The sequence below is a fragment of the Triturus cristatus genome, chromosome 10, assembly GCF_964204655.1.
Source record: "Triturus cristatus chromosome 10, aTriCri1.1, whole genome shotgun sequence".
NCBI lineage: Eukaryota > Metazoa > Chordata > Amphibia > Caudata > Salamandridae > Triturus > Triturus cristatus.
Window position 1 is genome coordinate 397,993,693 of NC_140593.1, and position 144,179 is coordinate 398,137,871.

The following is a 144,179-nucleotide window of genomic DNA, read 5'->3' on the forward strand; positions in this document are numbered from 1 at the left end:
GAAGCTGATGCTTCTGATATGGCAATTGGGGCTGTCCTGTCTCAAAGGAAATCAGAGAATGGCCAATTACATCAAATTACATATATATCAAGGAAGTTAAATGAGTCAAAAACTGCAGTACATTATTGCAGAAAAGAACTTTTGACCATAAAAGATGCATTCAGGGAATGGCGACATTATCTCATGTGAGCCAAACACATAGTAACTGTACATACCGATCATCGTAATTTACAGTTTATGAAATCCGCTCCTCTATTATCTCCAAGACAGTTATGTTGGATGATGTTTTTTGAGGAATTTCAGTTTATCCTTACGTATGTACCAGGAAAGGAAAACAAGAAAGCAGATGCACTCACGAGACAAGAGTCAGTACAACTTCCTCTCAAACCCAAGGCACAAGCAATTATGAATCCTCAAAAGGTATTATGCACCATACAATCAGTACAATTCCTTGAAAAAATAGTACAGAAGATGAGATCTCGAAGATGGAAAGCATGGTTGATTGATCATGAAGCATGGCGCTAAATAAGAATACAGATGTCTGGATTGATTGGCTGTGGATTGCAGAGGTTGCATATAACAGTGCTCAACATAGTATCAATAAGATAGCTCCATACTTTAGTACCTGTGGATTTCAACAAAGGTTCATTCCATTTGTACATCCTATGGTGGCCCATCCACTACTGAGGGGTACAGGAAAGGATAAAGTATATTCAACATACCCTGAAAGACATACAAAGAAATGTAAAAGAAGCAAAAGAGAGATTTAAAACATATGCAGATACACATAGGCGTAAGGCACCACAATAAAAGAAAGGAGATGAGCTATGGCTCTCTACTAGAAACATCCACTTTTGGAAATATAGGGGCTCATTTGGAGAGCGGGCAGATCGCCATCGCCTGTATGGCGGAGGCGATCTGCCTGCTAAAAACCACCGCCCGCTTCAAAATTCCCCCCGCCACATTACCATGGCGGGGGGGACCCCGGCGGACAGAAAGACCGTCCGCCGGTTTTCCGCCCAGTCGCATAGTCGACCGGGCGGAAAAGCAGCTAACATGGTGGCGGTATCAGGGAGACACTGGCATCCATATTAGCATACATGCGGGAATGTGCCTTTCCGTGGCGGCAATGCCGCCACGGAAAGGTAGGAGGTTTTTGCCATTGGGGGCCCGTAGCGGGCCCCCAGGGATTCTGGAGGTTGGGAGGTGCACATGGGGGGTACCTATGGTACCCCCCTGCAGTTTCAAGCACAACATGGCAGGCACCGCGTGGTGCCTGCCACATTTTGCATGGAAGTGTATGACATGCCTTCCTGGCATTGCGGCGGGGTGTGCTGAGAGCACCACCCGCCGCAATGTTAGGAATGCAGGATACGCCTGCCAGTGTGGCGGGCGCATCCTAATGTCTGCAACGGGACCCCCACACCGATGGCGGGCGGTCCCATTCCCCGACAGGATGGCGCATCCTAATGACCCTCATATAGTGTTTTTAATCCTCGCTATACGGGGCCCTATAAAATACTTAAGGTCATCAACCCAGTAACTGTAAAACTTGTGTTGCCCAAACATATGAGAATACACCATGTGTTTCTTGTTTCTTAAGTTAAAACTTCTTTCACTCCTGTTAAAAGGGTGCAGAGCAGGAATATCGCCAGGGAAATATCGTGGGACATAAATATCGCTGCAAAAATATCATGGGGAAGAAATATCGACAACAAAAATATAGTTGACAAGAATATCGACTGATGGGTAAGTAATATCGATTACAAAAATAGTACAGAAGATGAGATCTCGAAGATGGAAAGCATGGTTGATTGATCATGAAGCATGGTAGTTGGGACCGGAAATACCTACACAAGGTATTCAAATATTGATTCCGTCTCTTGATTTATGGAAAAAGGTGTTGAGTTGGTGTCACTCTGCATCAGTTGCAGGACATCATTGTGTGGAGAAACCTATGGAAAGAGTGTCGTGACAGATTTGGTGGCATTCAGTTAGGCAGTATATTGAAGCCATGATTGATAAGAGTTAGATTTGCAAAAAGTGAAATATGAGAGAGGTAAGCCTTATAGGCTTTTACGTCCCTTACCTACTCCTGTAGTTCCATGGGAACATATATTATTGGATTTTATCATAGGGTTACCGAGAGATAACGGATGTAGGACCATTCTGGTGGTGGTAGACAGTCTAACCAAATATGGGCATTTCTTTCCTTGTACTGATGCAGGACAGGTTGCTCAGATGTTGCTTACTCACATTGTTAAATTGAATGGACTCCCTAAAATAATCATTTGCGATTGTGATTCTCAGTTTGCCACTCAGTTTCTGAAGGTATGCTGTTCTGCTTTACAAATCTCAGGCATCACTTCCACTAGTTTCCTTCACCAAACTGATGGGCAAACTGAGAGACTTAATCAAACTCGGAAGCAATATTTGCGCTATTATTTAAATAAGAATACAGATGTCTGGATTGATTGGCTGTGGATTGCAGAGGTTGCATATAACAGTGCTCAACATAGTATCAATAAGATAGCTCCATACTTCAGTACCTATGGATTTCAACAAAGGTTAATTCCATTTGTACATCCTATGGTGGCCCATCAACTACTGAGGGATACAGGAAAGGATAAAGTTTATTCAACATACTCTGAAAGACACACAAAGAAATGTAAAAGAAGCAAAAGATAGATTTAAAACATATGCAGATACACATAGGCCTAAGGCACCACAGTAAAAGAAAGGAGATGATGTATGGCTCTCTACCAGAAACATCCACTTTTGGACATATAGGGGCTCATTTGGATAGCGGGCGGATCACCACCGCCTGTATGGCGGTGGTGATCCGCCTGCTAAAAACCACCGCCCGCTTCAAATTCCCCCCTGCCACATTACCATGGCGGGGGGAACCCCGGCGGACAGAAAGACCATCCGACGGTTTTCCGCCCAGTCACATAGTTGACCGGGCGGAAAAGCAGCTAACATGGTGGCTGTATCAGGGAGACACTGCCATCCATATTAGCATACATGCGGGGATGTACCTTTTGCCACGGAAAGGTAGACGGTTTTTGCCATTGGGGGCCCGTAGTGGGCCCTCAGAGATTCTGGGGGGTGGGGGGTGCACATGGGGGGTACCTATGGTACCCCCCTGCAGTTCCATGCACAACATGGCAGGCACCGCGCTGTGCCTGCCACATTGTGCATGGAAGTGCATGACATGCCTTCCTGGCATTGCTGCGGGCTGTGCTGAGAGAACCGGCCGCCGCAATGTTAGGAATGCAAGATGCGCCTGCCAGTGTGGCGGGCGCATCCTAATGTCTGCAATGGGACCCCCTCACCGATGGCGGGCGGTCCCATTCCCCGACAGGATGGCGGGCGGACAAGGTCCGCCCGCCATCCTAATGACCCTCATATAGTGTTTTTAATCCTCGCTATACGGGGCCCTATAAAATACTTAAGGTCATCAACCCAGTAACTGTAAAACTTGTGTTGTCCAAACATATGAGAATACACCATGTGTTTCTTGTTTCTTAAGTTAAAACTTCTTTCACTCCTGTTAAAAGGGTGCAGAGCAGAAATATCGACGGGGAAATATCGTGGGACATAAATATCGCCGCAAAAATATCATGGGGAAGAAATATCGACAACAAAATTATAGTTGACAAGAATATCGACTGACAGGTAAGTAATATCGATTACAAAAATATTGTTGTAATAAATATCGTTTACAAAATTATAGTTTCCAAAAATATTGATTTATTAATAATGTTATGCATTTTACTGTTTTTAATGAGAATTGTTTGTCATTTTATTATATGTTTTAGAATTTTACTAGTTATTAATTTATTTTAAGTTCAATTCTGCGTTTTTAGTTCCGTAGCGTGTTGTGGGTTTATAAGGGAATATGGTGGGAAGTAATTTAATTATATAGATTTAAATAATAATTTATAGTAGTTAATTTTGTTTTTTTTAAATTAGAATTTTGTGTTTTTAGTTCCGTAGCGGGTTGTGGGTTTATAGGGGAATAGGGTGGGAAGTAATTTAATTATATAAAATGTATTGAATAATGAATGTGTTAATTGATTAATTAATAATAGTTTAATAATTAGTTGTTAATTAATTTCAATTAGTTAATTAATAATGAATTATGTTAATTGTTTAATTAGTTTTAGGTGTGTGTTGTGGTGTTTATATGTGTAAATGGTGTGAAGGGTGGTAAGTAAATAATTTTGTTTTTATTAATTATTAAATAATTTTAAATTAATTACCATTAATGAATTAGTAATTAGTAATTGTAATTTTGTAATTAATTTTAGGTGTGTGTTGTGGTGTTTATATGTGTAAATGGTGTGAAAGGTGATAAAATTATTTTAGGTGTGTGTTGTGGATATTATAGTGTTAAATAATGTGTAATTAATTATTTTTTATTACCTTTGTTAATAATAATATATTTAAATGTATATATTAATTATTTTAATATTGGAAATTAAATTTAATACAAATGTTGTTGGTTTTGTTTTTTTATTGTTTTGTGATCCAGCACTTTCCCTACTGTTGCACTCCCTGGAGTGCGGATAGTCATTTTAACCCCTTCGCTAACCAACGCTTTCCCTATTGTTGCACTCACTGGAGTGGGAAAAGTAATTGTTACCCCTACGCTATCCAACGCTTTCCCTACTATTGCACTCATTGGAGTGGGAATAGTAATTTTTACCCCTCTGCTATCCAGCACTTTCCCTACTGTTGCACTCACTGGAGTGGGAATAGTAATTTTACCCCTCCGCTATCCAATGCTTTCCCTACTGTTGCATTCACTGGAGTGGGAATAGTAATGTTTACTCCTCTTCTATCCAACGCTTTCCCTACTGTTGCACTCACTGGAGTGGGAATAGTAATTTTCACCCCTCTGTTATCCAATGCTTTCCCTACTGTTGCACTCACTGGAATCGGAATAATAATGTTTACCCCTCCGCTATCCAATGCTTTCCCTACTGTTGCACTCAGTGGAGTGGGAATAGTAATTTTTACACCTCCTCTATCCAACGCTTTCCCTACTGTTGCACTCACTGGAGTGGGAATAGTAATTTTTACCGCTCCGCTATCCAGCGTTTTCCCTACTGTTGCACTCACTGGAGTGGGAATAGTAATTTGTACCCTTACGCTATCCAACGCTTTCCCTACTGTTGCACTCATTGGAGTGGGAATAGTAATTTTTACCCCTACGCTATCCAGTGCTTTCCCTACTGTTGCACTCACTGGAGTGGGAATTGTATTTTTTACCCCTCCGCTATCCAGCGCTTTCCCTACTGTTGCACTCAGTGGAGTGGGAATAGCCATTTTTACCCCTTCGCTATCCAACGTTTTAACTACTAATGTTTTTATTTTGTTATTAAATGTATGGATTTTTTTTTTTATTGTTTAATGTGTTAATTAAATATAGAATATTTTATTTTATTTAAAATTATTGATATATCTGTTTATTTTATTTTTATATAATTAAAGAAGTTTATAAATTAAATAAAGATAATAGTTAATAAAATGTATTTAAGTAAATATATGTATATGTACACATTGTTTTGTGTTTATATTTATTAAATTACGTTTATTTGTTATAATTAGTTAAAATATATATTACATTTAATTTATTTTGTTAATATTAATATTATATAATTAATTTAATTTAAGTTATGTCATATTTTAAAGTCAATATTTTTTACATCTATATTTTTTACATAAATATATTTGAGTCGATATTATTGTACTTACCTGTTTAAGTATAGGGAGTCGATATTTTTGTACTCGATATTTTTACATCGATGTTTTTTACATCAATATTTTTAACATCGATATTTAAACATGGAACCGTTAAAAGACTACCCTCTCCTATATGGATAGATCAAGAATCCGAATATGAAGTCAAAGACATTGTTGATTCCAAAAGCTGCATGTTGTGGTGTTTGAAACAAAAACGTAAATGACACAACAGTAGGCCAATAGATGAAGAGAACTGGGAGAAAACCCTTATAAGTTAGTATATTATATCTACTTGTTCCATTAAAATCCAAGGGCCAGATGTACAAATTTTTTTGAGGTCGCCAACTGTTGGCGACCCGAAAAAAGCATTTTTAAATTTACAAAGCCCTATTTTCGGTTCGGTAAGCTACTACTGAATCTCAAATTGGTTTTACGAGTCGCTATTAGGAAGGTGTGTGCCAAGGGCATCCCTTCCTAATAGCGAGTTGCACTGGTATGTGGAATGTTTTGTAACCAGGAATGTGGTTGGAAAACATTCACAGTTACCACCAACTTCAAGTTGGTGGTAACCTATTCGCAAATGGGAAGGTTGCCAAAGGGACCGCTTCCCGTTCATGAATGAAGGTGCCCACGAACCACTACCTACTCTTAAAAAATTCAAAGGAAACTTTTCCTTTCAGGAAAGCAGGATGCATTAAAAAAAGAAAAAAACTGCTTTATTTAAAAAGCCGTCACAGATATGGTAGTCTGCTGATCCCAGCAGGCCACCATCCCTGTGAGTGCTAGCCATTCCTAATGGGTTGCAAATTATGACCTGCCTCATGAATACTCATGAGGTAGGTCATTTGCGACCCACTGGGAATCACAGAAAGTGTTCAACACACTTTCGTACATGCTGTTTTACGATTTCCTAATTGCAAATTGCAAGGATTTGCAATTAGGGAATCACAAAATGGTTTCTTATGACATCTGGCTCCAAATGTCTTGGCTAACAACAGAACTAAAAAAGTGACCCAAATCTAATATTACTGTGTGCTACAGAACTATGGGCCAGATGTACAAAGCTTTTTTCAGCTCGCAAACAGCCTGCTTGCCACTGGAAAAAACACTTTTAAATTTACAAAGCCCCATTTGCGAGTTGTTAACCTATTACTGACTCACGAAATAGGGTTTGCAAGTTTCTATTAGGAAGGGGCGTGCAAGTCACAGGGGAATGTACGATTGGTTTGAAAGCGAAATTCGGTCGCAATGTAATTGCAGTTTACCACCTACTTCAAGTAGGAGGTAAGCTAGTCGCAAACAGAAAGGGGTCCCCATTGGACCCCTTACCCTTTGTAAATGGTAGTGTGGACGTTTTTTAAGAGCAGGCAGTGGTCTCACAGACCACTGCCTACCCTTAAAAAGGAAACAGAAACGTTTCATTTTTCTTTTTGAAACGCATCCCATTTTCTTTTAAGGAAAGTGGGCTTCATTTAAAAATAAAAAAAAAGTCCACCATCCCTCTGTTATTGCCCATTCTCCATAGGTCGCAAATTGCGACCTGCCTCATGAATATTGATGAGGCAGGTCAAATGCGACCCCATTGGAAATCGCTAATGTGTCTGAGGCATATTAGTACATTTCATTTTGTGAGTCTCTAACTAGGAGTCGCAAAAATTCGCAATTAGATACTCGCAAAATGAAATGTCCATATATCTGGCCCTACAGGCCAGATGTACAATCATTTTTAGTGGCCACACACGGAAAATTGGCCCATCTGAGACCGCTAAAAAGAGTTGTAGCATGTAGTAAACCTATTTTGTGAGTCTGTAACCTGTTGCTAACTCGCAAAATAGGTTTTGCGAGTCGCTATTAGGAAGGGGCGTGCCAAGGGCGTCCCTTCCTAAAAGCAAGTTACAGGGGGTTGTAAGATTATTATGCGACTGCAAATGCGGTTGCAAAACAATTGCATTTACCACCAATTTCAAATAGGTGGTAAGCCAGTCACAATAGGGAAGGGGTCCCGAGGGGACCCCTTACCCTTTGTGATTGCAAACGAAAATGTTTTTTAAGAGCAGGCAGTAGTCCCACTAACCACTGTCTGCTCTTAAAAAATTAAACTGGAATACTTCATTATATTTATTTTAAATGCATCCTGTATTTGTTTAAGGAAAATAGGTTGCATTTAAAAAAAATGTTTTATTGAAAAAGCTGTCACAGACATGGTGGTTTGCTGACTCCAGCAGGCTACCATCCCTGTGAGTGCTGGCCATTCCCAATAGGTCGCAAAATGCGACCTGCCTCATGAATATTAATGAGGCAGGTCCTTTGCGACCCAATTGAGAACCGCAAACAGTGTCTCAGACACTGTTGTACATCAGTGTTTTCTACTCAATTTGTTAAGTTATTATATTTATTTCAATTTTTTTTGATTGGGCATCAGAAGGTGCCTTGGCTCCTTCGGTGTTAATAGTATTATTGTATATCAGGATGACAATGTGCTCGACAAGTTGCCAGGTTTGTGCTAGAGGTATGCCCACTTCTGTGGCGGACCTACTGTATCCAACTACCCTAACATTGAGGTGCCGATTCCGATCCGGTAAAAATAATTTGCGTACGACCCGTATCCGTATTTTTTTACGTACGAGTCGTACAAGTACCGTACAAACTGGCAAGTACGATTCGACCGTGAAAAATAACTACGAATAGCGTCGGGAAAAGTCTACGAGAGTGCGTCGGAAAGTGTTCACGTCCGAATATCGTCGGGAAAAGTGTACGAAAGTGATCCGGACAGTTTCACGTGCAAATCGTAAAACACAAGTCCGAGCGCGCAAGTACGATCCCGACCGTCCGTCCGAATACACAATCGCACGTAAAAAGGCCCGTACGGAGCCAACGCCGGTGTACACATGTACACGGGTAAACTCATGCCCGTGTACGAGCCGTACAGCCCCCCCATCCCCAAATATGTCAGCACCGCACACCACCCTGTCCGCACTGTACCCCAGCCCCGCAACTGTACGCGCCGTACCCCCCATGTTTGCACCGTACCCCCCATGTACGCGCCTTACCCCCCCTGTCCGCACTGTACCCCAGCCCCCCGCACCTGTACATGCCGTACCCCCCCATGTACGCGCCGTACCTCCGCATGTACGTGCCGTACCCCAGGGCCGCACGTGTACGCACCGTACCCCCACCGCATGTACGCGCCTTACCCCCATGTACGCGCCACACCCCCACATGTACGCGCTGTACCCCAGGGCCGCACGTGTACGCACCGTACCCCCACCGCATGTATGCGCCTAGCCCCCCCGCATGTACGCGCCGTACCCCAGGGCCGCACCTGTACGCACCATACCCCCACCGCATGTACGCGCCTTACCCCCCCATGTACGCACGCACCCCCGCATGTACGCGCCGTACCCCAGGGCCACACCTGTACGCACCGTACCCCCACCGCATGTACGTACCTTACCCCCCCATGTACGCACGCACCCCCGCATGTACGCGCCGTACCCCAGGGCCGCACCTGTACACACCGTACCCCCACCGCAAGTACGTGCCTTACCCCCCCCGCATGTATGCACCGTACCCCAGGGCCACACCTGTACGCACCGTACCCCCACCGCATGTACGCGTCTTACCCCCCCATGTACGTGCCGCACCCCCGCATGTATGCGCCGTACTCCAGGGCCGCACCTGTACACACCGAACCCCCACCGCATGTACGCGCCGCACTCCAACACCGTACCCCAACACCCTCACCCAGCATCGTGTATGTACGGATCGTACCTACGCGAAAATGACTGTCACAGAACCAGAACACTGTAAAACAGCACAAGGAGGGTCAATTCGACTCGCACAACACCACAAAACACGTCTACATGACAAAATACATCTCAATGACTGACCTGGCACATCCAAACAGCCAAACAGAGGCCCCAAATCACAACCACCACTTATAACACACCCACCAAAATTCAAACACAGCTACACCCAAAAATGGACCAATAAAGAGGGCCCACACACACAACCCATGAGCCTTTGAAACAGACCCACTGCTGCCAGACCCCACTGACAAACAACTCCACAGAGAAACTACTCCACATCACTCATACCTCCACTACACCTTCAATAACACACCTTCACACAACCTCATCCACAAACATCCCCCTCTTCACATTCACACACACACACCGTCACATTCACACCCACACACCCACAACCATCCACACCCACACCCACACCCCACGCCCACAGACAAGAATCCAAAGTTCACAACGGCGGAGCTGGACCTCATTGTCAACGAAGTCATCAGAGTCGAGCCACAGCTGTTTGGAACATTGGTCAGACAGACCAGCATATCTGCAAAATCTGCCATGTGGCAGAGGATTGTCGACAAGGTGAATGCTGTTGCGCCCATCCGAAGGACCAGGCATGAATGCCAAGCCAGGTGGTACGATCAGCGCAGGGCGGTCAAGAGGAAAATGAATGAAGAATATGCCCAGACTAACATCACTGGAGGTGGGCCGCCCCGTAGACCCGTACACTACCATCCCTGGGAGGAGAAGGTGATGGCCCTGCTACCGCCGGTGGGAGTACACGGAGTCAAAGGAGTCGCAGAGCCTGGTGAGTACACAAACAACTTACCTAACATGGGGATAATGGTGTCCACACCACATACACACCAAATGCACCCAACGTCCCCCAAGCACTCACCGCAAACAACCACACTCAAAAACCACACTCATGCCACTAATATCACCATGCACCCTTCACAAATCAAGGCAAGGCCATGTCCAAGCCTACAACAACCACAAACACAAGACTGGATGTCCGGGAGGCTGGGAGGGTGGACCCCACACAACACATTGTGGAAATGAGACGCAGACACCAATGCCCTCAGCCCATATGGCATAGGTAAATAACCATGCACAATGCACAGGGACTGGCAAAGTACTGACAAGGTAGATGACACTTGGCCCTGCTGTATGCAGCACAAGGCCCTCATGGGACCACTGTACACTCAAACACCAACTCCACAAGCACAGCTATCTAGCACAGGAACTCACACTCACTATCATGCCAGCATGCACCATGAGGGAACAGACACATCACCTGGGAGACCCAATGACAAATCACACTGCACACAACAGCAGGCCCGGTCACAACCCCCCCCCTAACACAAGCACACACACCCAGGGCAGGCAACGGATTTACACACTCACACAATGGACATGTGACACAACAAGACCGATCCAGAGCCAAATAAGCATCAGAGCAAACAATCTACAGATCAAACACTCAGGAGAACATCCCAATCAGTCCCCCGTAACATACCCATCCCCAAGTGGACATTGAGAGGAATGCTAGGCACATCCAACTACCTGGAGGAAATGTGTCAACTTGAATATGTATGAAACATAGATGTCGCATGAAACACCATTAACATTGTCTCACTCTCACACACAGGGCAACGTCGTCGATCTCCCCCCAACACTGGGGGGGAAGAATCACAGTCCCAGGCACCGCGTGAAGACGATCCCACCGGCAGCGACGACTCTCACCACTCCGTGGATGACCCCGACCAACCTGGACCCTCTGGTGCCCAAGCCCCTGCAGCACCTGCGTCAGGTACATCTGTGCCAACCACCACCCCCATTCCTGCCACATCCCAGGACACACCCAGGAGCCCTGCTCACACTGAACAACACAGCCAGTCTGACCAGGAGGGACAAGGTTCTCCGGGCACCCAGGAGGAGGCAGGCAACCCTGCAAATGCTTTTCCTCAGGGGTCCCGTAGACCCAATGTGCCCACAACGGCAGGCCAGGCTCAAGTGGGCAGGGGTGGTGGGAGTGGAGGCAGGCGGAGGCGCGAACCTGACCAGCCAGCTCAGAACCCCGGAATGTCACACATACGCAACATCCTGGACTCATACCGGCGTGACACCAGAGGCATCAACCAGGTTGTGTCAAGACTCTCCGAGATGTAGGGGACCCTCGATGACATTAAGAACCTGCAGGTCGAGCATCATGCCAGTCATCAACAACACCAAGGACGGATGGAGGCAAGACTGGCTGAGCTCCTGGCGGTGCACAGGGACGTGAGCCAATCACTCCGTCAGATCGCCCAAAGCCTGGCAAACCCTCCCTGTGCCACCAGGCGTAGACCAGCACCAGACACAGGGAGGGAGGAGGAGGAGGAGGATTCATCTGACGGAGCGTCCCTAGCATCGTCAAGGCCTGCATCTGAGGGTCCCCGAAGGAAGGTGGGTCGTCCACGGAAAACACCGTGAGAGTCAGCGGACCATCCCCATCTCCCAGGTCACCTGGCCTGGCACCTGGCCCTCCGGTGCAACAGCAGCACCTCATCCAATGACATTCTCTGCCACATGGACTTGCTGGTCACAGTCTGACCAATGATGACCAACACTGTGGTCTGGACTCTGATGACTTCCAATGCCAAGGATACCATCTCCACCTGTGAACTTTGGATTATATTCCCCCGGTACAGCACCCAATTGTATCTACCAAACCACTTACCCCACCGTAAATAAATATTTCACTTTGGACATGAGACGTTCCTGTCATTTTGCATCATTCAACGACATATGTGTGTGGAAATGTCAAACTATGCCTGAGTGTTGAACCAACTCCAGTCAACCATACCCTGGGATCAGAGTCTGGTACAGGACACGCATGGGTCACAAGGTATCATTCAATGTAGGCATGGAGCACAACACTCACCTGTGATGGCCTCCGGATGCTGAGGGGGGGCTTGCTAAACTGTGCGGAGAGACCTATTTGGGAGATTATCATCAAGGCGTAGAGGTCATGGCTCATGTGGAGGTTCCCGGGGAGGGAGTCCCAGGTATGTTTAGCCAGGTGGGAGAACAATGTCCTGTATGCTGGAGTACGGTGGATGTGAAGAACGGTGGCCAGGGCAAGGTTGGATGCACGGAGATGGCCCAACGGGATCTAGGATGACAGACGTACAAGGTTGGTTGGGGTCGGGGTTGTGGACTGCCTCCTGAGTGTGGGTGGGGAGTGTGGAGGTCACCCTGCAGCAGACAGTGATCCATTGCAGCGATCCATGGTGGACGGTGAGGTGGCTGGGGCGCAGGCTGTTGAATCTGAGGTGTGCAGATGCACCCTGGAAGTGGACCAGTTTCCTGGGAGTTTGGATGTACTTGCTCCGTAGAGGGCAGGGCAGTATGTGACACGGATGTTGTCATGGACCTGGGGGATGGTCTGTCTTTTCTTGGAGTGGATCTATCTGTGGATCATGTGCATAATGCAGAGGGCGTTGCAGCATGAGGTACAGATGCTCTGGACTAGCATGGCATATGTGAGCGAGCCAAACATGATGCACACCATCTTGTGTGTGTGGTACTGGGTGCTTGTGCAGGGCTCTTGCGGGTGGGACACAGGCACTTGACCCAGCTGGAAGGGGACAATCCTCAGATGTGCACCTCAGTCCTGTACAAGTCCAGCCTCAGGGTGCTCGTGTGCAGCCATCCATCAATAGATCACATGCAAACTTGAATGACGGAACTGCCAATGTCTGTGTCTTTGTTGAGGGTGAGGAGCACCTGGCTGTCAATGGCATACGAGCTGATGATGAGGTGCTGTGCGCATGTGATGGTGGAGAGGGGGGTCCTGGACACTCTGTAGATTGACATGCTGAGAGATGATACCTGTGCCATGTCCCAGACAATGACACCATACTACATGCTGAAGCCTTGAGTCCCACTCCCATGCCCTTGCTGGGCCACAGAGCCGGTGGGGAGTATTAGGGACGTGACCTGGTTGGTGTGACAGCGCTGGAAGGCGGGGCAGCGCAGTGTAGGCAGTTGGAGTTGCACACTCAGCATGCAAAGGTGTCGTGTGTGTCCAGGGTATGTCTGACAGCAGGCGTTAGATGTGCGGATGGACATAGCTCGGAGTGTGGCTGATACATCAGACTGTAGTGTGATGTGGGTAATGCAAGGACAGGATGGTGGTGCAATCTGCACCTTGCATGTGCTGATGGTCCAGCCTTTGGCACTGCGTGGCGGCAACAGTGGCATAGACAAGCTGAGGACAGCAAAATGAATGGGTGGAGGGAGGAAGTGAGGAGCATCCTGGAGGCGTGTGTGTTGCCAAATCTGGATACTCTGTTGGCCCTTGCTGCAGGGGCTGCAGCAGCAGGCGGCATCCCCTCGCAAAATGACAGAATTTGCACACATAGACTAGGATGTCAGAAGGACAACTGCAACAGGCGCGTGTGTAAAGTAAGGAGTGTCCAGTGTCACATGGCACACCCAGAGACAATGCATGCACAATCACCAAAGAAGCATGACACCGGATCAGGAAACTGAAGGCTGACCTGCGCACAGGAGACACACCCTCAGCAGCTGTTGGTGGCCCATTGTGCAGACCAACATGCCAAAAAACATACACGACCATGTACTTCATGCCCAATAGGGAGCCTAACCCATGAGCAACTGCATGCATGTTGCTAAACTACACATGGACTCCTATGCATAATCTTCCACAACTATGCCAGATATGCCGCATGCAAAGTGGCAAGAGACCTGCATTGACAGAGATGAGGCAACTTGGAGTGTGACAAACACCTTTATTACTCAGCCGCACACTAAGGGAAATGCATCAATTGGAACAGACTCACAGGTCATTTGGCAGACCATGTGTGACCTACACTGGACACCCCCTTCAACACACAGATGTGTAAATCCGACTGAGCTGGCACACAAGTGAAGGGCTTGAGCCTAACACCCCTTGCTGCACACCGAGAGTCTACAATTTCCCATTGAGCCTCATATGGGGATGTCCCACACTATGTCCACCATTAGCATCCCGTATGTTCCTTGGAGCCGTTATACACACATTGATGCCTCCATCAGAATCCACACACCATTACAGATGACTGCCAGGAAGGGTGACCATCAATTCATGGAAGCCATGTAACATGTCATGTGGCCCATGGTGAGTCGACATGTATGCATGGTAACACAACATGCACTGGAGCAGTCCCCACATATCACAAACACGTACCACCCACAAAATGCCTTGCTGCACTCCTTACCCCAAATTACTTGTCACCATGTCTGTGCATGTAACTCTGATCCAGCACACGTTGCTATACACATGAGGAATAGCAGGAGGGCAATGATGACATGAGCAGACGACAGCCGCAAGATCCTGGGGAGGACAGACACTCAACAAGTCAGCGAAGAGCCAGTAATCCGCAGACATGTACATGTACTCTACAGGAATTATGTTGTCACCATGCCCTTAACAAATTTAGTGTCCCAGCTAATATGTGTGGAATGACATCATCACTTGAATGACACATCAGAACACACCTCCAAGTCACTTAGCACACAGTCAGCTCGACACACACATTGCAACACATGCCACACAAGGCTCAAAGCGTGCACACTCAGACACAGGGACTCACCATAATGAGAAGAAGTTGCAGATAAGATGACTCTGGATGTCCTCATCCTCATCCTCATCCTCACTTGCCCCGTGCCCGAGCCCTTCATCCTCCACGGGTGGATGATCCTGCTCATCCGGATCAAGGATGAGTGGCACAGCCTTCTCCACTGCCATGTTGTGCAGCATGCAGCACACAATGAAGATTTTGCAGACCTTCACCGGGGCATATGGGAGTGCGCCGCCGGTCTTGTGGAGGCACCGGAATCTGCTCTTCAGGAGTCCAAACGTCCTCTCAATCACGCGCCTCGTCTGCCCATGGGTGTCGTTGTACCGGTGTTCTGCGGCTGTTCTGGGGTTGCGGAGAGGCGTCATCAGCCATGGCATGTTGGGATAGCCAGAGTCCCCTACATGGAAACATCATGTGAAGAAGTGGGTCAGGAGATGCCGTAAGAAACAAAGTTAGCGTTGAACACAGGACTAACAGAGTATACCCACCAACAAGACATGCTCGTTCCGCGTGCAGCTGCAGCATCATTTCTGGCACCCTGCTACGCCTCATGATGTCTGCATCGTGTGCGGACCCTGGAAAACATGCACAGACATGGGAAATCAGCATGTTAGCAAGACACACCACAAGGGCATTAATGGAGTGGTAATGTTTTCTGTTACGGAAGGCTACCTCCTGTGCCTGTGGTGGTACCAAAGCCACATGTGTCCCATCAATGGCCCCAATTACATGAGGCATCCCTCCCAGGGCATAGAACTCACCCTTGACACCTGTCAACTGCTCACGAGTGGGAAAATGGATGAATTCATCCAGGTGCAACAACATGGCTTCTATAACATCATGCAGGACACGGCTGAACATAGTCTGGGACATGCCACCGACATCAGCTAGGGTCAATTGAAACGTGCCGGTTGCAAAAAAATGTAGGGCTGCCATCACCTTCACCTTGGGGGTCACAGCTGTAGGATACCTGTGTTGTGGTTGGAGGTGTGGTGCAAGCCGGCGGGTCAAGCCCTCTATCAACTCTTGCGAGAATCTGTATCTGCGTATGCAGTCATGTTCACACATGGCATCTAGGTCTGGCATTCGTCTGGGGAGAGGCGGTGCCCTGCAGAGATTTGGAAGGAATAACGAAAAGTGAGTACATTACCACACCAATGTCACTGAGCTGAGCACATGTTCAACAGCTAATACACATCTGCTTAATACAGAGTCTGTGCTGTGCAATACATCCAGGACACGTGGGCCAGCCAGGTGATACTCCTACGAACAGCCAGCCACAATAGTTGCAAGGCAATGTTGACGTGACATGCCATGAAATAGCTGTTGGACAGTGTAAGTGACAAGCCAGACACATTACATGAGTGACAGACATCCACATATCAGCATTAGAAGGCTGTCATCTCATACAGACAGCTGGCGGGAGTCTAGACGCACAGGTCACATGTTATCTGGAAATGGACAGATTACACACATTTCCATTAAGGGGGTCCATGTCAAAAACGTATGTCACAGACATTGAGACAACGCAGACATTGCCTCATGTCAGGAAGTCATCTGCGAAACATCATGACACATGTAACGTGTGAGTCCACATGTGGCATGGTGTGCGTATATGTGTGGCATGCACAAATGCACACATACACATGTTGGATGCTGCAACAGCAGATGGAGTTGACGGAACACCAGTGGAAAGCTCATGGGAACACATGACACACACGATATAGTCACATCGTGGCACACTGGGAGTCACATGTCAGGTGTAATTATCCGTGTACCTGGCATCAGGGGACAGTTGTGGGTGTTGCAGACTGTGCCATACCAGTGAGGCAGTGCTTGACACGTGTGTCGCACATGCACACATGTGCAAAGTGTGAAGGGGAAGTGTGCCACGTAGTGCCCCATCACACATGACATGTGTAAACAGCTCATCACACATCTATTGTGCCACAACATGAGGAGACATGTGCCACATCACTGCCTGACACACCTAGGCCCTGCACATGAAGGACTACACTGACAATGACTTGATGTACAGCCTTGTGCGAGTCTGACACCTCCATTCCTTTCGTGTGCGCCTCCTATCACCAGTGTAAGCAGTGAAATGCAGTACACACGCTCTGAGAGCGTGTGTAGGGCCCGTACTCACGCGTGTACGGGCCGTACACGCGTGAGTACGTGCCTATCACTATCGATGGGGGTACCGTAGGCCCTAGTGATACGCCACGTACTCACGCGTGTACGGGCATACACGCGTGAGTACGTGCCTATCACTATCGATGGGGGTACCGTAGGCCCTAGTGATACGCCACGTACTCACGCGTGTACGGGCGTACACGCGTGAGTACGTGCCCATCACTATCGTTGGGGGTACCGTAGGCCCTAGTGATACGGGCCGTACATGCGTGAGTACGGCCCGTATCACTGCAGTGATGGTGCCCTAGGGGTACGTGTGAAAAGCGCCGTACCTGTGTGGGAATTTAAGAATTACAATGGGGACACGTGAGGCACAAGTATTAGGGCCTAAATGCATGCTGGTTGTCATGGATACCGAGTTTCAAGTTCCAATTTTTACACCATGTGATCTGGAAAAATCAGTTGGCCACATTTAACAATGTTGCAAAGTGGTTGTTGACTTGACATGATGCTGCTAAATCGAAAGATGCAAAGTCTGTCACTGGTGTATGTTTAAAGGGATTGGAGGAAACGTAGGATGCAAATGAGTCTGACCAATCACTCTGTACTCCTGTATATGAAATAGGCCAGCAAGGCAGATATAAGGCAGGCAGAACCCATGAGAGGCACTTGCCTGCACAACATGTCAGTCGATACCACTGCTGCTGTATTTTCTCCCTCTGGCACCATGTCAAGGACTGTGGAGAGGGCCCAGCCTTTCACCCAGGAGGAGAACGAGGCCCTGCTGGATGTGATCCTCCCACAGTACCCCATGCTGTATGGTCGACCAGGGGAGCAGGTGAGTGCAGACTCCAGTACCTTTGCCTGTGCAACTTTATTGTGTCTGTCACTTCTGGCATTGTGGCCAGGTGTGACAGACATGCGATGTTGGGTGGAGTGGGTCCCGGGGGGGGGATGGCTTATGTCTCTCATGCAGGGCTTGATGTAGTTCATGTGTGCACTCCTCACTTACATTGTGCTTACTGTGACATTCACTGCATAGTGCATGGCAGATTCCGCCAGTCAAATCCTCTTGGGCATTCTTGTTCTATTGTCCTGCGGTGATTCAGTGGTCACCCCGGTGTGACAGGTGACTGCACCCACAGATGTGTGTGAGAGTTGAGTGGAGCTGTGGTGAGAGTGGTGAGAGTGGTGAGAGTGTCCAAATGATGTGTACGCCCCCTGGACATTGATGTGTGTGAATGTTTCTTGTCATGTGGGTGAGTGTCTATGTGGAGTGTTGCACCACAGCTGCATGGAGGAGTCAACTGCTCAATCCATCTGATGTGTGAAGTAAGCCGTGCTGTGTGTCTGACTTGCTGAGCTAGCCCCACACCTGTGACCCCCCCCCCCTGGCAAGTGGCACATGTGCAGAGTGAGGTTTGCATCCGCTGTTGCCAATGGCAGGTGATTGATGTGTGCCTGTGTGTGTCTGTGTACTCTGCTGAGGTTTTGTCAGTGGCCTGGCGCATGTGACTGCTTTGCGGTGCTGTCCATCAGCCTTGTGTTGCTTGGGATGCACAGTGTGTGCCATGATCAGGGATTGGTTCGCACCCCTCATGCCACCTGTGTACTTACTATGCCATGTAGTGCATTGCTGCGTCCCCAGTGGAAAAAGTCCCTATGACTGAGGTGCTATTACTTGCCAGCATAGTAAGCCCTGTTCTACAAATCTAAGATGTTCAACTGTGTGTCTCTGTGACATGGTGCAGGTGTAGTGATGTTGTCCCACTTTGTCATCCACACAGGTATCCCCCTACCACAAGGGGAAGATCCGGAAGGACGCCGTCAAGGCCGTGCAATCGGCGGAGGGTCGCAGTCGGCGCCTGCCACAAGTGAGGAAGAGATGGCAGGACATCCGGTGCTGGACCCGGAGGATCGCCCGGGTCATGCTGAAGGAGGAGGTTCCTCGCAAGCATGGCGGGCGCCGGCGCCTGACCCACCAGATGCGGCGTGTCCTGGCGGTGGTCTTCCCTGACTTGGATAGGTGGATACGGGAGTTACAGCAGCAGGAAGGGGGTAGGTACATGTGTGTTTGTTGTGTGTCGCCAGCTTTTGTTGCTGCTCAGTCGCCTGGAGACACTGCCAGGGTATATATGTGCAGCGCATATCCTGTTCCCCCACAGTCAACCTGTGCTGTTCTTCCTCCCATCCCCTCCTTGACATGTGTGACCTGGTCTGTGTGTGATCACTATTGCACATGGTCATCTAGGCTGACAGTTTATCAAGGTGCACAGTGCTTTCAGCATCATGTGTGGGGGTGGTCTGCCTATGCCCTGGCCTGTACAGTCATTAGGGGGTGCATATTTTTTGCCACTGATGCTGAGTCCCAACATAGGAGTGTGAGGTTTCAAATGAACAGACTTGCTGCATGCATTACCAATGTTGTGGCCTCAGACATGATGTGCATGAGTGGGATATATGCATAGTGCCGGGACGGTTGCTCCTGTAACTCCTGTTGCTCATTCCAGGACCATGGAGCAGTGTGCACACTACAGTCCCCTGTCTCAGCCTGCCCTCCTACTCATGTGTGTCATCCAACACTGTGCACATTCACTGTGGGTTCATAATGGCTCTGCCTCTGTGGCATTGTTCCCTGGCCTGGGTAGTAGTTTTCACATGTGTGATACATTTGCCCACTGGACAGGGATACAGCAGTTTGCTTGTGCATACTCACACTGGGCAGTGCATGTGTGGCTATTCACAACAATCTGTTGATGTTTGTTTGTGACCAATATGTTTTTGCAGCCCTACAAGGTGATGTTGTGTTAATGAAGCTATTTTTCAAGCACAGTTATTGTAACCCTGAATAAGAGCTCTCACTTCTTGATTGGTATCAGTCACATTGACTCAGGTATGGGTGGGTGTGCGCGGGAGGGGCGTACATGTTCAACCCGGATGTTTCATTGCCAGTTCTGACTTGTGTGTGATGATTCGCAGTACAGAAAGTCATCGTGCAGTGCCCCCGTGATGTTGGCCAGTGATTGCTGTTGGTGCTTCATTGCCTGTGTCAGTTCTTGGCAATCATGTATCCTGCTTGGACATTTTTGGCACCTGTGTGTGGTTCAGATGCTACACAGTTGTGACGTTGTGTGCTGACATCTGTGGGTACATTCTGGCTTGCCATGAGGGGGAACCCACAGTACAGCTAGGCTTTTTTGCTAAACAATTGCAGGCCCATTGGCTCATGCATTGTCCTGGGTATGGACATGTGTGCCACTCCAGATGACAGTCAGTAGGTCATATGTGTAGCCAACTGTGTGATCAGGTGACGGATAGCCATGTGACAAATGACATTATTCAAGTTGTTACTCTGGGAAAATGTCCATTGGCACTCACTACACCTGTCAACAAGTCTCAATGTTTCATATGCTTGACCTTGTTGTTTGGTTGTGAAGAACAATGATGTGCCTGCATGACAGATGTCTCCCAGGGAAGTGCACAAGACACCACCTTTACACTTTCCAGGGACACGCTGGCACATTTAAAAGTAATGCACTGTTTGGACAACACTTGTTTGGAGTTCATACATATACATGTTCCCACAGAGTGCTAGCATTTGGGTTAGTCCTTGGTTGTTGCTGATGCAAAATTACGAGTGTCAAGTCATCCAGCCACCCTGGTGGCATGTATATGTACTTACTGCTACGCCATTTCTTCCTAACAGTGGCTGATTTGAATGAGTCTGGCAGCTCAGACAATGACTGTGTACATGTAGTTTGGTGTGCACCTCCTTGTGTGACTTCTGCTATACAGACACATGTGTGTTGTGTTCACAGAGTGCCACATTCACACATGCTAGACATGTCCATTTTGGAAAGGGTTGTGATTCTCCAGGAGCCACAATGTATTTCTTTGGGTTGTCAAAAGTACTCACAGGTCTCTGAGTCTGGGGACACCTTCTGCATTGGCATGTGGTATTTGGCCTTTGGTGCGACAATACTGTTTGTTTCCCAGTGAACAATAGGTGGCATGCCGTCATAGTCTTGCTGTGCTCAACTGATTCCGGACACTAGCTTCTCATGATCTTGTGAATTCAAGTCATTTGCTGTTGTGTCCTAATTTTCATTGTTTGCAAGTGGCATGGTGCGTCAACCAACTGGGGAGTGCAGGGCTTACATATGTGGGGAGTATCCTAGATGTTACTCCTGATGCCTTTCCTGATATGCACTGTTGCCTATTTTGTTTGGACTCATGTGTCAGATGTATACAGGTGACTGATTTTTTCCTGTCTCTTCACCTTGCCCACAGCATCATCGGAGGACACCGAGTGAGACACCGGCACGGACGTGGAGGAGGGATCGAGCAGTGGTGCCACCACTGCTGAGGAGTCGGCGGAACCAAGTGGCACGGAGGGCGAGGGGAGTGAGGCGGAGGACCTGCCCAGTACCAACACAGACTACGAGGCAGACGGGTCTGAGGCTGAGCTCCCAGAGGGGGCGGAGGCTGCTCCCAGAGCTGAAAGCAGCAGTACATCTCTCGCCGCCCCCTCTATTCCCATCACCACCCTCCCACTTGCTCGGGTCCCTTCTGTCTGTGCTAGGCCACACCATGTCTCCTTCGTGCCAGGCACCGCACCCCCTGCCCCTGTCCTCCCTGCTGCCCTCACTGCCGAGTCTGTGGACATTCAGCGGCAGTTGCAAGTTGGGCAGACATCGATCCTGACTGTCCTCCATGGCCACACCAGACTGCTGACCCAGATGGTGTTGTACATGGTGGGCATGTCTTCAGCGATGTCTGACCAACGGATGTTGCTGAGGTCCCTGGACTCGTCACTGACAGCAGTAGCGAGTCACCTGCAGCACTGCCTCCCCCCTACCCCTGGCCCATCCACAAGTCCCACACCCATGCATGTCCCAAGCACACCAAGACATCCACACACACGCACCCCACCAGACACAAGCAGCACACCACCACGTAAGGGCAAGCGCACACCTCCTGACACGCACACTCAGGGGGTAGCAGGCACACCCACTGGGTCTAGGGCACACAGGCAGGCACGCAGCCACAGTCCTCGTCCACATGACTCACTCCCCAGTCCCTCCGATGTCACTCTCCTTGGCTCCCCTGCCCCAGATTCTGAGAAGGAGGCCTACTTTGCTGGGCTGGGCCTCAGCCCCACTAGTTCACCTGGACGCAAACAGTCAAGGCACTCCACGGGTAGGGGAGTTAAGTCCCCCAGCCCGTCCACCACCTCCCCCAGTAGCACTGCAACCCATCCCTCCGACCCCCCCTCCTTGGGGCCTGTTGTTTCTCCGGGTGCAGGGGAGACGCTTGAAGAACTGGCAGAAGTGTGCAGCGCCGAGCTCGCCTCCACCTTTGGCGCTGCCCCACCCCCTGTGGTGGAGTCTTCCGTCCCTGCACCCACCACACCTACCCTTCCCCCTCCTGTCCCTGCTGTGCCTGGTCCTTCCCCACATGATGACCCCCCCCAGTCGACGAAACACTCTTGTGATGTGCAGGCAAGCTAGGGGAGACACATGGCCATGTGTCTCCCCCCAAGGACTGCTGATATGGACTGGCCATTGGCCTTTGTGAATAGTCTCGTTTACACATTATTATTTTCATGCTGAAAAAAGTCTTGCATTTCAGGTATTGATGTTGATGCTGATGCTACAGGAGTTAGGGTTGTGGGCATGTGTTATGTTTCAGGGATATGTTGTGGTCTGCTGCTCATGGGTGGAACCTGGTATCTGCGTGCCATCACGCGATCTCTGCAAAGATTCTTTGTCGTGTATGCTCTTTGTGTTTGGAGACATTGTCCCAAGGGGTGTTCCTTCCTCTGTGGCACCTGACATCTCCCCTGCAGAGAGTTGCACAATTGTTGTGTTGCCCTGTGTCTGCATGTCCTTTGTTGGTGATGGATCCATTCAACTCTGGCCATGCCTGCTCAGCAATGTGTCCGCCTGCATTGTCTGTGCCATCCTTGGTACTCACTGTACTTATGTATAGAGTATTTTGCCATGCCTTCATGGATAAATGGTCCCTTTTCCGCACAATGCATGTGTGTAATCCCAGCCTAGTACACATATGGTACTTGTTCCGCTGGGTATTTGAACACCTGACTCACAATTGTGGGCATTGTATCTGTGGGAACTCCACACTATTCCTTCCATGACAGACAACATCTTGGTGGCTAGCCCAGCACCTGAACATTCCTATCAGTCCTGGGATGTGCGTGACTGTCATGGGCACTCAGATCCAGATTCACGCCAGGGTCTCAGGTTAACTAGGGATGTTGTAACATCAGATTGTGTACTTACATGTAATTTATTTTGGCTAGGAAGAACCATGTATAGCTATCTGACTTATGTAACCATGTATAAGTTGTCTGACTTACGTTTATAAAATATGATGATAGCACAAGCATCGGTGGTGAAGTCACATGAGTGAATTCCTGAAATACACATTACAACTGTATACACGTGTAAGCAGCCTGAGAAACATGGCAGATCGTAAATGTCAACACGTGTACAATAATTGCAAAGAGCATTCGTCTAGAGACTGGGTACACGTTTTCCACGTGTAAACGCTTACACGTGCAAGTAAGCATCCGTTGGCAACGTGAGCTGTCAAAGTATTTAAACCACTCCCAACTCCACACACGCGCTTGGTCTCGTCTTTCTGAGACTCGCGCTTACCTGCGTCGATTCCTGGCATCCCCGGACCTCGGCTGCTAACATCCTTCACTGCTCGGCGCTTCAAGCAGTTCTCAATCCTCGGCGTTCCTGGCATTCCCCGAACCGCGCTGGCAACAGGATCACTCTGCAGACCAGCTCTCCCAGATTCACGCAGCTCGTCGAGGCTTTCACCCGCTCCTGAATTTCCGGTGACATCACATCCCTGAAAGAAAGAAACAAGCACAGATAAGTGTAACAAGCACAGCTGTCACTCGGTGAGTGTTAATGACTTTGTTTACTTACCTGGAACAGATTAAAATCAACCGGAACAATAGAACAACTTGGATATTTCATTCTGGAGAAGTTATCCAGGAGGACACATTGTTTGACATTTTAAAAGGCTTATTGAACTAGGAAAAGCCTATTGAGACTCATAATTACGTAAAGGCTTCTTGAACTGGTAAAAGCCTGTTGAGACCCATAATTACTTGTGGACATTATTATCATAAGTGCTGGCATGTGCAAAGGTGACTAATCAAGGAAGTTGTAGGTGTTAATAACATATAGTAAGAAGTGTAAACACGTGCTGGAATCTCATGATTGTGTTTTCTCTTGCAGATATCTAGACATATTTACCAAGACCATATCTGTTCACATGCTACACTCCACTTTACTTAAAGAGGGTTTAAAAGAGAGTTCCTAAGCAAGGTACATGCATTATTGTTATTGTTGGTACACTTGTGCTTTCAAGTGCATTTTAATAAGGTGTGCTCATAACTTTTGTATTGTATATATTTTAGATACCGGTTATCAACAAGTCTCTTAGCAGCAGTCCCAGAATTTAGAAGCACCGGAGCCTTGGTGCAGCAGTCCCAGAATTTAGATGTACCGGAGCCTAGGAGAACTCTCTCTCTCTCTTTTTCCTTCCAATTCCCCTTTCCCTCCGAAGACTTCGTGGAGGACAGAGGTTAACCCTAATTCTGTTTCCGGGAAGTGTTCGGGTGGATTGGGGCTTGCTCGTCGTCATAAAAGAGCGAGAGATACAGGTAAGCGTCTTCTTGACAGTGACAGTGTGTGTTCTCTTTGGCTCTCATAGTTTGTTAGGCAGTGACATGACTATACAGTCTTGTGGCATGCTCTCAGTGTGTGTATTGTGCTGCATCTGCCAGGGGTGGGTATGCATGTGTTATTTGTCCTGACACCCACATGTGGTGTGTCATGCAGTGGGGGTTAGACCTCCTTCCTCCTGGGAGTGGGACAATGCTGTCAGTGATGTGTTGTTTTGGCACTATCCTCATTGTCCTAAGTTAGGGATACGTACATTCACCCATGGAGCTGTGGTCATCTGATTATGATGTACACCCCCCATGTCTCTGTCCACTGCTGGGAGTCCTCTGCACCCACCCCTCACATGTCTGGGCACTGCTGGGAGTCCTCTGCACCCACCCCTCACATGTCTGGGCACTGCTGGGAGTGATAGGCACCCACCCCTCATATGTCTGGGCCCTGCTGGGAGTCCTCTGCACCCACCCCTCATATGTCTGGGCACTGCTGGGAGTCCTCTGCACCCACCCCTCACATGTCTGGGCACTGCTGGGAGTGATAGGCACCCACCCCTCATATGTCTGGGCACTCATGGGAGTCCTCTGCACCCACCCCTCATATGTCTGGGCACTGCTGGGAGTCCTCTGCACCCACCCCTCACATGTCTGGGCACTGCTGGGAGTCCTCTGCACCCACCCCTCACATGTCTGGGCACTGCTGGGAGTGATAGGCACCCACCCCTCATATGTCTGGGCACTGCTGGGAGTGATAGGCACCCACCCCTCATATGTCTGGGCACTGCTGGGAGTGATAGGCACCCACCCCATATTTGTCTGGGCACTGCTGGGAGTGATAGGCACCCACCCCTCATATGTCTGGGCCCTGCTGGGAGTCCTCTGCACCCACCCCTCATATGTCTGGGCACTGCTGGGAGTCCTCTGCACCCACCCCTCACATGTCTGGGCACTGCTGGGAGTGATAGTCACCCACCCCTCATATGTCTGGGCCCTGCTGGGAGTTCTCTGCACCCACCCCTCATATGTCTGGGCACTGCTGGGAGTCCTCTGCACCCACCCCTCACAAGTCTGGGCACTGCTGGGAGTGATAGGCACCCACCCCTCATATGTCTGGGCACTGCTGGGAGTGATAGGCACCCACCCCTCATATGTCTTGGCACTGCTGGGAGTCCCCTGCACCCACCCCTCACATGTCTGGGCACTGCTGGGAGTCCTCTTCACCCACCCCTCACATGTTTGGGCACTGCTGGGAGTGATAGGCAGCCACCCCTCATATGTCTGGGCACTGCTGGGAGTGGTAGGCACCCACCCCTCAAATGTCTGGGCACTGCTGGGAGTGATAGGCACCCACCCCTCATATGTCTGGGCACTGCTGGGAGTCCTCTGCACCCACCCCTCATATGTCTGGGCACTGCTGGGAGTCCTCTGCACCCACCCCTCACATGTCTGGGCACTGCTGGGAGTGATAGGCACCCACCCCTCATATGTCTGGGCACTGCTGGGAGTGATAGGCACCCACCCCTCATATGTCTGGGCACTGCTGGGAGTCCTCTGCACCCACCCCTCACATGTCTGGGCACTGCTGGGTGTCCTCTGCACCCACCCCTCACATGTCTGGGCACTGCTGGGAGTGATAGGACCCACCCCTCATATGTCTGGGCACTGCTGGGAGTGATGGGCACCTACCCCTCATATGTCTGGGCACTGCTGGGAGTGATAGGCACCCACCCCTCATATGTCTGGGCACTGCTGGGAGTGATAGGCACCCGCCCCTCATATGTCTGGGCACTGCTGGGGGTCCTCTGCACCCACCCACCCACCTGCGCCCTTGCTGTGGTACACTGCTGTCCTGCCCATACACCACCCCCAATTTATAGCTGATGTGCTGCACCAAGCCGTACACCTACATCCGTGGCGTGTGTACGCCTTGTATCCATCATGTGTTGGGGCTGTAGGGGTACGCGTGTACAGCCCGTACCCACGCTCTGGGGGCGTGGGTACGGTCCGTACACGCGTACCCCTCCCTCACCACTGCAATGGTGGTACGGCCCGTACCCACGCTCTGGGGGCGTGGGTACGGTCCATACACGCGTACCCCTACCTCACCACTGCAATAGTGGTACGGCCCGTACCCACGCCCCCAGAGCCGTACCACCATTGTGGCAGTGACGTAGGGGTACGCGTGTACGGCCCGTGCCCACGCTCTGGGGAACGTGGGTACGGGCCGTACCACCATTGTGGCGGTGACGTAGGGGTACGCGTGTTCGGCCCGTACCCACGCTCTGGGGAACGTGGGTACGGGCCGTACCACCATTGTGGCGGTGACGTAGGGGTCCGCGTGTATGGCCCGTACCCACGCTCTGGGGGCGTGGGTACGGTCCGTACACGCGTACCCCTACCTCACCACTGCAATGGTGGTATGGCCCGTACCCACGCTCTGGGGGGGCGTGGGTACATCCCGTACCACCATTGTGGTGGTGACGGGTACGCGTCCACGTCCACTTCTGTTGTGGCGGGACGTGGGATTGGTGGACACGCCCCCCGAAGTGACCAGACCATGGAGGTAATGAATGTGCAGGATGTATTGGTAATTTGTGGGGTGTGGGTTATGTTTCCTGCCCCTTGCACCCCCCTCCTCTGCCCCTGGGGGTTGTTCTGACCTTCTGCGGCGTCTGCGTCGGTTTCTGTACACGAGGTGGTAGGCTATGAGGGCCGGGATGACGCGTAGGTTGGGGTCCATCACTGTCCGTCGCGTACCGGGGCTCCGTGTTTGCGTCATCCTAAATTTCCCAGCAGTTTTTGGCTCCCGGGCGGAGTGACGTAGGCACGAATCGTACTTGCTGGTCCTTAGAACGCTGCCTGACTCCGTCCGGACGTCGCGTATGCGCCATCCAGATTCAGATTTGTATGTATTTTTTTGCCGGTTGGTGTTTTTTACGACTCGTACGGAAATGGTATTTCTGTGCGAATCGTACTTGCGAGTTTGTAAGCTGTTTTACCCGGGTACGAGTCGGACGGAAAAAACGCTCCGTACGACCATTCGTACCCTGGTTTTACCGGATCGGAATCGGCACCTGAATGATAAGGGAAATACTTCAGAAACATGGATCAGCATAAAGCAGAATGTATATATATTGTTATGTTTTGTGGAGTACAGTCTGAACACTTCTTTTTTTATAAACACGTTAGTTTATTGAGATTTATAACAAATATACAACAGAAATGTGCGTATTGTTTTGTGCATACGTTTACAATGCTTACACATAATGGCCATGGTTCTCTGAGGATTCTGTTTCCCAAGGTAATCCATTCCGTGGTGAGAGAATCTATGGTCTCCCTTGTGAACGAGGTGGAGAGGTCAGAAGGGGGAGTGCCATGGGGGATAACAATGGGGACAAGGTCCCTGTCTCCAACATCAGGGGGAGTATTGTTCCTAGATGCAGGGAGTGGGCCGAGTGATGGGGGTGGTCGTTCATGACGTGAGGTAGTGCTCAGGTGGCATCCTCGCATTGTAATGCCACTGCCTCTGCCTTTGTCCATTGGTTGAACCAGGTCAGCCATTGTTCAGGGACTGAAAGAGTGGGTAATTTCCAGTGTCCAGCAGTCGTTTTCTTGGTCAGCATGACGGCTAGGTCTAGGATTCGTGTTGTGACTTTACGTTTCCGCAGCTTAGTGTACATGCCTATGACGCCAACCTTCCAGGTGAAAATGTTTGGGATTCCTTTGAAGCTTTCCCTACGTGAAGGAATGGTGGTCCAGTATGCTCATAGCTGTGGGCAGTCATACAAGAGGGGCTTCAGGTCAGACCCAGAAGTGTTACATCTGGCGCAAGTGTCTAAGGCGCCGGAAAGATGTGTGCTAATTTTTTACGGGAAAAGTATGCCTTGTGGAGTATGCAATATTGGATTAGATTTAGGCAGGCATTACGGGACACCCTCTGTGGGTTTGACAATGTCTTCTCTCATTCCTTGTTGTTGAGTGATCTGCTACACTCAGTCTCCCAAACATCTTGCAAGGGTTGAAGTGATATCTGTGTATGTGCAAGTATAGCATCAGTGAGCCGTATGATTAGTCTGTGACCTGCACCCATAATGTGTAGCGCTAGAAGAAGCATAAAGGATGAATTGGCCCTCAGGGGGTGCATACTGCTCAGTCAGTGTCTGGAACGCCATTAGATGCCCCTCTGTATAAAGGTAGCCCATGCTGGTAAGGCCAGCTTCCTCCCACCTCTGTAGCAGACCACTGGTGAGGTGGCCCCTCCGGGTAGGGAATCCAAGCAGCGGATTCACCAGTGCATAAGGGCGAATATGTCTAGTGAGACGAAGTGTCTGTAACAAACATAAGACAGCCACCCTTAGGAGGAGAGGCAGATCGCAGGGATGACGAATAGCTGTGTGCAGGAGAAGAAGAAGGGCTCCCTTTGAGAGAGGGGAATTAACCATCCCGGTGTCCTCCAGAAACCAGCCTGCCAGCCAGTAGGAGCGCCATGCAATTGGGCCACAACATAATAGTGTTCAAAAAACTAAATCCAAAATGGTCGCACACTGCTGACCTACCTGCGTGTTACCCCAAAGAACTGTGGTCCCTGTAGTCAGCGTCGGCGAGTACACCTATGCTCGTTTCGTGAGTGCAAGTGTGAATAGCGTTAGCCATCCCTGGACACGTGTTTCGAGGTTGTTGCCTCTCGTCAGCAGGGAGTAGGAAAGAGTGCAGGGTTGCTGTGTAGGCTGCTAAAATCATTATCAGGTATGTACCTCTCGTAGCAACGCAGGTGCGTAACCTAGAGCCCGTCGGCTCTCCCGGCTCAAGGAGCCACTAAATAACTAAATCCAAAATGGTCGCACACTGCTGACCTACCTGCGTGTTACCCCAAAGAACTGTGGTCCCTGTAGTCAGCGTCGGCGAGTACACCTATGCTCGTGTCGTGAGTGCAAGTGTGAATAGCGTTAGCCATCCCTGGACACGTGTTTCGAGGTTGTTGCCTCTCGTCAGCAGGGAGTAGGAAAGAGTGCAGGGTTGCTGTGTAAATCATTATCAGGTATGTACCTCTCGTAGCAACGCAGGAGCGTAACCTAGAGCCCGTCGGCTCTCCCGGCTCAAGGAGCCACTAAATAACTAAATCCAAAATGGTCGCACACTGCTGACCTACCTGCGTGTTACCCCAAAGAACTGTGGTCCCTGTAGTCAGCGTCGGCGAGTACACCTATGCTCGTGTCGTGAGTGCAAGTGTGAATAGCGTTAGCCATCTCTGGACACGTGTTTCGAGGTTGTTGCCACTCGTCAGCAGGGAGTTGGAAAGAGTGCAGGGTTGCTGTGTAGGCTGCTAAAATCATTATCAGGCATGTACCTCTCGTAGCAACGCAGGTGCGTAACCTAGAGCCCGTCGGCTCTCCCGGCTCAAGGAGCCACTAAATAACTAAATCCAAAATGGTCGCACACTGCTGACCTACCTGCGTGTTACCCCAAAGAACTGTGGTCCCTGTAGTCCCTGGACTTTTGTTAATATTCAGGCTCCTTGAGCCGGTGGAGCTGACGAGCTCATGGTTACGCACCTGCGCGCTACGAGAGGTACTTTACCTGAGAACACTTATTTTAGCAGCCTACACAGCAACCCTACACACTCACCTACTCCCTGCTGACGAGAGGCAACTACCTCGAAACACGTGTCCAGGGATGGCTAACGCTACACTTACTTGCACTCATGACTCGGGCATAGGCGTACCCACCGACGCTGACTTCAGGGACCACAATTCTTTGGGGCAACACGCTGGTAGGTAGAGCAGTGTGCGACCAATTGGACTTTTGTTAATATTCAGGCTCCTTGAGCCGGTGGAGCTGACGAGCTCATGGTTACGCACCTGCGCGCTACGAGAGGTACTTTACCTGAGAACACTTATTTTAGCAGCCTACACAGCAACCCTACACACTCACCTACTCCCTGCTGACGAGAGGCAACTACCTCGAAACACGTGTCCAGGGATGGCTAACGCTACACTTACTTGCACTCATGATTCGGGCATAGGCGTACCCGCCGACGCTGACTTCAGGGACCACAATTCTTTGGGGCAACACGCTGGTAGGTAGAGCAGTGTGCGACCAATTGGACTTTTGTTAATATTCAGGCTCCTTGAGCCGGTGGAGCTGACGAGCTCATGTTTACGCACCTGCGCGCTACAAGAGGTACTTTACCTGAGAACACTTTTTTTAGCAGCCTACACAGCAACCCTGCACACTCACCTACTCCCTGCTGACGAGAGGCAACTACCTCGAAACACGTGTCCAGGGATGGCTAACGCTACACTTACTTGCACTCATGACTCGGGCATAGGCGTACCCGCCGACGCTGACTTCAGGGACCACAATTTTTTGGGGCAACACGCTGGTAGGTAGAGCAGTGTGCGACCAATTGGACTTTTGTTAATATTCAGGCTCCTTGAGCCGGTGGAGCTGACGAGCTCATGGTTACGCACCTGCGCGCTACGAGAGGTACTTTACCTGAGAACACTTATTTTAGCAGCCTACACAGCAACCCGACACACTCACCTACTCCCTGCTGACGAGAGGCAACTACCTCGAAACACGTGTCCAGGGATGGCTAACGCTACACTTACTTGCACTCATGACTCGGGCATAGGCGTACCCGCCGACGCTGACTTCAGGGACCACAATTCTTTGGGGCAACACGCTGGTAGGTAGAGCAGTGTGCGACCAATTGGACTTTTGTTAATATTCAGGCTCCTTGAGCCGGTGGAGCTGACAAGCTCATGGTTACGCACCTGCGCGCTACGAGAGGTACTTTACCTGAGAACACTTATTTTAGCAGCCTACACAGCAACCCTACACACTCACCTACTCCCTGCTGACGAGAGGCAACTACCTCGAAACACGTGTCCAGGGATGGCTAACGCTACACTTACTTGCACTCATGACTCGGGCATAGGCGTACCCGCCGACGCTGACTTCAGGGACCACAATTCTTTGGGGCAACACGCTGGTAGCTAGAGCAGTGTGCGACCAATTGGACTTTTGTTAATATTCAGGCTCCTTGAGCCGGTGGAGCTGACGAGCTCATGTTTACGCACCTGCGCGCTACAAGAGGTACTTTACCTGAGAACACTTTTTTTAGCAGCCTACACAGCAACCCTGCACACTCACCTACTCCCTGCAGACGAGAGCCAACTACCTCGAAACACGTGTCCAGGGATGGCTAACGCTACACTTACTTGCACTCATGACTCGGGCATAGGCGTACCCGCCGACGCTGACTTCAGGGACCACAATTCTTTGGGGCAACACGCTGGTAGGTAGAGCAGTGTGCGACCAATTGGACTTTTGTTAATATTCAGGCTCCTTGAGCCGGTGGAGCTGACGAGCTCATGGTTACGCACCTGCGCGCTACGAGATGTACTTTACCTGAGAACACTTATTTTAGCAGCCTACACAGCAACCCTACACACTCACCTACTCCCTGCTGACGAGAGGCAACTACCTCGAAACACATGTCCAGGGATGGCTAACGCTACACTTACTTGCACTCATGACTCGGGCATAGGCGTACCCGCCGACGCTGACTTCAGGGACCACAATTCTTTGGGGCAACACGCTGGTAGGTAGAGCAGTGTGCGACCAATTGGACTTTTGTTAATATTCAGGCTCCTTGAGCCGGTGGAACTGACGAGCTCATGGTTACGCACCTGCGCGCTACGAGAGGTACTTTACCTGAGAACACTTATTTTAGCAGCCTACACAGCAACCCTACACACTCACCTACTCCCTGCTGACGAGAGGCAACTACCTCGAAACACGTGTCCAGGGATAGCTAACGCTACACTTACTTGCACTCATGACTCGGGCATAGGCGTACCCGCCGACGCTGACTTCAGGGACCACAATTCTTTGGGGCAACACGCTGGTAGGTAGAGCAGTGTGCGACCAATTGGACTTTTGTTAATATTCAGGCTCCTTGAGCCGGTGGAGCTGACGAGCTCATGGTTACGCACCTGCGCGCTACGAGAGGTACTTTACCTGAGAACACTTATTTTAGCAGCCTACACAGCAACCCTACACACTCACCTACTCCCTGCTGACGAGAGGCAACTACCTCGAAACACGTGTCCAAGGATGGCTAACGCTACACTTACTTGCACTCATGACTCGGGCATAGGCGTACCCGCCGACGCTGACTTCAGGGACCACAATTCTTTGGGGCAACACGCTGGTAGGTAGAGCAGTGTGCGACCAATTGGACTTTTGTTAATATTTAGGCTCCTTGAGCCGGTGGAGCTGACGAGCTCATGGTTACGCACCTGCACGCTACGAGAGGTACTTTACCTGAGAACACTTATTTTAGCAGCCTACACAGCAACCCTACACACTCACCTACTCCCTGCTGATGAGAGGCAACTACCTCGAAACACGTGTCCAGGGATGGCTAACGCTACACTTACTTGCACTCATGACTCGGGCATAGGCGTACCCGCCGACGCTGACTTCAGGGACCACAATTCTTTGGGGCAACACGCTGGTAGGTAGAGCAGTGTGCGACCAATTGGACTTTTGTTAATATTCATGCTCCTTGAGCCGGTGGAGCTGACGAGCTCATGGTTACGCACCTGCGCGCTACGAGAGGTACTTTACCTGAGAACACTTATTTTAGCAGCCTACACAGCAACCTTACACACTCACCTACTCCCTGCTGACGAGAGGCAACTACCTCGAAACACGTGTCCAGGGATGGCTAACGCTACACTTACTTGCACTCATGACTCGGGCATAGGCGTACCCGCCGACGCTGACTTCAGGGACCACAATTCTTCGGGGCAACACGCTGGTAGGTAGAGCAGTGTGCGACCAATTGGACTTTTGTTAATATTCAGGCTCCTTGAGCCGGTGGAGCTGACGAGCTCATGTTTACGCACCTGCGCGCTACAAGAGGTACTTTACCTGAGAACACTTTTTTTAGCAGCCTACACAGCAACCCTGCACACTCACCTACTCCCTGCTGACGAGAGGCAACTACCTCGAAACACGTGTCCAGGGATGGCTAACGCTACACTTACTTGCACTCATGACTCGGGCATAGGCGTACCCGCTGACGCTGACTTCAGGGACCACAATTCTTTGGGGCAACACGCTGGTAGGTAGAGCAGTGTGCGACCAATTGGACTTTTGTTAATATTGTTCAAAGTTCGTCACCCCAAGGTCCTTCTGCTTGGAGGGGAGCTGAAGTTTTGCCAAGGCCTTCCATCTGTGTGATTTATGTAAGCATAAGTCCCCCAAGAGGACATGGAGGTCCCGAAAGAGTGAACGAGGGAGTGAGAGTGGAAGGTTTGGAAAGTAATGTCGAAGGCAAGGAAGAATTATCATCTTGGGGATCGCCACTTGACCCACCACTGACAGTGGGAGAAATGTCCAAAAAGGAGTCTATGACCTCATGTAGGGGACCACTGCTGTTATGGTACTGTCGAGTAGGTCAGTGATTGCGTGGTAGACTAGAATCTCCTTATACTAAACCCAGGAGGGCTTCCGTCGATCGGGCCTCCACCAGGTCAACGGCCCTCGGTGCAGCTCCATGGAACCAGGGGGAACAGGCAAGATTTTTCCAAGCTGACTGTCAGTCCCGACACCCGGCAAAATTTTGCCAAGAGCAAGGCAACTGCAGTGAGATCTGAAGCTGCTTACCGCATGTAGAGCAGAACGTCATCTGCATATAGGGAGATTGTATGGGAGCCATCCGACAAGAGTATTCTCTATTCCATACCTTCCCCTTGTGCCATGGACGGCAAGGGCTCCATGGCTATGGCAAACAGGAGTGGCGAGAGGGGACAGCCCTGTTGGGTGCCAGGTCCGACTGCAATTGTCCCAGAGATTGGCATCACTGAAGCAAGTTGTAGATGTAGAGGAGGTATATGTTAGACCTGGCACCATTGGCGTGGGTCACCCTTCCATTTTTGTCTGTGCCTCAATGTGTTTTGTGTTGGTGTTAGCTGCTCAGGGCACTGTGCCACTGCCATCCAGTGCCACAGTGCAAGTGCTCCCTATGGTAAAATGTATTATGTGAATTGACTTCCACGTTTGGTTTATTTGGTTTACTATCAGTCCCTAGTAGAGTGCACCAGGGGTGCCAAGGGCTTGTATATCCAAATGCTGCTAGTGGGCTTGCAGCACTGGTTGTGCCACCCACCGAAGCAGCGGGGTAAAATGTGTCTAGGGTCTGCCACTGCAGAACCTGCGCGCGGTCTGGTACCGTCGCGCTGACTGAGCAAGTGTCCCCACTTGCCAGTCCCTAAACCTTCCCTTAACTACATGTTAGTCACCCCTCTGGTAGGCCTAAGCGCAGGGTGCATTGTAGGCATAAGGTAGGACATGCCCTGATGTGTGTGGCATGTCTTGATAGTGAATTACAGCCCTTTTCGTTTTTCACTATTGAAGGCTACCTGCTCTCCATAGGCCAGAATTGGCTGCTGGGATCGCTACACGCTGTGACCCCAGTGGACTCAGAGAGCATGGTAGAAAGTCATGTTTAGTATGCCTGAACTCGGGATAATAAAATACATCTTTTAGTAAAGGTTATTTTAATATCCTGGGTTAGCGAATGCTACTTTTAGAAAGTTAACCTTTGCGTGCCTGACCATCTCAGTCCGCCTCTGCTGTGGGTGTGTGTTCTGCCTAGCAACAATACAGGAGCAGGGCTGGGGGATTCCAGGAGACAGGTTGGCTGCCAGGTGGTGGGTAGAGAGATCGCACCAGGATGGGTGGGAGGAGTCCACCCTGACTCTTGAATAGACCTGTGCTCTGCCACCACAAAGCCGGCTCCGCCCCCTGTGGAGCGGCTGATGTCTCTGCCCTGCTGCTGAAAGGAAAGAGCCGAGTCACCAAAACAAAGTACTCCAGAACTGGACTGAGCCAGGCCCAGGCCCCCTGGCGCTAAAGAACAAAAGAATCACTGTATAAAAGTAGGAGCCTGGCTCCTAAGAAATCAGATCCAGATTGAACCACAAAGGAACTCTGCCCGACTAGAAGGACCTGGAAGAAGCTGAAGGAGGAGTAACTTTCCCTGACCTGAGGGACTGGCCTGCAGTAGGTGCCTTGCTGAGGAAGGAGAGGAAAAGACTGAAAGAGACTTTGCACTTTGTTTTCAACTATCTCCAAGGGCTTGGAAGAAGAGCTTGCCCCCTGAACTGAACCCCAGGACCAGTGGGTTCACCGTGTCTCCGCTCGTCTGAGAACTCGAGCCGTGTGCTTTCTCCCGCCGGAGTGCTCTGCGCACCTTCGCATCCCTCCTAGGGCCGTGACACCCAGAAGCCTGGCCGCCTCCCCTCGCCGAGAGCCCCGCTCTACCTTTGTCGCTCTGGACCCATCGAGGCTGGCCGCCCCGCTTCCCTGTCACCTGCCTGCCACTGGAGCGTGCCTGGTGCCCTCTCGCCCTCCCGCCGGATTTCTAATTGGGAAGTGAAATCAAGCCTCGGACGGTCGCCCGTACGTCGTAACGTATCCGGCCGCCCCGCTTCACCTCCCAGCCTGAGTCTGACCGTGCCGCCCTCCGCAGTGACCTCCCGCACAGTTCGTGCCGGAGGCCCTGGGCCGCACCTGTCTACCGAGAGTCGCCCACTGAATTCTTGATCCGGAAGACCCGCGAGGTGCAGAACCTGCATCTTCCCCGAAGACTCGTCCAAACACATCGCACGTTCCCAGGTCCCAGGTACAGTGAACTCTCTATCGGACTCGGGGTCCGCAACGTTCTGATTTCCCCGTATCACTGTACCCCGGGTGCACTGCGCATCATCGTGACTGGACCGACTTAACCGAGCCCTGTGAAGCGCTCGTGATCGAATAAGTTACCAAAGAAAAGAACAGTGCCTAATTATCATCTTGTGGCTTCCATTTAGCAACCGTTATTGATGGTCTTGTACATGCCTGCGTAACCAAGAATCTTTTATATAAAGCATCCGTATTTTTGATACAACTTACGCCTGGTGTCCATTTGTGGGGGATCGTTGTGGTTTACTGTGTGTGATCATAAATGCTTAACTGACTGGCGCCCTTAAGTTTAGCCCTGACTGCTCGCGCCACACTACCTATAGGGTGAGCAGGGGTTGTTCTGAAGGGGTAATTCTCTCGCCCTGAATAGAAGAAGGGACCACTGCTTGTCACAAGTACCTACCTGTGCCAACCAGAGGTTCCCCATTCTAACATTGGTGGCAGCGGTGGGATTTCGAATTTGCATTTATGATTTACATACAGTGAATTATTGATCCCCACGTAGAGCAGACCTATAACGCAGCCACAGATTGATTGACAGTTGTTGCTAAAGAAGAATCTCCACCTTAAGAAACCATGCCTAGCTCAGTCAGTGGAGGTGGAGCGTCCTCTGTATTCTCTGCAGTGGATGACATCGATTGGGAGCCCGAGGCACTGAGGAAGTGCACAAATGATGTCCTGAAGGGATATCTCTCCAAGTACAGAATCAAGCAAAGTGGACTAAGCACCAAGGATCAGTACGTGAAAGCGCTGAGAGCCTGGCACGAATCAAAGTTCCCCGAGAAGGCACGGGAGGTGATACCCCCAGAAGGTGTTTTTGAGCCTAGCAGAGGCCTGTCGCCAGAGGAGATGGCCGACAGGAGTGCTGCATGAGCACATGAGGTGGAGATGGCAAAACTGCAAATGGAGATGGAAAGGCAAAAACTGGCCATGGAGCATGAGGTAAAAATGAGGGAGTTGGATCTCAAGGCCAGGAGTTTAGACAACTCACCCTCTGGTGGCAGCAATTCAACAGAGTCAAGGGTGCACATTCCTAAAGATGTAGTCAAAGAATATTATAAGCAGGATGATATTGGGCAGTGGTTCAGGGCCTATGAAGTAGCCATGTCCTCCCACCGGGTCCCTGAGAAGGATTGGGGAGCGGGGTTGTGGGGAAGGTTCCTAAGTGAAGGGCGGGACACCCTACCCTGCTGGATCTCCCCTCGGAGGTCAAGACATCCTATCCACACATGAAGGAGGCTCTTATGACAAGGTATGGGTTAACTCCTGAATTGTACAGACAGAGATTTAGGGATTGCACCAAGAAACCTGGTACCACTTATGTAGAATATGTGACCTTTTTTTGCAGAGCGCTGGATGGTTGGGTGAAGGGTAGCAAAGTGAATGATTACCAAGGGCTGTTTGATTTAATTGCATGGGAGCACTTGTCGGATAATTGTTTTCCTGAGCTACGCCAGCACCTGATCGATAGCAAGCTGTCCAACCCGAGGAAGCTTGCTGAGGAGGCGGACCGCTGGATCAGCACCAGGGTCCACAAGGGTCCCGTGGGAGGCCCCGCCAAAGGTGTTCAGGGTCCCCAGCAGAAGAGTGGGGGGGACAAGGGTAAACAGAGGGAGTTCTACAGAGGGCCCCAAAGTAATTCCCAAGGGAACCAAGGGAAAGGTTCTCAGCCACCCCCACCCCCGAAGCAGACCGGGGCCCCGACAGGTAACCCTGTTCAAAGAGGGCCCCTCAGATGTTACAAGTGTAACAACCTGGGGCACATTTCCGTGGATCCCAAGTGCCCCCTGTATGGTAAACCAGCACCCTCTGGTGCTCCACCCCCCAAGCAGGTGAATAGTGTAGCCTTGGGGAGGGAGATAGATGTCCAAGGGGCGGGGGATCCCGTACAGATGACCCTAGTCTCATTAGGAGACAGTGAGATGGTCGCTGAGGCCCAACTGCCCCCCAATACTCAAAAGTATGGGCAGTGGGTGACCATAAATGGCCGAAGGGTGGGGGCTCTTAGAGATACAGGAGCCAGTGTGACTGCTGTCAAGCAACACCTGGTGTCTCAAGAGAAGGTTGTCCCACACGCATTCTGCCGTGTTGTCAACGCCGACAACACAGAGAGTCAGTGTCCAATGGCTCAGGTTCCCTTTGAGTGGGGGGGGGTCTCTGGTACTCTGCAAGTGGCTGTGAGAGAGGCCATGCCTGTTGATTGTCTCCTAGGTAACGATTTGGAGAGCTCCCCTTGGGAAAAGGTGGAGAAGACAACTCACCTGCGGATGGTGGGCTTGCCTGATTGGGCGTGCGTGACCACCCGGTCAATGGCAGCCGGTAGGGGTGTTGAAGGAACCCTGGAGCCTGAGGGAGAGGCCCAGGAACCGGCCTTAGAGAGAGGGCAAGGGAGGCACGGGAATCCGGCTCCTGAAGTTCCCACGGCCCAGGAGGAAGCAGACCTTGAGGGGGATGCCCTGGAGCCTACCGGGGAACAGATAACCGAACTGGGGGACCTGCCTGAGCTGACCCATTGGCAGCAAGAAGGAGGCCCCACCAGGGAGGAATTCTGCAGGGAGCAGAAGGAGTGCCCCTCTCTAGAGGGTATGCGGCAGCAGGCTGCAGCCCAGGCCAATGGTGATCAGTCCGGAACTCACTTGATCTACTGGGAGAACGACCTCCTATACTCAGAGCCTAAGGTTGCTGAACCTGGGTCAGCCCGTGCGCTGGTGGTACCCCAGAAGTTCAGAGCCTTCCTACTGGGGCTGGCTCACGACGTACCGTTAGCAGGACATTTGGGGCAGGACAAGACCTTTGAAAGGCTTGTCACCCACTTTTATTGGCCCCAAATGCGCAGGAGTTCTGACACTCACTGCAGGATATGCCAGACTTGCCAGGCAAGTGGCAAGAGTGGAAGGAAGCTGAGAGCTCCACTCCAACCTTTCCCTGTGGTCAGTACCCCATTCCAGCGGGTGGGGATTGACATTGTGGGGCCACTGGACCCCAAGACAGCCATGGGCAACAGGTTTATCCTGGTCTTGGTGGACCCTGCCACCCGGTACCCTGAAGCCATCCCTCTGAGGACAGTGACGGCCCCCGTGGTGGGACGGGCACTGATGGGAATTTTCTCAAGAGTAGGATTCCCTCTAGAGGTGGTGTCTGACAGGGGGACCAACTTCATATCGAAATATATGAAGTCCCTTTGGCAAGAGTGTGGTGTGACCTACAAGTTCACCACCCCTTACCATCCCCAAGGAAACGGGTTGGTTGAGCGCTTCAACTGAACCCTGAAGGGCATGATTATGGGTCTCGAGGAACCCATGAGGCGTAAGTGGGACGTCCTCTTACCATGCCTTCTCTTTGCGTACCGCGAGGTGCCCCAAAAGTCTCTAGGGTTCAGTCCCTTTGAGCTTTTGTACGGCCACCCAGTACGAGGACCTCTTAGTCTGGTCAAGGAAGGCTGGGAGCAATCTCCCAGGAAATCTCCCCAGAATGTATACAGTTACATGCTGGCTTTCCGGAACCAGACTAGGCGTTTCAGGCAACTTGCTGAGGCAAACCTGGAAGCCAGCCAGGAGGAAATGAAGCGGTGGTACGACCAGAATGCCACTCTGGTTGAGCTTCAACCTGGTCAAAAAGTGTGGGTCCTGGCCCCTGTGGAGCCTTGTGCACTCCAGGACAAGTGGACAGGACCTTTTGAGATTGTGGAGCGCAAGAGTTCTGTCACCTACTTGGTGCACTTGCGGTCTCCTAGGAACCCCTTAAGGGTCCTGCATGTCAATCGACTGAAGCCCCACTTGGAGAGGTCCGAAGTGGGCATGCTCTTGGCCACCGATGATGGGACGGAAGAGGAGTCTGAGCCTCTTCCTGACCTCTTGGTAGCCTCAGAGCGAGACGGGTCAGTGGATGGAGTTAACCTCTCACCCACCCTGACCCCTGAGCAACAGGGTGACTGCCGCCAGCTGCTGGGGCAGTTTCCTGACCTGTTCTCCCTGGTTCCTGGTATCACAAATTGGTGCGTCCATGATGTGGATACAGGAGACAGCTTACCTGTGAAGCACAAAGCCTACCGGGTAACTGACAGGGTCAGAGGCTGCATCAAAGAGGAGGTCTCGAAGATGCTTGCTCTAGGGGTGGTTGAGTCCTCCAGCAGTCCTTGGGCCAGCCCAGTGGTCTTGGTCCCAAAGGCTGCAGCGCCGGGTGCCACGCCCGAACTCCGGTTCTGTGTGGACTACCGAGGACTCAACTCAGTCACGAAGACTGACGCGCACCCCATCCCCCGAGCTGATGAGCTCATCGATCGGTTAGGGGCTGCACGGTATCTCAGCACGTTTGATTTAACGTCTGGGTACTGGCAGATCGCCTCAACTGATGGGGCCAAAGAGAGGTCCGCATTCTCTACACCAGATGGGCATTACCAGTTCCGGGTGATGCCCTTTGGGATGAAGAATGCCCCTGCCACCTTCCAGAGGTTGGTCAACCAGGTGTTGGCTGGGCTGACCGAGTTCAGTGCCGCCTACCTGGATGACATCGCAGTGTTCAGCGGCACATGGGAAGAACACCTGCAACATCTCTGGGAAGTGTTGATGGCGCTGCGCAAGGCAGGCCTCACGATCAAGGCAAGCAAGTGTCAGATCGGGCAGGGTTCAGTGGTGTACTTGGGACACCAAGTGGGGAGCGGCCAGGTGGCGCCCCTCCAACCCAAAGTTGAAACCATCCTGGCTTGGGAGCCCCCAAAGACCCAGACGGAGGTGAGGGCCTTTTTAGGACTCACCGGGTACTACAGGAGGTTTGTCAAGGGGTATGGCAGCATCGTTGCCCCCTTGACAGAGCTGACTTCGAAGAAGCAGCCCAGAAAAGTGATATGGACTGACACCTGTCAGAAAGCCTTCGACACCCTGAAAACTGCCATGTGCACGGCGCCCGTGCTCTTGGCACCTGACTTCTCCAAAGAGTTCCTGGTGCAGACGGATGCATCAGAGCATGGTGTAGGGGCTGTTCTCTCACAGACCACTGAGGAGGGCTTTGACCAACCCGTAGCCTTTATTAGCAGGAGGCTACTTCCCCGGGAACAAAGGTGGAGTGCGATAGAACGAGAAGCATTTGCTGTGGTCTGGGCGCTGAAGAAGCTAAGACCCTACTTGTTTGGGTCTCACTTCCGGGTTCAGACCGACCACAGGCCCCTCAGATGGTTGATGCAAATGAGGGGTGAGATCCCAAAACTGTTGAGGTGGTCCATCTCCCTACAGGGTATGGACTTTACGGTGGAGCATCGCCCTGGCACAGATCACGCCAATGCTGACGGTCTGTCCAGGTTTTTCCGCCTTAGTGATGAAGAACTCCCTGGGGTAGGGTAGTTCTCCCCACTTTTCAGCTGGAGGGGACACGTGTTAGACCTGGCACCATTGGCGTGGGTCACCCTTCCATTTTTGTCTGTGCCTCAATGTGTTTTGTGTTGGTGTTAGCTGCTCAGGGCACTGTGCCACTGCCATCCAGTGCCACAGTGCAAGTGCTCCCTATGGTAAAATGTATTATGTGAATTGACTTCCACGTTTGGTTTATTTGGTTTACTATCAGTCCCTAGTAGAGTGCACCAGGGGTGCCAAGGGCTTGTATATCCAAATGCTGCTAGTGGGCTTGCAGCACTGGTTGTGCCACCCACCGAAGCAGCGGGGTAAAATGTGTCTAGGGTCTGCCACTGCAGAACCTGCGCGCGGTCTGGTACCGTCGCGCTGACTGAGCAAGTGTCCCCACTTGCCAGTCCCTAAACCTTCCCTTAACTACATGTTAGTCACCCCTCTGGTAGGCCTAAGCGCAGGGTGCATTGTAGGCATAAGGTAGGACATGCCCTGATGTGTGTGGCATGTCTTGATAGTGAATTACAGCCCTTTTTGTTTTTCACTATTGAAGGCTACCTGCTCTCTATAGGCCAGAATGGGCTGCTGGGATCGCTACACGCTGTGACCCCAGTGGACTCAGAGAGCATGGTAGAAAGTCATGTTTAGTATGCCTGAACTCGGGATAATAAAATACATCTTTTAGTAAAGGTTATTTTAATATCCTGGGTTTGCGAATGCTACTTTTAGAAAGTTAGCCTTTGCGTGCCTGACCATCTCAGTCCGCCTCTGCTGTGGGTGTGTGTTCTGCCTAGCAACAGTACAGGAGCAGGGCTGGGGGATTCCAGGAGACAGGTTGGCTGCCAGGTGGTGGGTAGAGAGATCGCACCAGGATGGGTGGGAGGAGTCCACCCTGACTCTTGAATAGACCTGTGCTCTGCCACCACAAAGCCGGCTCCGCCCCCTGTGGAGCGGCTGATGTCTCTGCCCTGCTGCTGAAAGGAAAGAGCCGAGTCACCAAAACAAAGTACTCCAGAACTGGACTGAGCCAGGCCCAGGCCCCCTGGCGCTAAAGAACAAAAGAATCACTGTATAAAAGTAGGAGCCTGGCTCCTAAGAAATCAGATCCAGATTGAACCACAAAGGAACTCTGCCCGACTAGAAGGACCTGGAAGAAGCTGAAGGAGGAGTAACTTTCCCTGACCTGAGGGACTGGCCTGCAGTAGGTGCCTTGCTGAGGAAGGAGAGGAAAAGACTGAAAGAGACTTTGCACTTTGTTTTCAACTATCTCCAAGGGCTTGGAAGAAGAGCTTGCCCCCTGAACTGAACCCCAGGACCAGTGGGTTCACCGTGTCTCCGCTCGTCTGAGAACTCGAGCCGTGTGCTTTCTCCCGCCGGAGTGCTCTGCGCACCTTCGCATCCCTCCTAGGGCCGTGACACCCAGAAGCCTGGCCGCCTCCCCTCGCCGAGAGCCCCGCTCTACCTGAGTCGCTCTGGACCCATCGAGGCTGGCCGCCCCACTTCCCTGTCACCTGCCTGCCACTGGAGCGTGCCTGGTGCCCTCTCGCCCTCCCGCCGGATTTCTAATTGGGAAGTGAAATCAAGCCTCGGACGGCCGCCCGTACGTCGTAACGTATCCGGCCGCCCCGCTTCACCTCCCAGCCTGAGTCTGACCGTGCCGCCCTCCGCAGTGACCTCCCGCACAGTCCGTGCCGGAGGCCCTGGGCCGCACCTGTCTACCGAGAGCCGCCCGCTGAATTCTTGATCCGGAAGACCCGCGAGGTGCAGAACCTGCATCTCCCCCGAAGACTCGTCCAAACACATTGCACGTTCCCAGGTCCCAGGTACAGTGAACTCTCTATCGGACTCGGGGTCTGCAACGTTCTGATTTCCCCGTATCACTGTACCCCGGGTGCACTGCGCATCATCGTGACTGGACCGACTTAACCGAGCCCTGTGAAGCGCTTGTGATAGAATAAGTTACCAAAGAAAAGAACAGTGCCTAATTATCATCTTGTGGCTTCCATTTCGCAACCGTTATTGATGGTCTTGTACATGCCTGCGTAACCAAGAATCTTTTATATAAAGCATCCGTATTTTTGATACAACTTACGCCTGGTGTCCATTTGTGGGGGATCGTTGTGGTTTACTGTGTGTGATCATAAATGCTTAACTGACTAGCGCCCTGAAGTTTAGCCCTGACTGCTCGCGCCACACTACCTATAGGGTGAGCAGGGGTTGTTCTGAAGGGGTAATTCTCTCGCCCTGAATAGAAGAAGAGACCACTGCTTGTCACAAGTACCTACCTGTGCCAACCAGAGGTTCCCCATTCTAACAGTATACAAGAGCTGGATTACCCTGCTGATACAGGGATCAAGGTCAAACTTCATCAGGACCGCAAAAAGATATTCCCAGCTGAGAGAATCAAAAGCTTTACAGATATTCAGCACTAGTGTCTCCACCTCGGGCCATCGGCCTCCATGATCCAAAGGAGTTGGCAGACCCACAGTGAGGTATTTCTCCCCTGTATGGATCTGTTTTGATCCTTGTGGATCAAGTACAGTAAAATCTGTTGAACTCTGCGGACTAAGATCATGTCTAGTATCTTGTAGTCTATGCTAATATCATGATAGGGCATTATGATGCAATGTCCAGTGGGTATTTACATAGTTTTCAGTAATGATACCATGGAGGCCTCTTCCAGCATGGTGGGAAGGATCCCGGTCAATAACACCATTTTGTAGAGCCGGAGTAACGTGGGGTTTAAAGTGTCCTGAAATGTTTTATCAAATTTGTCAAGGAGGTTGTCAGTCCGAGGAGATTTACCAGATACTAGAGCCATGATTGCTGCCTTCACCAATTGGATAGTGAGTCGGGCATCGAGGTCATCCCGTTCTTCCAGGGTGAGCCTGGGGAGGCACACAGGCCCCAGGAATGTCCCATGGTCAGAGGGGGTCTCCGGGGTGGCGCTGTTGAGATCTGTGTAATAAGTTGTGAAGGCCCCATGTATCGCTTTTTGGGAGCAGAGGAGCCTGCCGTCTGAAGTTGAAGTGCAGTCACTGGTAGTTACTAGCTACTAGTCAACCATGCTATTAGTCTGCCTAACTTGTCTCCCTCTGAGTCCTGCCAGAGTATGATGCAAAGTATAGACATCGGGAAGTCCACAGGAGCTTTATCTCATTTCTTGAAGGGGGGCCAGATAAGGCAAGAGAAGATAGTCTGTAGTCACCCTCTTCTCTGTGTCGATATATTCATGCTCAGCCTCCTCTAAGTCACGAATGAACGTGGGTCTGACCTCTACCATCGTTTGTTTACCCTTTCCTCGAATGACCACCTTAAAGGCCTCCCGCTCCATGGCTGTGGAAGAAGTCATGCCCTCATTGTGTTAAAAAAGTCCTGGATCTTCTTTGCCAATGTGTCTCAGAACGTAAGGTCTTCGAGGGTAGAAGGTGAAAGCCGTGATCTGGGTATCGGAGAGGATATCCTACCCCAGTGCAGTCTCTATATTATTGGGTTGTGATTGTTGTGTTCTCTGCCCAGGTAGTCGGTGAAGTGATGAAGGGACAGAGGGATTGGGAGCAGACTATACAGTCCAAATACACGTAGACCCTGTGTACTGAGTAGTGAAAGGATTAGAGTCGGAGGCCGGGGTTATAGTGGTATAACGCTACAATGGTTCTGTCGGGGAGACAGCAATTACATTATCAACAAACCGAATCCTGTTACGAAAATTTTCTATATATGACTTGTATATATGACTCACAGCTTAACAAATATGCTGAAAAGTAAAAAGTGGGCTAAATCGCAGCAGGCAAAACAGGATTATTGGTATATTGGACCACAATAGTACAACAAGAGACTCCAAAAATGCTTGCAAAAATTCCTGTTTGTTATTTTAGATTTTTTATTTTTCACACATTTCTAAAAATAAAATTTTCAAAGGCTGTCAAGGTGAGGCATATTTATATAGTGACAAGTGTTTCAAAGTGACAGTGAGTGTTCAGTGCTGGTAGTGCAGTGCATATATACAAGAGTGAAGGTATATACAAATATGTACAAGTTGCAGATTGGTCAGAACAACAACGATGACAATATCTCTGGTTGTGGCAGGGCCGCTCAGTAGTATCCACCAAGAGATTTGTTAAGACTGAGCCATGGTATATTGTCGACGTTTTGACCCTAATAACGCGTTAATGTGATCTCATAGTGGGACTTCTTCAGGACTAAGGACAGCCCAGCATGTGGGAGGAATCCCTTGGCGTCCCTCACTGAGTGGAGGCTGCCAGAAAAATATGTACTTGTTAGGAAGGCTCAGGTAAATGGTATCTCTGAGATTAGGTTAAGTTTATAATTCACCTTAGAAGGCACAGCAAAGTGGTGCCCTATAGCGAGTTGAAAAGAATAAGGAATTGGTTCAAAATCACTCCAGGCAATTTGTCCTAGGATGTGTGTGCTTCTCATTCAACAGCAATATTCCTAGGATATGTGTGCTTCTCATTCAGCAGTCCATGACTGCTGAATGAGAAGCACACACATTGTAGGACAAATTGCCTGGAGTGATTTTGAACCAATTCCTTATTCTTTTCAACTTGGCATGGGAGCTTCCATTGTCCGCGAAGGCCAATGACACATCCTAGTGGTCCACTTGTGTGTCTCAAAAGGTCTCTACCACCTCCAGAGTAGCTATGCTGTGCGTGCTTGGTGGAGGGCAGGTCTGCCACCCAGATGGTTCCCCTTAACTCACTGGAGCATCTCAATTAGGCATCATTGCCTCTACCTAGTCCCAAACTTCTGATAGCTCTTGAAAGAAGAATGATTTATTGTCTTGCACCAAATCTCACAGTTTGCATTTGACCCTTAGAAAGGAAGCCCATTTGCGCTGGACCACCAGCGTAAAATCTGGAAAGAGGGGGATACTGTGATTGTCCCTGAGAATTGAAGGAGCTCATGGGCAACTAGAAGGATTGTATTCCTATCCTTAAAATGGAGCTGCTTCGTGACAGTTGGTCGCGGCGGCCCTGGAGGAGGGCGCTTCGCAGGAACTCAGTGCGCTCGTTTGATGGAGAAGAACAGGGTGAGGTCCTCAGTGGGTACCCGTTCCCTGAACCAATGTTCCTGGTGGGCTGTCCTGTTGCATCCCGTGCTGTCATGTGAAAGGCAATGGGTTGTATGTTGCTGCGCCAAGCTCATCCCTCTGCGTTATCAGCATTCATCTCCAGGAATTGCACCCACTCTTTCGGGTCCCAAACCTGCCTTGAAAGGTACAACGTCTGGGGTTAGAGGTCAGCCAAGGAGTACTCCCTGAGTGCGACCTTTTCGCCATCTTGCCTTGGCCATGCTGGAGTCGGTTGATGTCCATAGCACCTGCGTCCACTTTTGACTAATGAGATTCCACTAGGTTTCGATCAAAGCCAATATGGTATCTAGCTTATCTGGGTGTGGGGTGTGACACTAAGCGTCTCCTGATTCCGGTCCGGAGATCGTGCAGACGGTAACAGTGTTTTGGCTGGTTATGTACATCCTATTTCGTTGTTCAAGCTGTACTGTTGTGTTTCTTGGACTTGCCTGCCCTCCTCCCACCAAGGGGCAAGGGACACAGCATGGTATTGTGCAAGGAGTCAAGTTCCCAAGTGGCCGTGGTTCAACGATGAGAGACCCGCTTACCCTGATGCCTATAGTCTCCAATTGTGCGGGACAGCATGAGCAGCTCCTGTAAAACCAGGTAGTGAGTGGGAAAGAGGGCAGTATATGTCCCCTTAAGCCTCCCTGAATAGGGTGTCATCTAGTTTGTGGGGCTGCTGTGAAGGAAGAACCCCATGAGCCCCACTCTGGTTCAAGGGCCAAGGGATCCCGGTCTTCTACAGTATAGTTCCGTGCAGGGAACCAAGTGACTTCACAGGGGAGGGAGACTGGTCAGTCCCCCCAAGTCTACCTTCGTCATAGGGTCTCCACAGGGTGGTCTCAGCAGTCCCAGACGGCTGCAGGGGGGCTTCATTGTTAACCCCCTTCCATGTACGTAGGCCTGCAGGCATGGGGGCACTCCTCATGTCAGTGCTTGGCCCCTATCCAGGCTGCAACTGGGCTGCAGTTCTCCCTGGTGCTGTCCTGCAGGTCAAGATGGGTCTTGGGGGCAGGGCCCAGTCGCTGGCCCAGTGCCACCAAGCCAGGTCTTGTGGGGCTCCCCCATGCTGAAGGCTATCACCAAGGCACTGCCAGCTACCACTGTCTAGCACTTGCTGTCTGCAGCTTCCCTCCACATTACCTGTGCTGCAGGGATCCCCTCACCTCTTGGTCCCCTCCTGGGGGTCCCCAGAGTGGGCAGTTATTTCCTCCGGCAGACGTGGCGGTCCCGCGCCAAGCCTTTGATGGTTACTGAGAATGTGTGCAGGGAGGCAACCGGTCACCCGATTCGCCTTGGGAGTGCACACTATGGTCACCACTTATTCCCTACTAGGATTTCCGAAGGTCGGGCCTCTGGATTACGGATGATTGCAGCGGATGAAAAGGCTGAGGCAGATAGCTCCATGCCAATGTGGCTGCCATGTTGCGTATTCTGGCCATGCCCCCACCAATATGAACACCTCTTTACCAGGTACAATTACGATGTATAGACTTTACAGCCAGGAGTAATTTTAAATTAATTATTTGAGCTGTCTTAATTTACACTTAAACTGGTATATTGGTAAAGCAATACAGACAAAATGTTCATTCTAATATTTATTTTATGGTTTTAAGATATATTGATGCAATTTCAGTAGCATAATGTACATAATTATATATGTGTATTTATTTTGAACCTCTCCAATATAGGTTTGCTTTACCATTTCCCTCCAATCAAAGCAACAATAGGCAATGTGTTGGACTTTCGAGGAGTTGGATTTACTATTCCCACTTCAATCTAAGCAACAGTAGAGGGTGTTGGACTATAGAGGGGTTAGATTTACTATTCCAATTCTATTCTAAGCAGCAGTAGGAAAAGTGTTGGACTTGGGAAGGGGTAGATTGACTATTCTCGCTCCAATGTAAGCAGCAGTAGGGAAAGTGTTGGACTTTCAGGGGTTACATTTGCTATTCCCACTCCAATCTGGACAACAGTAGGGAAAATGTTGGACCTTGTAGGGGTTAGATTTACTATTCCCGCTCTCATCTAACCAACAGAAGGAAAAGTGTTTGACTTTGGGGGGGGCACTATTCACTATACACACTTCAATGTAAACAAAGGCATGGAATATGTTGTGCTTAGGAAGAGTTACATATGCCATCTAACTCCTAGTCATCAAAAAAACATTCAAATGCTTAACAATATGAAATTATTGAAACATATTCATAATATAAAATAGATGCTATATTAATACAAATTTTTTTATATAAAATTCTAAAAATATAAAAATAAATTGACAACTAAAAAATAAAAAACTTTTTTTTTTTAAATAAAACTATAATAACATTAAAATACTAACTAAATAAAACAAATAACACTGAGACCAATAATACATATAAAATGCATTTTACAATGTATATTATTAAATACACTATGGGCCTGATTTAGATCTTGGCAGATCTGGTCCCGCTATTACTTTTTCAATCGTTTCACCGTCTACCTACTTGGCGGTCCGGCCTCTCTGTTTAGGTGTTAGCTGGTCCATGGACAAAAGATTGCATTATGCCATGACTCTACCAGGATTTTCGCCCATGTTGACGGTGTCATAGGCAGAAGCAGCTGTCGGCGGTAGTCCAGGCAAGAATACCGCCAGGCCAATCACTATGTGTCTTTCCATCGAGAAAACTGTGGTAGGGATACGACCTACTTTGAGTTGGTGAAATCGAAGGAAATGAGGTAAAAACATACCTTTTTTCTGAAATTACTGAAGTCCTGTGCACATGTTTACATTTAGTTGCAGAGTATTTGCTCTGTGTCATAAGTTAACACCTAGTCTAGTATGAACCTCTAAACCGGCCTGTATGATTCTCCAATAGATCTCTACAGATTCTGCATTTCCCAATCTAACTGATCAAGAATACATTTATTTCATATTGTCACAGCATTTTTATAGAATCCAATTGACTACAGTTTTATAGACAAAATATATTTTTTTATTTATTTTTTCTCTTTTTTCGTCTTATCAAGATTTATACATAATTTAGAAAATAAAGCTTGTTAAGTTTTACACTCATGATTTGGGATACAGACATTTTTACAAATAGAACAATTGTGAAAAGAGACATCCTAGACATCTACAATATTAAAAAAGCATTTGCTATCCATTCATACTTCATACTTGCATTCAAACAGAAAAGAGTAAGGAAAATAGTCTAAAGATAAGAAGGAAGCTAAAACTTTAAATTGGTCAGATTTCTCCAGTTGACAGAAAATGAAAGGATGTTTGCAGCTCTAGTGGGACAACTGACAGACACCATGCAAAATACTGGTAGCACTGCAAAAGACAGCAGTGAATGGAATAAACTTACCAACCTCAAGAAGAAAGCTAAAAGAATGGAGTCCCACGCACATTATATGCTGGAATACCTGAAAGCAGGGGTCATACCATCAGGGCTTAGAGTCAGAAACATCCCTGCACTCTTTGTACAAGTACGCCAGTTCCTGGAGCGATGGTCGCACATTGCGAACCGATGCTCCAGGGACTGGATGATACTTATTATTGAAACGGTCAAGGAAATGATAACAGTCCTTAACCAGGAAATTACAGAGCTAGAGGAGAAACTCAAAACTAACACCAGTGTAGAAGAAGGTAAAAACAAGCTTCTAAACATGAATCAAGAACTTCAAGAATTTGAAGACTACCTTATAAAGAAAAAAACAGAAAAATTAAAAAAGGATATAAGGTGGTTTTCACAAGAAAAAATCTACCCTTATCTACAGAGTAATTTCTTCCAACAGGAAGAATCGGAAGCAGGACAGATGAATATGTACCCCAATAAAAGACAGAAAATAGTTACCTTCTCAGATACCAACTCCTCTGATTCAGATGATGACAACGCATACCTAAATGATGAGTATGAATACAACCCTAGAAACCGCAGGGGATCCATACACAATCACCAACAGTATGGTCATTCCCCTTTTTTAGAGCAAGGCAGGGGCAGGGGACGAGCAAGATTTCAAAGACGAGGCAGGAGCAATTACCATCCAACAGAGCAAGTACATCCACAGCCATACATGAGAACGAGGAATCAACAATATTGGAAGTCGTAGCAGGCAGTGACGTAGAAAGAGAAACCATACCTATATTCAACCTCTCAAGACACCAATTAACCAATGCTGAGAGTACGCTCCTTAGCAAAGGTCTCTCCTTTGTCCCAAGCACTCCCCCGGACATTTTTACTTTAAATAAAGACTTATTCTCCTTTTTTAGGAAAGTCCGCCTACAGAAGTTCATGTCAGATCTAATACCGATAGAAGAGGAAGAAAATTGCTCTGGTTGCAAACCACCATCAAACTTCACACCAACTTTGGAAATGGACCTGAAGTTGCAATATTTGAAAAAACAGTAATTAAAGAATTGGAGAGAGTCACCAAATTCATTCGAAAACCAACTCCAAACTTGACAAAATCTGAAACTACAGCTCTTAAAGAACTAGCCAGTAACAATTCCATAATAATCAAACCGAGTGATAAAGCAGGAGGTATTGTCATCCTTGACAGTGACAACTACTCACAAAAAGTAGAAGCAATGCTCAAAATACCAGAGCATTACCAACCAGCCCGTAGATCAGTTTTGAAGGAACTACAGATAAGAATAGAGACCAGTACGTCAAAAGCTTTCAGAGACGGCTACATTTGCCAAAAAGAACTGACTTTCCTAAACAAAAACAATGCGACAACCTCGACACTATATGGCGTTCCTAAAACCCATAAAGACACACGGGACCCCCCTTTGCGTCCTATTATCTCGTCTATTAACTCGCTTACAGAACCGCTGTCACAATACGTAGACTCGTTCCTTTGCCCTCTTACTAAACAATATCGGTCATACATCAAGGACACAGGCCACATGATTGCAACTGTGGAACACATGCCCTTTAACAAAGAAAGCCAACTTTTGGTAACATTAGATATAGAGTCTCTCTATACTAATATACCCCAAGACCGAGCACTAGAGGCAGTGGAAACCCTGTTGAACAGAACACAGGGTGAGAGACCCAATGCTTTTATCTTGGAATGCTTAGACACAGTACTCCATCATAACTACTTTGAATTCAAAGATCAACTGTATAAGCAAGTACAAGGCACCAGCATGGGGGCTTCCTGTGCACCGAGTGTAGCCAATACGTATATGGGGGAGTTTGAGCTAAAACATATCTACAACGAAATTGCTCCCTTTTACGAAAACATTGCCACCTGGCACAGGTTCATAGACGATATTTTCTTTATTTGGACAGGAACTGTAGAGGACCTTAATCAATTCATTGATTGGCTTAACCATAGCGAATACAATCTAAAATTTACCGCACACTACTCGCCAGAAAAGGTGGAATTTTTAGACATATGGATAAACAGCGGCACTGGAAATATAGAAGTTAGCCTATATCGTAAACCTACAGCAAAGAACACCATTCTACAACACACTAGCTTTCATCCTTCCTGCCAAAAAGATTCTATCCCCTTTGGGGAATTTCTTAGAATCAGACGCAACTGTACTAATCTACATGATTACAACAAACATGCAGAAGATCTAAAGAAAAGGCTCTTACTTAGGGGCTACCCCAAACGCCTCATCAAACAATCTTTTAAACGAGCTAAATACTATAACCGTGACAGCCTTTTTCTGGGCCGGGAAAAAAATCCCATGGAACGACTTGTCTGTGTGGTTAACCACACTAACTACAATCAGAAAGTCCAGCAAATACTGAACAAGAATTGGAAAATTCTTAATACGAATGAAAGCAGCAAATCTCTTGAAAAACCTATAGTGGCTTTCAGGAGAAATGCCAACCTTAGGGACAAGCTAGTACATAGCAGAATGCGACAAACTAACATCCGATTGGTCCAAAGCACAATAAATGGATTACCTGAAATTCTAGGCAACCACAGATGTGGCACATGCCACGCTTGCCCCACAGCCATCATAACAGACACATGGGCATATGGAACCAGAGGAGGTAGACTTAAAAGCCACACAAACTGCAGGAGCAGCAACATAATCTACCTCATCCTCTGCCCTTGCGGTCTAGGCTATATAGGAGAAACTGGCCGTGAATTCCGTATCAGACTCTCGGAGCACAAATCGGCCATCAGAACTCGAAAGGAACATGCCCCGATGGTTCAACATTATCTGGAACATAACCATGGGGAACAAGACCTCAAATGGCTCATTTTAGAAAAGGTAATTCCAAAATCGGGCCAAGATATGCACAAAGTGCGAAAAAACAGAGAGACCTTTTGGATATTCCATTGTGACACTGTCCGCCAAGGCCTTAATGAGGAGATTATCTGGATAACTACATAATAACACACATATGTAGCCTGCTCTGTTTGCATACACTATCCTGTTTGATACCAGCCTAGCTTCACCCTATGTACTCACTTTGTAGGCATTCCCTTTAGTGAACCCATTGGAATCTCGCGCTTCTCACTATTAACCTACATGCAGTTGTCAGGTGACTCTACCAAATCTTGAATCTATGACTGTCACCCTCAAATGTTACATCCTAAAGGCCCTCCCTGTGGTCAACAGGTAAGAACCACCACCCACTCTAATATGGCGCTGACTTTGCAAATGATATTTGCAGCCATAAGCTGGGCGTGACTCGCAATAGTATCTTGGCTCGCCCATTACCCACACTTTCTTAGAAATGAATGTATGAGATGGATGCAATACCCATCACGCTATATGGACCACATACGAGAGATTCTCGTTGCGATGCCGTGACTCGTATTCAGAAAATCAAGGCCGGATGCCAATCTCTAACTTATCAACACGTTATCTTTATTCGTTTCGTATACAAACAGCTCACGAGTTCTTGCCCCCTCTTTACGCAACTTACTTCACAATTAGTAAGATTAGAACTCCATTCCAAGATGGCGCCTAGATATCTACCTAGGTACTAGCCACACATTTAGCGAAGGTCCGTTGTCTCGCGAGACTAAAAACTGTTTAAAATCCGACAATCCCACAACACAAGGTGTCGACTGCTGGCGATGGATGCCCCACGGCGTCAAGGCGAACTCAGGTATGCTCCAAAATGATTGCATGAAGTTTTTGTCGAGGTCACCGTAGGCCGTTACACTTCATGTTTAAACTCTAGGTTTTTGAAACTCTGTCGTGCAGCACTCGTGCCTTTTTTTTTTTAGCGTTCTCTAAAACTTCCCCGATGTTAATAGGCTTCCATTACCTCTCATGATAAATCACGCTGAACAGTGAGACTAGCGGTAATGTTATCTTAAAGATTTTCTGATAATAAATATCTATAGAGACCGCTTTTTGTCTGGTCTAACTTATCGCTTCACTAGTGAGAACGTCATAGCCACGCAAAAAGATTTTTATGACCAACTCATGGCGCTCCAGACATTCGTTTAGCACAATCTTGGAGACCTTATAGATCTGGTCCGTTCATATCGGGCATTTAACTCAAGAGATTTATATCAGTTCTAAACTCCCCCAGTATCACTTCCTTGGTCTATCTCAGTAATCATTACACATAATCACATCTTGCAGGTGCAATGCCTACTCCTAACTCAAAATGCTATATAACGCTTCTCTCCCTTCACAGCGCTATGCCGTAACAGGACGCACCTACCTAAATCAAACGATCATCTTGTGCAACAATAGATAGAAGGAGCGCCTGAATTGCTGCCTGAACGTTGAAACCACTTTGGAATAGGAAACCAAACACGAGGTACATGACTGACCTACTAACTACATACTTCTATTGCAATCAATCACCATGAGATAGTGTGATATAAAAGCTTTTTTCCTTGTAGATTCACAGCAGTCGTTTCTCTGAAAAATACCGGAAGCTGTCCATATATATTCTTGTGTGTGAACATATGCTCACATTCAGACCTTCCAAGGTATTTAGGTAGATACTTTGCTTATAGCCTGTTGAATGCCATTATAGATCGAATCTTTGATTAAGTTTTCAACCTTCTATCCATTGCAGAAAAACCAAGCATCTGTCGCTTCAAGACAAAATAGACTTGCGTGGCTAAATACCTATATATCACCTGATGAATTTATAGGTAGTCTTTGTGTACATTTTCCTGTGACCTTTGTACACCTATCTTCTGGGACTTCACTTTCAGAACTCACTTTACTTCATATTGTTTTATTTCAATGCTATGCACAAATCACCCTTGGGTCGTTTCTGATGCTCCATATTTCACCCCAATATGCATGTTCCCTCGCTCAAAAACTCCACATCTAAAGTGCATGATAGCAACCATTTGAACTTAAAATTTCACTTTTGAAAAGAAATTAAGTGTTTCCCGATCAATTGTCAATTTCAATTCCTTGTGCTTATCTTACAGACACCCAGACATACCTTTTAACACTCCCATTCGCTAACTCTGGCGGTTGGTCCTGAAGAAGGTGGTTCACCCACTGAAACGCGCGTTGACCGTGAAATTGCCAATATCGAAGATATTGAAAGCTAACATCCTTTCATTTTCTGTCAACTGGAGAAATCTGACCAATTTAAAGTTTTAGCTTCCTTCTTATCTTTAGACTATTTTCCTTACTCTTTTCTGTTTGAATGCAAGTATGAAGTATGAATGGATAGCAAATGCTTTTTTAATATTGTAGATGTCTAGGATGTCTCTTTTCACAATTGTTCTATTTGTAAAAATGTCTGTATCCCAAATCATGAGTGTAAAACTTAACAAGCTTTATTTTCTAAATTATGTATAAATCTTGATAAGACGAAAAAAGAGAAAAAATAAATAAAAAAATATATTTTGTCTATAAAACTGTAGTCAATTGGATTCTATAAAAATGCTGTGACAATATGAAATAAATGTATTCTTGATCAGTTAGATTGGGAAATGCAGAATCTGTAGAGATCTTTTGGAGAATCATACAGGCCGGTTTAGAGGTTCATACTAGATTTTTTTGCTTGCTCCCTCCTCTAGGGCCTTAATTTAAATAGGGAGACCCTCCTCTCATTGGTTGTCATAAGTTAACACCAACAAACATTCAGGTGCCGATTCCGATCGGGTAAAATTATTTCCAGTACGACTCGTATCCGTATTTTTTTACGTACGAGTCGTACAAGTCCCGTACAAACGGCAAAGTACGATTCATACCTTAAAAATACATACGAATTGCGTCGGGAAAAGTTTACGAGACGTCCCCGGACAGATTTACGTACGAGTCGTAAAACTGAAGTCCGAGCGCACAAGTCCGATCCGTACCGGCGAACTGTGCACGACCCCTACCCCGGGTACACTTGTGCCCGGGGTATGAGTCGTACGGCCCCCCCAGCCTCCCACCCCTCCCACGTACGTCCGCACCGTACCCCCAGCCCCCCGTATGTACGCGCCGTACCCCCACCCCCGTATGTACGCGCCGTACCCCCAGCCCCCCGTATGTATGTGCCATACCCCCACCCCCATATGTACGCGCCGTACCCCCAGCCCCCACCGTATGTACGCGCCGTAGCCCCACCCGTGTATGTACGTGCCGCACCCACAGCTCTACGCGCTGGGGGTACGGCGCGTACATATGGGGGTGGGGGTACGGCACGTACATACAGGGGTCTGGGGATACGGAGCGTACATACGGGGGTGGGGGTACGGCACGTACATACGGGGGTGGGGGTACGGCGCGTACATACGGGGGGCTGGGGGTACAGCGCGTACATACGGGGGTGGGGGTACGGTGCATACATACGGGGGTGGGGGTACGGCGCGTACATACGGGGGGGGGCTGGGGGTACGGCACGTACATACGGGGTGGGGGTCCGGCGCGTACATACGGGGGGCTGGGGGTACGGCGCGTACATACGAGGGGCTGGGGCTATGGCACGTACATACGGGGGTTGGTACGGCACGTACCGGGCCCCCTTTTCCTCGTGCATCGCGGCGTACTTTGCTTTTCTGGCACTTTTTGGCTCCCGTAAAAATATAGCCGTGCAGTGTGTTGTGGGTATGAATCGTACTTGCTGGTCCAAAAAACGCTGCCTGACTCCGTGCAGACGTCACGTACGCGCTGTCCAGGATCGGAATTGTATGTATTTTTTAGCCGCACGGTGTTTTTTACGATTCGTACGGAAATTGTATTTCTGTACGAATCGTACTTGCTGGTTTGTACGGTGGAATTCCCGGGTACGAGCCGTACGGAGAAAACGCTCCGTACGACCATTTGTACCCGGGTTTTACAGGATCGGAATCGGCACCTCAATGTACAAACAAGTATTCGAAAATAAGAATGAACACTCTGGAGTTTTTGTGTTCTTCTTTAATCCTGAACGATTGCCCAGCCAACACGTGTTTCATCTGGAGAAGTGCCCCGAGACTTCTTCAGGGCTTATGGCAATGATAAGGAGATCATAGATCTCTCTGCCGGTTGTACTTCTGTCCCGGCTGGCTATTAAGGGTAAGTATTTCTTAGCATCTCGGAGGCGTCCGGAATAGGGACCACGGAGGATTAAGTATAGGGGCTTCACTCTTAACCAGTTATACTTCTGTCCCGGCTCCAGGGAAGAGGTAAGTATATGGACCCAGGTACGGTCCAGCGGGTGCACCAAAAAATGGAGCCAGGAGTAAGGGCTAAGCTATGGCAGCATGTGCGCTGATGTATCGAAGGAACCAGGATGGAAGTATATCCTCTGTGGTCCCTATTCCGGACCCCTCCCAGACGCTAACAAATACTTACCCTTAAAAGCCAGCCGGGACGGAAGTTTAACCGGCAGAGAGATCTATGATCTCTTTCTCATTGCCATAACCCCTGGAGAAGTCTCGGGGTACTTCCCTGGACTAAATACGTGTTGGCTGGGCAATCGTTCAGGATTAAAGAAAGACACAAAAACTCCAGAGTGTTCATTGCTATTTCGAATACATGTTTGCACATTGAATGTTTGTTGGTGTTAACTTATGACACAGAGTAAATATTCTGCAACTAAATGTAGACGTGTGCACAGGCTTTCAGTAATTTTGTAAGACCTTTGGTCTATAACTCAGGGGGTTCAGAGTTAACCCCTTCCTGTTGGCACCCTCCCACGAAGACGTTAGCCAGGTATACGTACACTCGCTGCAGGTGCCATATTCCTACCACATACGTCCAAAACCCTGTCCCTTGTTTTACCTTTTTTCTGTTTCCCACTTTTGTTTCCGTCTTGAACCCCATTGTCCAGATTATCCCTTTTGTGCTTCTACATGACCACAAAGCTAATCAACTCTGTTGTGGCTGGGATCAAAGGTAAGCTTCTTTTACACTTGTCTTACTATGAATAGTGTGTTGACAATTGCTTTAGTCTTGCTTATTTTTAAATTGCTCTTACATGCATTTTTTTTATGTGTAATACATTACTGTACATTTTACAACTTCTAGAGGCAAAATGAACATACGTTTATTGACACTTAAAAAAATGTATGTGGTTGTTGTGCTTGTGGTACCTGTGGGTGTGCATTCCATAGTGTGTGTGTGTTGTTTGTGTGCTATGCAGTATGTCAGAAGAGGGTCATGACACATTACTTACAAATATTTTAGAAGCAAACACAACATATATGTGTATTGACACATAAATCAGTAGTGCTTACCAGTCTGCACTCCACCAGGGACGCACTCCATCAGCAAACTGTCACTAGGACAGCGCCAGCATAACGGGAACATCTAAATAGGCTCAGCACTAACCCGCCGACCTGACGGTGATGGAGTACTGTTAACCAGCAGAGGAGTTCACCACCTCGATGACGGTGCACCACTTGCGCGACAGGAAACAGTCTGTCGATGCAGGCAAGGGTTCACAAGCACATATCTAAATACAGCGCCAGGATACCGTCAGCCTGGCAGAGTACTTGGATACTCTGCCACGGAGGGACAACGGGAGTCCCGCCAAGATCTAAATCAGGCTTTATGTTATCATTGAAATAAACAACAAATAATCTAATTAACCCCTTCGATGCTCATGACGGAGTGGTTCCGTCATGAGCATCGGTTGGGCTGTGCTTATGACGGAACCGCTCCGTCATGAGCACAGCCCTTGGGGGAAGCGCTGGCGCTCCCCCCCTGGGGGCTCAATTTTTTCACCAATTGGGGGGTTGGCAGCGGAAGAGTTTCCGCTGCCACCCCCGAGCCCCCCCATGCTTCCCCATGACATCAGCACGCACAGCGCGCGCCAACGTCATCGGGAAGCGTTGGACGCGCTGGAATTTATTTCTTCCAGCGCGTCAAACGAACGAGGTAGGTGTTTGCCTCCGGTGGGGCGGGGGGGGGGAAATTGGGATGCCTTGAGGCATCGGGGGAGAGGAAAGAGTATTTCCTCTCCCCTGATGTCTCAATGCTGGCCATTCCTGCTTCACGATCGCACACAGCGTCGCGATCGTGGAGCAGGGATGCCCCACTAGACACCAGGGATGTCTTTTGTAGTGTTAGGAAGCGACCCCTTGGGCAAGGGTCGCTTCTTGGGGGCTAAAAATATTATTAAGACTTTTCTGCCCCCCCTGGGGGCAGATCGGTCGCTTAAGTAGCCGTTTCTGCTCCCAGTGGGGGCAGAAAAGCCCACTAGACACCAGGGATGTCTTTTGTAGTGTTAGGAAGTGACCCCTTGGGCAAGGGTCGCTTCCTGGGGGCCACAATTTTAATTAAAACTTTTCTGCCCCCCCTGGGGGCAGATCGGTCGATTATGTAGCCGTTTCTGCTCCCAGGGGGGGAAGAAAAGCCCACTAGACACCAGGGATGTCTTTTGTAGTGTTAGGAAGCGACCCCTTGGGCAAGGGTCGCTTCCTGGGGACTAAAAATATTATTAAGACTTTTCTGCCCCCCTGGGGGCAGATCGGTGGCTTAAGTAGCCGTTTCTGCTCCCGGGGGGGGGGGGCAGAAGAGCCCACTAGACACCAGGGATGTCTTTTGTAGTGTTAGGAAGCGACCCCTTGGGCAAAGGTCGCTTCCTGGGGGCCAACATTTTAATTAAGGCTTTTCTGCCCCCCCTGAGGGCAGATCGGTCGATTATGTAGCCGTTTCTGCTCCCAGGGGGGCAGAAAAGCGCACTAGACACCAGGGATGTCTTTTGTAGTGTTAGGAAGCGACCCCTTGGGCAAGGGTCGCTTCCTGGGGCTAAAAATATTATTAAGACTTTTCTGCCCCCCCGGGGGCAGATCGGTGGCTTAAGTAGCCGTTTCTGCTCCCAGGGGGGGCAGAAAAGCCCAAGAGACACCAGGGATGTCTTTTGTAGTGTTAGGAAGCGACCCCTTGGGCAAGGGTTGCTTCCTGGGGGCCAAAATATTATTAAGACTTTTCTGCCCCCCCTGGGGGCAGATCGGTCGCTTAAGTAGCCGTTTCTGCTCCCAGGGGGGGGGCAGAAAAGCCCACTAGACACCAGGGATGTCTTTTGTAGTGTTAGGAAGCGACCCCTTGGGCAAGGGTCGCTTCCTGGGGGCTAAAAATATTATTAAGACTTTTCTGCCCCCCCTGGGGGCAGATCGGTGGCTTAAGTAGCCGTTTCTGCTCCCGGGGGGGGGCAGAAAAGCCCACTAGACACCAGGGATGTCTTTTGTAGTGTTAGGAAGCGACCCCTTGGGCAAGGGTTGCTTCCTGGGGGCCAAAATATTATTAAGACTTTTCTGCCCCCCCTGAGGGCAGATCGGTCGATTATGTAGCCGTTTCTGCTCCCAGGGGGGCAGAAAAGCCCACTAGACACCAGGGATGTCTTTTGTAGTGTTAGGAAGCGACCCCTTGGGCAAGGGTCGCTTCCTGGGGGCTAAAAATATTATTAAGACTTTTCTGCCCCCCCCCGGGGGCAGATCGGTGGCTTAAGTAGCCGTTTCTACTCCCAGGGGGGGCAGAAAAGCCCACTAGACACCAGGGATGTCTTTTGTAGTGTTAGGAAGCGACCCCTTGGGCAAGGGTCGCTTCCTGGGGGCCAAAATTTTAATTAAGATTTTTCTGTCCCCCCTGGGGGCAGACGGTCGATTATGTAGCCGTTTCTGCTCCCAGTGGGGCAGAAAAGCCCACTAGACACCAGGGATGTCTTTTGTAGTGTTAGGAAGCGACCCCTTGGGCAAGGGTCGCTTCCTGGGGGCCAAAATTTTAATTAAGACTTTTTTGCCCCCCCTGGGGGCAGATCGGTCGATTATGTAGCCGTTTCTGCTCCCGGGGGGGGCAGAAAAGCCCACTAGACACCAGGGATGTCTTTTGTAGTGTTAGGAAGCGACCCCTTGGGCAAGGGTCGCTTCCTGGGGGCTAAAAATATTATTAAGACTTTTCTGCCCACCCTGGGGGCAGATCGGTGGCTTAAGTAGCCGTTTCTGCTCCCGGGGGGGGGGGGGCAGAAAAGCCCACTAGACACCAGGGATGTCTTTTGTAGTGTGAGGGAGCGAACCCTTGGGCAAGGGTCGCTTCCTGGGGGCCAACATTTTAATTAAGGCTTTTCTGCCCCCCCTGAGGGCAGATCGGTCGATTATGTAGCCGTTTCTGCTCCCAGGGGGGGCAGAAAAGCCCACTAGACACCAGGGATGTTATATTTTGAGTAGAGGAAGTGACCCCTTGGGCAAGGGTCGCTTCCTGGGGACAAAATTAATATTAAGACTTTTCTGCCCCCCCCCCCCGGGGGCAGATCGGTCGTATTTGTAGCCGTTTCTGCTCCGGGCGGGGGGGCAGAAAAGCCCACTAGACACCAGGGATGTTATGTTTTGAGTAAAGGAAGCGACCCCTTGGGCAAGGATCGCTTCCTGGGGTCCCAAACTTTTATTAAGACTTTTATGCCCCCCCTGGGGGCAGATCGGTCTTTTGTGTAGCCGTTTCTGGTCCCAGGGGGGGCAGAAAAGCCCACTAGACACCAGGGAATTAGTTTAAATAAAAATGGAAGTGACCCCTTGGGCAAGGGTCGCTTCCAGCGGGCAATTTTTTATAATATGTATTTGGCCCCCCCGCCCCTGGACAGATTAGCCTGGTTTTTTTTTCCTGCTGTTTTCTGCCCCACCTGGCACACAACCCGATTGCCCATTTGGGTAGTAACATAGCATATTATAATGTTTATTGTTATATTTTTTGTGAATTGCAATTGTACTGTTTTTTTTTTTTACTTTTTTGTTCTAGGTGAAGGCTTTTGCTCTTTCCAGTTTGCGGTTTCGTTACTGGTGGTTCTGCTGTTTGTGTAGTTTGGTAAGAGACTTTTTTTTGTACAATGTAAATGTGTTTGATTTCTCTGCATGAAATTTTTTTTGCAAATGGTGTAATAATAGCAGTATGTTTGGTTTTTGAGTGTCAAAAACTGTTTGCATTTGTGCTCGATGTGTATTTTGTTGTCTTGTGAGTAATTTGTTTTTTTTTCTTCATTCTAGTTGGATATCGTTGGTTTTTGCTGTGTCACTACAGAGTAGGTTCTGGTGAGTGTAGCTGTCTCTTGTAATTGAATTCTATAGTTTTTGAGTACATTGATCTTTGTGATAAAGGTACACATTTCTTTACTTACTTGGTTTGCACATTGTTGGTTGTTGTTGACTTGTTTGTGCAGTCTTCTATCTTAGTAAGTATAATGGCTAGCCTCAGGATTACTGCTCTGCAGGTTGTTGGTTTGCTTTTTGAGTCTTCCTTTGACCATGGTTCAGAGACTGACTCTGCATCTGAGGCAGAGGAGGCAGGGGATGATTCTGGCAGTGAGTTTTCTCTCCATATGGAGTCATCGGATGATGAAGATACTCTTAGTGTGGATGAAGTGCCCGTGTTAGAGGAGGAGACTGATGTGCCGATAGTGCGGCAAGAGGCATCTGGGCTGCAGCCTGGGGCTGCAAGGCTTCCCGTTGGTGTAGTGCGGCAAGAGGCTTCTGGGCTGCAGCCTGCGGCTGCAAGGCTTCCGGTTGGTGTAGTGCGGCAAGAGGCATCTGGGCTGCAGGCTGGGGCTGCAAGGCTTACCTTTGAAAGTGATGACCTCTGGGTTGCCCCTGGCATGGTGCAGCCAGCATTGCCAGACTTTACTGGTGTTCCAGGGTGTAGAGTGAATACTGAAAACGTTTTGCTGATACATTTTTTTCAGTTGTTTATGGACGATGTGTTTTTGGCTGAGATTGTTGAGCAGACTAATTTGTATGCCGAACAGTTTTTGAGGGACAACAGTGCCAGTCTTAAGCCACACTCTAGAGCTACCCGGTGGACTCCCACAAATCTTGAAGAGATGAAGAAGTTCTTGGGTTTAACTTTGTTGATGGGCTTGCTAAGGAAGCCATCAATGTCTTCATATTGGTCTACTAGTCCCTTGATGGCAACTGCTATTTTTCCGGCAGTCATGAGTCGTGACAGGTATTTGCTCCTGCTTCGGATGATGCATTTTGTTGATAATGGTTTAGCGTTGCCACGAGATCACCCTGAGTGTGACCGTCTTTTTAAGATTAGGCCTGTCCTTGATCACTTTGTTGATCGATTTTCTGAGATCTATGCTCCTGGGAAAGAAATTGCAGTGGATGAGTCTTTGGTGTTGTTCAAGGGCCGCTTGGTTTTTAGGCAATACATTCCTAGTAAGAGGGCACGCTATGGAATTAAGCTGTATATGCTGTGTGACAGAAGGACTGGATATGTCTCTAATTTCAGGGTGTACACCGGTAAGGAATCCAGGATTAACCCCCCTGGTTGTCCGTCCACTTTTGGAGTGACTGAGAAAATTGTTTGGGAACTTGGTAGAGGATTTTTTAACAAAGGCCACCATTTATATGTAGATAACTTCTACACTGGTGTGCGGTTGTTCAGGGAATTGGCCAAAGTGGACACTGTTTCTTGTGGCACAATCCGCTCTAACCGTAAAGGTTTCCCAAAAGAACTTGTTTGTCAAAAGCTTGTGCGGGGACAGTGCAGTGCGTTGCGTTGCAAGGAGCTTCTTGCTGTGAAGTTTTCAGACATGAGAGATGTCTACAATGCTGACTACCATCCATGATGAAAGCACTGCACCTGTGACTGTTTGGGGTCAGGTCCCTGAAGCGCGCAAACCTGTGTGCATTTTAGACTATGATAGGCACATGGGTGGTGTTGACAGAGTAGATCAGAGGTTGGAACCTTACGCTGCTCTTCGTAAGGCTTACATTTGGTACAAGAAGTTGGCTATCCATCTTTTCCACTTGGCAACCTTTAATGCTTTTGTTGTGTTCCAGGATTCTTGCCCTGAGTCAAAGATGACTTTTGCTAAGTTTCAGGAGTCTGTAATAGGCAGCCTTGTTGTAGTGGAACAGGCAAGTGTTCCTAGAGTTGGAGTGGTGGAGGATGTTGCTAGATTGAGAGATCGCCACCTTCCTGATCACATTCCTCCCACACCCTCAAAAGATTTTCCCAGTAGGAGATGTAGAGTCTGTTGGCGAAGAGGTACACGGAAGGAGATTCGTATGTACTGCCCCGACTGCCCTTCTAAACCTGGGCTGTGTGTCCCTGCTTGGTTTAGAGCGTACCACACGCAAAATAATTTTTGGGAGCATTCATGAGTGGTAAAGTGAACTGCCTGGTCTGTATTCTTTGGGAAATTTTATTCTGTTTCAAGGTTGGCGTTAGTGCAATGTATTTAGTTGCTGATTTTGTGTTTGTAGATTTGTATCTATTTGCGGTTTGTTTGTGTTTTTATTTTTGTCTAAAAAAATCCTAAATGTGATGGCGGTGTGTGTAGGCTGGCGCTTGGCTGTTGGTGTGTGTGGACTGGCACTTGGTTGGCGGTGTGCGTGGAATGGTGCTTGGCTGGCGGTGTACGTGGACTGGTACTTGGCTGGCGGTGTGCGTGGACTGGCGGGGTGCGTGGACTGGTGCTTGGCTGGTGGTGTGCATGGACTGGAGCTTGGCTGGTGGTGTGCGTGGAATGGTGCTTGGCTGGCGGTGTGCGTGGACTGGTACTTGGCTGGCGGTGTGCGTGGACTGGCGGTGTGCGCGGACTGGTGCTTGGCTGGTGGTGTGCGTGGACTGGAGCTTGGCTGGCGGTGTGCGTGGATTGGCGATTGGCTACCGGTGTGCCTGGACTGGCGATTGGCTGGCGGTGTGCCTGGACTGGCGCTTGGCTAGCGGTGTGCGTGGACTGGTGTTTGGCTAGCGGTGTGCGTGGACTGGCGTTCTGCTAGCGGTGTGTGTGGACTGGCGCTCGGCTGGCTGTGTGTGAGTAGTGACTTGCTGCTGGTCACTACACACACTGCTAGCTGAGTGCCACTCCACGCAATCCATCAGCCTGTGTAGTTGCTGTGTCAGGATTGTGGGCGTGTGAAAGTGATGGGCCCTTGAATGGCGCTGTGTGTTGGTGTGAGTTTTGTTATGTGATGGGCCCGCGGCTGGCGGTGTGAATGGTTTTGTATGTCTCACACGTATGAAAGGTGTATGAATGGCCTGTAAAGAGGTTGGTGCCTTGTCGTGGCTTTCCAGCTCACGAGCTGTGAGTCAATGGTTCAGTTTCTCGCCCTTTCAATTATTAACAGTGCATTTCATTTTTGTGAAATCACTTGCTAATACAATTGTATATACTGAACCATCACTCACCCTCGTGCCAAATCCAACCAGTATGTGTGTGTGCTTGAGGATTAGATGGCTGTGCAGTAATATTTGTCTTTCTGAAGCAGGGTGTACCTTGTCCCTTTTTGTGAATTTTGTAATGTGTTGCTTTTGTGTCTGGTGGTGTGAATGGTCTTGTTTGTATCACGTATGAAAGGTGTGTGAATGGCCTGTAAAGTGGTTGGTGCCTTGACGTGGCTTTACAGCTCACGAGCTGCGAGTCATTGGTTTGGTTTTTTGTGCATTTAATTATTGACAGTGCATTTCATTTTTGTGAAATCTCTTGTTAATAAAATTTAATACACGGAACCATGACTTGCCCTCGTGCCAAATCCAACCAGTATGTGTGTGTGTGTTTGAGGAATAGATGGTTGTGCAGGAAGCTTTGTCTTTAGTTTCTCTGCCAAGGTGTACTTTCCATGTAAGAATAACCTACCAACTGTAGATATTGTCGAAAACCCATGGGAGTTCATGGTGATGTCTCTCTTGTGAATTCAAAAAGTTTTTTTATCCCCAATGTCCTGCAAACCTCAAAATGTCTGTCACATTTTCATTGCAATATTGTTCCAAAATTCTCACGCTGTAGAAACAAACCAATAATTATGTCTAAACAATCTGGTTTTGCAAGGGGGGTCACTTGGGTTTTTGGCCCGGTGCTCGGCGGCCATCTAGGGAAACCTACCAAACCCATACATTTCTGAAAACTAGACACCCGGCGGCTTCCAGGGAGGTATGGCTTGCGTGGATCCCCCAACATTTCCTTACCCAGAATCCCCTGCAAACCTCAATTTTAGCCGAAAAAATCACTTTTTTCACACATTTTGGTGTGGGAAAGTTGTGGCATCAGCGGGCTCACACAAATTTACCACCACCCAGCGTTCCCCCAGGTCTCCCGGTAAAAATGGGGCCTCACTTGTGTGGGAGGCCCAAGTACCCGTGGCAGGCAAGGGCCCAAAACGTAGTGAGGCGACATCAAAATGGCCTATCGCAAAACCACCTGGTTTTGTAAGGGGGGTCACTTGGATTTTTGGCCCGGTGCTCGGCGGCTATCTAGGGAAACCTACCAAACCCATACATTTCTGAAAACTAGACACCCGGCGGCTTCCAGGGAGGTATGGCTTGCGTGGATCCCCCAACGTTTCCTTACCCATAATCCCCTGCAAACCTCAATTTTAGCTGAAAAAATTACTTTTTTCACACATTTTGGTGTGGGAAAGTTGTTGCATCACCGGGCTCACACAAATTTACCACCACCCAGTGTTCCCCCAGGTCTCCCAGTAAAAATGGTGCCTCACTTGTGTGGGAGGCCCAAGTACCCGCGGCAGGCAAGGGCCCAAAACATAGTGAGGCGACATCAAAATGGCCTATCGCAAAACCACCTGGTTTTGCAAGGGGGGTCACTTGGGTTTTTGGCCCGGTGCTCGGCGGCCATCTAGGGAAGCCTACAAAACCCATACATTTCTGAAAACTAGACACCCGGCGGCTTCCAGGGAGGTATGGCTTGCGTCGATCCCCCAACATTTCCTTACCCAGAATCCCCTGCAAACCTCAATTTTAGCTGAAAAAATCACTTTTTTCACACATTTTGGTGTGGGAAAGGTGTGGCATCAGCAGGCTCACACAAATTTACCACCACCCAACGTTCCCCCAGGTCTCCCGGTAAAAATGGGGCCTCACTTGTGTGGGAGGCCCAAGTACCCGCGGCAGGCAAGGGCCCAAAACGTAGTGAGGCAACATCAAAATGGCCCATCGCAAAACCACCTGGTTTTGCAAGGGGGGTCACTTGGATTTTTGGCCCGGTGCTCGGCGGCCATCTAGGGAAACCTACCAAACCCATACATTTCTGAAAACTAGACACCCGGCGGCTTCCAGGGAGGTATGGCTTGCGTGGATCCCCCAACGTTTCCTTACCCAGAATCCCCTGCAAACCTCAATTTTAGCTGAAAAAAATCACTTTTTTCACACATTTTGGTGTGGGAAAGTTGTGGCATCACCGGGCTCACACAAATTTACCACCACCCAGCGTTCCCCCAGGTCTCCCGGTAAAAATGGTGCCTCACTTGTGTGGGAGGCCCAAGTACCCCCGGCAGGCAAGAGCCCAAAACATAGTTAGGCGACATCAAATTGGCCTATCGCAAAACCACCTGGTTTTGCAAGGGGGGTCACTTGGGTTTTTGGCCCGGTGCTCGGCGGCCATCTAGGGAAACCTACCAAACCCATACGTTTCTGAAAACTAGACACCCGGCGGCTTCCAGGGAGGTATGGATTGTGTGGATCCCCCAACGTTTCCTTACCCAGAATCCCCTGCAAACCTCAGTTTTAGCCGAAAAATCACCTTTTTCACACATTTGGTGTGGGAAAGTTGTGGCATCACTGGGCTCACACAAATTTACCACCACCCAGCGTTCCCCCAGGTCTCCCGGTAAAAATGGTGCCTCACTTGTGTGGGAGGCCCAAGTACCCGCGGCAGGCAAGGGCCCAAACGTAGTGAGGCGACATCAAAATGGCCTATCGCAAAACCACCTGGTTTTGCAAGGGGGGTCACTTGGGTTTTTGGCCCGGTGCTCGGCGGCCATCTAGGGAAACCTACCAAACCCATACATTTCTGAAAACTAGACACCCGGCGGCTTCCAGGGAGGTATGGCTTGCGTGGATCCGCAAACGTTTCCTTACCCAGAATCCCCTGCAAACCTCAATTTTAGCTAAAAAAATCACTTTTTTCACACATTTTGGTGTGGGAAAGTTGTGGCATCACCGGGCTCACACAAATTTACCACCACCCAGCGTTCCCCCAGGTCTCCCGGTAAAAATGGTGCCTCACTTGTGTGGGAGGCCCAAGTACCCGCGGCAGGCAAGGGCTCAAAACGTTGTGAGACGAAATCAAGATTGCCTATCAAAAGGGGAAGGCACTAGGCCGACCCGCACAAGTGAGGTACCATTTTTCTCGTAGGACTTTCGGGAACGCGGGGTGGGTGGAAATTTGTGGATCCACGTAGATTCCAGAACTTTCCATCACAGAAATGTGGGGAAAATGTGTTTTTTTTGTCAATGTTTTACGTATGCAAGGGATTCTGGGTAACAGACCCTGGTGGGAGGCACTCAAGTCACCCCATCCTGGATTCCCCGGAGTGTCTAGTTTTCAAAAATATATAGGTTTGCTAGGTTTCCCAAGGTGCCGGCAGAGCTAGGGTTAAAAAACTACAGCTAGTCACTTTGCCAAAAAAGGGTCATTTTTCACTGCAAAATTGAGGTGTGACCACATTGCGTTTTGCGCCGTTTCCTGTCGCGGGCACTAGGCCGACCCGCACAAGTGAGGCACCATTTTTCTCATAGGACTTTGGGGAACGCGGGGTGGGTGGAAATTTGTGGATCCACGCAGATTCCAGAAGTTTCCATTACAGAAATGTGGGGAAAATGTGTTTTTTTTGTCAATTTTTTACGTATGCAAGGGATTCTGGGTAACAGACCCTGGTGGGAGGCACTCAGGTCACCCCATCCTGGATTCCCCTGGGTGTCTAGATTTCAAAAATTTATAGGTTTGCTAGGTTTCATAAGGTGCCGGCAGAGCTAGGGTTAAAAAACTACAGCTAGTCACTTTGCCAAAAAAGGGTCATTTTTCACTGCAAAATTGAGGTGTGACCACGTTGCGTTTTGTGCCGTTTCCTGTCGCTGGCACTAGGCCGACCCGCACAAGTGAGGTACCATTTTTCTCGTAGGACTTTGGGGAACACGGGGTGGGTAGAAATTTATGGATCCACGCAGATTCCAGAACTTTCCATCACAGAAATGTGGGAAAAAAGTGTTTTTTTTGTCAATTTTTAGGTTTGCAAGGGATTCTGGGTAACAGATCATGGTGAGAGGCAGTCAAGTCACCCCATCCTGGATTCCCCTGGGTGTCTACTTTTAAAAAATGTATAGGTTTGCTAGGTTTCCCTAGGTGCCGGCAGAGCTAGGGTTCAAAAACTATAGCTAGACTCTTCGCAAAAAATGTGTAAATTTTCATTGTGAAAATGTGGTGTGTTCACGTTAGGTTTTGAGCCACTTCCTGTCGTGGGCACTATGCCTACCCACACAAGTGAGGTACCATTTATATCGGGAGACTTAGAGTAGTTCAGATTTGGAAAGCAACTGTTATTACCTATTGATTTTTGATGCATTTCTCCCTTCCAAATGAAAGACATTGTGTAAAAAAAAAAGTCATTTTGAAAAATGACCAATAACTCTCATGCTAGTATGAGTATTCCCAATTTCGAAAATGTGTAAATATGCACTGTTTCTAAACTCTGTAATTTGTTCCCATTTCAGAAATACATAGGTGTCTTTCATACCGATTTTTCCATGTATACATTTTCCCACAATAATTGCTATATACCCGGAACATAATAAAAAACCATTACAAAATGCTGCTCAGTTTTTTACTCTGGGTTCGTTGGGCTCTTGGTGAACCTACAAGTCCTATATATCCCCAAAACCAGGAAGGTCCAGCGGATGTAACGGTACATTGCTTTCAAAGAGATGTCATAATTAGAAGAAGTTACAGGTGAAAACATTGACACAAAAGGCTGCTTTTTTCAACTAATTTTCAATTTTTCCTATATTTAACTGTTAGTTTCTATAAAGAAACCTTGATGGATCTTCACAAATGACCCCTTGCTGAATTCAGATTTTTGTCTACTTTTCAAAAATGTATAGCTTTCCAGGATCCATTATTGCTTTTGTACCCATTCCTACCATTAACTGGAAGGAAGTTGAAAGCACAAAAAATAGCAAAAATAGGGTATGTCCCAGAAAAATGCCAAAACTGTGTAAAAAATGTTGGAATTCTGACAAAAATCTGTCATTCCCTGAAAGCTGAAGAAATGGCGATTTCAGCCCCACAAACCCTTTTTTGGTACCATTTGCAGAGAAAAACCCAGACGCTTTCATTTGCAGCCACTGTTTCCCATTTTTCACAAAAAAAAACAAAATGTTGCTGTATTTTGACTAACTTCTGGGAACCCTCTAGGAGAATCCACAAACCCTGGGTACCATTACAATCCCCATGATGTTGGAAGAAAAGGACGCAAATTTGGCATGGATACCTAACGTGGTCAAAAAGTTACAGGGGCCTTAGCGCGCACTACCCCAAATAGCCCAAAAAAGGCTTAGCACAGGAGGGGAAAAGGCCTAGCAGCGAAGGGGTTAACAAATAACCAGTTATATCATTTATATAATGAATTACCAATTCAATATTTAACTAACAAAAAACAATAGCTCTCAAAAAATAATAATACATTCCCACACTATTCCCCTACAAACCCAACAACCTGCTACTAAAATAGAAATTAGCTATTGAAGTATATCAAGATAAAATGTACAAAGTCTCAGAATACACTTAAATACTTGAAAAATACAAAATATTCAATTAAATGCATGAAATAATTGATTACCAATTGAATATTTAATTAACATAAACAAAAGAAAATACAATTTACAATTTAAATAAATTCCCACTCCATTCTCCTCTAAACCCAACAACCTGCTACTATATTAGAAATTCCTAATTAAATGTAAATGTAATACTATATTGAAGATGACAAACTATACTTTAATAATTAAAACAATTATATAAATCATCCTAAAACCTAAATTTAATATAAAAACTGAAGTATATTAAACTAATTACACAATTATATTTAATACAAGATATTATACACAATATTTCTAAAAGCAATATTATACACATAAAAAATTATATTCTTATCTTCTATAGTCTGTTCTACAGTGTTTTTGTAGTGATGATATTTTTAACATGTTGTTTCTACCACGCAATATTTTTCATTCAATATTTTTGTTATTCATCCCATTGCTCTGTCAATGGGATTGAGGGGAATATCTGTTTTTGGGCTATATCTCATCTTGCTAATAATAAAGACTAACCTTTAAAAATCATATTGGATCTCCAGTCCCACCTAATTCTAGCAATGCAAGACAGTTTATGGTTAATACCCACCACCAAATGCTATTGTTCCATCACTATACCAAAACTATTGCATCTTGGGATACTGCCGTATTATGGCCCGCACTACTAGTGGCTCCTAAATTCTAATGAGACCACTAACGGAAGTTATGAGTAAAGTCAGTATACTGCTGCTCAGTGATATTCCCCTTCGAGATTTCACCTGCCGAAAGCAGGCAAAAAGTCCAGGTAGAATTAAAGGAAGAACATGTGAATTGACACAGAAGGTCATTCCTGTGTGTTATTTGCCGAAATTATGATTCCATGTTATTTCCTCCACCCTAGGGTTTCTGTGACCTCTGGTATTGGTAATTCTATGTGGGTGACCGGGGATTTTTCCAAGCCATTAGTAATGAGAGCTTGTGTGGTAAAAAGTAGGCCTTGGCGGTGGACTCTGTTCCGTTCGCAGAGTTTGCAAGTGTTTTCTGAAAACTGTGCCCTGCGTAGCCCAGCTGAGTTTCTTCCCCGCTTGCACTCGCCAATGGTAAGTTGGCGAGCGTGACCTGCCGCTCAGGTAGAATTTCTACCCAAGCGGCAGGGAGCTCATCAAAAACTGCAGTACGTGCCACACTCTGCCGCTTGTGGAACTCCACAGAGTTTTTATGTCACTTCACGTAGTTACGCGTAGCGGAACTCTGAGAACTCCACCCAGGCCTAGGGTCACAGGCAAGCTGATGTATCAGAGTATTCAAAGGTCCACAGTGGTATTCTGGAATAATATGCTGAGTGTAATATTTGAAAGTGAACAAACCAAAATGCCACTCACAGTGGTAGCTGATCTGTGGTGCATAAGAGTTTCCTGCTAGTTTTTCTCATTCATATAGCCCACATCCATTGTCCATTCCATTTTCAAATTAGTGAGGAATCATGCATGTTATTTGTTTAACGTTTTATAAGTCATTGAGACCAGCTTTGTCCTCATGTTCTGTGGGTAGATGATACTCCATGAGGGAAAATCTTGCAAGGTATGCTTCTGTATAACATAGTTCCCCAACTGGTGAGGCAAGTGTAGATGCCTGAAAAAATTATTTATTGGATATTTTGCATTCTGTTTTATTTAAAAAAAATCTTAGTATCAGTTGCCATACATATCTCAATCTAGAAATACTGATGGGATCCTAATTCTGGAAATCCTACAGATCATGTGTCTCCAGTATGAAGAATGTCACCAATATCCCACTTCTAGCTGGCCTCCATGTTCGAACTATTACCCTACTATGAGATGGTATGTCTAGTGCCTCTTTGCCCTCTTAAAGATAATGCTGAAAGCTTCTGTTCGATATTTTAAATCTTTCATGTTCTAGAGATGATTCTTTTGTGGGTTGAAAAGCACATTCATCAACTATTAAATGTGCGGCCAAGTTGTATCGCAAAACTTTTGGGTCAGCAATCACCCCTTCATATATCCCCTGATATATCATGTCTGTAGGGATACCATGGGTGAACCACTCTCCCATAAAAATTCAATAGGGTTGTTCAACATGTGTACTATCTTAAAATGGTTTCTCTAAGAAAATATTATTCACCAATATCTCACATTTATTGAATCTTTGTATGAAATGATTCCTCCACCTGGAAAAATGTTTCCAGCTGAATTAAAAACAAGTTAGAGTGCATTTGTTCATTAGTCCTAAACATAAAGGGGCCGATTCCGATCCGGGTCGGAAGGGCACCGGCCGGAAAAACTACGAGCCGTACGCGTGTTTTCCGCCCAACTTGTACAGCTGTACGAGCGAGCAAGTACGATGCGAGCTACTTGAAATTCACCGACCAAGTCATTTCAGGGTCCGAACCTCTCCGTACGTCTCGGTCGTAAGCTAACCGTGGCGTGCAATGGATGCGATTTACGACCGAGCCAGTACGATGCACGCCTTTGGGGGTCCGCGTCGGACCCCCTGTCACCCACGGCCTTACGACTCGGACACATGGGGAGACCCAAGGGTCCCCCCAACACAGGCATGTACGGTGTGGATGGCACCGACGCGTACCCACTGTAAGGGGCGCCCTTGCACGAGACATACCCATTCAGTCAATGGAAGCCCATGTACGCGTCGTACGATCGGCTCCCATTGACTTCTATGGGAGTCCGACCGAACCGAGTCCGGCAGCATACGGCCACATCGTACTCGCTCAGTCAGACTGCAGGACTCCGGCTCGGTCGGAAAACACTCCGGATCTGGCTCGGTCGGAGTGCTTTCCGACCCGGATCGGAATCGGCACCAAAGTGGTGGATATTAAGACAGCAGAAACACACTGATTTGTAATTAACCATAGGCATGGATTCATAATTTTGAAATCCATCATATCAAAGCTTGTCTTGTGTAGGGTCTATGATTTTTGGAAATCCAAGGTAAAATTTCAGGAATATGCCTGTGAATAGAAAAGTTACTCTTCCAACACTATGGACCTGATTTAGAGTGTGGTGGATGGGTATTGTCATAATTGTGATGGATAACCCATCTGCTTTATTATAAGTACATTAGAAAAGAATACACTTGTAGTAAGGTGACCAGCATATCTGCCGTGCTTGCTATCTGTCTGTCAAACTCTAAATCAGGACCTAAATACAAACACTAGTAAGGAAACAGAACAGTCAGCATATGCACTAGTTTACACTAGGTTACGATAAATCATATAGAAACGATCACTATAAAACATGGAACATAGAGAGGGCTATATGTACTAGAAAATACTATTCACAAACCTGAGTGCTGAGTTGACACATCAGCCTCTCCTATACCTATGTGGGCAGAGATCTCTGCCCCGAATGTGAAGTCTCCGTAGATATAAGATTTAGCAGTGAATGTGGGAAGGACACAGGGAAGTGTTTAAGGAAGGAACAAGGAGGGGTTTTATAGGGTGTCTGGGAGTGTCACGGAGGGGCCTAGGGAGAGGTATCAACCATACCACAAATGAGCAAGGCCATAGCTAGTCACAAACTGCACTTCTAAAGTTACTACAGCCCAAAGAAAAACACAAACAGTAGTTAAGTACCTCAGCTCAGAGCTGGAGTACATATAGGACCACACATGGTTATCCACTGGTATTGCAATCCCCTCCAATAGAAAATAAATGGAGTTAGGGACTTGAGATAAAGGCTGTTGGAATAATTTTAAATAAAAATAAATTGCATTGTAAAAATTATAACTCAATATAATTTAATGTTGCAAATAATTTATAAAAATAGTGCATATTTTAATTTATTAAAAAAATATCTTAATAACATTTTTCCATGTAGAAATTATTTTCAAATACATTTTATTAAAATATAATGAAAGTACATTCAATTAATTTTAGATATCATTTTTAATATTTATGAATACAACAAAATATTTTTAAATGTATGTGAGAATTTATTTTTTAATTAGAATTTCAGAAAAATAATTAAATGCAATTAATTATTTACATCATTTAAATATTTAATTCAAAAATAAGTTTATAGTTCTGTGGCATTTTTAATTTAGTTATGTATTTGAAATATATAAAATAATATATATTTTAATGAAACAATAGGCATGACATTAACAAGAGTGAATAACATATTCATTGGCAGTTCAGTTATTATTCACGTACATCTTAAAACATTGCTGCTGCAGCAGATATTCCCCGTAACCCACTGAGGCCTGCTCAGGTCTCATTTATAACATCATCTCTCATCCTAGGAGGTGTACACAGTCCCCCCTATAATTGTTCCAGCGTTCCAAGACCTGCGTCCATTTATTGGAGCACCCCCTGGCCTCATAGACCGATCTTTCCGTGACCATGCACCAGTCCATGTCTTTGCCCCACTCCGCAAGAGTCGGGGAGGTCGGTGACTTCCACAATCTTGTGATGTTCCGTTTTGCTACCATTAGCCCCAACGTGGCCCATATGCAGTCTTTGGTACCTAAATCAGTGGAACCCCATATATTCAGGATGGGCAATTTGATGTTACGGTCAATCGTCAACCCAGTACTCTTTCCATTAGCCCCACAACTGACTCCCAGTACCTATGAATGAACGTGCACTCCTAGAGTGTATGGACAAAGCTCCCCTCCTGCCCGCATTGTCTGGCACAGGCCCCCAGCAGTGAAAACCCCCATACGCACCAGCACTGATCCAGACAGATAGGATCTGTGGACAATCTTAAGTTGCACCACTTGGAGCCTGGAGGTGATTGCCACCTCCCTGGGGGAGGCCACCGCCGCCAGCCACTCGTCGTCCTCAAGCCCTGCCACATCATGGTCCCATTTCGCCCTAAGGAGGGTCAGAGGGTCACCCATGTTGTTGACCAACTTCTTATATATAAGAGAAATAGCCTTTTCTGGTAAGTCGCCGTCTAGTAACTGATCCACTAGGGGAGAGGACTCAAGGAGTGTGCTGCCCTTGAGGAGGACTGCACGCAGGGCGTGCCTAATCTGGAGATATCTAAAGTGTTCAGATCTTGCCAATTCATACTCCTTCTGCAATTGCGTGAACAGGACCACCCCACCTGCCTTCCATAAGTCTCCCACCCTTGATATGCCTATAAGGTCCCATTTATCAAAATACTTTGAGCGATGTAGCTTGCCCAGTTGTTTAATTATTATTTTATTATTTATCATATCAATATTTTTTTGCAAGTTTAAAAAACTTTTTTATTTTTCTTGTACTTGATGTAGATTTCTCCAGTCTCCCTATCGTAAAGCATAAGAAAAAGTAAAAAAGTTTATTAAAGTCCCAAAAAAAGATAAATATTTTTTTATGATAAATTTTAATGTAAATTGATTTAATATATGAGTTTTAATATAAAACTGAATAAAACATTCTACAGCACTATTAACCTTCTGTTGAATTACATATTTACTTGCTGTAAATATAATAAATTAAATGCATTTTTTTCTGAAGATTAAATTAAAAAATACATAGCTACCTAAAGCATAAAATAATGTTTTTATTGTTCTGTTAGGGGATATTTATAGAGCGCATATACACCGACAGGTCTCTTGGCGCAGAGTTGGGAAGCCACAGTTATCTGAGTCCGTTCCTACCTATAGGCTTGAGTGAAAAGCCATGTTTTCAGCTTTTTCCTGAAACACATGTAATCTGCTGTCTGTCTGATGGCAATGGGCATAGAATTCCAAAATTGGGGTCCTAGTGTGGGGACCGTGACCATCCCATCCTTTTACGTCTAAAGCTCAGGACCTCCAATAAATTAATTTGTGCAGATCTGAGATTGAGTTTTGGGGAATATCTATGGATCCTTGTGGATTGGTATTTGGGACCTTTACTGTAGATTGCTTTAAACACAATGCATCCTGCTTTAAACTTAGACCGTTGCACCACTGGGAGCCAATGAAGCTACTTCATCAGCAGCTTCGTGTGGCAGTGCCTAGGTTGTTGATAGATGATTCTAGCAGCTTGATTTTGTATCATCTGGAGTCTGTAATTTTGATTAATAGGGAGACACAGGTAGATAGCATTAGTGCAATCAATTTTGGGCAGAATCAAGGCGATAATGATTTCAGTAATGGCCTCTCTGCTGAAAAATCTTCTAATTTTTCTATACGTCCTGAGTTGGAGAAAGCAGGAAGATGTAACCAAGCTTATCTGGGATTTCATGGATAGGTCCGCATCGATTTGGAGGCCAAGACTTTTTCTGGTGCTCTTGGGTTTGGGTGCGGACCAAGCTCTATTGGCCAGTGAACAGGGGTCCAACAGTTTAGTTTATTATTGGGGGTGACAATATCTGTTTTGTCAGAGTTAAGTTTTAACTGGTTGCTATTCATCCAGTCTCTGACGAACAGCATGGTATTCTGGAGGAACTCCTTGGAGTCTGATGTCTCATCAATTATCATCCGCACAATTATAGATGTGAACCTTTTTTTGTTGTGGAGTGTATATCAGAGGGCGGATGTAAAGGTTGACAAGATGGGGGGTCAGGGAGGAACCCTGAGGTACCCCACAGTTCATAGTAACTATAGCAGAACTGTAGGGTGAGAGACGGACTGATTGCTTTTGATCTTTTAAGAAAGATTTCATCCAAATTGAGGCGGTACCCATGAGACCTGTTGCAGCAATTTGAGCCACTAAGATCTCATGGTCAACGGTATGTAATGCTGCAGATAGATCCAGCAGGACCAGTGGCTGAGTGAATATACCTCGTCATCACGCAGTCTTTTTCCCCGCAGGGAATTACAACGCGGTCGTTACAACGAATGCGTTGTAATTCCGCATACCATTACCCCGCAAGTCGTAACAACGACTTGTGGAGGGTGGGGCGCTGGATGTTGGAATAGTATCATTTACTATTCCAACTCCAGTCTGTGCGGACAGTAGGGAAGGTGTTGGATTTTAAATCCAACACCTTCTCTCCCCCTCCGCAAGTCGTTGTTCCGACTTGCGGAGTAATGGTATGCAGAATTACAACGCGGTCATTGTAACAACCGCGTTGTAATTACCTGCGGGGAAAAAGTTTTGTGGTAAACGTTGTTTACCATGCCTGAGTACATCCCTCATCAGCCTTTTCTTTTAGGTCGTCCACTACAGATAGGATGATTGATTCTGTGGAGTGAGAGGGCCGAAAGCCTGCCTGGTGGGGATCCAGGAAATTGGTCTCTTCTATGAAGGACCAAAGATATTTGGCTACATGTGCCTCTAGAATTTTAGTGGGAAAAGGAAGAAAATATATGGACCTATAGTTGTCTAAACTCTAGGGGTTCGTACCTGTTTTGTTTTGGAGCGGAATGATCACTGCTTCTTTGAAGGCTGGGGTTTTAACTCCTTGTGTGAGGGATAGACTCAATAGGGAAAGAGTGCTCTCAGGAAAGGAGGTAAGAATATGTTTTTGTAAATGGGGGGGGCAAACATATTTAGGGGAGCCAGATTTTTCTTTGCTGAGTAGTTCTGTCAGTTGTTCTTTTTTTATGTGGGGGAAGGTAGCCACGGTAGTAGGATTACTGTTTTCAGGTAAATTCTACGTATCCTGATGGCTAGAAACAATGGATTCTTGTATTTTATTTATTTTGACTCGGAAGAAGACATTAGGATTGTCGCATAGTTTCTGTAAGGGAGTGATAGAAGGTGTTCACAAAGTCTGTTCCAGGTGCTGCGGGTCGCCTTTTCCCTCCTCACCTCGGTCAGCTCCGATCTCCGGCAGGCCTCTCGCGACCCTTTCCATCCCTCAGGCTATTCCATCCGGCTCCCTCCGCTCCAATTCGGAGGCCTGGTTGTTGCGCCTCCGGCCGTGTCCACGGTTTCTCGGGCATCTTGGGTGATCTATTGCCCCACTTTCGAGACCTGGTGGAGAGGGAAGCAGCGCCCACCTTCCCCTTGGTTTCTTCCGGACTTCAGAGTCTCTCCGGGTTTTGGATTTGTGTCAGATTATATGGCTCTGTCAGGAGCTCCACTAGAACCCGGCCATCTTGATCCGCGGCCAAGCCACGCCTCCTCTGATATCCATCTTTGTACTGCAATTAAAAAGACCCGCATCGTGCTTGAAATACTAGGATGTGTAGTAGCCTATGGCTCTCCTTTTCTTTCTTAAGGTGATCAGTTTCCCAGTCAAAATAATATGGTGATAGGAAGGTTTCATATTTTGAAAACGTATATTTTTTTCCTAAATGTATACAGTAACACTTTGATTTGATATTGTGATGTAAACCTGTCGCAAAATAGAATTGCCATTCAAATCTTCCGATTGTTTCAGGTGCTCTAAATGTGGAGAAAAAATCCAAGCCTTCTCCTGTGTTAAAGCGGCAGAGATGAACAAGTCAGGTGATCTAGGACTCAAATCACTTGACCCAAGAACCAAATTCAGTGACAGTTTTCTACACCTAGTCTGGGAAATACTAGTCTGGGGGCTTATCAGATAATTTACCAAAGCCTGTTTCATGTTAGGCCCAGATACGTGAGAATACACAGAGAATTGGATTTAGCTATACACTAATCAGAAGAACGTGGGGTGGGGTAGAGGGGAGTGGGGTGCCAATGCGAAATTTAGCAGGGCTTAAACAACCATTGATTGCTCTTTAAACCTGATACTGCCACTCCAACAAAAATCTCTCATCTTAACTGTTCTATGAGACCTTCTCACAAGTGCATAAATGAAAATATTGCTAAAGAGGAGCCGAGGTTGCCCACTTTAGCTCCAGTAACTGCTGCCTCTGATCTCATGCGCTCTGCTAATCCCGTCCTCTCACTGACTAGAGATAATTCATACTTTTTTATCTTCTCTTTGTGAGACATGATATTATTCTCCCCTATTAAAGCAACCCACAACTTATCTACAAGAGCCATATATGATCTATCCCGTTTCTAAACATCTCCTTTTAGCCTGATTGAGAAGGCTATTGCATCTTAATTTTAAGACCATATGGAAAACCAGAAAACTTGTATGAACTTCCCATCAATTTTTAGATCTGGTAACTAGGCAAAGATGGCTTTTCCCAACATGTAGAATAATGACATTGGTAAATGATGCGTGAAAAACCTTGCCTAATTTCCCACCTATACATAAGGTTAGTGTTTACTTTGGAACACATTTGCCTTTTGATAATAAATCACACTATGCAGTATATAAATGGAAACACACTGTTGTAAATGTCACCTGTTAACCTAATTGGTCACATGCATTAAACATTATCTATTCTATGTTTTCGGTTGTATATGTGGGCAGTGGCTAATGATTTTAGTAGCAGAAAATTACACTTAAATTAAGCATATTTAGTCAAAGAGGACTCACAGAAGAGAAGATACTTACAGGTTTTCTCTATATAGGCCTCCTTGTCTCCTATGCAATGTTTGAGCAGGCTTGTACCAATGAACAATCCCATGATTACGTGTCAAGTTTAAATGTGGTGAATATTGCTAGGTTTTCCTTTCTATGATGCAATGCATTTTACACAGAATAGCATTAGATGCAGGACTCACCCAACCTGGGAAACAATTAAATAGATGGAAGCTTCTTTTTGTTAAGGAATCGATACAGAGAAGGTCTTTTGATTATCCTTCTTGATTGCCACAGGAAATGGTGACACATCTCAGTAGCTATAACGACACTCTACATGGAACAATATACTTGAAAACTGTTGTGTCTCCTTAAAAGGGTCCCGGTTAGGAGGGAAAGACTTAGGGGCATATTTACTAGAACGGCGATAAATAAACGCGAAGCGCGCTTAGTGCTTGTTTATTTATCGCAGGAATTTATCGTCCTGGTAACGCGTTATTAACAATGCCTTACTCCAGGGCAATAATATTTCAGGGAAATGGGCCAACATCGCTGAAAAAAACAGCGATCTTGCACCCAAAACGGAGATAGCCTTGGTGATACGACCCTGTGGTCGTTTCACCATAATCCACCTCCCATGTTAGCTATGCCTTAGTCAGGAATTTAACAGACGTTAAATTCCTGCGTTAAGGCATAGTTAACGGGATTTAAAATACCACTACCCCTCGTTGATGATATCACGAAGGTGGGATAGCGATATTTTCCCAGGGTGTTTTGTTAGGCACACCTCCTTTGCATCTCATTAGAGATGCAAAGCGAGGCGTGAAAAAAACGGGAGCTGAAGCAAGGAAACACACGCTGCAAATAATACGATATAATTATCGTCGCTTTTCGCCCGAAAACGGAAGCTAAAGCGGCGATAATTATATCATCAGCCCTTGTAAATATGCCCCTAAAAGGGTACAAAATACCTCAGTCGGCAAACTTTGTAGTTCGTGACGTGACTGGAGATGAAGACAACCATGAAATATTCAGCAAGCCACCAAACTCCTTCTGACACCAGAAAGGAGAAAAGAGCCAGGGAATACCAGGAGTAAAATCCAGAATAAAACAATTGAAACTGCTAAAAGCAGGGACAATCAGCAAAGAAATGCATTGCAATCCATCTTCCTCTTGTAATGCTTTAAACAGGAATGAGCATAACAGAAAAGGACTCTACTATAACTTGGATTAGGATCATCAGACAAACATCCAATGGACTGAGGAGCATCGTGGAAGGAGCTGTTTAAAATATTTGCTCCTGCCCTATTTCAGACATTCATGGCATTTGTTCAAAAACTAAAAAGCCAAGTTTGTCATCCTGTGTGCTGCACTGGATTACAAAATCCTGCAGCTCTACATGACTTGCGCAAACTCTCTCGGATTATCACCAGCATGCAACTCTGAAGAATCCAGATGCCAAGGGTGCCTATCTATAGACTGAGAGTGGCAACTGAAAACACGCTAATTGAGAGTAGGTAGAATGCTCCATCTGCCCCTAAATTCAAGGGTGTTTGGACAAAACATCAACATTTTAATATTGTGGTTTCAGAATATCCTTCCAAGAATATTGTGATGTAGAGAATATCATTGACAAGAATATTGCAGGTAACAATATCGTTTAAAGGGTTGTTTTTAGTACCATTGTTAAATATATTGTGGTTAAAAAATATAATTGAATGTAATATTGTGTCGGAATCCTGTGATCCTGCCATCGGGTGGTGCTATTTGAAGACCTTCTGTGAGGCTACTGCCATCAGGAACACTAGTTTGTAACCTGTTCTGCACTTCAATGTTCATTCAAAATCAAATTTACAAATCATCTAGGAAATCAGACCTCCTCAGATTCCATTCAAGGGTTTACTTATCATCTCCTAATACATTATGGTACTTTCATGCCTTACCAGCACCTGTGAACTGCTTATGAGCTTTTTGGTGAGTCTTACTTTACTTGAAACTACATTTTCCAACATTGCCCATGTGCTCTCTTGCATGAATTCCTACCATTCACAGAAACAAGATAAGATCCTTGTTCCACTGTGGAGTTTCGGTTTGCCCACTGGTTGCTTCTTAGAACTTCAGTGCACTCCTTCAGGCAGAGAGCTGGAGGAGGGACTTTAACAACTCTCACCTGCAATGTGCTGCTGCTAGCTCACACCTGTTCTGAGTTCCAATCACTCTGTATTGCTGTGTGCCGTGAGGAGGGATTTAAGACTGGCTTCTGTATTCAGAATTTGTGGTTCAACTGCCATTACTGGGAGTGCCTGCTTTCTTCTCCAGTTGCCTGTACTGCTGAAACCTTGAATTACTAAGAATCCTAATTCCTGCTTTTGCTGTGTCCTGCTTTCCTTTCCTTTCCTGTGCAGCATTGTGCTTTGTGTGTATCTTGCTTTACAGTCTCACAGTTCTTTCTGCCTATCCTTTCTATCCTGATATCCTAATTGTCTGTGAATTTGCTGTTGGGTTTTTGTACACGTATTTGCTGAGATGGCAGCAGTACTTATTGGTTTCTTGTTCTGATTTTCTGTTCCAATCTGTTCTGATCCTGTTCTGAATTCCTGTGTTCAAAGTCAAAGTCAAAGTTTGCTTTATTCGGTTAAAATTTTAAAACCATCAAAGCACAGAACAGTAATTCATTGTACAGGTAAATGCAATTACAAAAATTTTTAACACAAAAAATAAATACAATACAATTTGGCACTAAATACAATAAAAGTATGTCTTTCAATTAATTCAGCCATATTACGATCTATAAAATCATTTCTCCTTCAAAATTCCATCTTCAACAGTTTATTAAGCACAATACTCATTGGAAACTGAGGGGAATAACTAAGTAGACTGAGCCCTATTTCTAGATCTTAAAGCACCCACGATGAAGCTCGCAACCCCAAAACAAATCAGAGGAGACTCCAACATTTGTAGATAGGCCAACGCAGGCCTTACTTGCTCAAATTGACGTTTCTTGAAAATCGGAAGAATATGTTTTTTACGCTGAGAAGAGTAAAATTTACAAAAAAATAACATGTGCAACGTATTTTGTTCAGAAATGTTGTCACAAGGACAAGGCCCCAAAGTTCCCTCTTTGAAAAGCCTTTGGGGTAGGCCAAGAGCCAAGGGAGCATACCATGCTTAAACCTTATTAGCAAAAACATATGGAAAGGTTTGTTAATATAGGTTAAGTAAGGCTGGATCTCACCACCTAAACTTAACATAACAAACCTCCTAACTGTCGGTTTCCCCAACTCATCTCCTTCTCTTGACAACATTGCTCTAGTCAAAAATTGGGTCTTAAGGGCCTTGATTTTCTCTTTACTCAGCGCACAAGGACTGTTAAACAGTTCAAGACAGCCAAGCGACTTCAAGTTGTTTTTAATATAGCAGATCCATGGGATAGACATAGCTTCATCTAGGGACAAACAATCTTGAATAATTTGTTGGTTTAGATTTGGTGGCTGCTGTGCCCAAACCCTAAGCCAACCTAATAATGGGGCCACAGATATTTGGTCAGCGAGATATCCCACCCCCAGGTCCTCATGTATGTTAAAAATTGGTGCAGAAGGGGGAAGAGACAACAGATTCCGAAAAAAAAGTATTTTCTACTGTTTGGATGTCAGGTGAGGCCTTATAACCCCAGACCTCACTGCCATATAGGGCCATGGGAATATACTTAGCTCTATAGATTTTCATTAGAGCAGGAAGCGGTTTACACCCCAAACGCTTTGCAAAGCCCAACAGAGCGCCTGTAGCTCTAGCAAGGTTATTCTTTTTCTGAGCACGTTGCATGACCCAAGATATTCTATCGTCAAATACAATCCCTAAATATGGGAAGGTCTGCACTTTTGTTAATTCCTGCCCATTACAGAAAAATTTCACCCTTTTCGCCCTCCCCGTACCTATTGACATGGAATGTGATTTTTTAAAATGTATTAAGAAGTCTAAAGAGACCATAAAATCATAAAATCCATTTAAAAGAGCTTGTAAACCTCTCGCGGTTCTTGCCAACAGAACGGTGTCATCCGCATATAGTAATGCAGGGATCATTTTAGAGCCGGCTTTGGGAATATCTTTACTAACCGAGGTTAAAACCACGCCCAAATTATTAATGTAAAGCGAGAAAAGTAGGGGGGCAAGAATGCACCCCTGTCTTACTCCACGCTTTACCTGCCAAGCATCTGTCTGGCTCCCGTCTTCACTATAGCGGACAACTGCGGTAGTGTCCTCGTGGATAACAGCCAAAAAAGAAATCAGTACCGGATCAAGCCCCAAAACGGCTAATAAGGCCCATAATTTTTGCCGATTTACAAGATCGAAAGCAGTGGAAAAATCCATAAAAGCTAAATGGAGGTCCCCCTGCTGAGCGACCGTGTATTTCCCAATAATGAGATGTAAATTAAGGCATTGACCTACAGTACCCTTTCCTTGTCTGAACCCATATTGTAGGTCAGAGATTATAGATTTCTCCTCCAACCACACTGTTAAACGAGCAAGGACATCTTTACCCATTACTTTCATGGCAGAATCCAAGAGAGAAATAGGCCGATAACAAGCCGGATCTTCTCTTGAACCTTTTTTAAAAAGAGGGACAATAACAGCTTTGCCCCAAGATTAGGAGCACCGGCCTCAGATGCAGCATTAAAAACACGAGTTAAAAGTTTTGCCCAAAACCTTGGGTCAGCCCTATAAAGGTCCGCGGGGACTCCGTCCGGTCCTGGGGCTTTACCTTTTGCCATTGACTCAATGGCCTCCAGGACTTCTTCCTCCTTAAAAAGGATTCTTGAGGCTAATGTACTATCCGCATAATTTACTGGATTAAGTTCTTGAATCTCCGAGTAAAGACCACTAAAATGAGCCACCCATCTGTCTGGCGGGATGAGACATTCTTTGTTAGTATTCTCCAGTTCATTAAAAAGTGGACTATTAATCACCTTCCAGAACTGGCTACTATTTTTCTGGATACTTGCGTCTGACAAATCATCCCATGCCTTATTTTTTAACTGATTTTTCCTGTCCTTTATTGCTTTTTTGTAACATCTTCTAGCCTCTGCTATCTTACTAGGGTTATTACCGGATTCTTTCAGTGCCGATAAGAGAGCAGAATGAGCACTAGAACAAGCATGGTCAAACCAGTTTTTAAATTTCTTGGGCCTTGGTCTCCCATGACTGGTAAGATTTCCCACAACTTGTTTAGTTATTCTATCAAAGGCACCCAGAATGACCCTCGGTTGTGCCACTGCCGAAAGACACAGGCTAAAATCCACTTTTTTACTTTCATATAAGTTTTCAAGGAAATCGGCCGGGGTAATAACATCCCATCTCAAGCGTCTTCCCTGACTAGTCGACTCTAGATTTGTGTTGGAGATCGAAGGCAAGGGAACATCTTTCCTCAAGGCCTTAACTTTGATTTCCAGAGTAAGAGGATTGTGATCACTTGAGGCATTTTGCGTGACACGAAAAGTACCCAGTAAGTTCATCAGAATGCGAGATACGAAGATGTAGTCAATTGTACTACAATGGCCTTGACCCGTAAACGTAGGGACAGGAACCAACAAGTCTTGAACAGGCATGTGTAAATGATGGGCCGATACCATACTCTCTAAATATATCCCACCCTTAGAATGTTCAAAATCGATAGCCTCTTGTGGGCAAAAATCATGATGGTTGTTTGCAAAACAATTAAGATGACATACATGAATATTAAAATCGCCAAAAAGTAGAAGCAAATAAGGTTTAACATTAATTGCATCATACTCGTCCAAAAATCTGAACAGTGCTTTGAGATGCTCTAACTCATCCAATCTAGTGTATGAGTTATAAAAATTAACCACCAGTAATGATGGCAAATTAACACATTCCATTTTCACCGCTAAAATATGAGAAGAATTGGTCACTAACAGCTCCATGCTATATAATAACTTTAGACTGAATAATAACAAAAGACCCCCTCGTGGTCTCCCCATGACAGAAGGCACAGCGTATTTGGTAAAGGACTGAAACCCATCCAGGTAGTAAGGATCTGTAGCCTCCCATGTTTCTTGTAGAGCAATTATATGATAAGTGGAAAGAAAAGCCCTCCAGTTTTGATCACCTCTTTTAGAGCGAAGACCGGCAATATTCCATGATAAAGCAGTAATTATATCTATCGCTGGAGTGCCTACTACACACACTCGCTCTTTTGTTAAACAATTTTCCAAATTAAGGGAAAGAGGTAGTGGATCAGCTTCTACTCCGTTAATAGGCAACTCAACACCCAAATTATCAAAATTAATGATAGGAGCTATTCCGCTCCTAACTACAGAAACTTCCTCAGGGCGCCTCTGCGTGACTCTAATGGCAAGCTCTGTCTGTAAAGGTAAAGTTTTAACTATTAGAGCACTGGAATTGACAATATTATCCACAGCAGGTGTCCTGGGAGATAAAAACCCAAAAGAATTGGAAGAAACTGCACTGGATACGTCATTATGGGTATAAACTCTATCGACCCTGAGTCAGTCATTAACATCTAAAGTACTAAGGACTTCATATCTGTTACTTAATAGCAGTGTATTACTTGCAGGGACGTGCTGAAAGGGATGCTCTCTCAATCCGACAGGCCCCAAAAAAAGTAGTGGATAAAAAAAGCCCAATGGGAGAACATTAACATAGTCCTGTTGAATTCTAATAGACCCTGCTTGTCTTAAAATATGGTCAACTATATCGGGGGAACTAAAATTCACAACGACACAGTCACCCTTCAGAGTCTTATTGGACTTCCCCACCCAAGGAACCCTTCTCACCATTTTAAAACAATCAAAGAGGTGACTCCCCAAGACTGTCTTCCCAGCCAAATAGTGGAGGGCTTTATTTTTCAGGGAGGACCAATGCTCTTCCTTGCCATCACAAATTTTCGGGACATTGGCCAAAATAACCGTATATGGACAGGCCTCTGGTGGCAAATTTAGTGGGCGAACCTTATGTATAGGCTCCCCCCGAGAACTTTGTCTTTCAGTATGACCCCTCGACCCTGGGCTAACACCATTGATTCCCCGAGCAGGTGGTAAGGGGTTTATAGGGCCAGCTACAGGAGTTGACATAGACTCAACCAGTTCAGACACTCTAGAAGTGACTACACTTAGGGGATGTAGATCAGATGGATTAGGCCTTAACACCGGTGCACTTTGACTCGCTATATGACGTTCAATGAGAATAAGTCTATCGTCAATCTTACTAAGTCTATCCAAGACCGGCGATATAATCGCCCTCAATCGCTCGTCCAACAGCTTAATCAAATCAACTGAAATGTCCCTCATAGTAGCTACATCCCCTTGAGCCCTATGCTCAGTAAGCCCATTTCCCTTAACAGGAGTTGCCTCAACCACTAAACCGCCTTCCGGATGAACCAACCCTTGGCCAGGATCTTTATTCCTAGGTTGTTTAGCTTGTTGGCGGTTTCCTTTGGGGGCATGAGTAGCTTTTCTCTTACCCTTGGGTACTTTAACAGGGGCAACCGAAGAGATCTTTAACTGCCTAGTGCGTGAGGCTGGGGGCGAAAGAGGAGGACTAGAGACATTCATCGAAAATTGGGCACTGGAAAGACAGGACTCTAAAGCAGGCCCAGCAGAAATAGAATGAGTAGCCTGTGTAGAAATTTCTTTTGACACGGCATTTTCGGCTTTTTTTAAATAAGCGTCTAGGGTCCCTGACCCCCCCGCTATGGAGCCCTTGTTGTAGTTTTTCGCCATAGCGTATTCTACAACAGATGCCTCAATACGTTTGTAACAACAGCTATCAAAACATGAAAGACCTTAACAAAGCAAACCGCAACAACCGACCAGGTGTTAAAGCAAACAATCCCAAAGAACGTATGGTGCCGGTTAGAGGGGTGGCCCAGCCCAGCCTTGTCCAGCCCCGGACGGCCACGGACGGCCACGGACGGCCCGCCCTTTGCCCGGGCTTAGCCCGGCGGTGCCCGCGCGCGTCCCGCGACGCGGAGGAAGCACCGGTCTTTTTGAGCGCCTCCTGGCGCGTAAGCGGCGTCAGCTGCTCCCCTGGCGCATGGGATGTTGGGAGGTGAAGTCCGTCCCCGCACAGCGGCAGCAGCTGGTAATGGCGGCAGCGGGGGATGGAGAGCAGCAGGACAGCAGGACAACGAGATGCAGGCACGAAGGTGAGTGGAAGCCCAGGAACGCAGAACGCAACCACAAAGAACGCAAGCAGGAGCCCGCTCTGCCGTGGAAGCACCGGTCTTTTTGAGCGCCTCCTGGCGCGTAAGCGGCGTCAGCTGCTCCCCTGGCGCATGGGATGTTGGGAGGTGAAGTCCGTCCCCGCACAGCAGCCGCAGCTGGTAATGGCGGCAGCGGGGGACGGAGAGCAGCAGGACAGCAGGACAACGAGATGCAGGCACGAAGGTGAGTGGAAGCCCAGGAACGCAGAACGCAACCACAAAGACCGCAAGCAGGAGCCCGCTCTGCCGAGGAAGCACCGGTCTTTTTGAACGCATCCTGGCGCGTAAGCGGCGTCAGCTGCTCCCCTGGCGCATGGGATGTTGGGAGGTGAAGTCAGTCTCCGCACAGCGGCCGCAGCTGGTAATGGCGGCAGCGGGGGACGGAGAGCAGCAGGACAGCAGGACAACGAGATGCAGGCACGAAGGTGAGTGGAAGCCCAGGAACGCAGAACGCAACCACAAAGACCGCATGCAGGAGCCCGCTCTGCCGAGGAAGCACCGGTCTTTTTGAGCGCCTCCTGGCGCGTAAGCGGCGTCAGCTGCTCCCCTGGCGCATGGGATGTTGGGAGGTGAAGTCCGTCCCCGCACAGCGGCCGCAGCTGGTAATGGCGGCAGCGGGGGACGGAGAGCAGCAGGACAGCAGGACAACGAGATGCAGGCACGAAGGTGAGTGGAAGCCCAGGAACGCAGAACGCAACCACAAAGACCGCAAGTGCTATTCCAAGCACAAGCAGGACGTTTCTTGTTCTAGTGCCTGTTCGGTACATCCTTGTGTTTCTCATTCTGATTCCTAGTTCCAGTTTCCCCACACAAACAGGGCATTAGTTGTCCCAGTGCATATTGGGTACAGCCTGGTCTTGATATCTGTATTCCTGATCTTGATTTCTGAAGCCCTCTTCATAATTCCTTGTCTTGGTTTTCTCCCTTGCTGTCCTGTATTCTGGTTATTATTTCCACTCTGGTTGTCTGTTCCATTCCAAATTCAGTCCACTGTCTGTTACAGTCCATATCCATTTGCAGTGTGACCTCTGGCTTGGTCCCCATTCCAATCATATAAGGGAAAGACTTCTGTTAGTGCACCCAGGTCCTTTGGAGTCTTCCCTGTCTCAGTGATTTTGCCAATCTCGGTCCACTTAGCACTGAGTACAACAATCTCCATAACAGCAGGCTCAACTATGACTTTGCTGTTTTTTACAATAATTTTGTATTTGGTTATTATATTGTTTAATATTTACAAACTTTGGGGCATATTATCAAGCACGGCGTTAAAATTATCGCCGCTTTAGCGGCAGAAAACTGCCGCTAAAGAGGCGATAATGGGCTTGATAATATGCCCTTGAGAATTCCAATAGAAGCCCATGTTGACACCAGAACATGGGCTTCTATGGGAATTCTCAAGGGCATATTATCAAGCCCATTATCGCCGCTTTAGCGGCAGTTTTCTGCCGCTAAAGCGTCGATAATTCTAACGCCGTTTCTTGATAATATGCCCCATTGTTTGTATATTTTGAGTAACATTTTATATTTTTAATAATTATTTCTACATACAAATTGATTCTTCTAGGAAAATAGTATTTATATTTTCATTTAGCGCCCATTTTTTAGTGTGTTTATAACATTATTAGCTGAGTTTGGCTTATGATGGTCTTGGTTCCCAATTCCTGGTCTTTGGATAAGGCAAGACGACTTTTAGGTTATTGGTTAGGGTTTTGGGGATAGAGGGATGCTGGTAGGTGTAGTAAGTGTAGAGTAGTATGTTACTTTGTAGTTGTTGTGTAGTTTAGGGTTAGGTTGTGTTTTGGTGTTAGGTAGTGTAGTGTGATAGGCCTTAGTGAATGTGTGTGCTTCAGTTACGTTATTTATCTAATTTCTTTATTACGTGATTGATTTTTGTGAAGTATTGTGATATTGTTGTATTGTATTTGGAATGTTCTTTATGTGAGGATGGGTATATTGTGTCTTTTTTAATAGTTTTTCTTAGTTAGAATGAGTTTGGGTGTATTATTTTTCAAAAAAGGAAATTATGAAGGTTATTTTTTCACTATTATTTCTTTTTAATTTCCTATTATTTTTCAGTTTCCCAGAAGTGTTTTTATAATGAATTTTTTTCTGAATTGTTATGGTTGCTGTGCACTATGGATATATCTGTGGATTTTTTTAAATGTTTCTTTTTTGTACTTTTGGGTTAATTTTTGTTCACATTTCAGGACTTCCTTTTCGTATACTTTGGAGGAGGATCATGAATATCAACTTGTCATGTAGCTCCTATAATAGTCATACAGGATCTGCGCGTTTGGACAGCATATACTGTAGGATTGGTTACAGACTGACTCTGAATACCCCCACCGGGTATGTTGGCCTTTTGTACCAACTAGCTCACAGTGCCACTAGAATCTCCTCTTTCCAAGGAGAGAATAGTTCTTGGCAACCCTGATCCCTCAGGACTGTGGAAACAATATACTATTTTTCGCTCAGTAACTTGTGCCTACTTAGTTTCTTCTCAGAGAGATACACAGAAGAAACATGCTGGGCGTTTTCAATAAGTATTTATTGAACAGTTGTTATTCTGATGTAGAATAGATGAGCTGCGACAACCATGAGACAGTATAAGATATAAATGATTAGCAGTTCTATAAAGGTAAATGTATGGTATAGCTCTACCATCTTAAAATAATCATGAATACATACGAATATATAAAACACATGATAAAAAGAAGCGTACTCCTACGATGCCTTCCTAACTAGATATACCTACATGTACCTAGCATGTGTATAGGTGTTAAGCCAAGAATTCCTCTAGGATTTAGCCAACCCCATTACCTGAAGTGAGAGACTGTGGGACCCCATCTTGGTCTCGAGTTGAACACCCCGCAAGGGATGTTAGACCACTGCGAGCTGGAGTGTCTGCATGCAGGAACCTCAGCGTCTCTGGTCAGTGTGTCGGCTGGGAAGTCTCAGTCTCCTCTATCTATCTTAGCAAGATGTGATGTATTTATACCCATAGGTCTTCCCGAGGGGCCTACCTCACTGTATTACTGTGTCGGCCTAAGGATGATGTTGGGCATGAACATTATACATAGATATTATACAGGAGATGGTAGTACTGCTGTGCTTCCGAGAATCCTCATGCATAATGTATGAGATTTCGAATTAGGGAAAAACCCGTGTTTTTGATGTGGCTTCCTAGAACCTAATAAAAAATCCCGTAGGTCCACATCCTCTGTAAGTAAGAATAAGTATTGTTTCACATGTGTAAGTGTTGAGGCCTTTAGCCAATCGAGGCATAACTTCCCAACACTGCGTGATGTCACTACCCCTGGGTGTTCTCTCTGTACAGAGCATGGATCTGGCCTGTTGATATTAAACCCTTCGTATTTACCCAAGAATCTTTCCTGACATCTATTGGTGTCGTGGGCCAAATCAACCATCCATTCCAATCGGGGTCTGATCTGTTGTATTGCATGATCTTATCTAGCGTAATCCCTTCGTGTGATGTTATGTTACCCTCGGTGTGTGATTCTGTGGGCATCTGAGGTGTATTCAAATCTTTGTTCTTGGCTAGTCCAAGACAAGTCGTTTGCTGCACTATCTCAATCAAAACCATGATTTGCTGAAGAATAAGACATGCTCTAAATAGTACCTCTGTTCCCTGGACCTGCCAATCTCTAGTACCCCAGACAGATTTTAAGTCTATAATGTCTTTCCATAAGTCAAAACCTTGTTCAGACAACTGGGCAATTAAAGAAGCAGAATAAATCTGTTTGGTGTTCATCAACATATTTTTCTGTGCTTGTGTTGGTGCACTTATATAATAATATGAGGCTGGGTCTGACATGTTAAACCCTGAACAATATGGAAATGTTTGTGCAAATGTTTTTTAACTGCTTTTCGGCGGTGTTGGGCAATGTTCCCATTGGTGGTATGTGAAAACATTTCTGGGATTAGCAGATTTGTGCAGAAAATGATGACCATAATGTTGATAGCATACATTGTTTCAAAGTCTGATTTGTCTTCCAACATTTCATTATTAGAAAATGCAGCAGATTTTTCTATATCAGGCAACATATTATTTACAGTTTCATAATCCCAATCATCGGAAAATGTACTGGAGGTAATGATATCACTTAATGAAATGTTAAAAAAAGGTAGTATTTTTAAAAGTTTGGTCGGGCCAAATATGTCGTAATCAACCTTTTCCCATACTATATCATCAGGTAAAGGAACTGCTGAAGTGTTCACCATGTGATGATAGATGCGGTTTCAGAATCACATTTACGATTTCTGCTGCAGAGCTTTCTCGGAGATAAGTTCCATTTATAAGCATACTAAAGACAGTCACTAAGTCTATCCAGAAATGAAAGAAAAGTATCCCGGTAGTTACCCAGAGTTCCACCCAAGGTGGTACCAGGTAAATCTTTTTAAGAAAGTTCAGAAAATCTTGAATGCGCTGTTTGCGAGTTTTTTGGGCTGGCATTGTTTCAGATTCACTTGGATCCGATGAAAAAAGTATCAAAGTCAATGAAATAGCCAGATACTGTTCGATCAATGTTCAGTAGTTCCGCATGTTTTGTGGAAACTGTAGCTTGCTCTTGTTGGGGCATGTTGACGTAGATATCCGTGCTTGGTCGAATTGAAATCTGTTTTTCATTTAAGCTCTGATTTTGAACTTCAGTTTCAAGAGGAACGAGTTCCATGGCATTGTTGCATATTCCATCATTCCGTGCAGGTGATTCTTAAAACATGATGAGTCTTTCTTTTTTGAACTTCTTGTATGGTTGCGAGAGGAGAGTGTCTGCTACTCCGGAGTCCACGCGGCCTACTATTCAATATCGGCCATATATTGTGGTTTGAGTCAATCTATTGAGACAATTCTTTTCTCCTTTTTACCGGCAAGAGGTGGCAGAAGTACTGTTCTTTTTCCTTCAACTGCCAAGACAGGTACAGGCTTTCTGTATGATGGCCCAAATTATTTTTTGTCCGCTATTTTCTCTCTGACCAGGTCCCCGACTTTAGGGATCCACAGACAGGTCTTGCCGTGACAGATTTGACTTCTCCAGTGGCGGTCCGTTTCACCTGGACATTGCTTTGTCGTGCCCTGGATTCATGTAGATCCTGTAAAACAGCCAAACGTTTATGAATGTCAAAAGGATTTTCATCTGCCACATTCTCGTCCCAAATAGGACCTCATAAGGAGTGACACCCCCGAGAGAGCTTCTTGGCATAATATTCAATGCTCTTTTTACCCCATACAGATGTTTTACGCGACTCGCAACCGAGCCTAATACTCTAGACTGCTTTAAGTCCTGTTTTTTTTCCTCCCCACAACCAAATTTCCCTCAGGATGGTAAGGAGAGGAGCACTGCAATACTACACCCAAACCTCCCATGGCTTCCTTGTACGCCCAAGAGCTTAACGTGGGGCCACGGTCAGAATGTAATGTGCTGGTTGCGTATGTCCCTATAAAGACTGGCAGATCTTTTATAACAGTTCGAGCATCAGCAGAGCGCTGGGGCCATACCCATAGGAATCTAGAGCAGGAATCCACTGCAACCATGATATACTTTTAGGTCCCATCTGTTTGTAAGGGGCCGCAGTGGTCCAAATAAACACACGCAAGTGGTTTGTCTGATATTAGTAATGGTGTCTGCGATGAACGTGTTATGGTGGAGCCTTTCATCTGTTGACTGATGTCACATTTCAAGACATAGTCCTAAGCTTGCTTTGTTAACCCAGGCCACCAGTAGCGCTGTTTAAGTAGAGAAACAGTCGCTGTAACTCCTGCGTGTGCAGATCCTATACCCTCGTGTGCTGCTAGAATCAAACCTAACCTGCGATCCATATTTGGTATTACTCTATCCCCCACTCCAGGAATCTGAGCAAATGGAATGTTGTTTGCATCTAACTTGTAGGAGTACTTGAGTGGAAATTTGTTCGGTACTGCCGTATTATTGTGTGTAGCAATAATCGTAACCATAATCTCACCGTCTATTCTTGTTTTTGAACGAGTGATTGCTGCTACGGAAGCCGTGAGTACAGCCCCCTTTGCAGCTTTAGCAGCCAATGAATTCCCTTCAACGTGAACACCATCATGTTGATGACTCAATGTGTGTATCACATGAGCCCTCGGTAGTTCGTTTTTCAACTCCACTACCTATTCCTATAGCGTTTTGTGCTTAATTGTGCCACCTTTTGCATCTTTAAATCCATTTTGTCCACAGTGGTGTAAATATTCATTGCATGACTGCACACAGTAAAATACACACGATTAGTGTGGGGAATTCTCGATCCGTATTTACCAGTGCCAGTAACAGTGCTTTTAATTCTGCCAGCTGCGCCGTGCTGTCTCCTAGAGACTGGGGGCCCGAATCACAGAACTAACTTAAGACGAAATCCTAAACTTACTACCATTTTGGTATTCACAGAAGACACATAGGGCCTCATTTAGGTAGCTAAATACCGGTCGGTAACGGCCGAAATTCGGTAAATATCCCGTTACCGGCCGGTATTTAGCTATTTGAGATGTAGGAGGCATAATTTCAGGATTTGGTAAATTACCGAATCGGTAAAATACCGATTCGGTAAATACCGAATCCTGAAATCATATGTAGGGAGCACTCCAAAGAGTGAAAATTAGTATTAGGAATTCGTTATTTACCACCAAATACAGGTTGGTGATAAATAACGAATACCTTGCAAAAAGTAATATTTTGCAGATTTAAGAGTGCCATGTGGCAGACATACATGCCCTTAGGGCATGTATGTGCGCCACATGTGCACACATGCAAGATTCAGGGGTGCAACAGGGTGTCAATGTGACACCCTGCCACCCTTGAATATGCTCCCCCATTACCGAATCGGTATTTACCGAATCGGTAATGGTGAATGGCTTCCCATTGATTCCTATGGGCCTCCAGGCCCATAGGAATCAATGGGAAGGTATGCCTCATTACCGAATCGGTAAATACCGATTCATAATTAACGAATTTTTCCGATTCGGTAAAATTTACCGAATTATTACCTACATCTTATTTACCGATTCATAAATACCGAATCGGTAAAATTCGGTATTTATGAATCGGTAAATGTGAGGCTACCTACATATGGCCCTTAGTCATTTTGGTATTCACAGAAGGCACTTACTCATTTTGGTATTCACAGAAGGCACTTTCTCACTGATGAGTAAGTGCCTTCTGTGAATACCAAAATGAGTAAGTGCCTTCTGTGAATACCAAAATGAGTAAGTGCCTTCTGTGAATACCAAAATGGTAGTACGGTTAGGATTTTGTCTTAAGTTAGTTCTGTGAATCGGGCCCTGGGTCTGTGCACAACTGGGATGAAACTTTCCATCCTGCATGCATCATTTAACGATAGCACACACGGCGCTGTATTGCTGCTTACTCCCTATGGCCAGCTAAGCAGAACCGTCTGTGTAAATTATATACTCATACCGATCCAGAGGCATTATTTTATTTGGTAGAGGATATTCTTGTTTGTATTGAAGAAATGCCCTTGTTTTTAGACTTGGGTCGTACCTGTATTCTACATCTGTTGCAGTAAGAGAATTAGCCTATTGTATCCATCTTGGATATACGACTTTAGCGTTTGGAACGCTTGCCTTTGTTGCAGCCTCTAAGGCTGGAACTGGTGTAACGACAATTATATGCTTTCCTTGAGCCAGTGCTCTTTCTCTCACAACAGCAGTCTGTACTGCTGTTGGAATTTTTTCTGTTGTTGCAAAGTGCATCTCAGCATTTGTGTACAAATGTGATTTGAATGCTATCGGTACGGTTTCATCTTCATTATATGTTAGGTATGTGTACCCTGATTGACCCTCAACTATACGGATCACCAGGTTGTGTACTTATACGCGTGTCTGTTAGTGTTTAGAAGCTATCATGTCAGCTTGTAGGGAACAAAGGATATCTGTGTGTTCCTGTGTCCATTGTCAAACTGAAAAGTCAGGCTTTATTAAATTGTAGAAAGGTTTTACTCTTTCTGCGTAATCCAAAATGTATGTTCTGCCAAAGTTCAGGAATCCGAGGATTGATTGTAAATTTTTTAATGATTTTGGAGGTTGGAGCAGCGCATACTTTTCTAAAAAGTTAGCTGCTAGGCTTTTCCGTTCACTTGAAAGCTCATAGCCCAGAAAAAGGACATTGAGGTGGGCTATCTTCGATTTTTTAAAGTTGAATTTGTAACCTTCAGAGGTAAATCCCAAACTTATGGTATTTACTCTGTTCAATTGTTCCTCCAGGTCATCATCCATTACATAAATATCATCCACATAGGACAATGCCTCTTCATCCAGATTTTGAAGTAATTCAGTTACTCTGGCCGAAAATAACCCCGGGCTGTTCTTATACACCTGGGGGAGTCTACAAAATTGTCGCTGGGAGCCTAACGCGGAGAATGCGGTTAAATACCTGCTTTCAGGTGCTATATTTTGGCAAAAGAATCCATTTGGGATATCTAGTGTTGTTTTGTATTTTTTCCGCACAATGTTATTCCTCAATGCGGCACTGTGCCCATTTTGAACTGCAAATGTCTTAGTGCAAGTGTTTAAATGTCTGTAATCCACAACTAAACGATATGAATTGTCTTGTTTTGATACGGGAAACAAAGGGTTATTCATTTGAGAGGTGCAAGTTTCAATCACCCCTTGGTACTCAAGTTGATCTAAGATCTCCCTGACCTGTTTTTTAGCTTCTTGCTTTATTGGATACTGACTCTGTGCAGCCGGAGTATTTTTTAATGGAATAAGGTGGTGGGTTGAATATTCATCCCATCCAACAGAGTTTTTGTATAATGCTGGCGCCAGGGTTACCGCCCACTGCCGTGCATATGTATATTTTAGATATTTGGGAACAGGGTTGGAAAATGCTGGTAAAATTACTGTTCCTTCTCTATGGCAGTCCATGATGAATGCTGGCGGCCAATCTTGTTCAGCTAACAAAATGTCATACCCAAACGTCAGGTTCTCCCAAAAGAGACCTCTAACTTTCCTGAGCTTGTCCCCCTCTATTTGGAGTGTTATTTCATATCACTTTTTTGGGACACTTACCCTAGTATCAGGTGTTTCCACCGTGATGTAATCATTCAAGTCTGCTATCACCAGAAATTCCATTAGGTTCTGGCGAGCTATTGTTACTTGTGCCGCACTGTCTAGCATAGTCAGAGCCCATTCCCTGTTCAGCAGTTGAGTCCTCAGAATTCTGGGCATGTCGTATCTTTAGACCTGCAACCTTCTTCTTTTTGAACTGTGGCTTTTGTTTTGTTTTATCTTCTTTTTTGGAAGTATATTAATGAGCGTGCTGCTTGTCTCCGGACTTTGTACGCTCTTTTTGTCTGTCTGACGGTCCTTCCTTCTCTGAGTTTTCCATTTAACTCTGAAAGGAATGAGAGGAACGTGTATCAGTATCCTGATACCTGTCAGGGTTCCTAATATTGTCCCTATTCCTAAGGTTATACCTCCTTTCTGAAGGCTCCTGTGTAGGAGAAATACCTCTGGATTGAGAGCTGTTTTCTTTAACTTTTTGTTTTTTTGTTATTGTCCCACTTCTTTTTTGATAAAGCAGGTGTCTGCTTGAAGGTGTCATTTTCGGGATTACCAATCAGTTGTGGTTTTAATGCCTTTCCACCCAAACTGTCCCTGCCTAATTCTGCAAATGCAGTTTCAATTATTTTAGATAGCTCGTGCTCCTGTTGTAAAGGACTAAACTCCCTTAGGCGTTAGCAGGTAGCCACTGATGCTGCCCCCCCTTTAATATTTGCTATTATTATGGCTGATACCTGGGCATAATTACCTAGTACTTTCATCCCTAAGTTCAGAGCAGGCTCTGCCCCGTACTCATTTTGTATTTGTCTTAATACATCTGGTATTACTGCTAATGACGGGATACCATGAGTTCTGGTATATATGGCAGCGAAAACTGTACCCCAAGAGGTACAATCCTCTATCTATGGTGTTATCCCGATGGGCAGGCAGATTGCCAGCTTTCTGTGTTTTTTTATAAAGGCTAGTATTCGGAAATACTGCTTTTAGCTGTGTTATTTTCTGAGCTACCCAGAATGGCATTTGTTCACGTTTTGCGGGCATTTTACCCATTACTGTGAGTAACGTTTGTGGTGTTATTTTAGTTGTTGTACTTTGAACAGGGGTTGTATTTGTTGTAACCATTGCTGGCTGGACTGTGAGTGTCCTCATGACAAACTGCATCATGTTCTGGTAAATGTTTATTAATTCTTTGTGAAGTATAAGTAAGTCTCCTCCTGGCATTGTTTCAATGTCAGGATGTGGTTTATAGGCCACTAATATTGGCCATGTTGCTCCTTCTCTTCTGAGCGGACCGAGTCTTGCTCTACTTCTTGTATGGGGGAGGGCACCTTTAAACCAGTATGTGTTCCTGGTACGTGAGGGGAATTTTACTTTCTTCATACAAGCAATATTCTGCTGGTGCTTCATCTTCTGTGTAGTAATGAAATTTTTTTGTTCTTGCATCTGCTGCTAGGAATGTAGCCCACAAATAAAATACCTTTGTTTTGTATTATTCGTGTGCCTCAATCACGAAAGCTACTATGCCACCCCTAGGTGTTAGACCGGGTGCAAGCAGTTTCAGGGTGACCGCATTTCTAACATTTGCTGCAATATGTATTGCGTTTGCATCTTCCGAGAGGGGTAGTGGCTGCTCTAGTGGGTCTAAGACCTGGTTAGTCATCGTGTTTAAAATATTTTTCAAGGGAACCAAGATAAGGTTTTTTGCACAATTTAAAATTAAAAAAAAAAAAGGTTTTTTGCACAATTTAGGAACACAGTGTCCTTCAAGCTTGATTAACCAACAGCCAAAAAATAGGATTTTTCGCCTACTCAGCTGTGGCGGAGTTTGTGCCCTCCTACTCCAGACGTCACTGGGGATTTGTGAGTAGGGGTCTCTGAGACTAGCACGACTGAATTACTCAGATTCTACTGTTAAATAAGTACCCAACCAACATTGGCGGAGCCATGTCGTGTAGCTCCTATAATAGTTATACAGGATATGCGTGTTTGGACAGCATACACTGTAGGATTGGTGACAGACTGACTCTGAACACCCACACTGGGTATGTTGGCCTTTTGTACCAACTAGCTCACAGTGCCACTAGAATCTCCTCTTTCCAAGGAGAGACAGCTTCTTGACAACCATCGAACATGACAACCCTGATCCCTACTACGTTTTGCTCAGTCACTAGTACCTACTTAGTTTCTTCTCAGAAAGATACACAGAATAAACAGGCTGGGCGTTTTCAAAAAGTATTTATTGAACAGTTGTTATTCTGGTGTAGAATAGATGAGCCGCAACAACGGTGAGACAGTATAAGATATAAATCATTAGCAGTACTATAAAGGTAAATGGATGGTATAGCTCTACTATATTACAATAATCATGAATACATACGAATATATAAAACACATGATAAAAAGATGCATTCTCCTATGATGCCTTCCTAACTAGATGTACATACATGTACCTAGCATGTGTATAGGTGTTAAGCCAAGAATCCCTCTAGGATTTAGTCAACCCCATTACCTGAAGTGAGAGACTGTGGGACCCTGTCTTGGTCTTGAGTTGGACACGCCGCAAGGGATGTTAGACCACTGCGAGCGGGAGTGTCTGCATGCTGAAACCTCAGCATCTCTGGTCAGTGTGTTGGCTGGGAAGTCTCCTCTATCTATCTTAGCAAGATGTCATGTATATATACCCATGGGTCGCCCCAGGGTTCCTATCTCGCTGTATTACTGGGTCGGCCTAAGGATGACGTTGGGCATGAACTTTATACATAGATATTATACAGCAGATGGTAGTCCTGCTGTGCTTCCGAGAATCCTCATGCATAATGTATGAGATTTAGAACTAGGGAAAAATCCGCGTTCTTAATGCAGTGTTGCATCTAGGCAAAAGGTCAGTCCCTGTAAACTGTTACAAGTGTAATGTAGGGAAGAATATAGGTGAAGGGTAATGAAGTTACCAGAGCCTATATTATGGTACCTAAATGGAATATAACAAACTACAAAAACCATACATTGAGTTTATTTTTTAAATGTTGTTGGATAGTGTTCGATAATGTATAAGTTATATATTGTTATGTGATTTTAAATTAAACTTTGTATTTTGTATGTATTTGTTATGAAATGCTTGTTAGTTCAGAATTTCTCTACATTTCCTATTACTGTCTTTATGACATATTTATTTATTATTTTTGTATTCAATTATTTTTAGTTATCAGTCATATTGTATGTATAGAGTGATTAATAAAGGTAATTTAAATAATATTGATAAATCAATTTATGTTTTTATGTATGTGTGTTGGTTCCTGTTGGATTTTTGTGTTAGAAGGATTGGTAAATGGTTCATAATAGTTTTTTTGCTATGCTTTCTAGGTCGGGTAGTCCTTTGGTATTTATAAAGGTTTTTAATTTGCATTGCAGCATATTGCAAACTTCTTTGATGTTTCTTTTGTTGTTGTTGAAATTGTAGGTTTAATGTGGGTTGTAGATTGTCCTATTCTATGTTCCTGGTAGTTTAGTGCTTTTTTTGAGGATCTCTGGGAATTGGTATAGGGTAGCTTCTTGAGCCAATGTGCTATTGAATACATTCCACCATGTTATTTGGAAATTGGTTTGCTGCCTGTGGCCAGAACTGTGCAATCTACCAACCCAAATGTCTTAAAAATAGTACATTAGGAGAATTAGTTTCTGTTTGTGTGTCTGGCAGAAGGGGGATTCTATGAAGATGTTGTCGTGGTTAGCTACTTCAGTGACTGGTATATATGCTAAGTCTTTTCTTTGTTTTATTTCAAAAGCAAATTGGCTGTTTGTTGCATATCTTACATTTAGGCCCGATTACAAAGCCGTTGGTACGTGTGTCCAACCAACATCGTCTCAGAATGGAAACCGACCGACTAGTAGTCGGAGGTTCCATCTCACAAATTAGGATGCGACTGCCCATGAGACGGTCGGAAACCTAAATCTTTTCATTATGGCTTGTGCTGGGGCCGGAAAAGGCCTGCAGAACAAGCTGCATTGGAAACATAGATGTTTACAAACGTTCATTCACCGTTTGCCAGGCACCAGCTGGTGCCTGGCACATAAGGTATGGATGTTTGGGGGGCTCATATGGGAGGCCGCAGAGGGATGAGGGCCCTGCTTAGGGCCTCCAAAGGCCGTTTCCCACAGCCTATCAATAGCGGTCAGACTGCCATTGGAAGGCTGTATGAAAGAGAAACCATAAACCGTATGGCGGTGCCACCGCCCTATTGTAGGGTATTGCAATCCGACAGTCAGACAGGATCCTTGAGCCTGTCAGAAGCGTCGGTCGGTCTCTCTGTCCGCTGCCTCTGACTGCTGGGCTTCAAAATCCGGCAGTTGGACTGTGGCACCAGATGCAGTCGGACCACAACTGATGGCCTGTCAGTTGCAATCCGACCGACACCATAATGAGGCCCTTAGTGTAGATTTCCTTAGGTGTCTCTAAGTGCTTTGATTAAAATGATTATAACAGACTTGTGTCTGTGTGTGAGCACATTTTGAGAATTGTTTGTATGAGTGCCTGTTCAAAGTCTAAACATTTATTTCAGGGTTGTAGTTGTTAGTTTTTTATGTGATTTAGTAGTTCATAGTATGTAGCACTTTTCTTGTTAGGAAGCAGTGCATAAATTAGGGGTATATTACTGTTGTGATATTCATCATGTATGATGTATATCTGTGCGAATGGTGGAGGGCCTGATTTAAAAGGGCCATCTATTATCCAGCTTTGTCTTTTTGTTAGTCTAAGGAGGTTATTTTTTTGCATACATTAGTATCCTCTTGTCGGTATTATTATTGAGCAAGAGAAAGGGCTCATTGTGTGTAGTGGATAGGTGTTCTGGATTGTGTATGGAACTGCTACTTCTTGGACCAGCAGGGGTTTCTGTTGTGGCCTTTCTGGTGCTATCTTTTTAAATTAGGAATTTCTGGCAGTTGGCGTGCACTGTGCTCAGGAACTTGAAGTAGTATATATTTTTTTTAAATTCCCTGTGGCTTTCTGGGAGCTAGTGCTTGCCTCTTTGAGAGCTTGCAAACATGTCTTCTGTTTCAGCTATATTTAGAGGGTGGTTGTGTTCTCTAACCTTAATTACAATTTCATTGTTAGTTGTAGTCCTCCCGTAGCAAGCATTAGCATAGTATTTTGTACATTACCAATACATGTTCTCTGTGGTTGTGCTCTCCTAGCTGTATGTGCTTCCCTTATGTGTTAACAACTGTTTGTCTTTCAGGACGGTGATTTAAGTGTCTCATTCTGCCATTTTATGTGTACATGTTAGAGGTATACGGTTTTTACGTTTTGTGAAAAAGTCCTTTTATTTATAATAACCTTTTAACATGCAGTATTAGTTTTACATTTCATATGTTTGATCTCGATTTAACTTGCTGCTTTTTACTTCAGTTTGTGTTTATTTTTGTGGAGATGTGGGTCAGGTTGTGCATCTTTCCCTGTTGCATATAGAATGTTCGGTTTAGTTATATGTTTAATATACAGCTTAGTTTTGGAGAGTTTTGGGTGTTAGTTACAGTGTTAACATTTAGGGAGTGTTATTTCTTTCATTTTTTATTTCTTTTACTTGCTGTAAAAGTTTCTTTACAGAATTTGAAATTTGGAAAGTTGGCTATTGTAGTCAGAAGATGGGATTTTCTTTAGTAATCTTCAAGTGCAAGCTAATGTTTTTGAGATTATACATAGATATAGGTTATGTGTTTTTTAAAGTTATGATTTAAGACAATTGTTTAGGATATTTTTAAGTTCCTGGGTTTATATTACTTATTTTTTGAGGTAGATGGTTGTTTTATTTAGAAGGCAGGTGCTGTAGTTTCTGTCTGGATTCTTACAGAGTATCTCTTTCTTCTAGGTGTACTGTGTTTGCTGAAAAAATTATCTTCTTTACTGCTCTTTTTCTAGTAATAATTTAATTAGTTAGAAGGTGCTATTGATTACTTCGTATTCGCTTAATGTTTGTTGGTTACTGTGTGTTTAGTTTGATTCTTTTTTTTTACAGTTTCTTCCTTATTCAGAGGATGCTAATTAAGGTTAATGTGTTACATATATGTATATGTTGAAAGACGATTTGTTTTAAGTGTGTTCAACTTCGCATAATATTTTAGTAGTTAATGTCTTTGTATTTATGTCACTTTATTAGTTCATATTATTTTTATTTGTTTAATTGGTTTAATTTATAGTATGTTTGTTTTAGTTATTCTGTGAATAGATTTGGTTTAAACAAAATAATTTGATCATTTTATTTTTGATTTGTGAATTTGTGGGCTGTTAAAGGGAATTATATATGATGAATTGATAATCGTAATTTTTTTTAGTTTATCTGAGCAATATTTCTGCAGTCAATATTGTTGTTATCAACATTTTTGTTATTTTACATATATTTAATGGATTGGCAATATTTTGTAAATCATTATTTTTGTCTTCAATATTGCTGTAGTTGAGATATTTTTTATAGTGACTTTTTGGTTATTGATATTTGTATTTTTCTTGGTTAAGTATCAGATGACAATATTTTGGTGAACAATATTTTTGGGCCGTGATTATGGTAATTCAATATTGTGGTGGTCAATATTGTGTTGTATAACCAAACTCAAGTGGTTTCTGGTAGGCCTTTAGACATATATCTCAGTGCTGTTGTAATACTATTCACTTTCCATTTGCAAGCCCTTTTTTATGGCCCTTTAACTACCAATAGACTTTGTATGTGCACGCATCTGTTCTTCATCCCATCTATTTGCTCCCAACCACCTGCAAGCAATGTGCCACACTGTCTTCCTACTACATCCCCCATGGGCCCTACTGCTTTACAACCGCCCCTTTCCCTGTCTCTTGCCTCGCTTGACTCCTCTCTGAGTACCCATGCGCTATTGCAACTCTTCGACCAATCTACAAACCCCTCTTTTTTCCCCACTCTTTGCAGGCCCTATGTGTGACTTCATCCCTCTGCAGCCCCTTGGTGTTCCATGCTCGTCACTGATGACACTCGAGACCCTCCACCCACTAGGCCCTGTGTGGCCCTCACCTGTCTCCAGCTCAAGAGCTGCCCCGCCCTCCACCTGTAGCCCCTCTGTGCCCCTCTGCTGACCTACAGCACCTCTGCATGCCCCCACCTCTCCTGCATCCTCTCCTTGTGTCCATGCCCTAGTCACCTGTTTCTGTGCTTAGGCAATTGGTGCTACACTGCTATGCCCTTGCAGCTCCTTCGTATGTCCCTCCATCTCTATTTAACCCCTCTGTGTGCCTGCCCACAGCCACTCTATGTGCTCCATGGCCCCTACTGCCCTCATGTCTTAAACCATGCCCCTGCAGCTAAAGTGTACCACCCTGCTCTTACAGCCCCTCTATATTCCACTCCACCCCCTTGCATCTTCTCTGTGTGTCTTCTGCTTTCCCATGCACATACTCTTGCAGTGCTGTGTGTCTTTATACTGTTTGCACCCCATCTACTTGCTTTTTGCACCCCAGCTGGCCCTCTGTGTGCCCGTCGCCCCAGTTACTGCTAAACTAAAAGTTCTGCTTGCCCCATGCCTGCCCTACAGCCCTGTATGTGACCCCACCCTTCAAACTCCTCTTTGAGCTGCCATGCCACTGCTACCCCTCTGTGATCCTCTCTCTCCGGGTATCTGCTTCCCCGAGCATATACTCTTTGTGCCCCCACTCCCTGCAGGCCCTGTGGGCCACCCTGCTCTTTCACTGCTGTGCTGATGAATGCCCCTTACCTTCCCTGCCATTGAACAAAGTGGTAGGCCACAGCTACCATTCTCTCCTACTAGATCCTTATGCAAGGCTGGGGTGGGAGTAAATTAGCTCCTTTTTTACTTGGGCAAGGCGGCTCAGGTCTGTCATTCCCCCCTAATGCTGACAAGGCTACAGGGTCCAGGGAAAATGCCTTTTTAATTTGCATCTGCCTCTAAAGCAGTCCAGTGAGAGATATTCACAAGTGGATAGGATAACTCAGCCACTTATGAATAATGGAATTTGTGGTTTCCTGTAATCCTGTAATCAGCTTTCTACAGTTTCCTTTTTTCCTATGATTTTCTTCTAGTGCTTCTGAGTGTCAAGTGCACATGCACAAACTGCTGTGCATGTGTACTGGGGTCCTATTGCATGCACGTGTCTACTCTGGCCTTCACAATCTTTTTGCAAAATATACATACTTGCACATTGATTACTCACATTTCCTTTATTTCTCCAAAACGACAAAATGAATTTTCGGGAGAAAAAAAATCAGTGACTGAAGTGAAAAGCCACAAAGCCATAAAATATGTGGGTGACCATATGTTGGACCTGGCCCTCTCTGCATGGTCACCCCAAAATGTTTTGCTTTTTTCCATCCATTTTTTTCTGAATTCATTTTTGTTACCCATCGGACTCTCTGCACTTTACCACTGCTAACCAGTGCTAAAGTACTTGTTCTCTCTTCTTTAAACATAGTGTGAGTGGCTTACACCTGTTTGGCAAATGTAATTTATTTATAAGTCCCTTGTAGAATGGCATACCATATACCCAGCGTCTGCAAATTAAATGCTACTTGTGGGCCTACAGCACATATTGTGCCACCCACTTAAGTAGCCCCTTAAGGCCTGTCCCAAGACTGCCATTGTAGCCTGAATGCAGTTTTAAACTTGACTTGGCAATATAACCGCCTTCCCAAGCATTAAACTCACTTTTTGTTGCATATAAGTCACCCCTATGGTAGGCCCTAGGTAGGCCATAGGGCTGGGTGCATTGTAATTAAAAAATTGGACATGCACTTTTAAGTTTGACATGTCCTGGTAGTGAAAAACTACTACTGTGGACAACTGTGGGACCTACCTGTCCCATAGGATAACATTGGGTTACCTTATTACATTTAATAAGAGCTAGCGTTTGTTTGGGGACAGCTACGTGTTTCATGTTGGTATCTATGAAATTGTAATTAAAAATCCTCTTTATTGGTAAAAAATTTTTTTTTTTTTTTTAATTGGTTTTCAATTACAGCCATGCATACATGAATGGACGACAGGACCAGGATATGAAAACATGATAAGGAACAACCACTATTTCTCAGTGCATATTATACCTCCCCTCACTTCCCAGCTGCCTATTCATTTCCATTTCGACAGTAGGCGATACACAGGGATTCCCTCGGTATGCATTCCAATGCGACCGCTTTCTATCCCACTTCTTGGGGCATCCCTGAGCCTTAAAAACTGCGGTCTCCGCTAGCATGCATCTATCCATCTCATTAGCCCACAGGGTGACGCGTGGTGGGTTTACTCCCCCCCATCCTCTGGCCAATTCTCTCTTCACCAATGTATATCCCAGGGTTATGAAGTGCTGTTCAGTTTCCGTGAGGTCAGTTTCCTCCCATATGTTCAAAAGTCCCAGTTTTGGTGTCAGTACTATGGCTTTCCCCAGGGAGGTTTGCATATGCTCTGAGGCCCCTTCCCAAAGTGTACGTATCTCTGGGCAACTCCACAACACGTGATAAAATGTGGCCTGTTGTCCGCACCCCTTCATACAGGAGTCGTCAGGTCTGGCCCCCATTCGCGCCAGAATTTTCCCTGTGATGTATGATCGGTGTAATATGCGCAGCTGAATCAGCCTGAATCGTTGTGTAATGGCCGCTTCTCGAGGGGACATGAGAGCCGTTTGCCAGTTTTCATCATCCATAGGGCCTAGGTCGTCCTGCCACTTCTCTCTAAGCTTTAAAAATGTGTCCGGCAAGTTCTTGCTCAGCTTTTTGTAAGTTAGGGATATCGCCTTTGAGGTTAGAGGTCCATCTAATAGATGATCCTCTAGAGGTGACATTTGTGGTATATCTGTGAAGGACGGGAACGCTGCCATAAGCGCATGTCTTATCTGCAGGTATCTATATACTTCTCTTTGCGCCATATGGTAGCGCCTCCTGAGGTCCTCAAAAGTAAGTAGTGCTCCCTTCTGCACCAGGTCTTTTACTGCCGAAATCCCAATAAGGTCCCATTTGTCGAACCCGGGCTGATGGCACAGCATGCCAAGCCTCTGGGAGAACCACAATGGTGTGGCCCGTGAGAGGACTCCAGCCCACCCCAACTTGGAATTGACTAGGTGCCAGATCTCTAGAGTATGTTGAGTAGGACCAAAAAACCTCCCCCTTCCTTTCCTATCGGCCATGTACAGAGCACCGAGATATCCAGACCGATCTGTTTGATATCGGTCAAGCGCATACGCCGGGTCATCAGGGGGGTGGTAAATCCAGTGGTTGACAGCTACCAGTTGCGCAGCCCAGTAATAGTGCTGCAGGTCAGGGAGTGCAATGCCTCCATCGTACCAACCCTTCGTCAGTTTTCTAAAAGCGATCCTGGGGGACTTTCCATCCCACAGCAGTGTTCGAATCTCACCCTCAACTGCTCTAAAGTACGAATCCGGGACTTTATGCGGGCAGTTATGTAACATATAGAGGAAACGAGGAAGGGCCAGCATCTTGAAGAGCGCCGCCCTCCCCAACAATGTTAGAGGCAACGACCTCCAGTGCTTCACGTCAGCTCGCAGTCTAAGCAGAGGGGGAGCCAGGTTGGAACTATAGAAACCGCCTGGGTCTGGTGTGACAAAGACTCCCAGGTATCGAAACCCCTCCGTCGCCACCGCTATACTACAGTTCGGCGGAAGTCGGGGGGTCGGGCCCCTCAACATATATAGTGTAGATTTGTGCCAGTTAATAGCATATCCTGAATATTTACCGAAACTTGTGAATATGTTCAATACCGCTCTGATCGATTTATGCGGGGATGCTAGATACAGCAGTATATCATCTGCATATAGAGATATGCGGTCCTCTACTCCTTCCGCCCACCACAGCCCTCGCACCATCACGTCCCTTCGCACCCAGGCTGCAAGAGGCTCCAGAATAAGCGAGAATATCAACGGAGAAAGCGGGCATCCCTGCCTGGTACCCCGTCGCAGCTCAAACTTCCGGGAGGCATAGTTGTTGACCCTCACCTGTCCAGGCACTCCAGTATAAAGGAGCCTCACCCAGGCTACGAATTTAGGGCCCAGTCTCACCTTTTTTAGTACCTCAAACATGTATGGCCATTCAATCGAGTCAAATGCCATTGAGGTATCAAGAGATAGCACTGCCACATCCTCTTCAATATATTGCCGACGAGCCATCACATTGTGTAGGCGCCGAATATTAGGGGCTGTATTTCTTCCCGGCATAAAGCCAGATTGATCCGGGTGGACCAACGATGTGATAACTGTCACCAATCTATTAACCGAGACTTTGGCTAGCACCTTTGTCTCCACGTTAATCAGCGAGATTGGTCTGTAAGAGCCGCATTGATCTACCGGTTTACCTTGCTTGTGGATGACCACTATGGTGGCTAGTCGCTGATCCTCCAGTAAGCTACCTACTTCCAGGCTCTCTTCATACATGGCTTTCAGCTGTGGTACAGTCAGGGAGGCAGTTGCTTTTAGAAACTCAACTGGAATGCCGTTTGGACCCATAGCCTTTCCCGATTTGATCTGTCCCAGGGCTTTACGTATTTCCTCGTTCGAGAGGTCCGCCTCTAAGGTCTTCCTCTCCCCTTCCGAGAGACTCGGCACATCACTATCCCGAAGTAGCTGGTGCGAGTCTTCAGCCGTGTAGTGCGTAGAGGGGATGTATACCCTTTCAAAATGATCAGTGAATTGCTCTGCTATTTCTCGTGGATGCAGCACCGCGGCAACCCCCGGCGTCGTCAGTTTATGCACCCACCTAGACCCCTGCTCTCTTCTTTCCAACCAAGCTAGTGTTTTGCCTGCCCTTTCACCAAGTTCATAAATTCTGTGCTGGGTGGCACGGTGTTTAGCCACCATCTGTTCCCTAGTCTTCATCCTGTATTCCTCTTGCTTCATTAAAAGCCAATGACTCGCATCTGGGGAGGGATTTTGCGAGTGGTCCCGCTCCAGTGCCAAAAGGTCGGCCTCCGCCTGAACCAGTAGTTCACGCTTTTTGGCGATATACCCAGTTTTCAGGGACAGAGCTTGACCCTTGAGTACTACCTTGTAAGCTTCCCAGAGTGTTTGTGCGGAGTCCACCGACCCCACGTTTTCCATAAAGTAGTTCTCGGTTTGCCTGCGGAGTTCATCCCCTATATCCGGTACGTGTATGAGCCATGGGTTGAGAACTATGGTAGTGCGTGGTTGTCGTTCCCAGTGTGTGTATTCCAGCCAGACTGGAGAGTGGTCTGATATGCCCCTTGGTAAAACTTTATACTGGGCGAAGTCCCCTACGGAGGACAGACGGGTGAGAAAATAGTCTATGTGTGATAGGCTGCTATGAACATTGGAGAAGTATGTAAACAATTTGCCAAGTAGGTGAAGCGCACGACCCACATCTGTCAGCCCCATTGCCATCGTGAAATCAGCCATTAGGGTGTTAGCTTTCGCCTTAGACTTCGGTGGTTGGCGATCAACCGTATCGTCTAGTGTAATATTGTAGTCTCCCCCCATAATTAGCGTGCCCTCTCGGAGTCCTATCAGTCTACCTCCCAGGTCTTCTAGCGCTGCCTTACCCAGCGCGGGAGGCAAATATACTGAAATGATGTTGATGTGTTTCCCATCCCATTGGGCCTCTGCCCCTGCGAACCGGCCTCCCGCATCCGCCCAAGTCTTGTGGACAATAAGAGGTGTGTTTTTTTAACCAATATGGCTGTCCCCCTTGAACCCGTGTTGTAGTCCGAGTGCACTAGGAGTTTGTATCCCCATCTAGTGAGGGCCCTGGACTTGTGGCCCACCAGATGCGTCTCTTGCAGCAGGACTACATCCGGTGAGTGTCTTTTCAGGTATTGTTGCACAATCCCTCTCTTAATCTTGTCGCCAATCCCATTTACATTCCAGGCCATTATGGAAAGCGTTCGGTCTCTATCCCCCCCCCCATATCTTTGTAGCACACAGTTTCCTGACCTACGGATCAACACCAGCAGTGAAAAAGCCTGAAACCGCCTATCAAGCATTTGTCGCCCCGTGTGCAGCATGGATACTTTACACTTCTGAATCTCAGTACAGCGATGTTTACCAATAAAACCAACAAATGAAAAACATTCCCAGTGTCCAGACCTACTTGTGTCCTCTCCCCTCCCCCCGCCCTCCCCCGAAAAACCATGTAACTTCAAACAACCCACTTCTCCCCACCCCACAACCTCCTCCCCCCTCCCTGCCCCCCTGCCCGTGGATTTATAACTACCCACCCCTAAACATGGCAGAGTGCCTCTCTCCCTCCCCAACATGCTAGGTATGCACGGGGTGATCAGTTCCCCTCCCCGCCTGTTCATATCATAATTGACTGGTTCTTTTGCCATCCACAGTACGGTCAGTATGGTCCCATTCAGTTCACAGCTGTAGAAACCCATCGGCCTAATAGCACTCACTAGATACTCACTGGTAAGTATTGTATGTACTGGGTTTGGCAACTCCTACCCTAAGCCCCCTATTAGTTGCGCTTTGGCAGCCGAACACCGGCTTCCCACCTGCGCTTTATTGGTAAATTTGAATTTTAAATTACAGTTTTAAAAATTGCTCTTTTCTAAAGTCGACCTTTTCTTGCCCTTTACCATTTGGTGCCATTTGGTGCCTGCAGTCTCCCCTGGGTCACATGACTAGGTGTAGTTGTTAGTTAGGACCTTGTGAATTCCTCCTAGATAGTCACACAATAACTGGATTAGGTGTGCCTGAAAGGGTCGTCTGCTGGCAGGATGGGGGGACAGAGCTGGGCACAGCCCCACTTGCAACTAAATAGGCTGTCCTCTGCCTTCTTTAGACGGCATGTCACCACTGCATTGTTTCCGCAGCCAGCTTGGTGCCAGGACAGGGGACTCAGGAAATTCCAAGCACTTCAAAGAGACACTTCTAGAAACTTCCCCCACATCAAAGAAGGCACCAGGTATAAAAATAGGGCCCTCAGACCCACTCTTCAGTTTATTTTCCTGGACATGCAGAAGGGCTGTCAGAGTACTGCCTGTTGCTGTGGCCTGCTGAGTACTCCACAAGACTGCTTTGCTGCACCTGGAAATACTGCTTTGCTGCCTGCAGCTTGCCTTGAACCCTCAAAGGCCTGCTCTGTTACTTGAGTTCTACTTCTCCACCTGAACCCAGGCCTTTAAGAGTGACTTCAAGGGCTAGTTTACTGGCCTCCTGTTCCTGTATTTTCTTGTAATTACTCCTGTTCAGAGACACAGGGACACAACAGGCTCCCACCATCTTCAACCAGCCCTTGGAACCAGCCTGGGTGAGTTTTAAACCCTCCAAATGGAGTCCCAGATAGCCAAAATCTAAAACTTGTGACTTTAAAACCTTTTGGCTAAAATTTGCTCTGGGAACCGATTGAAGATTGGGACCAACCTACTTATCAATTCACCCAAGGTGCATCACATGTCAGTCTGACTTCGCAGAAGCTCCCACTACATTCTTCTCCACAGCAGAAAATCCAGTTCAGCGGTCCTTCGCCAAGGGGTATCTGACCACCTGGAACTCTCATCAGCTACCTCGTACCACTGGAGATTTTCAACTTCTAAAAAAGTGACTAAGTCTGAGAATAGAAATCTTCACTGCCACTCTGTCCATCAGCCCCCCAACAACGACGCTTCTCCTCAGACACCGCCTGAAACCTTGCCCCCTTAAACTGTACCTTCTCAGAACCATTTCACCAGAATTTTGAAAGGTAAGCACCGACTGGTCCCAATCTACTTCTTGTATCCGAACCACTCTCCATCGCATATTTTTCAACTTTGACCCGGTCTTGCACAACTAGATGTCCGAGGTTGGCAGTTTGATCTTTTAGACACTAGGGGCCTCATGTAGGTAGCCAAATACCGGTCGGTAACGGCCGATTTTCGGTAAATATGCCGTTACCGACCGGTATTCAGACAAGTGAGATGTAGGAGTCCAAAAACCAATTTTCGGTAAATATGAGGCGGTAAATACCGATTCATATTTACCGAATTCCAAAATACCGAATCAGAGTTACCGAATACATAATTAACGAATCAGTAAATATGAAGTGGTAAATATGAAGTGGTAAAAATGAAAATGACATGTAGGAGCACTCGGTAATTAAGAAATCCAAGAAAATCGGTAAATTAGAGTCGGTAATTAACACGGAGTGAAAGCAGGTGGTAACCATCAACAATGCATATTAGCAATCCCAAAATGCTACAGCGTGGACAACATGGCCGCTATGTACGTCATTGCAAGGCGCCTACGTCTACAGGCAGCAGGACTGAGGGCGTGGCGACGGGAGGAACAAATCTACAGACAGCGCATCACACTATTCCAGCTGACTGATGCAGAGATACATGAGAGGTACAGGCTAGACCCCGAAACCATCATGGACTTAATCAGGGACCTACAGCCACTCCTGGACCATCCAATAAGAAGGGCGCACGCCATACCCCCACATGTGCAGGTGCTCTGCAGCCTACATCTGCTGGCATCCGGCAGTTATCAGGTGGTGATAGCTGCGGTGGGTGGGGTATCCCAGAGTTGCCTGTCACGTTTCTTCAGGAAGTTCCTGGATGCCATGATGCAGAGAATGCACCACTACATAAGCTTCCCAAACACACAGGCTGCACTGCAGAAAACAAAAACAGACTTTTATCACATGGCACAGTTCCCCCATGTCATCGGCTGTATTGATGGTACACACATCCCAATCTGTCCACCAGCTGATACAGAGCACATCTACAGGAACAGGAAGTCCACCCACTCCATCAATGTGCAGGTGATCTGTGATGCAGGGAACATCATCACAGATATTGTTGCAAAGTTTCCTGGGAGCACCCACGACTCTTACATCTTCCAGAATAGTGGGATCTACACACGACTGAGTGCCGGAGAATTCGGAGAGGGATACCTGCTAGGTAAGTAACAGTGACGCCCCTTGAAACCTGCAAATCATAGTGTATAGAGGCATGTTACTGATGGTTCCCTTTTACTCATCCAGGCGACAGTGCATATGCATGCCGGTCATTCATCCTCACTCCCTACCTACACCCAGCAACCCAGAGTGAGAGACGATACAACGTGGCACACAAAACAACACGCAATGTGGTGGAGCGCACGTTTGGACTACTGAAGAGCAGGTTCCGCTGCCTGCACAAGAGCGGAGGCGCACGCCAGTACAAACCCATCACCTGCTGCAAGATTATTGCCACTTGTGCAATGCTGCACAACCTTGCCACGAAAAAAGGTACAGATGTGGAACTGACATATTTTGAGGACAACGAGGATGAGTCAGGCCAGCCAGAGGGCAACGCAGCTAGAGTGCCAACTGCAATCGATGGGAGAGAGAGACGGGCAGATATCACATGCAACTATTTCTGAGTAAATAAGGGGACACAGCGAGTTGTGAGAAGTCCTGACGTAGTTTTAATGTGGCACCACGCCATGAACACATGAACAGGCCAATCTGGCAATATACCATCTATACAAGGAGTATGTCCAGGGTTACGTCACCCAATGGGAAGTGGCTAAGCAGGGCTACATCAATGTTTGCGCATACGCGCTGCAGTGGTGGATTGCACGGCCTGTGCATCCTCACTAGAGCCAACCCCAAGCCGCCTGCTGCTCCTGCGTGCTTCTGGGACGGGGGGTGTGATGCTGCTGCTGGTGTCGATGCTCTCCGCAGCATCCCCTGCAGCAGTTGTCGACGCCTGACTAGTCAATAGCACCCCTAGTGCACTTGTCACCTGCACCATCCCCCGAGACAGGTCGCTGCAGCACTGTGTTAGGCCCTCCTGCATCGTCACAGAGCGCCGGCACAGTAGAGAAGTCGCAGTTGCCAGACGGTTGAGTGCCCTGCTGGTAGTGTCCCTTCTCTGGCGTTCCCGGCGCCGTGCTTCGATGTCAGCATCTAATTTGCTGCACAACTGCTGGATTGACTGGGACATGTCCCGAATGCCCGCAGCCATGCCGCTAATGTTGGTGTCCATGTTGACTAATGTTGTCGTCATCACCCGCATGTGCCTCTGGACTGACATGACTGCCTTTGATTGCAGGCGCTGTTGCTTCAACATTTGGCCCTCGAGCCCCAAGAAGACACCATGGCCGTCAGTGGGTGCTGGTGGACTCTGGACACGCGACCTGCGGCGCCCTCTTGCTTCCGTCTGTGCTGCCTGTGAGGTGTGGGGCACAGTGGCATGGCTCCCTTCCTGGGGCCCGGTGCGGTCTTCTGGGCCCATGCTGTCGTCTGACGAGGTGTCTAAGGCTCGTAGCCTGGCTGCTGGACGCCTCCTCATTCTCACACCTGCAAGCGGAGATGTGGCCGGTGAATCGAACATGAGTGGCGATGCTGGCTCTGGTGGTGGTGATGCTGGCTCTCGGTGAGGTGATGCTGGCTCTGTGTGCGGCGAGGCTGGCTGTGTTGGTGGTGCGGCTGCCAGTGGGCCTGCTCCCTGGTCTGAACTGGTGCTGGCTAGAGGTGATTTATGTGGCCGGTGTGCCGTCTCTCCTGCAGCATGCCCTGTCCTGCATGATGTCACATCTGTGGACAGAAATACAACATTGGCTCAGTGTCCCCGAAGGGCTGCATTGCAAGCGTCACAATAAATCATTTCACATTCCAATATGTCCCCTGTCTCCTTGTGCCTCGAGTGCGTGACATGCCTTGTTGCCCTGTAACATTTACGTCATGGTTAGTGTTGCCCTGACTACATCTCCCGGAATGCATTGCCTGTCTGCACTGACACGTGTGGACTGCAGTGTGATTCTCGTTTCACAATGGGGGATGTGGGATAGGGGTAGGGGGGGCTACATTGCTGTGCTTTCGTCTTACCTTGGTGTGTTGCGGCTCTGGCAGAGCTGTCGGCGTCCCCAAGACCCACGACGCTCTCTTGCTCGATAGGGGCCGCCACCAGCTCCTCCAGTTCGGTGAGGGCAGGTGCCCTGTTGGTTCCACCTCCGGTCTGGCTGGCCTCCTTCTGGATGTCGCCCATCTTCCTCTTGGTTACAATCCGGAGGTCATACCAGCGCTTTTTGAGGACCTCAATGTCCCTGTGGGTCACTCCCACAGCATTGACCTGCGCCTGGATGGCCAGCCATATGTTGCGCTTTTCAGCCTCAGGCACTTGCAGGGATTGCCTTCCAAACAGCTTCTGGTGCTGCTTCACCACCTCCTCCACCAGCACCTGGAGTTCCTTGGGGCTAAATTTCAGCTTCCTCCTCCTTTCCCCTCCGTCTTTCTGTGTTCTCTGGCTGGACATGCTGTTCGTTTACCCGCTCGCACATGCAACGGCTCCCTGCCTCTCCTCTGCACTCCAAGCTTCTCCAGGGTCGGCTAATTATGTACACCTGCCTGGGTGTGGCCACTTCGGCTAATTATGTACACCTGCCGGGGTGTGGGCACTTCCTGGTTGGGTGGGCTGTCGTTGCACTGGATTAGCTGTTTCGTCAAGTCATGTGATTTGATTTACCGAATCCGTACATACCGAATCGGTATTTTCCGATTCGGTAAATACCACCTCGGTATTTACCGAATCGGTAAATACCACCTCGGTATTTACCGATTCGGTGAATTCCGATTCGTGATTACCGAATGTTACCGAATCGGTAACTGTTACCGAATTTTTACCTACATATAACTTACCGATTCTAATTTACCGATTCGGTACGGCTCGGTATTTAAGAACCGGTAAAATTTATTTACCTACATGAGGCCCTAGGTGTTATGAAACTTAAAAAATTCAATTTGATTTTTTTCATTTTGATGTCAATAATTTATTACAATTTAGTCTGTTTCTAAATTGTTATGAGTTATTTTTGTGTTGTGTTTTTACTTTGTTACTGTTTGTATGCTGCATAAAGAATTTACACATTGCCTCGAAGTTAAGCCTCACTGCTGCACAGGGTTAAGCACAGGTTAAATTAGAGACTTTTTGTGGTTCACCCTGCCAGCGATTGTGACTGTCGCTTGACCAGGGCTCACACGACAGTCAACCAAAAACTCAATTTCTCACAGCATACATTCATTTGTTTTGGATTTACAAAATGCAGAAAAGTTACCTATGGACAATTTCATTTAAGAGGTGACTACATAACGAGTTTAAGAGCCCCGTTATAACTTTGAACCATACATATACATATATATATTTTGTTGATGATGTCAGCGGCTGAGCTCAGCCGCGGGAGACAGCTCACCGAGTGAGTGCGGGCCCGTGATGGTGCCAAGATGGTGCTGTTGGAATTATGGGAGGTAGCTTCTAAGACTACATGTGAAAGAGGTGTAAGCAGTTCAAACGGGATGCAGCATCCACCCAAAGGGATAAGTATTGTGCCATTGTTCTTTTTGTTGAAAGTGTGAAATGACGGACTCACTTGAGATTAATATCCTGGCACTACAAGAGCCATAAGGCCATGGGAATGGCCACACCCACTGGGGCAGGGACTTGGAAGTTAAAAAGTGTGCAGGAAAAACCGCCTCACTTTAACAATGCCACTGAAGAAAGGAGTCAAACCCTGAACCGCGTCTGGCTTGGCAGAGAACTTTGATGCCTGTTTCCTCGCTGTATGCTTGTTTGCAACATTGTCATCGCATTAAAATGAAGTATTAACCTACCTGTTGGCGTCTCCCAGTGGGACTACCGTTTGTTGATGGATGTTAGCAGCTGAGCCCAGCCGAGGGAAACAGCTGACCGCGTGAGTGTGGGCCTGTGATGGCACCTAGATGGTGCTGTCGGAATTACTAGAGGTAGCTTCTAAGACGACATGTGAAAGTGGTGCAAGCAGTTCAAACGGGACTCGGCATCCACCCACAGGGGTAAATATTGTAACATTGTACTTTTTGTTGAAAGTGTGAAATGACGGACTCACTTGAGATTCATATCCTGGCACTACAAGAGCAATAAGGCTATGAGAATGGCCACGCCCACTGGGGCAGGGACTTGGAAGTTAAGAAATGTGCAGGAAAAACACCTCACTTTAATAATGCCACCGAAGAAAGGAGTCAAATCCTGAAATGCATCTGGCTTGGCAGAGAACTTTGATGCCTGTTTCCTCGCTGTATGCTTGTTTGCAACATTGTCATTGCAATAAAATGAAGTATTAACCTACCTGTTGGCGTCTCCCAGTGGGGCTACCTTTTGTTGATGGATGTTAGCGGCTGAGCCCAGCTGCGGGAGACAGCTCACAGTGTGAGTGCGGACCCGTGATGGCGCCTAGATGGTGCTATCGGTATTACGAGAGGTAGCTTTTAAGATGGCATGGGAAAGCGGTGCAAGCAGTTCAAATGGGACTCGGCATCCAGCCACAGGGGTAAATATTGTGCCATTGTACTTTTTGTTGAAAGTGTGAAATGACGGTCTTACTTAAGATTAATATCCTGGCACTACAAGAGCCATAAGGCCATGGGAATGGCCACGCCCACTGGGGCAGGGCCTTGGAAGTTAAAAAGGGGGCAGGCAAAACCACCTCACTTTAACATTGCCACTGAAGAAAGGAGTCAAATCCTGAAACGCGCCTGGCCTGGAAGAGAACTTTGATGCCTGTTTCCTTGCTATATGCTTGTTTGCAACATTGTCATCATAATAAAATGAAGTATTAACCTACCTGTTGGCGTCTCCCAGTGGGACTACCTTTTGTTGATGAATGTTAGCGGCTGAGCCCAGCCACTGGAGACAGCTCACTGCGTGAGTGCGGGCCCTTGATGGTGCCTAGATGTTGCTGTCAGAATTAAGGGAGGTAGCTTCTAAGATGACATGTGAAAGCGGTGCAAGCAGTTCAAATGGGACTCGGCATCCACACACAGGCGTAAATATTGTGCCATTGTTCTTTTTTTTGAAAGTGTGAAATGACGGACTTACTTGAGATTAATATCCTGGCACTACAAGAGCCATAAGGCCATGGGAAAGGCCAGGCCCAGAGGGGCAGGAACTTGGAAGTTAAAAAGTGTGCAGGAAAAACTGCCTCACTTTCACAATGCCACTGAAGAAAGGAGTCAAATTCTGAAACACGTCTGGCTTGGCAGAGAACTTTGATGCCTGTGTCCTCGCTGTATGCTTGTTTGCAACATTGTCATCGCAATAAAATGAAGTATTAACCTACCTGTTGGCGTCTCCCAGTGGGGCTACCTTTTGTTGATGGATGTTAGCGGCTGAGCCCAGCCGCGGGAGACAGCTCACCGCGTGAGTGTGGGCCTGTGATGGCACCTAGATGGTACTGTCGGAATTACAGGAGGTAGCTTCTAAGACGACATGTGAAAGCATTGCAGGCAGTTTAAACCGGACTCGGCCTCCACACATATGGATAAATATTGTGCCATTGTACTTTTTGTTGAAAGTGTGAAATGATGGACTCACTTGAGATTAATATCCTGGCACTACAAGAGCCATAAGGCCATGGGAATGGCCACGCCCACAGGGGCATGGACTTGAAAGTTAAAAAGTGTTCAGGAAAAACCGCCTCACTTTTACAATGCCACTGAAGAAAAGAGTCAAATCCTGAAACGCGCCTGGCTTGGCAGAGAACTTTGATGCCTGTTTCTTCTCTGTATGCTTATTTGCAACATTGTCATCACAATAAAATGAAGTATTAACCTACCTGTTGGCGTCTCTCAGTGGGGCTACATTTTGTTGATGGATATATGTATACATATATATATTACCTACTGGCGGTCGCCAGTAGGTAGTTATAGTTAGGACCTAGTTTCCATAGGAAATGCATTTTTTCTTTTCCCAATAACTTTGGTGCCGGTTGATGAATCTTTGGGAAATTTTCAAAAAACGTGGCCAGCTCCGGTCTGCTTCGGGCTCAAAAGTTTCGGGGTGATTCGTCAAGCGGGGGCTGAGGAATTAGAAAAAGAAAGTTTCTATATCTGAGCACCGAGGAGGGTTCGCGCACCCTCCGGGGCACGAGCTACACTCTGATTGGTTGCCAACACTCCAAACCATGAAGAGTTGGCAGTCGTTTTGTGACTCTGTTACTGAGTCAGAAGATAACTGTGGAAAAAAGGATGAAAAACAATAGGGGGCAGGGTAGGAATACCCTGAACCCCTAAGCCTGCTTAGGGGGTTCCACAAGGACCCACAGAGTTCTCCTAATTTCTATTTTTATTTTTTTTTAAATCGAAGTTGTGCTGGGTGCGCGCCTTCTGCCGTGAAAATAAAAAAAAAACAAGCGTTCCCACGCTCCATTTTTTAAAGCCTCCGGGTGGACCAGGTCCCAGGGGCACTCAGCAAATAATTTGCGGGTGCCCATGGGGGCTGCCCGCAGACCCGGAGACCGCCACCTCCCCGGGCTGAAACAAAAAAAATGTGTGGGGGGGATCCCAAACTCCATACGCTGACTCTGGGACCACCACCTCCCCGGGGGTTTGATAATATATTGCGGTTTGGCATGCGTCCCCCCTGCATCCCCAGGGACCACCACCTCCCCGGGGCTCTGTTTTAAAATAAAAATTATGTGTGTGGGGGAAAGAGCCCCTGCCCACATGCCTCAGGACCACCACCTCCCTGGGGCACTTAAAATTGAAATTGAGGGGTCCATTACGGACCCCCGAACCCCGGGGATCATCACCTCCCCGGGGCTTTAGAAATGTTGGAAGGGGGGCTGTGCGGCCCCCCTCCTGGAGCCCATAGTGGCCCTGGGGACCGCCACCCCCAGGGCCGGCTCATGCAGTGTCCTGTGGTGCCCACCCCTGGGACACTGGTGTTTGCTATGGCCATGCTCCCGCCCTGTCATACCAAACTCTGCTTTGCTTCATTGAAGCGAGAGCAGGATTGCTTTTGGGCAAGGGGAGCTGCATGTCAGCAGCTCCCCTTGCTCAAAAGCAATACCGGCTCCCACAGGAGGCGGGGAGCCTGCGGGGACCGTGGGGACATTTTTTCTAGCTTTCTCAATCTGAGGACAAAATTGATTGGACCACTTCCATTTCTGTCTTTGGCATATGTTAGAGTATACAAGGACAGTTTGGGGAAAAAGCAACATCAATTCTGCAAAGGTGTCCTTCATTAGCATTTCCAGACCTACCCTAGTCAATGTGCCTAGGTCATTGCCACCACAGTGCACAATCATGAGGTCAGGGGGTTGGAAATGCAAAAAGGTTTTAACCAAAGGCATTAATTGATGCCACTTTAATCCTCCCTGTCCAATCCATTTAATATCTACATTTTGCAAAGCTAGGTCTTTGTCAATACCTCTGAGTTCAGCATACCTTTTGCACCAGAAAACATAGCTGTGCCCAACAATCCACACTGAAAGCATCTTGAAGGGATGACTGGAAGTAATGAAAAGATGTCTGTAGCTGAAGTAGTCAGTTGATAGAATGAGAGGTATCTAAAATGGTGGACAAGATGTTGTTTTTAAGAAAGTAGAGAATTGATTGGCTGTTTAAGGACTTTGTACATTAAAAAATAGGGTGCATTTTACTTTCTTTAAAAAACATGTTTCTTATTGGTTAGTAAAAACTGTTTGAAAGGTAAAGTAGAAAGGATAAGGTCATATTTTGCAAAGTCAACCACACCTGCTGTTTGCATGTGCAACATTGTGTGGTGAACTTTAAAATATGGTGAACTTGTTACATGTCAGTTTAGTTGAATGTTCCATGAACTGTTACTAAGGAAACTGGCATTAAGCAGAATGGAGGTAGAAGTCAGTTGCTAAGGGTCATTATGTGTAACCAATAGATGAGCTCCCGCCTGATAGTTCAGACAAAGGAGCTTTCAACCCTAATGTTAGTTTGTCATCTGCTTTCATTCAGGCAATGTGATGTGGCTTGTTGGGGGTGGGGTAGGATGTGTGTGACTTTAGGATTCATGTTTGACACGTCTTGCATGTGGCAAATGTGTGGCATCACTGTGTGTTACATTGCTTCACAGCTGCTCCTCCCTCCCTCCAAGCCTATTTACGTGTGTGCGCTGCACGGTTGTATCACTTGCTTTAGGAAGGTGGCATCTGACTGCATGGTAGCCCCCACTTTTTTCCTGATGTTTGAATGGTGTTTGACTAGTCTGGCTGGGATCCTGCTATCCAGGACCCCATCCTATCTGCTTACTCCCTTAAATGACTGGTGATTGGATACTGTGGTACCTTATGAGCCCCTAGTATATGGTACCTTGGGTACCAAAGGCATTGGTACTTCACAGGCCTACCAGGGGCTAAAGCATGTATTATGCCACCCCTGGGAAGCAGACTAAATCTGACACCACAGGCCTGCTACTGCAGCCTGGGTGAGGTAGTGTTAGCACTCCTCACTGAGGTATAGGTTCCTATATCTCACCTTACACACACACACATAAACCTATCAGTAACCCCTAAGGCAGGCCCTATCAATCCTGAGGGCAGGGTGCTTGGTTTACAATGTGAGGGGGTGCCTCTGCATGAGCAGGGCCCCTCTGCAGCTGGCAGAGTCTATTCTCTGTGGCTGTTTGTGGATGCAGTTAAACCATATACTCTTAAGTGCATTATAACCTACCGGTAAATGCTATCTTTGGAATGACTGCATCAAAACATGCTGTGTTTGGTGTCAAATAATTTGGAATGTTATGTTATGTTATGTTATGTTACTGGTTTTTGTACCGCGCACAGCTGCCCCAGCCAAGGGGCGTCCTGGCGCCAATCATACTCCCACACCAGTAACTGGTGTGGGAGTATGATCCCACCCTTCTAGAGGGGAAGACATGTACCTACTGTGGAAACACGGTAGAAATCTGAAAGAGCCCTGGCATCACAAAATGGATGCCACCAGCACAGACACTGGGCTGCCCTCCTGCTGCTGACTAAAACTCGCAGTGGAGGAGGCCCAACAATAGGCATCCTGTCACAGGGAGGTGTAACCACCTTCCAGACAGGATTTAGTGTATTGGGGCTGGGTGGGTGCACTCCTAGAGTGCTTTGAAGTCCTGCACTGGGGGAGCAGTAGACTCCTCTGTGCATATGCCAGCTCAAACCGGTTCAGGGGCTACCTGCCCCTGCTCTGGCGCAAAACTGGACAAAGGGAAGTGGGTGTAACCACCCACTCCCCAACCCTCCATTAGGAGTGGTCATAGAGCTAGACCCTCCCTTTCCTTTAGTATAAGATAGGGAAACCTTGCCATTGCAGATCAGATATCCCTGGACGACACTCTACAAGAAGAATCCTGGACCTTCATTTTTCCACTACCTTTGGAAGACTGAAGAATCTCCCTTAGAGTCAAGGAGTGACTCCCCTGCTTGGCAGGCACAAAAAACTTGAATCAACGGTCGCAAACTTTCCCGCTCCCGCTGGAATCCGAAATCCCTGCAGCCCTGGAAGTGGATTTCCTGACTTCTCGACAGCCATTGTGAGTCCCCAGCAGAGCTGAGGCGAGTGGACCCCACGAGTGACGAGGAACAGCAATACCCGGGTACCGTGCACTATTGTCAAGTGCAACCCCTTCACGACGTTCTACAAACTTGTGCATTGGACCACATGTGGTCCAAGCCTCCAGCAAGACTTCCCTTGAAAATCAGATGCCTACCTCGTCCCGAGTGACCGTGGGCTCCTGTGAAGTGAATCCTCATGAGGCGTATTCGCGATCCCTTGCCAGCTGGCTTGTGGGTCCCCTGAAAACTTTCTCACCAAACCAAAGGGCTCCCCTGGTTGCTCCAGGTCTGCCCTGACTTCCCCTTGCTGGTTGAGTCCCTCAGACCTTACAGATCTGCACCGCTGACTTTCTTCAAATTCCACAAGACTTACTGTAGCAGGTGTATGATATCTGTTTTTTCTTTCAGACTAATGTAATTTTATACTGTTTTTTTAGGACTTCAATAAATTTTTTTTTTTAAAAACAAAAAAAAAAGACTTACTGTTGCCAAGGCTTGTTGGCTCCAATCCGGTTGCCGACACCTCAGTAAGCTGCAGACTTTGTGGGACACTCGAATCCAGCTCCTGGTTGTCGTCGACGCCTCCTGGACCTCGTGGCTGAAGAGTCAAAACACCTTTGATCACCTGAAATCACCCGACATCCGTGGGCATCCATCTTCCTGGCCCCGGGTCACTGGCAAGTGACTGTAAACACTGTCCCTTCTGCTTTCAGGTCTTTTTCATCTTGAATCCAGCCTTGGATTCCACCGGACACTTCTCCAGTCTTCACAAGCAGCAAAACTTCTTCGGCTTCCATTGAAAACGACGACGCGACCCAACACCAAAAGACAATCGAAAGTGCATGAAGAAAAACTCTTCTGCTGGTGTGAGCACTGTTATCACAGCAAATGAATCACTATCAACCAATTTCTTAAAATCTTCATAATGAGTCAATTGTAAACAAGTATTCAATGTCTCCAAAATTTATTGCATTCATTCCATGCAACATGATTTATACGAAATCAAATGGTGTTCAATACCATTCGTTAATCATCCATGTATAACATTAATCCATCCAAACCGAATGCATTTCGGGTCTCCTCCAGACCCTTCATCAGGGGTCATTTGTCAATACTATAAATGAAACAGAAAAGGCAATTTTATCTCACAACCCTCAATACCTAATACCCATCATGTTTATGCAAAAAATATGTGAAAGAAAGTGCACATGCAACACGGTAGTGCCAAACGCTACGTAAAAATCTAACAATGTCAACTGTAAAAGAACATGCCTTACGCGAATCTTGGCTAGCACTGAGTGCTCATCATTATGTTACAAAGCAACAATCATGGTATCTGACGGAATAGCAGTGGGTGTTCTAGGAAATAAAGATTGCGGTGTTGGAAAAGCTCGCGGTTTAGAAAAAAATTATAAATAAAGATCGCAGTGTTGAAGAAAACTAATAGCGGTCGCAGTGTCAGAAAAACTGAAAATACTCAAGCCTCTTAGTCTTAGAAACCAGTTATTCAAATGAAAGCCCAAACTCCTCGCTGTATCCCCCACCGTGAAGCAAAAAGGCTGAACGCCGAAGAATTTCGAACGTGATTCAAACTCACCGGGTTCAGTGATTGTGCGTGGCTTCCTCAGCCAAAAGCGTCTACGTGACGTGAGAGACGTGTTTATTTAAAATACCTCTAGAGGTAGAAAGCGGATCACCGTGTCTCATCATAGACATAGAAAACAGTGTATTCTAAGTGAAGGTGAACCCTCACAGTGCGCTTAAAGTAACCCGACAATAACTAATTGAAGTGTCTAAATGATAGATTCGCTGTGATGCAATACAAAAAATTATTTTTCAATGCATAAAAAAGTTCACTACAGTCTGTAAATCAGAAAACAGTACATAATGATAAATGAACATCAAGTTAAGAATAATCATCAGTATAATACATTTTGCAAAAAACATTTACAAAAAACAACTGTATTCAATCCGATCATTCAACCCCATCGGTTGCAGAGATTGCAATTTTTTGGTCCAGAAAAATTCGGAACGTGCTAGTGATTTAGAGGGATCACAGTCTTTTGGCGGCTCTTGTGCTTCCACCAAAAGACACCTATGCACCCTGCTTCCCTGGGTGAGGTAACTCGTGCACTCTGGTGCTCCTGTGGGTGTTGGCCCTCGCTCTACTTACCTTGCTTGTAGACTTTCTAGAAGTACCCTTAAACTTTAAAAATCCAACCGCGACTTGCTCCATTGAAATCAATAGGGAACCCGTGGCTGTGTTCTCACACTGCACGCGTCTCCAGTGGGTCCTTTACTTACCTACCTTGGGTGGATTAGTGAAGCCCCAGCGATTCTACAAGCCCTAGGCCTTGTCCCCTTGCAAGTCGACTTTCCTAAACCTCTTTTTTAGTATATGGTCTGGTACGCCCCTAGGGCCCCAACCATATTTGTGCTTAACTTATTGTGAAACGTTGATATTTGCATATGTTCCTGACTTCTAATCTCATAAAGAGATTAGTAGAGTGTGTCTAGTAATAAATACATATATATTTGATATATATACCTGTGTGGTGTCCTTTCATTTGGTAATTCAAGAGATTATGAGGTAAAACAAGCTGCTTTACATTCCTCTGAGACTTAGCCTGAATTCTGCTCTCCACAGCTACCACTAGGATAGCTTTCTTTAAAAGGTTGTCTTAAACCTATCTACCATAAGAGTCGAATGGACTGGTGCAAGGTGGCCACTAACACTAGTGACCAGCATATGACAGGCCAACTTCTCACATTGGTGGGCAGCATGTGGGATTCCAGCTTGCCATTGTTTTACCAGAAAATCTCTATTTGAATTACTAACTGAAAACCACTAAAGGTACTCAAGGTACATATAACGTCAAGCTTAGTATCAATAAGTTCTACTGAACGTAGAGCTGTTTGTGAAGGGATAGCACACCCTAGCTACAGCTCAAGCTAGGATCAGTAGACCACAAACTAGTGTAGGTAGTACAACACTGCACAACACTAGAATGTCCTCAATGGATAGAGCCAGTTGGTCCACCCAGCCTCAGTATAAGGACATGACCTTCTTTGATTTGAAGGCCATGTGTGTTGCAAGACACCTGAAGCTAGGACAGAGTCCCTCCACACTAGCCCTGATTGATCTGCTGACAGCAAATGATCTGAGGTTGGCTCTAGGAGCTAACAGATCTGAATCAGGGAGTGGGTCAATTACAGTGTCTGGGTCAGATGATGAAAATCAAGATGACCAGGACTCTGTGGCTGAAGGGCCAGACCCACATGGGTTTGAACAGGGCAGAGGATATCTCCCTAAGAGAACTGACAGAGTGGAGGAGAGGCCTAGGTCCCTTTCTAGGGACTCTGACCACTCATATCACTCTGGCAGAGAATCTGTCCATCAGAGGAGCTCATACTTTAATAGAAGAGAAACCTCCACTGAAAGAATGTACAAACTGCTGCAGTATGAGGAAGCAAGGATTGCCCTTAAGGTCAAGCAGTTGGCATTAGATAAAGAAGCCTTTGAGCTCCAGAGAGCTTTTAGAAAAGAGGGGTTAGGACCCCCAGGTGGCTGCAACAGTGTCCCTAGAGTCAGAGATTACATTCCAGACCATGGGAACCTGTCCAAGGTTGTTCCTCCCTACCAGAGTGGGGATGCTATCCACAAATGGATAACTGCTATGGAGAGGGCCTGTAGAGTACAACAGGTCCCCCAGAAACAGTGGGCAGCAATCTTGTGGCTCTTGTGAGAAGTTGGCCTGATATGTAGTGCTCACTATTCTAGTGATCACTGTGTATCATTCCAAACGACCCTTATTGATGATTGGTTGTAAGTCAACCTTTTAGACCAGCTATCCTAGTAGCGTGGATACGAGCAGTCTTTAGGCTAAACTCTAGAGGGCGTGTTAAGCCAGCTGTTTACCATCACATATACCCCTTGAACACCAAGTGAAAGGACACCACACAAGTTGTTATGAAAATAAAAGGATATTTATTTATAACAAGACTACCCTGGCTCTTTATGAGTCAGGGAGCTAAGCACACTACAAAACTCTTAGGAAAATACTTCAGTTGCACAATTTACACAAATGCCCGAGGGGCACGAGAAACCATCTACACTAACAGTGGAATGTGAATGGTTAGAGTCTGGAGATACTGATTCCGGAGTGATCCGATCAGTGGGACTAAACGAAAAAGGAACTGGACACTTGTAGAGCGAACCTGCGATGGAGCACCGAGATGCTCGAGTTACCTAGCCCAGAGGCTGCGGCGGTTGAAGGTTCGGCAAGATGTCGGAAGTCCTCATTGTAGTCTCAGGAGCCTGAAAGAAGAAGTTGCTGGCAGGCGACCAGTGACGATGTTCAGAGCGATCCAAGCCTGGATCGGTGGTGAAGGAAAACCTGAAAGCAGAGGGGACTCAGTTCTCAACCGCTAGCCAGCGATCGTGTGGGTACCAGGAGGGTACCGGCTGAAGTCACCTCGACCAGGTGAGTGGGTGACGTCGGACTCGGCTGGTCCTCGGACCAGGAGGCGCGGCGGCGACCAGGATGGAGGGCGAGCTGTCCCACGAAGGTGTCTGCTGTCGATGATGCTGGGCCCAGGAAGGGGCAGCGGATCTTGGCAGTGGCCACCCAAGCGGGGGAGTCAAGATGGCGTCGGGAGTGGACCAGGAGGGTCCGTGGTACTCCTCTGTTGAAGGGGAGCAAGAGCCAGTCTGGAGCAACCAGACTAGTGATGAAACAATCGTGGTGCGTCGTGAAGAGGGCCACAAGCCGGTCAGCAAGTGGTCGAACAACGCGGTGAACAACAAGGAGCGGAAGGGCCCCCACGCAGGTCTCGTGGATGCTGGGGAGGCAGACTTCGATGCTGGAGCTGCTCAGGGTTAGGGCTTCTCAAACCCTAGGTGCACTCACTCGAGGGTCCCTCGGTGGGCGTGCTAGATAAGCGTCGTGCAGGTTCTGAAGATAGCCGGTCCCGCAGGTCTCGTCACACCTACGACTCTCAGCTGAGCTGATGAGGGAGGTAAAAGGTCAGAGATGGCATGGAACTCGGGTCTCGTCGAGCTGGGCAGTCTTGATCCGTAGTAGAGACTTACAGCAAACCGCAAGCGCTTAGATGGTGCCTGCTGGTGCAGGGTGGCTACTCCTTAGCCACAAGGGAGAGTCTTCAGAAATAGTCAAGAGTTCCTTTCGTGGAAAGTAGTTCGTGATTCGGAGTTATCCGATTATCTGATTATCCAATTTGGGAAGGGGACGCGCTCCTACCTTTATTCTAAGAAAAGGGGCTGGCCCGTGACTAGGTTCTACCTATGGGTGGAGCCAGGAGGGGGGTGGTTACACCCCTAACCTTTGTCCGGCTTCGCGCCAGCTCAGGGGCTGGTGTGCCCCCGAAACTGGTTTGAGCCGGGCTATGCACAGTGAGCACCGGGGTGCCACTTGCAATCACCTTCCTTTCAGCCCTGCCTACCTGGGATACACAAACCCTGTCTGGGACGGTGCTAACACCGCCCTCGACAGGAAACCCTTTGTCCAAGCTCCCCTTGCTGGAAGGTCTCCCAGCAGCAGGAGGTCAGACTTGTGTCTGGTGGCAGCATCCATTTTGTGATGCTGAGGCTTGAGTCAACTTTAACCGGGGTTCAAGGTTACTTCCATGTCGTGTCCCTCTAAAAGGGGGGAATGCTAACCCCGTCACCAGGACTGGCGAGGGGTTCGTATTCCCATTCGTATGACACCTTACTCGACATGTACAGGTGATGCGATGCCAAAGTTAGCAAATAACCGCAAGGATTATAATGCATTAAAAGTAGTTGGCCCGCGTCACCATGGAACGGCTATTAGGACTTGGTTCCGCAAGCCGTCGACGGGCTCAGCTCGCGCCAGAGCACCGTCCCACATGATTCCCTGCACTCTGCCTTCAGGATCGATAAGGCCTGCTATAGGAGTGACTGATAGGAACCCATGTGTCCATTTTAGGGTTTAGGTGTAGGAATACTACACCTACAGCAACGGGTGATTACACCACGTGGCCCCAGCTGTCGTGCAGCCAGTTGTGTCAGATTTGGGCGGCCATTCCAGGGGCGGCATAATACATGCTTCAGCCCCTGGTAGGCCCTGGGTACACCGATGCCCTGGATACCTGTGGTATGCTGAGACAGGGACTGACAAGGTGGCCCAGTTCCAATTAGTGGATGCACCTAACGTACATGTGTGTTAATTTCGAGAGAGAACAGCTAGGCTGTGGGTCTGATTGGCAGGCCCACAGCCGGAGAAAGTCGTAAACCAATGAAGCAAAAGCAAAAAATCTGGGTGATCATAGGATTGCAGACCCTACTCTCCTACATGACCCCCCCCCCCAAACTTCGGGACAATAAGCTAACCTTGACCAGGTGAGTCTTCTTGCTCTAAGTGGAAATACCTGGAGAGCCCATCTGCATTGCCATGATCAGTGCCAGGTCTATGCTCCACTGTGAAGTCCATCCCCTGTAGGGAAATGGACCACCTAAGTAGTTTGGGGTTTTCACCCTTCATTTGATTTAGCCACAAGAGGGGCTTATGGTCGGTCTGAATCTTGAAGTGAGTGCCAAACAAGTATGGCCTCAACTTCTTCAGGGCCCAAACCACAGCAAAGGCCTCCCTCTCGATAGCTGACCACTTCTTCTCTCTGGGGGTCAGCCTCCTGCTAATAAAAGCTATGGGCTGGTCATGACCATCAAAATTCAGTTGCGATAGAACAGCTCCCACACCCAGCTCCGAAGCGTCTGTTTGGACAATGAATGGTTTGGAGTAGTCTGGACTCTTTAGGATAGGTGCTGTGCACATGGCCTGCTTTAGGTCATCGAATGCCTTCTGACAGCTTGCTGTCCACTGAACTTTTTTTGGCATCTTTTTACTTGTCAGGTCGTTTAGCGGGGTCACAATGGATCCATAATTTCTGACAAATTTCCGGTAATAACCAGTCAGGCCCAAGAAAGCTCGAACCTGAGTCTGGGTGGTTGGAGGAGCCCAGTCCTGGATGGCCTGTATTTTGCTCTCCAATGGTTGAACCTGGCCTCCACCTACAAGGTGGCCCAGGTATACAACCTGTGTCTGCCCTATCTGGCACTTGGTGGCCTTGATAGTGAGGCCTGCCTTCTGCAGGGCCTCTAACACTTTCCTCAGGTGGACCAGGTGATCCTCCCAGGTGGAGCTAAAGACAGCGATATCGTCCAGATACGCCGCACAGAAGTCGTCCAACCCAGTGAGAACGCGATTCACCAGCCTTTGGAAGGTGGCAGGTGCATTTTTCAAACCAAAGGGCATTACCATGAACTGATAATGCCCACCCGGGGTAGAAAATGCTGTTTTGGGCTTGGCCTCCTCAGCTAACCTGATTTGCCAATACCCAGCGGTCAGGTCAAACGTACTTAAGTAGTTGGCCGAGGCCAACCGGTCGATAAGTTCGTCTGCTCTTGGTATCGGGTGGGCGTCGGTCTTAGTGACCGCATTGAGACCTCTGTAGTCCACGCAAAACCTCATCTCTTTCTTACCGCCCTGGGTGTGAGGTTTCGGCACGAGCACTACGGGACTAGCCCAGGGGCTGTCCGAGGGTTCAATGACTCCCAGCTCCAACATTTTCTGCACCTCTGTCTTGATGCAGTCTCTGACATGATCAGGTTGCCGATAGATTTTACTCTTTACGGGTAGACTGTCCCCAGTGTCGACCTCGTGGGTACACCACTTGGTCTGACTGGGTGTCAGAGAGAACATATGTCGAAAGGATTGAAGAACCTGTTTACAATCCTCTTGTTGATGTCCAGAGAGGCTGCCACAAAAGACAACACCATCTACTGATCCATCGTCAGGGTTCTGAGAGAGCAGGTCTGGGAGAGGGTCACTCTCCTCCTCCTGTCCCTCATCTGTGGCCATGAGCAAGCCCATGCCCTCCCTGTCGACATATGCCTTGAGCCTGTTTACGTGGAGCACCCTGTGGGGGCTCCGGGGAGTTCCCAGGTCTACCAGGTAGGTGACCTCTCCCTTTTGCTCAATGATCGTGTGGGGCCCAGACCATTTGTCTTTGAGTGCTGCTGGGGCCACTGGCTCCAGCACCCACACCTTCTGTCCAGGCTGGTACACAGTCAGGACAGCCTTTTGGTCGTGCCAAGCTTTCTGTAATTCTTGGCTCGCCTCAAGGTTTTTAGACGCCTTTTCCATGTACTCCGCCATCCGCGAGCGGAGACCGAGCACATAGTCCACAATGTTTGATGCCGGCTTTCTGAGAGGTCTCTCCCATCCTTCCTTTACCAAACAAAGGGGTCCCCTTACAGGATGTCCGAACAGAAGCTCAAAAGGGCTGTAGCCAACCCCCTTCTGCGGGACCTCTCTGTAGGCGAACAAGAGGCAGGGTATCAGGACATCCCATCTTCGCCGAAGCTTTTCAGGTAGTCCGTGAATCATCCCTTTTAGGGTCCGGTTGAATCTCTCAACCAGCCCATTGCATTGTGGGTGATAGGGTGTGGTGAACTTGTAGTTGACACCACATTCCTTCCACATAGCAGTCAGATATCCCGACATGAAGTTTGCACCTCTGTCTGAGACGACCTCCTTAGGGAAGCCCACTCTGGAGAACACTCCAAGCAGGGCCCGTGCCACCACAGGTGCTGTAGTGGTCCTAAGGGGAATAGCTTCAGGATACCTGGTGGCGTGGTCCACCACCACCAGTATGAACTTGTGCCCTGATGCTGTCTGGGGTTCCATTGGTCCGACAATGTCGATCCCCACTCGTTCAAAGGGTACCCCCACCACTGGTAGTGGTATGAGGGGGGCCTTTGTCGTGCCACCTGACTTACCACTGGCTTGGCAAGTGACACAGGAGCGGCAAAACTCCTTCGTATCTTCGGACATGTGGGGCCAGTGAAAGTGTGGAACAATTCTGTCCCAAGTCTTAGTCTGGCCTAAGTGACCTGTAAGGGGAATCTCGTGGGCCAAGGTGAGAAGGAAACCTCTCAGAGACAAGGGGATGACCAACCTCCTGGTCGCACCAGGTTTGGGGTCTCTTGCCTCAGAGTACAGGAGTCCATCGTCCCAGTACACTTTGTGGGTACCTGTGGCGTTCCCTGCAGCCTCAGCAGCGGCCTGCTGTCTGAGGGGTTCAAGTGAGGGGCAGTCTAACTGTGCCTTCCCCAGGTCTTCCCTGGAGGGTCCCCCTGAGCCCAGAAACTCAACCTGACCAGGTTCAAGCTCTTGCGGCTCAGTTTCCCTCAGTTCTTTAAGGTCAGCCTCCTCGGAGACTTGATCCACGACCTGGGGCAAGGGGGAAGGCGAAGCCTTACCCTTACTGCTCCTTTTCTTGGAAGGTGTCTGGTCCGTTCTTCCAGGATCCAGCACCTGTTCAGTGGGGCATCTTTTGGCCTGTGACCTGGTCACAGCAAGGACATGTGCTGGCAAACCTAACATTTCCATGTGAGTCCTCTGCTCCACTTCTGACCATTGTGACGTTTCCAAATCATTGCCCAACAGACATTCTACGGGGAGGTCTGAACTAACCACAACCTTTTTCGGGCCACTTACCCCTCCCCAGGAGAAATCAACAACTGCCATACTGTGATTGGTAGTGACGTTGCTGGCATTGGTCACTAGGTAACTGGTACCTAGCATGATCTGTCCAGGGTCCACGAAGTTAGGCGTCACCATGGTGACACTGGCACACGTGTCCCTGTAGGCCTGAGCCACTTTTCCATTTATCAAAGGTGTCTGCCTGTATTTGCCCAAAGTATTGGGACTGGCATCAGGGGACATATCCATATCCCCTGTACAGACAAGGACGGCCTGAGTGAGCGTGCCGACTAAGTCGTCACTCCCCTCGGTTCCCAAGGTTAACCCAACTAATGCCTTGGGAGGCGCACTACCACTGCTGACTGTACTAGGGGGCGCAGGTGCCTTAGGGGCTGCAGTGGTAGGAGTTTGCCCTCCTTTCTTGGTGCACTCACTAAACCAGTGAGTCTTACTTTTACAGTATTGGCACCACCTTTTTGACTGGCCTTCTTGAGTCTTCTTCTTCTGTGAAGCCTGACCCCCACCCTCTTTGGTTTGTTGGGGACCTGTCGAAGACTTCTGGTCATTTTGTTCGTTCTTGTTACCCTTTTGGTCTGCTTTCTTCTGACCACCCTGGTTCTGATTCTGGTTCTGCTTGACCCTTGTTCTGACCCATCTGTCTGCCTTCTTTCCCAATTCTTGGGGAGAGGTCAGATCCGAGTCGACAAGGTGCTGATGCAACAATTGGTTCTGACAGTTGTTTAAAATCTGTTCTCGCATGATAAGATTGTACAATCCTGTGTAATCAGTAACCTTGCTACCCAGCAACCAGCCTTCCAAAGCCTTAGTGGCACAATCGACAAAGTCAGCCCAATCCTGAGACTGAATTTTCTGGGTGTCCCGGAACAGCACCCGGTACTGTTCCGTGGTTAAGCCGAACCCATCAATCAGTGTGTTCTTCAGGACTTGGTAGTTGTTAGCATCCTCGGCTCTTGTAGTGAGGAGCTTGTCCCTTCCTTTACCTTCAAAGGAAAGCCACAGTATAGCTGCCCACTGACTTGGGGGGACGCACTGGACAGTGCAGGCCCTCTCCAAGGCAGTTATCCACTTGTGGATGTCGTCCCCTTGTTTAAAGGGGGGCACGATTTTACTCAGGTGTCTAGTGTCTATACCCCTGTCTTTCTCTCTATTGAGAATGCTGCCACCAGTGGGATCTAACCCACTTAATTTCTGCTCTCGGGCTAAGGCAAGTCTTTCTTTGGCGAGGGCAAGTTCTTCCCGCTCGATCCTCAGATTGACCTCCCGCATCTTCGCTTCATGCTCCCTCCTCTGAGGGGAAGTCATTCCTCTCTGAGAAGGTGCCTGAGAGACATGTGTATGAACCGATCTGCCAGAGCCTCTGGAGAGAGACCTAGCTCGTCCGTTCCCAAGGTTAAGCCTGCTTGAGCGTGGGCCCGGGGCTCCCCCAGTTCCATTCTCATGCCTGCTTAAGTTGGTCCTTGTAAGCCTGCCGACTACCACTGGACCTTTGTCTGCCTCGTCTCCCGATAACTCGTCCTCGTCCTCCTCCTCTGTGTGGAGGTCGAGGTCTGGGTCACCGAGGGTTCCCTCTAAGGGAGGCATGTTCCCATCTGCACTGGGGGGACCTGGGTTAGAGGACCTCCTAGCATCGTACGCCTCTAAGAGACCTATCAGTATTGCGATGGTAGGGTTAGAACCCTGGTTTAGCTTCCTGGAGGCACACAGTTGTCGCATCTCCTTGAAGCTAAGAGTTGCATATCGTGACACGACCTGTGGAGGGTCACTGACCACTAAGGGAGTCCCAGCAGACTCTCCGTGGACCGACATGCTTTTCTAGTGAGGTGTAAGTGTTGCACCTACCTACACTATGGGTTTACCTACTGATCCCTTGCTAAGAGTTGTAGTCAGGGTGTGCTAGCCCTGTTACACTACAACAGCCGGTTCAGTAGAACTCGGAGTATTCTAAGTTAAGTTATATGTACCTGGGTACTTATGTGATCTTTCACTGCGATATTCTTAGGATACGTGTGTGGTAAAACAACAGCAAGCTCAAATCCCAACCGCTGCTCACCAATGTGAGAAGTTGGCCTGATATGTAGTGCTCACTATTCTAGTGATCACTGTGTATCATTCCAAACGACCCTTATTGATGATTGGTTGTAAGTCAACCTTTTAGACCAGCTATCCTAGTAGCGTGGATACGAGCAGTCTTTAGGCTAAACTCTAGAGGGCGTGTTAAGCCAGCTGTTTACCATCACATATACCCCTTGAACACCAAGTGAAAGGACACCACACAAGTTGTTATGAAAATAAAAGGATATTTATTTATAACAAGACTACCCTGGCTCTTTATGAGTCAGGGAGCTAAGCACACTACAAAACTCTTAGGAAAATACTTTAGTTGCACAATTTACACAAATGCCCGAGGGGCACGAGAAACCATCTACACTAACAGTGGAATGCGAATGGTTAGAGTCTGGAGATACTGATTCCGGAGTGATCCGATCAGTGGGACTAAACGAAAAAGGAACTGGACACTTGTAGAGCGAACCTGCGATGGAGCACCGAGATGCTCGAGTTACCTAGCCCAGAGGCTGCGGCGGTTGAAGGTTCGGCAAGATGTCGGAAGTCCTCGTTGTAGTCTCAGGAGCCTGAAAGAAGAAGTTGCTGGCAGGCGACCAGTGACGATGTTCAGAGCGATCCAAGCCTGGATCGGTGGTGAAGGAAAACCTGAAAGCAGAGGGGACTCAGTTCTCAACCGCTAGCCAGCGATCGTGTGGGTACCAGGAGGGTACCGGCTGAAGTCACCTCGACCAGGTGAGTGGGTGACGTCGGACTCGGCTGTTCCTCGGACCAGGAGGCGCGGCGGCGACCAGGATGGAGGGCGAGCTGTCCCACGAAGGTGTCTGCTGTCGATGATGCTGGGCCCAGGAAGGGGCAGCGGATCTTGGCAGTGGCCACCCAAGCGGGGGAGTCAAGATGGCGTCGGGAGTGGACCAGGAGGGTCCGTGGTACTCCTCTGTTGAAGGGGAGCAAGAGCCAGTCTGGAGCAACCAGACTAGTGATGAAACAATCGTGGTGCGTCGTGAAGAGGGCCACAAGCCGGTCGGCAAGTGGTCGAACAACGCGGTGAACAACAAGGAGCGGAAGGGCCCCCACGCAGGTCTCGTGGATGCTGGGGAGGCAGACTTCGATGCTGGAGCTGCTCAGGGTTAGGGCTTCTCAAACCCTAGGTGCACTCACTCGAGGGTCCCTCGGTGGGCGTGCTAGATAAGCGTCGTGCAGGTTCTGAAGATAGCCGGTCCCGCAGGTCTCGTCACACCTACGACTCTCAGCTGAGCTGATGAGGGAGGTAAAAGGTCAGAGATGGCATGGAACTCGGGTCTCGTCGAGCTGGGCAGTCTTGATCCGTAGGAGAGACTTACAGCAAACCGCAAGCGCTTAGATGGTGCCTGCTGGTGCAGGGTGGCTACTCCTTAGCCACAAGGGAGAGTCTTCAGAAATAGTCAAGAGTTCCTTTCGTGGAAAGTAGTTCGTGATTCGGAGTTATCCGATTATCTGATTATCCAATTTGGGAAGGGGACGCGCTCCTACCTTTATTCTAAGAAAAGGGGCTGGCCCGTGACTAGGTTCTACCTATGGGTGGAGCCAGGAGGGGGGTGGTTACACCCCTAACCTTTGTCCGGCTTCGCGCCAGCTCAGGGGCTGGTGTGCCCCCGAAACTGGTTTGAGCCGGGCTATGCACAGTGAGCACCGGGGTGCCACTTGCAATCACCTTCCTTTCAGCCCTGCCTACCTGGGATACACAAACCCTGTCTGGGACGGTGCTAACACCGCCCTCGACAGGAAACCCTTTGTCCAAGCTCCCCTTGCTGGAAGGTCCCCCAGCAGCAGGAGGTCAGACTTGTGTCTGGTGGCAGCATCCATTTTGTGATGCTGAGGCTTGAGTCAACTTTAACCGGGGTTCAAGGTTACTTCCATGTCGTGTCCCTCTAAAAGGGGGGAATGCTAACCCCGTCACCAGGACTGGCGAGGGGTTCGTATTCCCATTCGTATGACACCTTACTCGACATGTACAGGTGATGCGATGCCAAAGTTAGCAAATAACCGCAAGGATTATAATGCATTAAAAGTAGTTGGCCCGCGTCACCATGGAACGGCTATTAGGACTTGGTTCCGCAAGCCGTCGACGGGCTCAGCTCGCGCCAGAGCACCGTCCCACATGATTCCCTGCACTCTGCCTTCAGGATCGATAAGGCCTGCTATAGGATTGACTGATAGGAACCCATGTGTCCATTTTAGGGTTTAGGTGTAGGAATACTACACCTACAGCAACGGGTGATTACACCACGTGGCCCCAGCTGTCGTGCAGCCAGTTGTGTCAGATTTGGGCGGCCATTCCAGGGGCGGCATAATACATGCTTCAGCCCCTGGTAGGCCCTGGGTACACCGATGCCCTGGATACCTGTGGTATGCTGAGACAGGGACTGACAAGGTGGCCCAGTTCCAATTAGTGGATGCACCTAACGTACATGTGTGTTAATTTCGAGAGAGAACAGCTAGGCTGTGGGTCTGATTGGCAGGCCCACAGCCGGAGAAAGTCGTAAACCAATGAAGCAAAAGCAAAAAATCTGGGTGATCATAGGATTGCAGACCCTACTCTCCTACAGCTCTCCTTTTCAGATACAGGTAGAGACACGCTCCTCGCTGTTAGAGAAGAGGATGCTGATGATTATGAAGTCCTGAAGAGTGCATTAATAGATGGGTTTGGCTTAACCACTGAACAATACTGGTTGAAGTTCAGAGATACCCAGAAGGCACAGACACAGGACTGGGTGGACTTTGTAGATTGTGCTACCAAGGCTCTGGAGGGTTGGATAATTGGCAGTAGAGCAACTGACTTTAAAGGATTGTATAATTTGATTATGAGAGAGCAGATCCTTAACAATTGTCAAAACCAGCTCTTACACCAGTACCTGATGGACTCTGATCTGACCTCTCGCCAAGAATTGAGAAAGAAGGCAGACAAATGGGTCAGGACCAGGGTGAGGCCCAAGAACCAAGGTGGTGACCAGAAGAAAGATTCCACTAAGCCCAAAGAGAAAGGTGGGGATAATAAAACAGAAAAGTCCTCTGAAGGGCCCCAAAAATCCAGTTCTGGGGGTGAGTCCCAAAATCCTTCCTCTTCCAATAAGAAACCATATTGCCATGTGTGCAAGCAACCTGCCACTGGAAAACTGACTCCAGCTGTCCAAAGAATGGCAATAAAGAAAATGTTCCTTCCACTGCAGCTCCAACACCTCCTGTTACTACCAGTAGTAATCCCCCAGGTGGTGGGAGTGCCCCCAAAAACTTAGTTGGGTTTTCTTAGTGGACTCAGGTGGACTCTGACCTAACCAGGTCTCTTACACAAGCAACTCTAGTCTGTGATGGTGGCATGGGGTTTGCCAACTTTACCATGAGTGCCAATATTTTGGGCAGATACAGACAAGAGCCCATGATCAATGGGCAGAAGGCTGTGGCCTACAGGGGCTAGTGTCACCATGGTGACAAGGAGACTAGTGCCCATAGAACAGATTTTACCTGAGTTTAGTTACCAGGTGACCAATATTGATGGAATTAGGACAGACCAGCCCATGGCAGTGGTAAATCTCAGCTGGGGAGGGGTCACTGGCCCAAAGAGAGTGGCAGTGTCCCCAACCTTGCCTGTAGATTGTCTACTGGGGAATGATCTGGAAATCTCAGCCTGGGCTGAGGTGGATCACAATTCCCATTTAAGAATGTTAGGCATCCCTGCGAGAGTGGATGAGACCCTGAGGGCCTCACCTCCACGCCAGGAGAAATTAAGGGGAGTGAAGCCTGAAACAATGGATCACTCCACACAAACAGAGAGCATAGGGGGTGAGGAACAGTCCTCCCCCCACCAGACTAAAGGTAAGGGTCAGCTTTCTAAGGGAACTGATCCTGCCCCTTGTGAAGTAACTGCCCCAGAAGTGGTCAGGCCTGTCCTGGCCACAGCTCTGATGGCAGGGGATCCTTCCAAAGTGGTACCCAGTCTGGAGCAGGTATCCTGCCCCTCTCTACCCTGCCTCAGTCAGCCCAGGGCTGCAGAGGTCAGGGAGGTCAGTGGACCCTTAGTGGGCCCCTGTCCAGAGAAACCCCCTCATCAGCAGATTAGGGACACCCAGCAGAGTAGTTCTAGCCAGATGAATATTCCTCTACAAACTGAGGGATCCCCCTTACCCCTAGGTACAGGTATCCCCCAGATGGACTCTGTTGGGCACAGGGAGACCTGGGACATAGTTGCCCCAAACATTCCAATGCCCTCCACTATTCCAGCCAGAGGGACCCAACCCCCAGCTGTAGGAAGCCAGAGGTTGACCCTTAGGGTCAGATATGACACAGTCATGGACAGAAAGGATTCCATGGTGACCAGTGGCCTGAGGAAGTTGAGACCACCCCAAATAGGGCCTCACTTCCAGACTCCTACACCTCACCAGCTTGCTCCTGCACAAAACACAATACAGGTAATTTCCCTAGACTTTGGAGAAACTCTAGAACCCCTTGGGGTAGGATTTCCCAAGTGGACCATGAGACAGGGAGCAACCATACTAGTGCAGGTTCTTCCTTATATGGCCACTCAGGAAATAAAGGCTTATCTGGACAAGGTTAGCCTTATTTCCTTTCGTTAGGGGGAGGGAGGGGGGTTATGTAGGAAGGTGGAATCTGACTGCATGGTTGCCCCCACTTTTTTTCCTGGTGTTTGAATGGTTTTTGAATAGTCTGGCTGGGATCCTGCTATCCAGGACCCCAGCCTATCTGCTTACTCCCTTAAACGACTGGTGTGCATATTAGATGCACTAGTGATTGGACACTGTGGTACCTTATGAGCCACTAGTATATGGTACCTTAGGTATCAAGGGCATATGTACTTCGCAGGCCTACCAGAAGCTGAAGCATGTATTATGCCACCCCTGGGAAGCAGACTAAATCTGACACCACAGGCCTGCTACTGCAGCCTGGGTGAGGTAGTGTTAGCACTCCTCACTGGGGTATAGGTTCCTATATCTCATCTTACACACACATATAAACCTATCAGTCACCCCTAAGGGAGGCCCTATCAATCCTGAGGGCAGGGTGCTTGGTTTACAATGTGAGGGGGTGCCTATGCATGAGCAGGGCCCCTCTGCAGCTGGCAGAGTCTATTCTCTGTGGCTGTTTGTGGATGCGGTTAAACCATATACTCTTAAGTGCATTATAACCTACCGGTAAATGCTAACTTTGGAATGACTGCATCAAAACATGTCGTATTTGGTGTCAAACAACTTGGAATCATACCCCCACACCAGTAACTGGTGTGGGAGTATAATCTCACCCTTCCAGAGGGGAAGACATGTACCTACTGTGGAAACACGGTAGAAATCTGAAAGAGCCCTGGCATCACAAAATGGATGCCACCAGCACAGACACTGGGCTGCCCTCCTGCTGCTGACTGAAACTCGCAGTGGAGGAGGCCCAACAACAGGCATCCTGTCACAGGGAGGTGTAACCACCTTCCAGACAGGATTTAGTGTATTGGGGATGGGTGGGTGCACTCCTAGAGTGCTTTGAAGTCCTGCACTGGGGGAGCAGTAGGCTCCTCTGTGCATATGCCAGCTCAAACCGGTTCAGGGGCTACCTAGCCCTGCTCTGGTGCAAAACTGGACAAAGGGAAGTGGGTGTAAACACCCACTCCCCTGATCCTCCCTAAGGAGTGGTCATAGAGCTAGTCCCTCCCTTTCCTTTAGTATGAGATAGGGAAACCTTGCCATTGCAGATCAGATATCCCTGGACGACGCTCTACAAGAAGAATCCTGGACCTTTGACATTCCACTACCTTTGGAAGACTGAAGAATCTCCCTTGGAGTCAAGGAGTGACTCCACTGCTTGACAGGCACCAAAAACTTGAATCAACAGTCACAAACTTTCCCGCTCCCGCTGGAGTCTGAAGTCCTTGCAGCCCCAGAAGTAGATTTCCTGACTTCTTGATGGCCATTGTGAGTTCCCAGTGGAGCTGAGGCAAGTGGACCCCACGAGTGACGAGGAACAGCAATACCCGGGTACCATGCACTATGGTCGAGTGCAACCCCTTCATGACATTCTACGAACTTGTGCCTTGGACCACGTGTGGTCCAAGCCTCCAGCAGGATTTCCTTTGAAAATCAGAGGCCTACCTTGTCCCGAGTGACCGTGGGCTCCTGTGAAGCGAATCCTCACAAGGCATCTTTGCGATCCCTTGCCGGCTGGCTTGTGGGTCCCCTGAAGACTTTCTCATCAAATCAAAGGGCTCCCCTGGCTGCTCCAGGCCTGCCCTGACTTACTCTCACTGGGTGAGTCCCTCAGACCTTGCTTGTTTGCACCGCTAACTTTCTTCAAATTCCACGAGACTTGCTGTTGCCGAGGCTTGTTGGCTCCAATCCGGTTGCGGACACCTCAGTAAGCTGCAGACTTTATGGGACACTCTGAATCCAGCTCCTGGTTGTTGTCGACACCTCCTGGACTTCGTGGCTGAAGAGTCAAAACACCCTTGATCACCTGAAATCACCCGACATCCGTGGACATCCATCTTCTTGGCCCCGGGTCACTGGCAAGTGACTGTGAACACTGTCCCTTCTGATTTCAGGTCTTCTTCGTCTTGAATCCAGCCTTGGATTCCACCGGACACTTCTCCAGTCTTCACAAGCAGCAAAAGACACCTATGCACCCGGCTTCCCTGGGTGAGGTAACTCGTGCACTCCAGTGCTCCTGTGGGTGTTGGCCTTCGAACTACTTACCTTGTAAGTGGCTTGCTTGTAGACTCTCTAGAAGTACCCGTAAACTTTAAAAAATCCAAACGCGACTTGCTCCATTGAAATCAATAGGGAACCCGCGGCTGTGTTCTCACACTGCACGCGTCTCCCGTGGGTCCTTTACTTACCTGCCTTTGGTGGATTAGTGAAGCCCCAGCGATTCTACAGGCCCTAGGCCTTGTCCCCTTACAAGTCGACTTTCCTAAACCACTTTTTTAGTATATGGTCTGGTACGCCCCTAGGGCCCCAGCCATATAAGTGCTTAATTTGTTGTGAAGCGTTGATATTTGCATATGTGTTGGACTTGGCCCTTTTTTCAGGGTCATCCCTAAACTTTTTGCCTTCCTCCTGTATTTTATCTGACCTGGTGTTGGCTGTTTTATGACGCTGGGCACCTTACCACTGCTGACCAGTGCTAAGGTGCATATGCTCTCCCTATGGTAAAATGTATTATGTGAATTGACTTCCATGTTTTGCTTACTTGGTTTGCTATCAGTCCCTAGTAGAGTGCACCAGGGGTGCCAAGGGCTTGTATATCCAAATGCTGCTAGTGGGCTTGCAGCACTGGTTGTGCCACCCACAGAAGCAGCCTGGTAAAATGTGTCTAAGGTCTGCCATTGCAGAACCTGCATACAGTCTGGTACTGTCATGCTGACTGGGCAAGTGTCCCCACTTGCCAGTCCCTAAACCTTCCCTTACCTTCATATTAGTCACCCCTATGGTAGGCCCTAGGGCAGGGTGCATTGTAAGGATAAGGTAGGGCATGCTCTGAGGTGTGTGGCATGTCTTAATAGTGAATTACAGCCATTTTCGTATTTCACTATTGTAAGGCTACCTGCTCTCCATAGGCCAGAATGGGCTGCTAGATTATAACACTCTATAATCCTAGCAGGCTCAGGAAGCATGGTAGAAATTCATGTTTAGTATGCCTGAACTCAGAATAATAAAATACATCTTTTAGTAAAGGTTATTTTAATATCCTGGGTTTGCAAATGCTACTTTTAGAAAGTTAGCCTTTGCGTGCCTAACCATTTCAGTCCGCCTCTGGAGGGGAGGGCTATCTTCTTTCTGTGTAGCTTGAGTGACAGGGCTGGGAAGTTCCAGGAGACAGGCTGGGGCTGCCAGGTGGTGAATAGGAAGATTACACCAGGATGGGAGGGAGGAGTGCACCTTGACTCTGAATAGGGCAGTGCTCTGCCACCACAATGCTGGCTCCACCCCCTGGGGAGCATCTGATGTCTCTGCCCTGCCTGCTGAAAGAAGAAGCCAGAGTCCCAACAACAAAGTGCTCCTCACTGAAAGGAACTGGACTGGGATTATGCAAAGGCCCCCCTGGCCTGTAAAGACAAAAGAAACTGAGTATAAATGTAGGAGCCCTGCTCCTAAGAAATCAGATCCTGATTGAACCACAAAGGAACTCTGCCTGACCAGAAGGACCTGGAAGAAGCTGAAGGAGGAGTAACTTTCCCTGACCTGGGGGGATTTGCCTGCAGTTGGTGCCTTGCTGAGAAAGGAGAGGAAAAGACTGAAAGAGACTTTGCACTTTGTTTTTCAACTATCTCCAAGGGCTTGCAAGAAGAGCTTGCCCCCTGAACTGAGTCCCAGGACCATTGGACTCATCTGCCTTCCAAAATTGAGTTGCCTGGACGATTTGTGCTTGTTTCCCGCTGGATTTGGCCCCAGTACGCCTCGTACCCCATCCGCCGCGAAGCCGTGTCTTTGCCGCCCGGCACCGTGCGTCTACGCTGATCCAAAAGCGTTAGTACGTGCCGTATCCCTCCCGGCCGCATTGCACCTAACGTTCCCCGCCGATTCGAGACGTACAACACTGGCTGCCGAACCCTGTACGCCGGACCCAAGCTCCATCAACCCACAGGTACGGTCCGTACGCTGCTAACGTACTGCACCGTGCCGTACTCAGAGCCGAGAAGCCGCAGTACGCTGATCCTCCCCGTATGCTGTACAGCGCCGAGAAGTGTCGCCGCCTATCCGCACCGAAGGTACGGCTCGAACGCCGAATGCCACGGACTCTGCAAGCTGATCCGGGCCATCCGTACGTATCCCTGACGGTCCCGTACCAACGCTGCGTCCCAACGCCGCGACCCGACCAGCATCCGAATACGCTGCCGAACTACGACCCGGACCCATCAACTTGTCCCGCACTGTCCGTCGCGGACCCCACGAACGTAAGGTACTTTGTTCTGTTCGCACCGCAGCGTGCGCGTCACGGACCCCGGAGTCCGCACCGATTGTTTGACTTGTACTTTCCTTGTTTTTAATGCGGACGAGTCGCACACCCAGGTACGAACCGTACAAAGCCTGAAAAGAAGCAGAATTGAGTAAAAGAAGCCTAATATTGTGTTTTAAGCCTTTTTACAAGAACATTGAACCTTAAAATAATACTGTGGTCATTTTAATCGTTATTCTGGTCTTGTGCTAAGCCTTATATAAAGAAAACTATTTTTGATACAACCTTGACTGGTGTCCATTTGTGGTGTGTCATTGTATTACTGTATGTGTTCACAAATGCTTAACCTATAACGCCCTGAGAATAGTCTTGACTGCTTGCGCCACACTACCTAAAGGGTGAGCAGGGGTTATTTGAAAGGGTGATCCCCTTACTCTGACTTAGAATTGAGAGTCCCTGCTTGTCGCAAGTGCATACCTGTGCCAACTAGAGATTCCCAGTTCTAACAATATGTTCCTGACTTCTAATCTCATAAAGAGGTTAGTAGAGTGTGTCTAGTAATAAATACATATATATTTGATATATATACCTGTGTGGTGTCCTTTCATTTGGTAATTCAAGAGATTATAAGGTAAAACAAGCT